General features: G+C 41.2%; 2 protein-coding genes across 3 annotated transcripts; both read right to left on the bottom strand.

The window, feature by feature from the left end:
- Positions 1–37,416: 37,416 nt before the first annotated feature.
- On the bottom strand, positions 37,417–101,138 carry EFHC2 (EF-hand domain containing 2). Of its 2 annotated transcripts, XM_074858487.1 has the most exons (15): positions 100,917–101,138; positions 91,511–91,699; positions 87,051–87,201; positions 79,091–79,314; positions 76,067–76,318; positions 74,420–74,518; positions 73,952–74,090; positions 65,768–65,933; positions 64,616–64,758; positions 58,227–58,423; positions 53,666–53,799; positions 48,442–48,639; positions 47,764–47,856; positions 40,848–40,953; positions 37,417–37,740 (listed from the first exon to the last, which is right to left on the bottom strand). In XM_074858487.1, the coding sequence occupies exons 1-15, from the start codon at positions 100,956–100,958 to the stop codon at positions 37,645–37,647; spliced, it is 2,229 nt and encodes a 742-aa protein (XP_074714588.1). In that variant the 5' UTR covers positions 100,959–101,138; the 3' UTR covers positions 37,417–37,644. The 2 variants fall into 2 exon arrangements, with proteins under 2 accessions (XP_074714588.1, XP_074714589.1); XM_074858488.1 differs by lacking the exons at positions 37,417–37,740; positions 40,848–40,953; positions 47,764–47,856 and having other exon boundaries at positions 48,549–48,875.
- A 28,244-nt stretch (positions 101,139–129,382) lies between these two features.
- FUNDC1 (FUN14 domain containing 1) lies at positions 129,383–142,858 on the bottom strand. The gene is made up of 5 exons (XM_074858486.1): positions 142,714–142,858; positions 140,307–140,463; positions 138,324–138,399; positions 131,642–131,770; positions 129,383–130,030 (listed from the first exon to the last, which is right to left on the bottom strand). Exons 1-5 carry the CDS (start codon positions 142,742–142,744, stop codon positions 129,953–129,955), a joined length of 471 nt encoding a protein of 156 aa, XP_074714587.1. The 5' UTR covers positions 142,745–142,858; the 3' UTR covers positions 129,383–129,952.
- Positions 142,859–144,179: the final 1,321 nt, after the last annotated feature.

Raw genomic sequence — 144,179 nt, 5'->3', positions numbered from 1 at the left:
GACAGATGGATGGCCTTTACGGCTATAGATTTTTCCTGGAAAATGCTGACACAGATTGACAAAAATAAGTTCTAATTTATGTCCAATGTTGCCTAGTTGGACTGGTCAGAAAAATAAGACCTTAAAAGACCCTGACAAAGTGAAAAAACAACTGAATATTCATATTTTTAGGATGAAATGCTATGCTTTCATGACTGAAAACAGGGCTCTAGCTTCACTTAAATACTTGTAATGTTTGATTTCAGGCACAATAAGACATTTTATTCAGTCACAAATTTTTTTTTTCACTCTTCTGTTCATCCAAAACACTTTGAATATTCTCATTTTGGGGCAACCTGAAATAAACTGTATTTACTTCTTTCAGTACTGCCAATGAACTGAAAAAAAACCCCTTATTAGCCAAGCTTTATTTGCAGGTCCCATGCTCTGTTTTAATCCTTCAAAGCCTCTCTGTGTTTTCGAGCAATTGTGGGTGTTTAGGGCAGAGTATATGTGTACATTTGTCTTTAAAATAAATTCTGGCACAAAGATTTAGTATGATGGGAAAAGCTTTTTGATTTATGAGACTGAAAATCTGCTTTGCTTTGTTTTGCTTCTTCAGTACCTGACTGAAGAGGACTTAAGAAGGATATTTTATTTTAATTTAGGATTATAGTCACTTTAGCTAATGACATATAAGAAGATCAAAGTTTAAAGATGTGTTTTCTGTGTCTGTCTGAAATACAAAATAATTCAAATCTCTTCCTTGTTCTAGAAGTTTTGCTGATGTTATGGATTTTTTATTTGTCATTTCTTACACCTGCATGTGGAATGTCAGATGGTTTGAGTCCTTAATGGTTACTTCTATAAAGAAGTAGTCATTGGGGTATGTGGGTACTGACAGAAGCCAAAACCCAAACTATCTGTCACCATAACAGAAGACACATTAAATTAATGCTGGGATGGCTCTTCAGGCAGGGAGAAAATCTGACCCAGAGAAGAGCAAACCATGTGACTAAGCATCTCTTCCCTTCCAGCTGTCCTGTGGTCACTCTGGTTTTTGTAATGTCACCGCTTTTACAGCTGTCCCATGACTGTAGTATCTTCCAGAAAAGGAAAACATAGGTAATTTAATTCATCAACCCCAGAAGCCACATGAGAACTGAGGTAGCACCAAAGCTTTAGGTCCCAAGAAGCTGATAAGCAGCAGGCCAAGGCTTTGCTCACCCAGGGATTGCACACAGATAGGCTAAAGCTTGTTTTTGCATCTATGGCTGAGTGAAAGAGCAGCCCATGTGTGCCCTGTCCTCCCCCTGTGCACCGGCAGTGTCACACTGCAGCTCTGCGGTTCAGCCTCTCTCGGTCACCCATGTCTGAGCTGATGCTGCAAGGAGCAGAGAAGGAACAGACCAATGTCAGTGCAGGGTGCTGTAAAACTTGGCCATGCAGAAAAACACCCCTTATAAACCGGAGCAAGGCTGAGGTTAAAAGTAGAGACTTGGAGGATGGTTTCTGCGAGAAGGGGAGGATAAAAGAGGAATTAGATATGCTTATGTTTCACCTAACCTTTGACCCCTCCAGAGCATGTACTTTTTTCAGGGTATTTTGTACACAAAAATGGAAGGTGAAAGATAAGCAGTTTTAAAGCACTGGTGTCTGGCAGCATCTGTGAGAAGGCTGTCTGTACGGGACATCCATTCCACCCAGGCATCTCTGCTGGAAACATAGATTCATTCACTTATCTCTTTCACTAACAGATAAAAACAAATGCTGAAAATATCATTATCTCCAAAATGGTGATTCTGACATGGAAAATACCTGATGTGTGTGTCAGGTATTCCCAAACAGCTCATATTCCCTGAAATAGCCAACAGAAGTAAAGAAGCAGATTAAAATGTGATGGCTGAACAAAAAAACCACATACACCTTTTTTCCTTATCTTTTTACAAAGCTGCTTTCAAAGAAGTTATTTCCTCTAACACCTTGCAAACTCATGTTTGTATGGATTCACATTGTGGACAAGCATCTTCCTTTCACTCCATCATGGCTTCAATGACTGTAAGGGAAGCAAGAGTGTATTTTCTTTTAATCTGGTTCTTCCTCCAGTTTGACTCCAAGGTTTACAGAGCTAAACATTTGTCTTCCACGTACTTCTGCCTTGGCAACATCAGCTGAGGTATGAGAGCATAGGCTCCCCAGTGAAATAGGGCTGTGGCTCTGAGTTTATTATCTTTCAGACCCAAGATCCCATTTCAGCTACTAGTAAATTCAATGGGAAATATGTCAGATGTATTGCAACAGGGTGCAAAATTTGCTTTGTGTTAGAAGTAGGTGAGTTTAATCCTGGTTTTATGAAAGTCTGTAGCAAAGCTCTTGCTGTCTTCTGAAGGGCCAAGCTTTCACTCACTGTGGTTCTTCTAATGAGCAGATAGATTGTGTCACTCAAACAGGAATCTTTCTGTCCTTACTAACTCCCCTCCTAGGAAAAGTCCTACAAGCACCCTGAAGTGCCAAACAGCTGGCCACGGAAAGGGAATTTATCTGCCATTTCTTTTGATGAGGCACAAAATAAAATAATAATTTATTTTACTGTGTCAGAATTGTGCTGGCTGCTCAGGGGCAGCAGAAGAAAAAGCCATATTGCCACCCAACTCAGCAAGCCCAGCTTTGAACTGATGCAGCAAGCACATAGTGACTTCTTGGAGAAGAGCTGCACATTATCATTTAGCTGGATGAATGCATGAGACAGAAAAGTTGTTCTTGATTAAAAACAAATATCGAGCATGGCAAGAAAATGAGTAAGGATAAACAGATTAAGTGTGATATGTCTGAAGGCTTCCCACAGTATAAAAGCCATATGTGGGAGGCATGAGCCTAAAATTAAACTCCTAACAGTGTGAGTTAAGGTTTTTGAAAGAGGCACCTGACATAATCAGAGGGGGAAAGTCTGAGTAATCAACTCATTGAGGGAGGTTCTCACCACTTTCCCATGATCTGCACCTTCTTTCTTCTGTGCTCATCCAAGCAGGAAAACGCCATTCAGGGGTCAGACCAGACAAGCTGACTTACTCATCCCTCCAGCCCCGCTCGTCTGAAGGAGTCCCCGTGCAGAGCCGAAGCAAGGAAGCAGCTGTGAGCAGCCCCAGCTAAGCCACGGCCCATTCAACGCTAACACAAGCCCAGGCAGGCTGGAACTGGTATGAATGCTAAAGTCAAGTCAGCCTAGTAGTGGCCTCCCCTTCCTGTGCTCAGACAGCTAAAGCCCCACACCACAAGCTCAGGTATGGGAGAAAGAGTTTATTTTAAAAACAGGCAAGAGATTTTTTAATGATCAGTCACAGACTAATTGCAACAAGCAATTGCTTGGGACAACAAACAATTAACACAGGGCCTTTCTCGCAAACAATGAGCTACTGGTTGCTGTCTCTGTGGTCGCCATTGTGGGCTATAACCTCAACGCCTTCACAAGCAGAAAGGCAGAGTGGCATGTTTCTAAGAAACATAAATCTTTGACCAATTTCACTCAATCCATCAAATTGTTTTCATTTGAGGCTGCCACTTTTTGTTCACTCGGTGATGCTGCAGCCTTGGCTTCCACAGAGAGCCTGCATTTCCAACAGGAATGCCGGCTGGCTTTCCCATCACCGAGCAGCCAGTGGGACAGCCAACATCCTCAGGGTCTACGTCATTTGCCACCCTTTGCCATGCAGCTGGCATTCCCGCACTTCCCTCCCCGAGGCTCCCTGCTTGTCAGTGGATGCGAGGGAGCCTATGGTTTGCAGGAACCCAGCATCTCTCAAGGCTTTACGACAAACCACTTGTACTGCCACTCAAACCACGTTTTCCAGTAACTCACATTCAAGCAATCATTCACCCAGACCAAACTCAATAGCTGTGTGTTGCTTTAGCTTGCAAGCCACTCGGCTCTGCTGATTTCTTCCCCATTAGCCTTCTTTATAGACCCAAATAACATCTTCTCTTTTCTTCATTGAGTAAGAAATAAACCAGATCCAGGCAAGGTACTTTTGTCAGTGACTAGGAAATCCTGAAGTTTCGGGCTCTCCCCATAACTCTGAAAGCCCACCACCTCGCCTCACTGCCAAGGCCTTTGCAGAGGGAGCCCTGCACAGCAGCACAGAGGTTTTTCCACTCCCTTTGGGCACATGCAAGGAGTGAGACTACAGATTCTTTTGTGGCCACCCTTGTTCCTGCAGCCACCCTTGCTCCCACAAAGACCTGTTGTGACCACAGAAGAAATTCCGGCTCAAGTGGAGCGTGCGGGGCCTGAACATAACATTTTTTGTAAAACAAAGGTCTAAATTAACTCCGCTGAGAGAAAAACAGCGGGGAAACCAACACCAAGGGGCTACTTTTTTACACCAATTTTGGCTCCTTGTGTTTTAGCTATTTGAGGTAACAGACCAAGATTTCTTAGTCATCCAAAGGCAAAACTGTCTCTAGCTCTTTGCCGGCGTTATGGCTTCTTTTTTGCTGTAATCCATGCTCTGGGTGCAAGCATGTGGGTCAGCAAGACACAGTAGCTCCCAGAATATGAGGAAAACTTGCCAGCCTTCTGTCACTGAACACTTTACCAGTTATACAGTTTTTCTCTTTTTGCGGGGAGACTCTCTACTTAGGTGGGATGCAGCACACTTAGCCCATGCCTGGCTGCTGTTTTGGTAGCTCCAGGGTCCAAGCTGTGGTGCTTGGAAGGATGCTGCACAGCCACGGGATAGGCACACAGCACCTTGGTCTATGCCCTGTGGCAAGATCAGCCACTGCTGTCAGCTCCCATAAGCAAATGCAATTAATGGATTTGTTATTTAAAGCTATCAGCCACCCCATGTCAGGCATGAAATTAACAAATGATTGGGAGGGGGAACTTTTCTTCTTCTCCCTCTGTGGAGGAGCTGTCTTCATCCAACTCTGCACCAGTCCAAGATGAAGTAATTTTGGCTCCCTGCATTTTAGCTATTTGAGATAACAGACTGAAATTTCTTAGTCATCCAAAGGCAAAACTGTCTCTAGCTCTTTGCTGGTGTTATGGACTCTTTTTTGCTGTAATCCATGCTCTGGGTGCAAGCATGTGGATCAGCAAGACACAGTAGCTGCTCCTACGTGAGGCAAGTTTCCTAAGTGAGATGATGTGGAAGGGCAAGAGGTGAAATTCAACCACTATTAGTAAAATTTCCATGCAATGCCCACACAACTGTTCACAGGAGAATGTAATTATTGTAAAGAATAACAAAAAAAAAAAAAACACTGATAGAAAAGAGTGCTAGGTTTGGCATTGTTGCTCACAGGCTGCACATAAACAGGGCCTGAAACACCATGTACATCCATGTTTCCTCCCAGGAGTTATAAGACAGTCCAACCTGAGGGTGCACCTGAAGGTTAATAGCACAGCCAGGAGATAGTCTTCTCGTGAGTGCCCCAAGAATCACTCTGCAAGATAGTGTAGATGTAGTTTTGAATACTAACAAGGGAACCCCGGATGCCATTTTGGTTGGGGGGGGGGCAGGTTTTCTTCTAACAAGGCAGGGCAAATCTTGCCATCAGAAGCACTAGGTAATCTTAAGGTAGTTGGTGGGTATTTCTGACTGGAAACTGGGAAAACTACTAGCTGCATGCTATATCTGTGTAAAATGGATGTGCTCAACACCACCTGGAGCTGGATGCCTGGTGGCTCTTTACAAGCATTTTAATTTGGGAGAACAATCAAATGTTAGGGATATGCAGACAGGTCATCATGGACACAACAGTTATTTCACATGCCTCTCTTAGTTATATCTGTTTACTGAGGCTGCTTACTGAGCTTCCGAAGATTTAACTGCTGCTAGAAACCAGGAGTCCCAGCATGCTCCATAAGCCAGAGGGAGCATGTCTTTTTTACCATCTATGTTGCATATAAAATCATCTTATGCAGGTGAGCGTACCTTCCTCTATGCTACATCATAGATATAGCTGGGTAATACATACAGTTTCTAGGAACCTGATTCTTTAAGCTGCACTTCCTTGGGCAGATAGCAGAAGCATACTACACAGCGAAGCATGCAACCAAAGCATCGTAAATATCTATTACCCACTGTGACCTGCTCTAGGCCAAGAGAGTAAGAAATATTTTTCAAAAGTTATCCAGAAAGTATTGTTGATTAATGAATGCATTCAAAATAATAAGCTCTCTTGGAAACACATTAAAAAGAAAAAAAGATATTACATTCATCAGACTGATTTTTGCTGACAAATTATTAGCCCAGCTTTGTCAAGTAGCAGTCTAACCAAAAATGACTGTATGAGCTGCTTTCCTTTAATTGTCCTGGTTTTGCTTCTTGGTTTCCCAATTGTATAGAGCACTTTTTCTCTTCATTCAAGCTTCAAAAAATCCTTCTCCATCAAAAAAATTGGTTTTAGGTTGGCTAGTGTGAGGATGACTAATTTCCATCTACCTTACTCAATCACAGCGGTCAGCCAAAATTTGGAATCCAGCAGATTGTGTCAAATTAAGAAAATAATAAAGCCAGTTGATTTATTGATGACACCTGTTTTGGTTTGTTTTTTTTTTTTTTTTTTTAATCAAACTAGACAAAAAGAAAAAGGAAACAAAACTATAAAGACCTGTTCTCTCTGAAAACAGGAATAATCAACATCAGGAAAGGAGTTGTGGTCGGTTGACCTTGGTTGGATGCCAGGTGCCCACCAAGACACTCTATTATTCTCCTCCTCAGCAGGACAGGGGGGGAGAAAATAAGATGGAAAAAAACTTGGTCAAGATAAAGGCAGTTTAATAAATCAAAAGCAAACAGATGGAAGTAAAGGAAAACAAAATATTCTCTACTTCCCATCAGCATGTGACATCCAGCCACTTCCCAGGAAGTAGGGCTTTAGTACACGTAGGAGTTGCTCTGGAAGGCAAATGTCGTAATAATGAGTATCCCCTCTCCCCCTCCTTTCTCTTAGCTTTTATTGCTGAGCAGACATCATATGGCATGGAATATCCCTTTGGTGAGTTTGGGTCAGCTGTCCTGGCTATGTCCCCTCACAAGATCTTGCACACCCTGCAGCCTACTGGTGAGGGGGGAATGTTGGAGAGACAGCCTTGATGCTGTGCCAGCACTGCTCAGCAGTAGCCAAAACACTGGTGTGTTATCACCACCTTTCTAGCTATCAATACAAAGCACGGCACTATGAGGGCTGCTCTGGGGACAATTACTCCATTTCAGCCAGACCCAATACCTTGCAGGTACCCCTCAAAATCTTTCTGGCCAGCAGTTGTTCCCAAAGTACTTGGTCAGAGCTGTGCTACTTTTCCATCCTCTTCCTCATCATCATCACCATCATCATGAACTTGCATGGTGGTCTCATGGTGGTCTCTCTCATAAATCTCGGTTGCCCCCAAAAAGCCCATAAAGTTCAAATTCTTGAGCTAGCTGTGGATCCACTGAGTGTCATAATTGATATATCTGTTGTCTCCTAAAGAAATGGTATCACCCAAAACGTGCTTTCTGTTACACCAAAAAGTTGCCAGGATTATCTTTATGGAGATCTACCAAGTTACTTGTTTAAAGTATCAACAAAGGCAGTGGTATGTAGGTGTCAGCTCAGGCAAATTGAATTTAGCCATATAAATACATGCCAAACTGTGTGTGCATGTGTGTACGCACATGTATACACACATGCACATCCACACACACGAATGCACTGAACCGATATATATACATATTTATATGAACACATAGAACATACTTTCCTACAGTTACACCCATATACACCAAACAATTGAGTTCATCTCTTTTGTGTTTATTCTTTTACTACTGGACAGAAGCTTGCAGATGTTAAGAATCTGCCAAACCCAGAAGAGAAGAAACTGGTGGGTGCTGGGAAGATTAAGATGACTACAGGTGGTGAGGAAGCTGAAGGTTTATGGGGTTGCTGCTGCCAACTCAGTGTGTTTGGCAGGACGGGGAGAAGAGGAGATCGTACACAGATGTGCCCCATCACAGGAACATTAACAAAAACTGAATGAGAAAATTATTCTTCCAACAGGCCAAGACCGTCTCTTATCAATACCCTTTTAACCAAAACTGTCCTCTGGGGAAGGTCCTTCTTCTATTTCCCAGTCTGAGGTCTCCTCTTATGAGATAGCTATAAGATTTTATGACCAGCTAATGCAGTCCAGGATGGTAAATGCCCATATTCCTCACTTTCCCACCATTTCTTTTCTCTGTCCTAAGGAATCAGAGCATGGACAAATCCCACTGACGTAAATGCTGGGGGGTAGCAAGAATGTTTGCCACCAGGCCATGCTCTGGAATGACAAGTATGCAAGAATTAGCATCTATAACTCTCCATAAACATCAGGGTTAATCTCCAGGGTTTACAAGACTCTTTAAATGTGTTTTAATAGGACAATATGCTTTACACAGGACCCATCCAACACTTCACATATCAGCAAAGTTTACAAGAAGGTAAACTGAGCTGGGGTAATAGTTCAGATGTACAGCCAGGGCTCTAACGAGAATGCCAAAGTCAAAGTAATAAATGGATTTGCAAGTATAATACTTCCCGAATGCCCAAAGAGCAGTCCAATCTGGCAGGACAGTCAGAAGAGAAGAGCTGCGAGAATTGCACTGTTCTCTCTAAAACTCAAATCTAAAGAAATTGATCAAATTACTGCCCTTTCAGTGCAAAAGGATAGGCTGGCTTATACCTGCACTCTGCCAACCTCACCCAGGACTGCCCAAGGACTCTGAAGGGACCAGCACTGCCCAGAGACTTTGGGGCTGCTGAGAATGAGTAATGGTGGTTAATTAAAACTGAAGACTCTGTGGACACCTACTATAGGAAAGGAAGACTGAGGCCCTGAACAAACCTGCTCTTCTTCACTGATGACAAAATCTTCCTTCCAGCTTCCTAAAGCTGGGTGAGATGAATCCTACCCTGGGTTTATATGAGCCTTGGGTGCCTACTTGCTTCAGGTAGACTACACCTCTGCGGTCAGAGCAAGCCATCAGCCCCAAGTACAATTTGGTTTCATTTTGGAGAACAATTTTTAAGATGACTGGCCTCAGCCTCACCATTGTCATTCAACAAACACATGTAAAAGGCAGAATAAGCCTTTGCTAATAGATGACCAGCTTGTTTTGAGTTAACTTATTCTTTCTGTGCTTTTCACCCCAAACTGAATATCAACAAGAAAATAAAGCTGGGAATTTCAAGAAGTGACACATTTCCATTAAATCAATATGAAAACCAGCCAGACAATCCTAATAAACATAATGAATGAATTAGGCATTCAGAGAAGAATGACCTCATGTTTCACTTCTTTATCCTCATCCTAATTACCACAGAACATTGGCCCAACCTAGACTCTCTTTCCATGCCTCTGTAAAGACCTGAGGGGACTTTCTGGAGGGAGACAGCCAATATCTTAGCTGCATTTGCTATTGTCTCTGTTTATCACTTGGCACAACCCCGTCAGAGTATGGGTAGATTGGCAGTAAAAGGATGATTGCTTCATTATAATAATTCAATCTGCACTGAGACAGGCTGTCTCCTGTGCTACGTGAGAAACAGCTAGAAACTTTATTTCATAAGCAAAATTACCACCAGCCATTTTAAAATGCCAAGAGCAGCTATCATTAGATTGTGGTTCGGCTGGCTCTGTTCTCTGGTGCAGGGGCTGCAGTGGGCTGAGGAGTCTTCATCTCACAAAGGAACTGACCTTCCTAGTGCACTGGAGCAATGGGGTGGTAAGCAAGAGAAGATCCAACCATCCCTTTAACACTAAATCAGAAAGTTTAGGAAAAATATCTTTTTCCTAGACCAAGAGAAGATATTCCGTAATCACTTGTATAATGAATTGGCAATAATTTTTGCTCCTTTAGAACACAAGCTTGACCTGGTCACTATCACTGAAATCTGGTGGGAAGATTCCCATGGCTAGTATGTTTAAATCAATCTTTATTGCATATTTCAGGAGGATCAGCTGAGCAAAAGCTAAGGAGGACTTGCACTGTTTGTGGAAAGGGTTTTGGCCTGCTTCCAAGTTTTTAGCAACGGGGGGACAAATGTTCTCATATTGTTATAAATCAGTGTACTCAGAAATGGTGTCTGAGATGGGTACAACCAACATCAACTCCAAAGCCTACAGAGAAGAGTGAATTTAGACCCCTGGATTATGATGCATAGGGACAAAAAAATACACTGTGATGGGTGCTGTAGCCTGTGTAGTGCAAGTGAGAGACCTCCCATTGCATCTACCAACATGTTTATGGCATGTCCAGACATACAGAAGACATAGCATAACTTAAATACATGCAGTGTATAACATGTAGTGTGTAAAATCTAGTGTGTGACATACTATCTGCTAGTTTTTTTTCTTTACAGGTTACCAGCAGATCAAACAGTGTAAAGTAGTGGTTGCATAGATACAAGTCATCATGGCTGGATCATGTTTGTTGGGATTATCATCATATAACCCCAGCCTGGATTGGGTATTTTGAAAAGCCTGCCTTCCGAAAACTGAAAATATCACAAGAAAGATTTTAAAGAGAGAAATGTGGATTCACAACTGTTTAATGACAACAGATCAGTGATGTCCAGGATTAATGAATCCTGGTTTGCGAGGGATGTCTTTCACCACTAAGTGACTATTGGTGTCTGATAAGGCTTGACTTGGTCAAAGCTTTGCTTATTGCTAGCTATTCATAAGGGGTCTCTCTGGGGGGCATCTTCTGATGTCTAGTAAGTTGAGAACCTGTACTAAAGGCTTAAATCCAGAGAAGTCACTAATCGAAAAAAGAATAAATTGATGGTAATGAATATGAATTACAGGCTGTAAATTATAGCTTTATGGTAAGAAAAGGACGCTAGTAGACACTGATGGTCAGCATGAGTTTTAAAAGTATATTAGCTACAAATGGGATCATCAGAAAGGTATCACATTGCTTCCGAATGGACATGCTAAGAATGCCAATAATAAACCCAAAGAAGTAAAAATGTTGAGTAAATATTTCCCACTTGTATTTGGGGAAAAGCCAGATAATGTGTTGCATCTTATGTAAGAAAAACAACCCTTTCTTTTATAATGATAATTTCTAAACTTAGAAATTTTTAATTGGCAGTTCCTGAATAATTTGCATCCAAGAGGCAAAGATGTTCACTGAACCCCTGCTGCTGATTGTGAGTAAGTCTTGGAACACTAGAGAAGTTAGAGATGTGAAGGAAAGATAATGTTGTGCCAGCACTTAAACAGAGTAACTAGGATGACATGAATAAATATAGTCCTGTCAGCCTGACATCAATCTGGACAAAATAATAGAACGGTTATTTAGGGACTCTATTAAGAACTAAGGGGGGAAAAATAGAATTACATTGAAGTTATCGTGAACTTATCAAAAACCTTATTAAAGACCTTATCCAAATAATTTTATAATGTTGGAGCATGTACAAGTTTAGTTGGTAAAGGTAATAGTGTGGATGTAAATGACACTGTTGGACTACTTTACCAGCTGATAGGTCCTCAAATAAAACTGCCTTTGGGGAATGGGTCAGTCTCATGAGCTGGGTTCTTGGCCATTGACTCTTTAACAACTGTTCCCTGCTGATGGAGCTGGCAAATAAGACAAAGACTGTGAGGGACTGATGAATGGCAAAGATGTAACAGCTGATCTGGGAGATGAATCCCGTTTACTCCATAACTGTGACACAGCACAAGAAAGGGACAGCAAAGGAGGCCAGACTTACCAAGTGAGGAGATTGATGATTCTGAAGAAATTTCCAGATCCTGGTGGGAAGTCAGCCAAACTTGATCTCAGTGTTTAAAGAGGCCAAGACTGCCTTTGGCTGTGCAAAGCAAGGTCCATTAAGAAGCAGGGTATCCTCTGTGTTTCACAATGGTATGATGGCTCCTACAATTGTTCTGGTGTTCAGAAAAAGGGTCCTGAAAAAAAAATGGAGAGGATTCTGAAAAAAACACACTAACTTGATTAAAGGATAGGAAAGCATGGATTATTCTGAGAGACTCAAGAGCTAAATTTATGTGACATGTCCAAAGGAAGGCTCGAGAATGACTTGATACTAATGAGTTACGGCTGCACAGACAGCAGAGCTTTCATAAAGATGGCTCCTTCACTTGTCGGACAAGTGTTTAACAAACCTCATGGTCTGATGCTGAAGTTAGATTCATCCCGACAGAAATAAGACACTGTTTTTCAGAGGGGAGAATCGTTAACTGCCAGAATTACCCACCAATAGGCTCCTTGCTATTGATCAGTTTCTAATAAAGCTTGAAGGACTTAAAAAAAAAAAAAAAAAGTACATTGGGTACAATATACGTACAAAAATAGTACAAAAAACCCACACTGAAATTGTGAAATTTCAAGCAGGAAGAAACTAAGGTAGGTCCCATGGGTTGTGTTACAATGAAGATCTATCTATAAGACCCTTAGGTCTCTTCTAACCTTAAAAAATCTGAGAAAATAGATTGTCAGTGATGACACACACTTTCAGTGAGTCTTTCGTCCAACAGACTATCTCACTCCTGAGACAACTAGGAAGACCTTTCTTTACACAACAGAGTGCTCAAACATTCCCAAAGTTACTGTTTGCTTCTACCAGCTAGATGCTTGTTGTGGTTTAAACCCAGTCAGCAGCTAAGCACCACACAGAGTTGCTCACTCCTCCACCCTCCCAGTAGGATGGGGAGGAGAATCAGAAAAAAAAAACCTTGTGGGTTGAGATAAGAACAGTTGAATAACTAAACTAAACTAAAATATAATAATAACCATAATAAAATATAATAATCATAATTGTAATGAAAAGGAATATAATTTTAAAAGAGAGAAAGAAACCCCAAGAAAAGACAAGTGATGTACAATGCAATTGTTCACCACCCACTGACCGATGCCTGAGCAGTAATCTGCCCCCCAGTCAACACTCCCCAGTATATACTGAGCAATGCTCTTACAGATAGACAGAATAAGACATCTTGTCTAGTGCAACTTGTTTAGTCAAGTTTTTCAGCAGCTGTTCTTTTACCTCTATCTTGAGAGTATGGCAATTTCCCCATGCTAATAGGACTTACGGATCTTGTAAACTAGTGAGCATTTAGTAGCAAGGAAGCTAGAGGTTCAAAATCATTTATCCCATTCCTTCATATTCCTCAGCTCCTTTTGTGGCCTCACAGAACTTTTTGACCATTGATTTTATGAAGAAACTGGATGCATCTCTTGCTGCTTATCAGCTAAAGAGCTGATCTGACTGGAAGCACCTCTGTGATCTGCTGCACTCAGTGGGAAAGTTTCCATTTGCAGGATTTGTTCTTTTAGTTCACATGGCCTTGCAGCCCATCCATTTGACCGAGCCTACAGTTTTAAATCACAGTTCAAGCAAAATCACCATGGCTCCCCCCCCTTTTCCCATTAAAAATCTGTGAAACTACCAAGTTTTCCATGGCTTTTGCCCAAAATCACAACCTGCAGCAAATTCATTGAAAAGTAATTCCAAACTTAACCTAGATTAATAATGCTTCCAATTAGTATGGCCAAGTTTTGCAGTTTAACAGATTAAAAATTGTCAGGTTTCGTGTCTCTGTGAACATTTTGTTCCACTCAAACCACAATCCCACAACAAATTATTGCCGCCAAACTAAAGCTATAAAAAAAATCCACCTTTGCATTTTGAAAACTCTACACTTTGGTGGAGTTCAGATCTGCGGTTTAATTTTGTCCTGTTGCATAAAGATGGGAGGAACTTGCTTCTAGATCCAGAATGGTTTCCAAGTCATAGCCCTACCCAGATCAGGATATTTGGACCCATATGCTTTTGTTTGGATCCTTCTCTATTTTTTTCCTTAAAATGGAGGGCGTGCTCAGATCATCTGCGAGTGTTTCAAGTTAACATGTTTTCAGCCATTAACTTCCCTTTAGCTGGAAATCATTGCCCCTTGACTGATGTGTAATATCTAGCCACAGTTCCCCGCTAGTGCAACATGAAACAGGTTTGCTAGCCCACCCTCATGGAGAGGAAGGAGATGAGAGGAGTGAACACCTACAGAGATGCTAATTCAATTGTTTGTGATCATGCTGGCTACCTTCTACATTTTTCTGAGGTTGGTTTCTTCCCCCAGCTTCTGCATTCTTCTCCCTAGGTATGATATTTGGAGACAGAAACATGGGCTGATGATGACTGAAACCACACTCCCCTGAACAGGATGGCCCTTGCACTTTCTAGACCAAAGTACTCTCTGGGACTGTGCTGAAAAAAAGATTTATAGTTTTTAATCTCCTCATAAGGTATGACTGTTAAGTACGCTATAATATATAGGACAGGAATTAATCCTGAACTTATTTAGTATTTTTTTCTTATTTCATCTGTCAGAAGATTGCCATTTCAATTATTTATTAAGAAAATTATGTTTTTCAAGGTAAATGCATTACTTTCGTTATCTGCTTTCAATTAGCTGGGAATTCACTATGTTCAGCCAAATGTCCATTCATCAACAAATTCCAGATTCCTGGCAGTCTGAACAAATTCCCAATTTTCTTCTTTTATGAGTAAAATAAGTGAAGATATTCAAGCCTCATGCTAAATTATGGCTGGGGTTAGACTAGCCTGGAGGGAGGAGAAAACAACTATGGAAGGTCTTGAAATATATTAATAGATGTTTTGATAGAAGTAGAGTTAAAATATTTTACAATCTTTTTTCTTCAGGTGCTTTGTTACATTAATTAGATGTCCTCCTGCCCTCCTTCACGGGCAACTTAATGAACTGAGCTGGTTGTCCTCCAAAATGCGTGCAAGAGGTTGATGAGATGGTCTCTAGCTGCCTTCCCCAGGGACATGCAGGAGCAAAAGCAAAGGAAAATACATCCTCTACCACTGCAACTCTTCATGTCATGTCCAACCCCCCCAATTAGTGAGTTCCCATTTTCAGTGCAAGGCTGTGCAAAGCAGCTCACAGGCTGCTCCAGGACCACCACTACTGAAATAAAGTCACCGCTCTGCCTCTCATTCCCCAGGTTGTGCAGAAAGCTAACCATCCTCACATGGGCTGATGCCTTTCCCACCAGACATAGGAGGCAGGAAGATGAGATTTTTTCCCTTACATGATTTGTGTTCATCTCAGCCAGACAGTGCTCTCCACATGGCAAGATGATGAGGCTGAGGTTTTGGGGTAAAAGCTATGCCACCTTTGCTTCTTGGTGACACAGAGCCCTGAGAGCCACCTCACCATCCAGTAGCTCTGCCAATGGTGGGTGCTCCTGCTGAGTGCTCTCCCAACAGGCAAAACCATCACCATCTCTTCAACGTCTGTCTAATGTCCTACAGCCTAGGCAGTCGTGAACTCATGTGTTTATTTTACTGGTAGAATACACCTGCAAGTTAAATATAGTATGATAAGCAGATGTTCACTTCTATAAATTGAACAGCACACAAAGATTTATAGATCCCAGAGGTTCAGATTTAGCGAGTGGGAGCCAAGGTCACAACTGGACCTTCAGATTCAATAAATCTTGACATTACTGGAGCGTTGGGGGAGGGGAGGAAGGCATCGTTATAGACATATAACAATTTTTAAAGCATGCCAGTGATGATCTGCAAAGCAGATGTAAGCCAGGATGATTTTGATACGTTAAACTGACTCTGCCAGGCAAGAGATGAAATAACTCGGAATTTGATTTGGAGTCACATATGGAATATAGGAATGGAAATGGTGATAATAAACCCCTGTTGGTATGAGAAAGAGAGGAAAAAAAAAAGGTCCATTAGAAAGAATAAATGTTTTGGATTTGTGCTATAAGAACACTGTTGATATCATCAGTGGTGAATTTATTCTAATTAAGATACTTTAAATGACATATCTGTGCTGTGCTTTTCTTTCATGCAGTGCACTAATAAAAACCGCTGGTTTAGCTACATAAAAACCAAAAAGTCCTGAATGAGAAGAATAGGCACACGCTGCACCCCACTGGTGTCTCCCAGCTCAGGAGGAAGAGTCGGAGACCTGACAAAGAGAATAGGTTGTCAGAAGTAATTTAGTCTCTAGTGCCCCTTCAGACCCTGGTCTCTGCTGGAGTTTTAAACACTGACCGGCAGCAAGGATGGAGGGGAAGGAGGGCGAGGCAGTATGGACAACCTGCGCCAATGTCACTGTGGAAGAAAGAGGCTGGAAATACAGAGAGTTAGGGAGAGTAAGAGGTAAGGAGGAAGATTTTAAATGGGCACCAAAACATCCTGACACGGCTGTGTTGTAAGCACCTCCATAGGGGCAACTCAGTAGCCATTGCCTTGTGATAAATGCAATAAGATAGTGCTAAGGGTGTAAATAGAAGTGGATAAACCAGAGTGAAACATCAGAGACAGCCTGAACTGACCCCTGCCAGCCCAGAGCCCAGCCTGGGCTGTGAGCCCTCCAGAGAAGTAGTACAAGTTCATCTACTCCAGATTCCACACCATACACAGTGTCTCCCAAGTTAGTGCAGTCAAAGTTAGCTTTCATCAGCCAACACGCTGTCACAGCCCGGGCCGGGCAGGGAAAGCCAGGGCTGTCACTGATGTACACGGGGTGTGCGTGGCTGGCTCCTCCCGCACCCCCTCCACCCTGCGGGTGCCCATCCCACTCCACACTTGCAGTTCTGCAACTACCCGTGATGTTTTAAAATAAGCAGCTCAACCCACCCGTTGAGCAATTCATGGTTACAACAAAAACCTGCATGGAGGTTTCCAACAAGCAATTATAAATTACACTGGTGTTTTGGTGTTTCTGCCTTTCTGTTTAGAGTAACCCATAGCATTTTATGAGAATCATCTAACTAGCAGTTTTTAGGGACTTCCAAAACATGTAGTTCAGCCAAAAACAAAGCAGAAAAAACATTACCAGTAAGGAATTCCCCAGTTACTGAATAAGAACTAATAAATACAAATACCCATTACAGTAGGAGATGGAGGCAGAGAAGAGAACACAAGAGGCAGACAAGACAAAACAAAAATGAAAATGTTGTTACTGACTTTTGTCTCATTGAGGTAGATAGATAGAATAGGTAGATAGAAACTTATGTATCTGAAAGCAGAGCTGTCTGAAGCAGAAACAGACAAGAAGATGTAGCATTTGATGGCTTCTGTGGCAACTGAAATTAAAATTTTGGAGTCAAAGTGAAGTTATCATTAGCTGCCAGACAAAATCTTTGCAAATAATAATGCTCCCAAATAAGACTGTGGGATACACCCTGGCTGCCAGTCGTAATACTAATAAACAGTCAAATAATCCCAAAAGCATGACAGTCTGAAGCACCAGCTCAAGATTTTCAAAGTGCTTGCACAAGGATGCTCTAGATGTCCATGCACAGCTACCTGTATGCCCTCCTGAAAGGAAATCCAGCAGGAAAAGCTGGAATCAGGCCGGGGTGGTTGGGGCCCAGAACACTACCCTTTCTTGCTCTCAAACTGGCTCCAATTTTTCACCTCTGGGCACAGGGCTCATTTTAACTTTCACACCCCTGTATGCAAGATATGGGTATATTTTTCTTCAGTGGATGTAGTGAAGCTCATGGTACATACAGCCTTGGAAAAGGCCACTGTAACAATCCAACGTACAACAAACCTTCTGTCATCTGGTCTTTCATGACTGACAGTGAGTTTTCTGCACCCAGCTCCCAAGTTACAGGATGAAGGCACAGGGAGTGATCACCTGCCCCAGTGCCACCCAGCAGCCCCAGACAGCAGCACACTGCAGTGATCCCAGTCACCACATGCCCTTGTCTGGACATTTTTTCCCCATGACGACAAGCTCCAGGATCATTAAGGAAAGGTATTTTTCAGTGGTTTCTCCACTGTTCCTTGTGATAATCCTTCATAACCAGGGCAATTGGGAAGTGTTTACACTATCTGGCTTTTGTTCCAGTATCTTTAAACACTGACTCTAAAATAATTTTGATTTCCATACCAAGCAAGCACATTGTGGCTTCTTTACTGGTGAGGCACAGGCTGTGAATTTCCCTGCATTGGAAGTTGCAAAAGCTCTGGTATCTGCAACATCTTTTAAGGGAGCCCCTGGTGTCCTTAATGAAAAATTAATTTAGGGTAAATCACTATTCAGCTTCATTGTCATCCTATATCAGACCGGGCTGCAGGTGAAAGTGAGTTTAGTGGTTACTATTTATTCCCAGTCGACTACTAATCCCATTTCCCATTGCTGAAATAAGGCGTTAAAAATCAAAGTAATCTCTTATTGAAAGGAAGGCATTCCTAACAGCTGTATCCTTCAAAGGCTTCAGCCTTTTCTTTCCTTTTACCGTCTCCCTAGGTAGCCCTCCGAGACACACGGTTATGGGGGATGCCAACTGTTCACTATTTATCATGGCCCTATTCTCCAAGGGCCCATTGACTTTCAATAATTTATCACTTGATGTTTTGTGTGTTGCTACAGAAATAAATCAGAACTGGGAGCACCAGATGCTCCCACGTCCCATCATACTGTGTTAATTTATTAAAAAGGGGTTTTCTCAGCCCAGTCATGGGGTGCAAGAATCTCTTCCACAAGGAGCAGTGAGGATGTGGGTTAAGGTCCACTGAGCCAAGTGTGAAGAGTGTTGAGAGAGAGACTTCAACATGGAAGCACATGAGCTTGGAAACTCTCGCAGGGTGAGCAGGCAGTCAGCTTTCCAAGCAGAGCTAGTGGTGACAGCGCTCCAAGAAAAATACATTTAGTCCTTAAGCGTGTAGCTTTTGTTCTGGGCTCACAGTCTCTTTTTGCTTCTTGGACTAGGTCTCGCACCCGGATACAGCAAGTAAATATCAAGCCATAAATCACAAATTCAACGCTTGCTCTTCTTTCCTCAAGGTTGTATAATATAATGAAAAAGATCAAGCAAATGCAAAGCCATTTTACGCTGCACATGCAGAGTGCAAAAGGCCCTGGGTCTCTTCCAATGACCCCACAAGAATGATAGGCCTCCTGCTAACAAGAAGATCTATTTATTTGCAGCATCACACAAATTGTCTCATGGATTGAAGAGTTTCTCCTGTTCTTGTTTTCTTTAATGCTCTTGCAATACAGTTAATTTAACATATAATGACCCTTCATTCAGACCTTCTGCACATATATATTAAGGTTGTTTCATCAAATGTGCCTCTGGCAGAACAGGAAACGCAAATTTCCTATGTTCCTTCCCAGACTCCTGAATGCACGTCAACAGCTTTTTGGTACTTATCACCCTTGGTCATTTCTCATCTCCCCTTCAGAGGGGGAGAACTGTGGCTGCTAACACACAATCTTGCCTCTGACATTGCCGCTGGAGCACCAGGTTGACCACACCTAAAAGACGGGAAGGTGCTGGGATTTCTCCTTGAAGTTCTGGGACCTTGTCTTTGAAGTCCAGCCTTGCCAAGGTTGCACACTCAGTTCCAGCACTCCCTAATGCAGCAGGGCCTGAAGTAATACCACTGGTGCTCTTATAAAATCATCTTCTAGTTACCTGCAAGGGGAAGAGCCAAACTGAGAATGCATGATTCTTCCTACCCCCCGAAACACTGCTTAAGGTAATTCCTCTTCCCTAGGGTGATGCCCACCAATCAGGAATTGCATAATGGGATAGGAGCATTCCTAGTACTGCTGACACATTAGCAGCCTCTCTGCTCATCTATGAGCATGTAAAAATGGGACTTTAGAGTGTCACATAACTAACTGACAGTTAGTTTTTGTGGTGACAGCAAGAAAACACACTTTCTTGACACCAGCTCCTTTGCCAGGTTTCAAGTCTTTGCTGCACCTCCAGAGGGATTTAGCAACCTTTACGGGAATAAGCCGGCAGGTGGGTTGTAAACCCTTATTTCTGTCTCCATTCTCTCCTCCTCCTCCAAAGTTTCCATTTGCATTGGCATTTTCCCAAACTTGTAAGCTAGGGAAAGATATCCGATGCGCATAATTCTAGCCTGAAGAGCTAAAGTTGCCAATGTTATGAGAAAGCATAAGCAAGAGCTTATAATGGGAAGTGTTGGGCAATCCTGTCTTCACTGAAGGCAAAATCCCCCGCTGAGCCTGCCACCAAGATTAATTCCAGATTTCCTTAGGTTCTGTGACATGAACAGGGCCTGTCCCAGCAGCTGCTAAGCACTATCAGGTCTAATGCTCTCTTTCAAATCTCTCAGCCCTAGTATCAAGTGCATTATTCTGAAGACATTTTTCATGAGACAACATTGGGAAATCCTGATTAGTCAGTAAAACCATTGTTTATCCTCCTAGTAAAACAGTTTCCGGTAAACCAGAACCATTTGCTCCTTGCAGATAAGCAAATGTTAGAAAAATTACTGTAAATTGTGAGATTACTGGTTAAGGTTGCAGCAAAACGCAATTTGCACCTTAACTCTGTTTTCTCTCATTTACAGCCTTCTTCAAATGTCTTCTTTGGCACTGAAAACATTTGTCTCAACCTAAAAGTGAACTTTGGGGAGGGGAGGGGGGGGGGGAGTCTGAATAAAACCCCTACAGCTGTTTTTGAATTATCCAGGAAGAAAAAAATGCACATTTCCCAGTATAAACATTATCTTGGTTTTATTTTGTTTTTTTTATTGTTTTGTTTTGGGTTTTTTTTAGTTCAAGGAGAACATTGTTTATTTAGAGTTAGATTATTTCATTTTATTTAGATGTCAGCACAGCACATCTGTATTTCTCAGTGAGACAGAGGAACATAAGAACTGCTCTGCGAGGTCAGACCAAGGGTCGGTCCAACCCCGTATCCTGCCTCTGATGGCGGCCAGTAGCAGATGCTCAGAGCAAAGCACAGAGGAAACTGGACCAGGGGCCTTTCCTAGTGTCCCCGCTGCGCTCCCAGCACTCAGTGGTCACAGGGCTTCCTGAGCCAGAGCTGCAGCTGGGCCACTGATTTGACAGTTGCCAACAGCCCAGCCCTCTCCGCATTTGTCTAAGGCCCTTTTGAGGTCCTCTACCCTCTTGGCCTTTGCAGCTTCCTGTGGCAAAGACACAGGCACGAGGCAGCTACACTGCATGTGAAATTAATATTTCCTTGCCCTCTTTTCAAAGCTGATAATGTCCTTGGAAGACTCTTAGTTCTTATATTACGAGAAACACTGACTAGGCCTTTTTTCATAAGCTATTTCATCACTCCTCTCATGCAACCTTGGTTATAGTCCTCCTTGTTCTTGCTTTTCTTCTCTCTGTACCTCTGGCTCTCCTGTATCCATTTTCAGGGGGTTAAAGTACGGCCTGGCTTGGACTTACAATTAAACAACAGTTTCCTTTTCTGGTAGTATGTAATATTTAATTTGCTTCCATTGCTAAGTAGCAGACAATGCTATCCGAGAATTTTCCAACATTCCAACATTATTCCAAACTTCTTTCTAAACAGCAGCAGCTTGCTGGGAGCCAACTGTTGGATAAGCAGTGGTCATTTTGTTGCTTTCCCTCTATTTCATTACTTTGCACTGACTTTCTCCTGACATTTTATCTCCCAGTCACTCAGCAGTGTGAGATCTTCCTGCAACTGTTTGCTGTTGGCTCTTCTGAAGAGTTCTGCATCATCTGCAAATGTGGTTAACTCACTATTTATCCCCTCTTCCAGATCTTTGATTAATACACTGGAGTATACCACATGCATCTACACTGTTTTCTAGACTAGAGCACCTCCGCAAGAGGACTTGGGCCTTTTTCCCTCCACAGCTTGGCTTTCCAATGTGCCTGGGGCAAAGTAACATTTTTGGAAAGTCGGACAGGTTTTATCAGTGATGCCTTGCTTAGTTACATACTTACTGACCTCTGCAAAGACTGACAACAAATTTGCGAAGCCTGACTCTCTCCCACAGAAGCAACATTTCTTTCCATTCACCATCTACCTGACACACACGGGATCCATCCATGTCTATCAATTCTAATCTGTAATATAATTTTCAATACCTTGCCTGCTATAGAAAGCCAGCATGTTCGTTTGCAGTTGTCAGGTTCATTCTTGAATTTTCTCTGGCTATAGTTAATATATCTGGAATAAAAGGTTCAAATGTGAGGTTTTATTAATAATTAGAAGGACAACAAATATTCCATACAGAAAAGTTCAGTTATCTGTGCTGGTTAAAAATGTAACTTCTTCCACAAACTGGGTCAAAGTATGCCCACAATGCAAATATTTGGAAAGTTGCCCTTGTTCCTTGAATAAAGTGTTCATTTAGTTTTTGCACAGCAAAATGCACTCGCAATTTCTTCCCCCATAAACTCCATTTTTGTATTCACAATTTTGCTCCTATAGTCTCTTGTGGGTCAAACATAATATAAGGCACCAACTGAACATCCAGAAGTTGTCATATAATTTGGCACCTGCAATTAATGACTCCTACATTACAAAATGCACTAGCATTATTTTGCCTCTATAATTTCATCTATATTGGTAGAGTGGTCGGTGCTCCAAGCCTGTTAGTGTTTAAGGAGCATTTGGACAATGTCCTTAACAACATGCTTTAACTTGTTCAGCCCTGAAGTAGTCAGACAGTTGGACCAGATGATTGTTGTAGGTCCCTTCCAACGGAAATAGTCTAGTTTAGTCTATCCTAAATCAGAGATTTCCCTGTGCACACTCCATTCCTGGAATAATTGTGCATATTTATTGATGTTTTAGCATATTTTCCTTCAGATGATTATCCCCAATTTTACAAAGTATAAATTTGCATACTATTAAAAGGTAGTCAAATGTACAACATAGGGTAAAAATATGCAATTCTATATTTGACTTATTTGTCTATCTTATACACCTGAGTGTGTGCATGTGCTTTTGTGTGTATAATACTGCCTGATCATTCATGCAGACATTAGAGAAGGTAAATGTGTAAACAAAGGTACGTGTACAGGAATTGTGTTTTATTTCAAAAAATGTTAAATAAAAGCCAAAGAGGTATAAGTTACCTATAGCAGTGAAGGCATCAAGTATTTAGTCATGAACATAATTACAAATATGAAAGCACTGTCTATGAAATTAATGCAACCTATCAGGTGCTTTAAAAATAGGCTCTCGCTTAAAGTGGATAGTGTCATGGTACCATTTAGGTAAACAAATGCAGATTAATGGAGAGAGTGTGGGTGCTTTCACCTCTCTCCCTCAAAATTAGCAGCACCACCGCACTGTGCATTCCCACATGATAATACATCAGGGCTGTGCAGCCTTGCCTCTACCCTTGAGTCAGTTCGGGGCTGTGTTTGCCTCTGGGTAATGTTAAATTTAGGGCTTGCATTTCAGGACTACTCATCTTCACTTTGCAGATCTCTCAGCTGCAGTATATCACTCACAGACCAATAACCTTAAGCCATAGGGGGGTATCCCATGTGGCATACACTAATTTATAAATGAGAATGATATCTGAATGCATCACATTTCAGTGAAGAAAAACAAACCTTATGGACTCTTTTAAGGCTGTGATGAATTAGAATGTGCACGGTACAAATATTTATCTTGCACCCTTATTACAAGTATTTCCTTTTCACTGGTTAATTTAATTAAGAGGTGTCCCTTTGGATTAAAACTTTGTAAGATGGATATATTTTTCTCCAAAACATAATTCATTTTGAATGAAGAAAGGAAAACTCATAGCTCCTGAACTTATTAATAATGATCTGAATTAAAATACATTCCTGGCTTCTTTGAACACTTACGTATGTTACAGGATAGCTGGGAGGGGAGGCAAGAAGGATTATTTTTGTTTTCATGAGAAGGACCTGATCCCAGAAACATTGTCAAACACATATGATGAGGAGTTAGTCACAATGATTTCTTTGGCAAGGGAGAAAGAAGCAGAAACAAAACCAACACTGACCCAACTTTCTGTCAAAGCAGGGGATGGGGATGAGAGAGCTGGTATGGGATCATTCTTCTTCCTTTCCGACATCCAGGATCCCATCTCACTCCAAAAAAAGCCTTCTTGTGCTTGGCAGCCTGTGGCTGTGAAGAGAGACTGAGGACAGGAGCAGGAGAAGCAGTCAAGCCTGCTGGGAGTGGCTCATGGCCCGGGGCGGGTCACCCTCCTGCATGGCCCCAGGGGCTGTGGGGGCCTTCCTTGTGTCCCCCTCTCTGCATGATGCAAATCGTCACCCAGGGCAGGACACTGGGTCCCTAGGGAAGGCAAAACCCACAGAAGGTCCCATTCTCATTCAGCTGGCAAGTTTTGGGCAAGAGCAGCCATCCTATGAAGATGTTACCTGAGCTGTAGACCCAAAAAGAAAAAGGAAAAGATGAAGCCAGCTGGAGAAGGGACTATTTAGGGGTTCAGAGGGCCAGGATTTTGCCTTCGTTGTGCTGTGCTAATCTTGGATATGCCACTCCATCTCACTTCTTGGCATCCCTTCCTGACTTTTGCCTGATCTACTTCAAGGGTGATATCTCAGGATCACAAGCCAACTCCTGCTGTGTCTGTGCAATGAGACAACGAGGCTCTACGCACGGCTTTGCTGACATACAGGCATTACAGAGAGATGATGACAAAACTGCAACTCTTTTTCCAAAATATCTACTTTGCCTCTGCTCACAGAGCAATTTCTAGAATTGTCCATTAGAAAATTAGTCCCCAGCTCAGTCCCTATAGAGTGGTGAGTGATTTTGTGTCTGATTATCTCTTCAAGGGAGGGTTTAGACATACAAATGTTTGGGAAAACCTGTTTTGAGAGGCCTCTTCCACAAAGTTTGGTGTTTACAACTTCCATCACTGCCTCTGTGGCATGTTGATGAGGAACGATTTTAATGACGTTCAAGGTTGAATAACAGAAAAAAGCTTGTCATTTCACTTCTTTAGAGGAGAATTTTCTGATCAGTTTTGAGTACTGTGTCAATAATTCCTGTCATATTTTCTTTCATTACAGAGCCTACCAATACACTGCTAGCAGACTCATTAACAAAACAAGGGGCATCACTGTCAGAAGAAAAGGCTACTCAAACATAAATACAAAGTCTAGCAAAACATCTCAAGCATATGAGCTTGAATCATTGCTGCAATTGAATTGCTGCAATTCTCAACACATTATTCAAATCCATGTTGATGCTGTTTTGCTTCCCACCTCCCTTCAGCACCTGCAGAAACCTCTTTACTGACCCTAAGACCCTTAGTGAGATTCGAGCAAGAGCATTTGGTCAACGCCAGCTCTCACATCAGTGACTGGCACCCCTTCATGGCTCACACGTCCCACTTTTAAAAGAACAATTACAGCCATGCTGTGAGTTGAATGACAAAACTCAAAGGAAAATGAACTTGAAGATGTTTCCCTAGCAACTGTGTGCAGCAGTGTTCCCACCAGTCCAACATTACAGCATCACACTTTGAATTGAAAAAAGTACAGATTGAAATCTTTACCACTTAAATGGCAAGTGCAGCCTGGCAGAGACACAGCCTTCCTTGGTCACACCGGCCAGTTCCCAACTCAAATGCTGGCTTTCACCTTATGTGGAAGACCACTCCAGATAAGGAAGAGCAACAGCCATGAACAGAGGTTCAGGGAGCATAACAACTTCAGGAGCTGGCCCTGAAAAAAAAAAAAATAAAAAATTAATTTCAGTACCGTTAAAAGAAAATTAATGTTGATTACCTCTTTACCTTCCATTCCTGATCCTTCTCACTACAACGCTAGTGTAATTTTAGTCACCTTCTGCCATCTGACACACATTGGCTTTCTTGAAACAAAAGCCATGAGTTCCCAGTGGGCAAAGCAAGACTCACGGACCTAACTGTAACCATCTTTGTGCAGCAAGTCTTTCCCAGTCCTTCTTGCTTATCCTTCTTAAAACAGCCTGACTCAGGAACAACGTGCCCTAGTGCAACCCACCCTTTCTTTCCTGGCAGACTCAGAGGTCCATATTTTCTCTCCACCATATCACTCAGAGCAGATACAGGGAGTGACACAAATAGGGGAAGGGAAGAGGCAGCAGTCCCATTACTATCCTAATAAACCCCCCTATTTTTTGTTTATATTATCACCATTGTTTTAACTGATATAGTCCAGTCTACTGCACGAGGCCAACTTTTTACGCTCAATTATGCATTATTATCTTCCAGAAGGACAGTAGCCATTTCCCTCAAGGATGCTATTCTGGTTTGAATATTTAGGCACACAGATGAAAGGCTGCTATGACATCATACTGTAAAATCTATTTGCACTGGTATATTATCTATTAGTTGTACTCCTGAGATAAATGCAACATTATAGCATATCACCCCGAGAATAATTTCCACTCACCTGTGCTGGAAACGTCCTGTTCCATAAACCTGGTTTTCACCTTTTGGACCTGAAAACACTCTGAAAATGCTCCCCAGAGATAGAGAACCAAATGTTTTCCTTAGCTGATGCATGCTCAGCATCACTAACATGGATTAAATTAGAAATATTAAATCCAAAATATTGTATCTTGCACTGTGATTTATGGTTTACATCTTGCAATACGACAGGCCTTTGGCACACTGAGGCAGAGATGCCTCAAATGCCATCAGCGGGACATTTTTATAAAAAGAATGTGAGAGGAGGGAAGCGTTCATCAACATCCATGCATTAGTTGTCCAGCTCTTCCTCCTGCTTGTCGGGTGTTAATACTCACGCCATTCATTCTTTCTATAGCTCTTCACGCGCCATCAGTAGGGAAAGCTCAGCCAGGGGCTTTGCAGGGCAGGGTTAACAGTCTCAGAGTATCTGAAAGCCTCAGCTGATGAAGCAGGAGGAAGAATACACAACCACCCTGACCCACAAGAAAGTGAGTGCTGCTTCTTATCCAGGGGAAGTGGTAGGTTGGTAGGTCTGTGCAACTTAGCAGAGCAATCCAGAAGGGAAAAGAATGATCAAAAAGCTGAAACCTCTTGTACTGGGTCTGGCTGAGCCTGAATTGGTTTTCCCCTGTAGCAGCCCTCATGGTGCTGTGTTTTATGTTGGGAGCTGGCAGGGTGTTGATAGCACACTGGTGTTGTGGCTACTGCTGAGTAGTGCTTACACAGCACCAAGGCTCTTTCCGACATTTCCCCCCAGTGGGACGGGGTGGGCAAGATCTTGGGAGGGGACACAACCAGGACAGCTGACCTGAACTGACCAAAGGGATATTCCATACCATATGACGTCTGCTCCGTATAAAGCTGGGAAAAAGGAGGAAGGGGGTGGGGTCACCCTTGGTCCTTCAAGGCAACCACTACACGTACTGGAGCCCTGCTTTCTGAGAAGGCCCGACATTGCCTGTTAATGGGAAGTAGAGAATAAATCTGTTTTGTTTTTGCTTCCGCGTGTGGACCTTTGCTTCGCTTTGCTTATATTAAAACTGCTTTTGTTTTACCCACAAGGGTTGTGGATTTTTTTTCCTATCTTATTTTCTTTCCCCTCTTTGCCCTGTTGAGAAAAAAGGGGGAAGGGGGGGGAAGTGATAGAGCGACTTGGTGGGTACCTGGCATTTAGTCAAGGTCAAACCACCCCACCTCTCCTCGGTGAGGAGGCAATCCTGCAATTGCTGGTCCTGCTTTGGGAAAACAGGCCCCCATTGCCTCCCGAGCTACACGCAAGGTCCTGGGCAACCCACAAGACCCACAGTCACCTGCAGACTTCCAACCTGAGAGAAGGGCCCATTCCTGCTCCCTCTAAATGACCAAAAACCTCTCAGGAGGCTTTGGAGCATGTGACAACTGCATACAATGAAGTAAAAGCTTGAGAAGTCGTATTCTTCTCTATAATTCAAGTAATATCCCACCCACATACTTAGATTAAGGTGTACTTTAGCATAACGAAAAGTCATTAATTCTCTTCTTACAAGAGTTTCTTATGAAAATTTCTCTGTTACTCCATCAATCCCCTCCGTTGACACAGGATGATAGAGATGTATTAGATCAGGCAGACAGTATTACAGACATTTTCCCGTGATGCAGAATCTCAGATCCTGTCCTGCTCATCAACATACTTATATGGCATCAGGAACATTATCTCATACCTAGGAATTACTCCTTTTCCCATCCCTGTGCAGTCTTGCTAGCTTTACTTGCAAAACCTCCCTACTCACAGGTTGGAGCTGGCACTGGAGTCACCATCTGTCTTTCCTGTCTGCACAAGGCTTTGATCCAGCCTCTCGTCTTGCTAGGAGCCAGAGCATGGCTCCTCCTGGCTCTCTATCCCACCAGGTGCTGGGAGCCAGAGCCACTAATGCGGTGGTTACGGAGGAGGCAGTGTGACCCTGTTGCAAATGGGCGATTTAGATTGCTTAAAGAACCACTGTCAAAGGTATCAGCAATGTGGTTTTACTGAAATATGATGTTGTAAAAGTGCAAGGTTCACTCTATTAACTGTACCTCACAATCATTTGAACAATGATTCAAAACTACCAAGGCAGAGTCAAAGCTACCAAGACAAAATCAAAGTTACCATAATACAAGGTTATGCATGATATCAATCACTTAACAAAGATCTGCCATTGGTGAAAGGTCTCTCTGCCTTGAGGAGCAACCTTGAGAGGTGTCCCAGTTCAAGGGAGGTCACTGCCATACAGCCAGGCTGCTTAGCAGGGAGAGCTCAAAGGCGGCTCACTTAGGCTGTCATATTTATGGGATAATGTGGTTGGCTTGTAGTCAAATTACATGTGATGTTAAAGGTAAGCATGTGACTTCTTGTACCCACAACTTTCTCTGCTCCTTGATAAATTAGTCTTGGAAAAGCCACCTACTATTCATGTCTTTATTGCATGATCGTTGTTCCAAGCTCATATGCATCAATGCTCACCGTGTCACTCTGCTCCTTCGTGGGTTTTCAGAGAACAGATTGGAACTGCAGAAGTTCTTAGCCTGGTTACAGCTTAGGCCTTTACCTCTGATACAGAGAAGTGATTACTTGTTTTGAGACTTATTTACTTATTTACTTACAGCAAACTGCTTAGCAACTTATTTACTTACTTATAACAACTTATAGTATTACTTATAGTATTTTTGAATATTGCTAAGAATCCTGCTTGCCCAGACTGTGCTGTGGAATTTTACCAAGGACTACTGTGTCCATCAAAACAAAACAGTCTACTGTGAAAATCTACTGCATAACTGCAGTGTTAAGCAAAATATCATGCTTTTGTCCTTGGGAAACAGATGTGCTCTAACTAGTTGTGTCTTGGTAATGAGTAAAGATAGCCATATACAGATGGTAGAAGTTCCATTGGTTCTCTTAGATAAGACAGAATGAATAAACCAGCTGAAAAACACTCTTGTTATTCAAGAAATTGGCCAAGAGAATCTGCGCATGCTCTGGGGAAAAGTACGAGGTGAGAAAGACTGTGAGCCTTCCTCCCAAAGACCCCCAAAGACGCCCCCCAGGAGGCAATGCGCAGGTGCAAAGAGAACATGAACTGCTGACACCAGCCTTTCGAACTAACCCAGCCCTACTCATGCATATGTATGTTTGTGTTATGTAATCCAATGAATATGTATATCCACACTCTGTAAGTTTTTGGTAAAATGTGCTGGGGGTGTGCAAGCTTTGTGGAGAAATCCCCTTGCACCCCGGTGCCGGAGTAAACATACCTGCTTTATAACCCTATTCGAGTTGTAGAGTCTGTTTTCCGCAAGTCACCTCCTTTGTAGCCTGTACCAAACTAGTGCTAGTTTGGTGAGGGATTTGAGTGCATTTGTCACAGACCCCCATACCGGAATATCTGCAACGCTGCATTTTGAGCTGGGATCTGCCAGGATCTGACCCAGTCCTAGCACCTGACTGCTGCTGCTGAAGCATGTGGACTACCCTGAGACAAGGTGAGGATTTTGTGTGCCAGGGTAGGAAAGTAGCAAAGTGATTGCCCTTTCCCAGAAAGTAAAGCCAAACCCTGTTCCCATAGAAATCAATGGTGAAATGTTGGGACCTCAGCAACAACAGTTCAGGTCCTTCATGATTGTTTGCCTCCTAAACGGAATTTTGTTTCATTCAGATGCTGAGTCTTTTTAATTCGAGTATTTGATTTGCTTCGGTTCTTGGGGTGTCTTCATTATGTGGTTGCCAACAGGGAATCAAAACGGGCATCTCTGAACCTGCTGGGAGGCCATGAAACTTCACAGAGAGTGTTACGTGTGGGGCAAGAGCAAGTGGGCAGGCACATTCCCGAGGGAGTGCCTCCCAGTTTGATACCATTGTTATGGAAACTTAAAACTTCAGGGTAAACTGGGAAGGCCAGTGAAATGCAAATAGCACGAAGCCCAAGAGAGACCGTGTTTGCTCACTACTTACCACACTTCCGCAGAACAAAATGTCTGAGTTTCTGCCTTTTGTGAAAATGAGCTTTCCTGGGGTCCTAAAGGCCAAACTTCCTCGTAGGCGTAAAGGTCAGGAATCCAGCAGCGGTGAGGTGACAGACATGAATCCCAACAGCCACTTGAGATGCTTACTCTGGAAACAAACTCTCACACAAAAGTGGCAAAAACAGAAGACATGATGCAACAGCAAAACAAATGAAAACCGTGTGTTTCGTCCCAGAATGAGTTGCCTACTGGGAGAGGGAGGGCAAGAGCAGTGGCTCCGTTGTGTACCTCCAGCTTTTCACATCCATTTGAACCCAGCTGGCTAGTGATGACAAAAACTTCCTGCATTTTGATGAATTCAAACAATATGATTTTAACAACACAGCAAGAAATGTCCTTCAGCAGCAAAGTGAGTGACCAGATAGGGGTGGTTCTTTGTGCAATGATTTGCTAAGCAGAATGGTGCCCTACTACACAGCGAGATAAAGGTCTTTTGGACAAAGGAAAGGGTTCATTTTTTGTTGCAAATGGATTAATTAATCACTTCCCTCAGCTCCAAATGGAAAAAGGTTTGAGCTACAAAAGTTCTGCTTGTTTTAACCTCCAGGCAAACAGACACTCTTTCCTAAAATTCATTTAGCTGTCAAAATGGGGAAAAAATGCCAGCAGCAGAGAGGTTCAAAAACTGTGAAGTCCAGGCACTTTGATGAGGCTTTTCCCTTAAAAAAAAAAAAAAAAAAAAAAAAGTACACTGAAACCCAACTCTAAAGAAGATTTTGTTCCCATTTATCCAGAAGGGAGAGGCAGGGTGAGGATACCACCAGCACTTTTACATGCAATCCTTTAATGTAAATGATTTCAAATGGGAGCTCTTGCTCTTGCCTGCAGACAAAAGCAGAATGCATCACTGTTGCCAGACCACCTGGGACATGGGGAGGAGAGGAAATTTCCAGATGGATTTTAAGACAATTCATTTATATTTATATAGCCAGAATAAATGTTTTTTTTCTGAGATAGCATTTCCCTTTGCTCTGTCTAGACCACCAAGAAAAGAGCAAGGCACAGAATTTCTATTGCATTAATAGTCCTGGTGTTTACGGTTTTGGCTTTTATGAACTTGTGGGAGCTGTTTATTGAGTCATAAACTCTACTAATGGGGATATTATCTCTAAATTATATAAGTACTACAGTATTTGGGTTAGTTAAAAGAAAGGTTTAAAACAGTTACACGCTTACAGTTTATCTCAATTACCAACATGATCCCATAATGGGAATTTAATTGCTAATTGCTAGCTTATATTGCAAAACTACAATAACAACACACAATATATAGCTTGTATAAAAATGTCCAGACAATTCTATATTATCTCCTTACACTGCTACCTTCTCGTATGTGTGGGTTTTTATTACAATGATTTAATTCCTAAATGCCTCAAATGAGGAATTCCTCTTTGTCAGGAAAGCATTTCTACCAGTGCTTCATTTGATGGATTTTAGCAAGCCGCCTGCACACACTTGAGTGGCTTTGTGCAAAAGGGACAGCCTTACGCATATGGTTAAATACATTGCTAAATTAGATGCTCAGAGAGCTCTAACAAGAGAAATCATAGTTCTGTGAGAAACGCTCAGCAGGATGAGTGAAGCACTCCTTATTACATTCTTGCAAGACCGGGTGCCCCATCAGGTGGACGCACCTAACAGCCACCATGCAAAAACCACAAACCAATGGTTTATATCCCTTTCTCCCAACCGCGAGTTCCCTCCCCTGATTCCTCATTGGCTGAGTACTACAGGGTGTACAGACTTCCCGAACCGCCTACCGATACGCCCCTTCATGTATGTGTTCATACGTCGCATGTTCATGGAAATGAACCTTGGCTTTCTCCAGGGCGGAGAAGTTAATATGCATGAGCTCATCACGCAAGCGTACTAAGATGGAAAAGTTCGAAATTCAGGTTCCCCAAGTCTTTCGGTATCTGCATCCATCTAAAGCCAGTTCCAAGTACTGGGTCATCACAGTTGACAAAAAGACCACTTGTCTTCTAGCTCTGGGCCAGAGATTTCAATGGTTGTGAATTGCTCGTGTTGGTTGCTTTGGTGAATCGCTCCTGCCCTTCCCATCAGGCTTATTATGCGAAAACAACATTCTTTCCCTTACAGTTCCATTTAAATCAAGCCAGGTTTTCCTGTTTACCTAGCTGGAGCAAAATTTGACCTAGACACACTGGCCAGAACCTGAGTTAAGCTCATTGAGGACAGTCAGGTCTACCTGCTAAGCATGGCACCGAGTCTCTGCTCAGCTTAAGCTCCAGAATACCCCATGAGAGGGATCACATACACATTCAGCACATAGCGTGGACTCACACTCTCCTCTGCCTGGTCTGCCCAGCTCAACCTAGACTATCCACAGCTGGCTGAAGCTCAGCCCTTCCTGCACACACTGAACTCACTCCAGTGTGGCTGCAACCTGCTGCAAGGGTGGGGAGCAGCCAAGTGGTCACCACGGTTGACCTCAGCGCTCCTCTAGCAATGCTGATGGACCCCAAAGGTGGGATTCATCTCACCTGACAGCAGTGCAAACATCTACATTTAGCTGGTTGTTTTAATTCCCTTCAGTGCAGAGGGAGGGGCAGTGTACAGATAGCAGGCCTGTAGATATTCCCGTAGACTAGTCACTTCCCAGAGGTGCCCATCGTCCTTCCATCAGCAAGTAAGGGATCCAAAGAGCTACTGCAGGTGCAGACATCTGCGGTGTAGACATCTGAAGGCAAGGGACATACATCTTACCCATAAACCCCATGCTAGTTTAGAGGAGGCTGTGTCCCACCTGCACCACAGCAGCTCTGTAAAAGGTTTTCCTCTTGTCTTTCAAGACAATGCCATTCTTCTGACAGATTTGCCTTTGAAAGTGGGAGCTCTCTCTCAAGTACTGTTAGGTGATACAATGAATTTTTGCTGTTACAGATCATCCCACCATGCTGCTTGCCAGGGATCTGCATCAGATTTCTGAGAAGTTTGTGAATCAGCTTCTTTACTTCTCTTTGTTCATAGTTCTTAATATGAAACTAGCCTGACGAAAGAGGAGAGCAGAGGACAGATGGCTATGGTGAAGGGCAGATGAGGATAGCTAGTTTATTTGTGTGTAATACATACCAGAAGCTTCCAGATGATTCAGAAATGACCAACTGTGCAGAGAAAGAGTTTATATAATCAATCTATAACCTTAATATATTCTATCTATATTAACTTCCCTCCTCACCTTGGTTATGCTCCCTCACTGGTTTTAAAACTTTACATTGAAAACTGGTAGGGACATGGACTTCCCCACACACCCCTATCTGGCTTGTTTGACCACTGCCTAAAACATGAGTGCTGCTTCTGACTGGGTGTGAGTCACCATCTTAAACAACAACAAGAAATTAATTCATACCAAACAGTAACTTTTAAAAGTCTTCTTTCAAGAGAGTTTTCTCTCACATGTTATCTATACTGTCCTCCAAAACCTAAAAATGATTTTAAAAATCTGACTGAGCTAGATTGTGGTATTTTTTCCTCCTGACATTGTAACTTCTTCACAAACATGCTGCTGTTTTGTCTTTCTCATTGTACTGGGGCTTGCTGGCTAAGCCACCTTGAAGAGGAAGAAAAGCTGCAAATAAATATGCAACAGATAAGTTACTGACAGTACAGGACATTAAAGAACTAATGTTTCCCCCCATGTCACTGAATAACCTACATTTGACTACAAAGTGTTAAAAACTGAAAAATTCTTCTAATGATTAGTTCCATGTCTCAAACCACAGGAACACACAGAAGGGTCTAACAAGCAAGAGACCAGTGCATTACTATTAGTGATATACGGGCTGTTGTTCTCTGAACGCTATCACGTGACTGAAAACATCCAATATTTTGGTTATTGTGGAATTAGGATCTCTGCAGTTTTCTCACAGAAAGTGTCTTTGGGAGGCAGAAATGTCTCCTGGGCTAAAAGGACAAGGCAAAGAGAGCAAACATAGGAGTCAACTGAGACCAAACTTTTTCTGTGAAGAGCTTTCCTGCCATGAAGTAGGATCAACTGACATCAGCACAAGGGACACAAATCCAGAAGGAGGACTTCAACATCTTTTCATTTATGTAGATGAACTTCTGTCTGACGTGGATACAAAAGGCTCTGTCTAGAAAAACCACAGTAGACGCCTGTATGATGGGCAGGACACAGGAAAATATTGCCTGGTGAAGAACTTTATTTTTGTCCACAGATTGTCTATGGCTGCTTGTGGCTACCATGTCTGAGGGGGCCCACCTGCAGGTGACAAGAGCAGGTGCTCTGAACTGGACAGGAGGAGAAGCTGATGTGAGGCCATGAGCTAGCCAGTGCACCACCTGCACACGGTCCTCTGCCGTTTGCAGCCTACCATTTGCTTGCAGCAGCAGCTACTCCAGAGAACTTGAAGCCTCTTATTTTCAAATGCCAAGTTGAGGAAATAAAAATTAACACTGAACACGCAGCAGACCCCAGCAGTGAGATGGGGAGCTGGTATTGTAATGTGAATCTCTTTGCTCCTGCCATGGACAGCACAGATACTTGTGGAAAGAAGATATCTTTGGCTTCCCTACAGAGATCGAGAGCTGAGATTAATGGCAACTGTGAGGGCTGCCTTCCCCTTTATGCGATGCATGCTTTAAAGCTGTGGCCTCCTGCCATCTTGAAACATAATCTTGTGGTATTGTCTTCATTCAGGCCCCTCATCAGCAATGTGAAAAGAGAGAAGAAGCTGGTGGCAGGATTAGAGGAGAGGTTGAAATATTCTGGGCAGCATATGCTGTAAGTCACATTATACAAAGAGTATTATTGGACTGCTCATTGGCTAGGGCTTTCCCTTCTAGAAACACTGCTGCTTGTAAAAAAGAAAACCTGGTGAAAAGTGTTTATAACACATCAGGCCACAGCATATGACACATTGTGAGCACAGTGACAAGCACTGAAAATATTTTTCAGGCCCTGTCTACCCTGCTCCTAGGAGATCCTTTTGTGCTTGTCAGGGTTATGCAAGATGCATGGGAAAAGAGGATAAAGAGAAGTGAGAATAATAATTCAGCAGGGTATTAATAAACATCCTAAAATTACTGTCATCAGATGACCGATCTCAACCTTAAAACTGAGTACTTCAGTCTTGGAAGGCTGTTTGAGACCCTTGTTGTTTTAGAAGTGAGAATCCACCTTTTGTTGTCCAGTTTAAGTTTATTTGTGGAAAATTATACCCATTTGTTCTTAGACTATCAAAGTTCTTAACTGAAACAAACTATTTTCCTCACCAGGCCATAATGTATTTACAGACAGCAGGCATATTCTCTCTGAGACTTCATTATATTTCACTAAATAAGCCAAGGTCTTTTAGTCTCCTTTCTTATCCCCATTCTCTTGGTCACCTTTCTAGTTCTTCTCTGCACTGGTTCCAGATTACAGCCACCTTTCTTGACCATGACTAGACCATGATTCACCAGACCTATACACAGGGTTCCACATGAAAGTATAAGAAACTATATTTCTTGTACTATTTTTTTTTTTCTGAAAAGAGGCTCCTCTTTGTCCTATACACATAAAGGGAAACAAATTGAAGTGCATTTCCCATCTTTAAAAGCTACTTGGGAAGTTCTAAAATGTTCAGAGTCAATCTTTCTTGGAAACCCTTAGCTGTACAAGATTTCCACAACAAACATATCCTTCTGAAGTCTGGGGAACACTGAAAATTTACAAGGGCAACTACATTCATTTAAAGTGTCAAGCTCAATCTTGGTGACATGTTTTAAAAATCTTCACCTTCAGCAAACTGGCTTCAAATGCAACTTATTATTGTTTTGGCTCCTGACACTGTCCCCCTGGCCACACGTTCTTCTTGTCATGTAAGAAACCATTTTCCTCTTTTGGATCAAAAAGCAGTACAAGGTCTTGTCTACAACTTGGAGCACTTTAACAAGTTTTCACAGTTTTATTTTTGACCCCCTGGACACAGACCATCACTTACCCATTTTATTGCAAACACCTTCCTAAGTAGCAGCAACACACATAATTATGCCTTGCCTCAAGTCCTTTTTTTCTGACAAAAAAGATAAAAAGCTGCCAAAAGCTTCATATTTTGCCATATGGAGTGAAAAGAATTTCTTCTCATGAGCTGGGGGAGAGAGAAGTCATACAATTAAAAATTTCATTTACTCTATCATGCAAAAGTCCAGCGAGTTACTTCTAAATGGAATCATAATTCTAAAAGGGATCTCCAAGTTTCCAAAAAGACAGATCTACTGAATTAAGATATTCTTTGAACTATTGTCTTTCCCTCAGTTTGGGGATTTAAATATGTTGAATTCTCATCCTTCTAAATTAAACATTTCCTCCCCAAATTGTAATTTCAGATTACAGAAAGCACAGGGTTCTCAGCCTACTGAATGTGTGAGTTTCCCAGCCACTAGCAGAGGTGTGCTGGCTCACACCTCTTCCACTTCCCCTTTGGAATCACTGTGGATGAATCAGCTCCCCGCTTCACCTCAGGTCTTCCATTCTTTAAACTGGGGTAATTACTTCTCTCACAAAACCCTGCAGTAAATTCAGATCTAGTCATGGATTTGAGCAGGCATAAAAAGATACAAAAATGCTAACAGGAACTCCATTTAGTCATCACAATTTTGAGCAAAGAGAAAGGCATCAATTAATTTTCAAAGGGCAAGTACAGTGCTACTTCAAGAAAGCTGCATGCTAAAACTGCTCTGAAACACCTTCTCTTCATACATGTCTCACCCAAGTAAACTTGGGTGGCTACTAATCTGAGTCACATTTAAAACAAAAAGCAAGAACTCATAGCTTCCATAACGTGTCTTCAAAATATTTACTTCTACATTGAAAGGCTATAATTATCTCTGATACCAGAGCAACTTTATACTGTGTTAAAACCTTGCTAGTATTTCCTCCATAAAATAAGAAACTTTGACACAAACAGTACTTAAACATCACCACAGGGATATAGCAAAACCAGATATAAGCTAAAGAGCAAGAGAGGAAATTTGAATGGAATTACCTTATTGTGCTAATATAGTCCAATCTAGTATTTTAAGACGTCATCCAACAACCTTTGTTTGCAGAACAAAGCAGTATCAGTCAGATTTTGCTCTATTTGACTCAAAGATTTCTCAATACTTGTAACTTCTCCATATAACCAGACACAAAGATTAGAGGATACAGCTTTAATTATGCTTGTATAAGTATGAAACAGTACTGTTGATTTAGAAGGAGTTACAAAAACACACAAAGTATACATCTGTGTTGGAATAAGAAATTAAATATAATAAAACCTGTATCTTATTTTTTTTGTTTTAGAAGGAATGTTTTCAGTATCTGTCTAAGTAAGCCTTGGCACTGAAACACTAATCTAAAAGCAGTGCCTTGCAGAGATCAGATTATTCTTCCTTGCCAAACAGATCATCCAGAAGAGGTAAGTATTTGATCCGTTTCACAGCAAAGGACGGTGGTTGTCCTCTCCAGTCATCTTCAGTCTGAAATTAGTAACCCAGAGAATATCTTAGAATATAATATTGAAAAGAAGAATAATTAAAAGCTGGACAACGTAAGATACAAGGAGCTGCTTCATTTCCACATACAAATCTGTAAAAAGGTGGACCTTTATATAGCACATCCTCTTAAAAGATTACATGCACATTTTTATCAATCTTGAAGAATATTTTATTAAAAATATTTTCTATCATTAGCCCTTTTGCAGATACTTTCAAATTAAACAATGCTATATTTTCTTCATTAAGACGCTTATACTTGAAAGTCTTGCAAGTCATCTATGTCTCAACACCAAAAATCATACAAAATAATGAGATAGAAGGAAGAAAAAAAGTCAGCTAAACAAGCACAACTCTGTTGCTGAAATCTATCTGTCAAATGCAGGTACTATAGCCCCAAAATATTGCTGTTAATTCGTGGTAAGTCATGAACAGAATGACAATTGGATTCTAAAGTTGAACAAGATTTAAATCCCTTCCTTCCTCTGATTTTTTCCATTTTGTATTGATCTCTTCATTAAAATATTCCTGTATTGTACCAAAGATAGCCTAGGTATTACAGCTAACTAACAAAATAATAGCGTCAATAAAACTCAATAAACTATACTGGCACCAATTTGGGCACAGTTCATTGAAAACAGTGCTCTGTGTCAGTATGACAGTTACAGCAAAGCTTTGGAGCCGATGAGGAACTGATTATCGCAGCATGATGATGACTGATTATCATTTCTATTGATGCTCTTTCTTCCTTTTTGATACCAGCTGTAACCTTCCTCCCATAACTCCATGTACCATTCTCAACTGGGGCTCTTAGGCATCAACCACTCCCGGAAAGCCCATCCACTGGCTGTCCTCCAAGCAAAGATAAGGTCTTCTTCATACCCAAACAAAACCTCATCTCTTATGCTGAACAAACGTTTCACCACAAATGTCTACTTTAACCTTGTGCTTGTTTAACAAGCACCTTTTCCTCCATGCCTTCAACTTGTGAAGGCTGCCTCTTGGCTGCACCACCACTTGCACTCCACCTTCACCTCATAGGAGCCATCTCCTTTCCTCACCTGCCCAGGTCATCCTCACTGGCTAGATAAGCCATCCTGTGAGGGGAAAAAAAGGCCAAACACATTCAACAGCAAGTGTATCTGTGCCTCTGCTTCTTTCACTCTTGTTTTTTGGTACTAAGCTTAGCACCATCTTCAAGGCAAAAATGCTCCAGGCACAGGCTCTGACCTTCTTTTTGTTTCTGTAGTACTGAGGCTTATGAGGCCCTTTATCCTGACACAATCTCCTGTGAGCAATCACTGTTTAAATACTGAGTTATAACTTAAGCACAGAATTCTTCTGTAAAAACAAAGAATATCCACTGAACAAAACCTAATGCACACTTTGGACCACAGGACGGCTGTATAAAACATGTGGAAGGGCTTTGATTTTATCTGTACAAGATGGAAAAAATCTTCTCAATGACAAAGTGAAAAATAAACCACCATGGAAAGCAGAGCAAACCAGCAGCACTGGGCCCTCGTTAGACGCCACTGACAGTTTGAGATGCTGCAGAAGAAAGAGCTGGTAAGCCAAGTAAGAGAGAGGAGTCAGGTTAATAGCACAGTACTTGAGGAATATTGGTTTAAACTATGTCACCACTGAACTTGGATTTAAAGGAATGCTATGTTTCTAAACGGTCTGGATACAATCAAACACATTCTGTACACACATAGTAACACACTGGCTAGGCCAGACCAGCAAAACTACGTGTTGGCAGAAGGGCTTCAGATTTATCTGTTACAAAGTTTTTAAAAATCAGCATAATTGCCTTATGCACCATCTATTTTAAAACGTTCCATTCAGCACAAGATGGCAAGATCAGATTAATCTCTGCAGTTTGTTGATACCACATTTTTATTTACCCCAAGTAGCAGGCTGGTGGAGATATACAAAGTTGATCTATCAATACTGTTCTTGCTGTACGCCTACCAGTGATGTGGTGTATTATATACAAGTTTCTATGGAGTTATAAAAAATACATAGCTATTTTCTGCAGTGTCAGTGGAGTTTAAAGTATTTCCTGACCATCTCAGCAAGCTAACAGATCATTTGACATGTGACAACAATATTTGTGGGTGAACGGTATTCACACCCATTGTTCATGGGCAAATACACCTGTTTCCCCTTCTCGTTTTTTTTCTTCTTCTAGAAAAATGTCACAGAGATGTGACACCTATTAGGCACGGGGGTGTTAAAGGCCTCCTCATCCCTGTTTGACTTCTCTGCTTCATTCTAAACCTCCCAGAAAAAATTAATGACTTGAAGAAAACAGGCACAAATACACAAATATGAAAACTGTTGTAGTCTCCATTGGACAAAGCATTCATCACAGAATCACAGAATCACAGAACCATCTAGGTTGGAAAGGACCTTGAAGATCACCTAATCCAACCATTAACCTAGCACTGACAGTTCCCAACTACACCATATCTCTCAGCGCTATGTCGACCCTACTCTTAAACACCTCCAGGGATGGGGACTCCACCACCTCCCTGGGCAGCCCATTCCAATGCCTAACAACCCCTTCTGGAAAGAAATGCTTCCTAATATCTAGTTAAACCTTCCCTGGTGCAACTTGAGGCCATTCCCTCTTGTCCTATCGCTTATTACTTGGTTAAAGAGACTCACGCCCAGTTCTCTGCAACCTCCTTTCAGGTAGTTGTAGAGGGTGATGAGGTCTCCCCTCAGCCTCCTCTTCTCCAGACTAAACAACCCCAGTTCCCTCAGCCGCTCCTCGTACGACCTGTGCTCCAGACCCTTCACCAGCTTCGTTGCCCTTCTCTGGACACGCTTGAGTCATTCAATGTCCTTTTTGTAGTGAGGGACCCAAAACTGAACACAGTAATCGAGGTGCGGCCTCACCAGTGCCGAGTAGAGGGGTAAGATCACTTCCCTGTCCCTGCTGGCCACGCTATTTCTGATACAAGCCAGGATGCCACTGGCCTTCTTGGCCACCTGGGCACACTGCTGGCTCATGTTCATGTTAAAGTTGGACAAATTATATCAATGTACGCTACTGTTCCTTTGCTCAGATACACTGGTTTTACCTTGAGAGGATCCTTTATCGTCTGGAAAGCAGGAATTTGATTCTTTCTCCAGTTCAGCCCATCCACAAGCTTTTTATATTCCACTTGCTTACGGTCATCTTCAAACCTAAGCAGAATACCCATAAGATTACTCAAGGTTAAAGGAAATTTTTAACAAAGTTGTATCATGTTATCTACAGCATACTAAAACATTAACTTCTGGATAATAATTTTTTACTCCTTTACTAGCAATCACTGGCAGGAGTACAGAAAAACACTACCAAACTGTCAGGACTTCTATATCATACATTCTAGTCCATATTCTTACAGGTTTATTGCATTTTAACTAATATCACTTTACTTTTGAAGCATTGCTCAACCTTTTACAACACTGGGATCTCACACCTCGTGACAAACAGAGTTGGGATGATCAGTGTGTGATTCCTTTGTGTAGAAAAGAAAGAGGTAGAATGATATGAGAGAGCTGTGCTATAACACAACTGACCTGTTTTATACGGCTTCTACAATCATTTCCCAATAATAAGCAATCCTTCAAAAATGCTGTTCGCACATATCTTGGGATCAATTTAAAATTGCAAACACACAGCTCTCTAACCTATCAAATAATAGCCAGATTTAGGAATCACAAGTCTTGTCATTTGGTAGTTGTTTTATGTCATTGTTCTTTATTTCTATGGAATAAATATAGATTTGTGTCGGTTATGATGGTCGCCTAAATGCTTGAAGATATATATGCTGCCAGCTAAGGTATACAGATATGTGTGTAACACGCTATCTCCCTCGCTCAAATTTCTAAAATCATTACCCTGGACTAATGAACCCCATGGGAGCAAATCTGTAAGCCACATCATCTTTCTGTCATTGATTTGGATGAAGCAACTTCAGAAAAAAAATCTACAATTCAGCAAAACACTTAGGTGGTTAAGGCACTTGGGAACCACTGTTATTTCAGTGGAACTAGTCAAATGCTTGAAAGATATCTTCAAGCTGAAGCTACCATGCATATGATTCTTGAAATGAACAGCTTAACTGCTCCGCTATAAATACTAGCAGCTTCTGTGAATGACATCTGCCTCACCTAACACTACCTACATATAAGAGGGACCTGGTTTAGGCATATAAGCACACCCTGGAAGTGTCTGTGCTTCACTCCATGGAGAGACATATATAATTAGCGAGACTCAATACCTAGTCGTTGGTGGGAAACACCATGTTCAACAATTCTGCTCTGTAATCTGTAATCTAAACAAGTAACTACTGCACAGGAGCAAGATCATCTCCAGGAAACAAGTCTTTTAGAAAATTATTTTATCTGGTTCTTAAAGAAATAGCACTGCACAAAACATTAGTCTCAAAACCCTTCAACCACTGCAGAGGGTTCTGGTAAAAATTAAGCATGAAGGTACTTTAAGGGAGAATTTACAGCACAAACTGGGAAAACAATATCGGAGAAGCAAAGAAATAAATCTAGTGACAAAAATAAACTGCAATAAACCGCAACTCATCCTCTCCTTCTCCTCCCCCCACACCTTTCATTTAATAGTCAGCAGGAGAGATAATAAAACAATATACTGAAAGCCATAAACAGAGATGCTAGCGATAAACTGGAATGTTAAGTACATTGAGTTATGCTGAAGATGAAAGCAAAGTCAGAAAAGAATGCTACTGTTACTAGTATTTAAAGAGGAGCCTGAAACATTGCCCTGAGAAATCCTCCTATGCTAGCTTGATTCTTTATAATAGCTCACACGCAAGTTAACATTTTCATAAAGCCTTACTTTTGGGGAATATATCCATTACACAAGAAAATTATCATTCCCACTTCTACAGGGTTCTTGTTTGCTTCAGGTTTTTTTGCAGGTGGCAATTGAGAAAAGAAAGTTTTGCCTCAGAAATAACAGGACAATAAAAAAAACATACCTCTCGGAATAAAAATATGGCACAGAGATTTTGAATTTCAAAACTATCATGACAATATTTTTTCTTTTACTATGTATGTATTTATCTTTTGCTCATTGCGAAAAGTCAAAAGATTAAGTCTACTGCCAAGATGTAGAGCTGTATAAGCAGCATTTTTAAATAAAGAACAAGTGAAGGCATGTAACTACTTAAACTTTATGTTGAGGCAATGAATTCAAGGAAAGCATTGCTTCTGCTTTCAACAAACATTAACAAGGAGAAAAGTCCTTTGATGTGACAGCACTAGCAAACTGAGATTACAACATGGGCATGAAGTTAACTATAACCAAAGATTTTAACATGGGCAGAGGAAATGGGATTCCTAAATTCCATATTTAAATAGCTACAGAAAGCAGCTTAAAATATTACTTTGGAATAATCCAGAAAGAAAAAACAAAAAGTCTACTCTTTAGATCTCTTTCCTGTTGTGACTTATCGTATCAATCTACTAAAAGCACACACTTGCAATTTGGCACAGAGTATCCAGATGGACTGAGATGTTATCACTTTGTGCATTATTAGGACAGAGATGTCATACATTTCAGTGGCTGGAGTTAATATGGCTGAAACTGACAGTGCTCTTCAGGAAAGGAAATTAGGTTTGTTTTATCAAGATGCAACAAAGATCTCTTCAAACCATGCTTCTCTTCAGTTTTGCCCTATGACTTCACCAATGCATGTGATTTTAGACTATGAATGTCACTCCCCCATCCCTCTCAGTTTGCAGAGCTTTTTTTTTCTTTGACATTACAGACATAATCACACATTTCTGCTTCTAAAAATATATTTATAATGAAATACTCCAGATATGTGAAAAATCTGGTTAAACCACATTATGACCATTCCTGAGAATGAGTAAAGGCTGCTTACAAATATTTTTTCTTTCCCATCAAGAAATCTGTAACCTAAACATTTATGTGAAAAGTTAATGTACATGCAGAGTTTAATTCCTTAGTTTTGCATAACATTTATTAAGAAGTTAATCTGATAATAATAGAGGAGAAGCATCGTGCTGCTTTAACCTTAGAGAAAATATTGGGATTCTTCAGCCTATTTGATAGTCTCTGTGTAACACAGGCATATACCTAAATTGTCAAAAACTGATCAAATGAAAAGATTTAAAACTGCAAGCACAGACAAGTCTATGCAGCTGACCAGTATAAATTAAGTAATGGCTACCATCTTGTGTACACATTTAACAGAAATAATTTCTTTTAAGAGATCCAAATATTAATGCTAGAGAGTCCTTTCATCACAAATGGCATAGGGAGTCTCAGGCATCAAAAGTAATGAACAGAAGACAGAGTGCAGGAGAACAATTTAGTGACCATTTCCAGTCTTGCTGCTGCTACCAGGACTCCTTGCTTTCCTCTAGCAGGAAAAGAGGGTTTAGTTCCTGAAATAAATACATCAGCCCTAAAATAACCTTATAGGTAGACAACTAGGTAAAAAATTATTACCCAGCCACAAACCAGGGAAAAGCTGAACAGGCAGTAGTGGCCTGGCCTGGCCTATTAGTGACTTGAGAACTGGGATGACCATGTAGGAGGCCCACTGTTATCAGATACTGCTAACTGAGACACTAGGGATTAAGTTTTTCAAAAAAACAAGCCCCCCTCCAGAGTCCAATAGTCTCACACTGTGGAGACGTGAAGAACTACACAGCTGCTTTTAAGAGAAATTAAAAGACATATTTTAAAAAATAGGGACGTACACTTAACAACTAAACTAATGCGGAACAATCAACGTGTAATACTTGTAAACTTGTCATCCATTCTTTCTTCCCTCCATTTTTTCTTTCCTTATCTGCCAGCTGTTTAGATATCCTCTGGGGAAGGACTGTATCTTTTAAAGTCCTTGTTAGCATACATTTAGCATTGTAGTAAATAAATACAACAGAAAAAAACCTTAAATTCATTACTTAAGCACTTCAGCAACATTTATTTATTAAACAAAGTATAATTGTTCATTATGCCTGCATAAATTTAAAGAAATGTTTATAATTACTACTGCAGTTTTCTGGCAGGAACAATTGTGTACCATCTGCATTGCTTAATACATTGTGATTAGAAGTCTGTACTGCCCTGTGATTAAAAAACTAAGTGAGAAAATGCTGATGGAGAAAGGAAATACTTTTTAATAAACCAGCTCAGGTGAATTGGAAAAATGGACACATTGTTGGGTACCTAAATCCTACTATTTCACCATCCCACAATTAAAAATACAATTTTACCCTAGACAGACAATATGAAAGAGTCTTATGAAACCTCAGTCTTCGTGCTAATTCTCCCTGCACTCTGTGGAAACTGAATGGTCTTTGGGTAAAATAAACAACGTCTTGGGTCATCTGGAGGTGACCACAAAATTAGACAGTAACTTCGAGTCCCATCCTATGCTTTTAATAAGTGACAGAACATTGCAGTATAGTTTACAAATGTAAATAATAAATACTTTAAGAATATTACCTTTCAAAACAGAAAAATAGAACCATTAAGCCCTACAGAAAGTCTTTGCCACCTAATCTCAGATAGCAAAGCTGAATAAATACATAGCTCCAGTCTTCGACTATTATCTGATCACACTGTCTAGCATCACTTTATAGCTGAATAGGGTCCAGCTAGTGCATTAACTATATATACTGATTTTGTGGGAATCAATCCAACAACTTTTACTGTACCACTTTCTTCCTTCATAAATACAGATACACGCAGTAGGAACACCACCACCACTTGGTTCAGAAACATCAATGGACACAAAACTACATGCTTCCTCATTCAAAAAAAAGCCACAAATGAATATTGTCGACAAACTTTGCCCACACTGAATTGCATACTCCCCCAGAGTGAGACTGTTCATGATTCTTCAGTCTCAAAGAAAACTACAGGAAGCAAGAGGAAAGGAAGAGAAAATCTCATTCAGCCAACTCTACTCTTCAATTTCCAGATTACTGGAAACTGACTCCTATTAAATATACATCAAAAAAATCTTTCCCTGACTCTGCACCCTCATGAAACAAAAAATTTACCAAGCAGTGCCAACTGCACACTGCAGTGCAGTGACTCATCACATAAACTGCCATCTTTTGAAGCATCTGATATTGTAACTTAGAACTGGCATTACACATAGCACTCTATCATATGAAGTACTTCTCACACTGATTTCTGAGGCCCAGCTCCACACCATTTACCTTTCTCATACAGAAATCTGCAATACAGGTTGGCCACAGCCCCTTTAGAAACAAAGTACAATGGATGGTAATTTAGAAATCCAGCTCTTATACAGGCTGAGGAGATAACTCTCTCCTCCTCCACTGCATACAGAAATAACCTAGAGCAACTGAATCCTAATTCAGCTGTCATGGGTACCTGGCTAAACCTGGGTGAAATCCAGCTCTTAGTCTCCTCTTTGTTTTCTAAGTTTATCTCCAATTTTTATCATACTGTACTTGGCTTTTTCTTTTTAACCGCCTGCACTGAGACTCTTCAGGAAAGAAGAGGTTCATTTCTCAAAAGCTTTCCCTGGTATAAATTCACAAACAATAAACACATCTCTAGAGCCTATGATGTGTCAGGCTTGCCTGTTTTTCATCAGCATTGTGTTAGTACATAAAGGAAAACCTCCAGTCCCTTGTCTGTGCATCTATTCAATTTCAGCCCTTATGAAGCGGAAACTATGAGAACCCCTTGTCTAGTACAGGATGTCAATTGTCCTCCAACACTTTTTGTATTGGGCAGCTTAGTGGGAGTTCTAAAAAATGAGTTTTAGATTAATGCTAAAATTCAGACATGCTTCTGATGACTAATACTTGTACCCTAACTGTCAGATGTGATGAATGGCAAACAAATTGCCAAAGTCGTCTTTTTGGCTACTGCAGGGAACTATTCTGAAAGTTTTTGGTCTGGAAACAGGAGCTTTGTGAAAAATAGCCCTTTAGGCTTCTTAAAACAGTCTTGTTGATACTGATTTAAGTAGGAAGTCTTGCTTGCAGTATGAAGATGTTTCATTAAAATGGATTCCACATTTCTGCCTGACAAGAGTCTTTTCATTATTTAATAAATCCAGATGCTTAGTTTGCAATTCCTCCTGAAATCAAAAAGCATATCTACCTGAAAGCACCTAAACACGACAGAAGACAAGACCCGCTCCTGCTTTTAACACAGTACAAAGGTACAGACAAAACATTTAAGGATGTTCCACAAGGGAAAGAAGAGACCAATGAGCATGTATTTAAACCTATTACCAGAAAATTTGGCCATGAAAACCAAATTCAACATGAGTGTTCAAAACACCACAGGTTACTCTGAACATTAGCCTTTTACGCAAGTGCACTGAATACTAGTTCTTTTCACTTCTATTCCCATTAATAGAGCTAGCCAAGCAATTTGTCTCAAAACAATTAAATGTGCTATGGAAAAAGACCAAAACCATGCCAACACTCCTTTTCCTCTTTAAAAATTCCAATGAGATATGTTTCAGGTGAGATTAATAGGAGTAGCAAACAACTTTTATTCACTACTGATGCTGTCTACTTGATTCAAGGACATTTCATTGTAGTCATCCTGCTACGTTTCTTAAAACTCACATAATGTGCTTTCATAAGATTATTGTTTTTACCTTACACATACACGGGAACAACTAATGCAAAAAAAGTAAAACTCATTGATAATGATAAGTATCAGTAGCTGATTCCCATAAGACTAATTCTATAGAATTCTGGCAAAGCCAGATGATCTACTGTGCCAGACAAAATGAAGAGAAGTTGCTAAGATTGATGCACCTCAGTTGATTATTAATATTCTATAAATAGGAAAGTCTGCGTGTGTATAGGGAGAAAATCAGCACCATGAAACAATTAATATTATATGAATGACACATTCTTAAGAACTGTGTCTGCAGTAGATATTTAGCATTGATTTGCACCCACGCATGCAGGTCATACTAACTGCCCCTAACTTACATGGTCAGTAAAGCTCGCAGATCATCACCAGCCAGTGGCAACTTAAAGGACTTGCAAATAGTCCTGCAGGTCTCATGGGGCAACACTCCACATCTATACAAACAGAAAGAGAGGGGGAGGAGTGTACATTAGGTATTTTCCACATTTACTTCAAGTGACTGCTGCTGTGAATAGGAAAACATGTGAGGAATATCAGGGTAGATAGGTAGAGGTAAAGAAAACAAGGTTTTATGAAATTTCGCTATTACAAAGCCAAGAAACTTGAAGTACACATTGTGGCCTGTCTCCCCCATGCTGAGGTCCTTAGTGATTCTCTGTGATTCTTTATCTGTGACCTCAGAGAACAAAAAGGGCAAATGAGTCATATAAAGAGTCAGCTATAACTCCTTCCTTTTTTCTCTTAAATCACTATTTTCCCTCTTTGCCTGTGAACGTGCATCTGATTACGTCACAGTATGTTCAGTAGAGCAACTATAATAAAAAGTCCACAAACAAAATGAAAAAGAGACCAAAAGGCTATCCTTTTCTTGTCTACTGTGAAGTGCTAACAGAAGCTTAACATTACAAATAATATTCTTTGGCCACAATATATCATTTGCACACCAACAAATAGAAAAGTAGGTAGGTTTACAAGCAGCGCTTCCAAATAACAGCTTAAGATAAGTAGAGGAAACTTACTTTTCACGGTCATTGTATATAAGCACTGCAGACAGTTGTTCAAAATTCTCAAAGTTATTTTTCTTCAGTTGTTCTTGAGCCACTGCAAGGAGGAAGTGGAGGTCCATTTCATATTCCTCTCTCACACTGTAATAGCGCCCAAGAGTCCTAATTTCATGTTCTGAAAACACTCCATCAGTGATACTGACTATCAAATCTCTGTTCACAAAAACAACAGCCTACATTAGTTTTAAGTAAAGGAGTTAAAAACAGTTAATAATCCTAAATTCCGGGGGAAAAAAAAGGATTAAAAGGCACTCATCATAAAATCATGTAAATCATGTAAAAGAATTATCTACTTAAATTTTGAAATCCAGGTCTGTTCAAGGAGGTACAATGGAAATTACCTGAACTCTGAAACTTTTGCAGGATGTCCACATTTCCTCAGTAGTCGGCTATACATACAAAAATACATAATAATCATGACTTAAGTCTTTTACCAGAGATGCCATACTGGCATGGAATATTAGCAGAGATTAATTTTGTCATTGCATTTGTCCAACAAGATAGTGAATTAACAAGGTATTACCATGTTTTGTTCCTAATCATATTTTGCATGCTGCAGCACCATGATTAATTATCTGTAAACAGAGAGCATACACAACAGTTGCATAACAGAAAGAGAGAATCAACAAAGGCAGAGGGGAAGTGGGGCAGAAGATCCCAACAGAGAACAGAATATTAATCGAACATCAGGCCACACTTCACAAAGCATTGTGAAAGCTGGCCCTGATAGTAGCTTTCAGGGGAAAGCTGAGGGAAGGGAAACAGAAATTGGTCACAGAGAGAGAGCAGAAAATTACACCCAACTTGAAATCACAAGTCCTCCTGGCAAGAATGGAAGACAGAATGCAAAAGCAAGACCAGTTTATGCTTGGACACAGTCAGCAGAGAATCAGGTCCCATGCAGGGAAGAGCCTGAGATCTGCTCTCCCAAGACTGCTTGTGCTGCTCAGACATATCAGTCCAATCCAAAGAAGAAGAAATGTTCCTGAGATCCACCTGATGGGCCAGTGCTGGCACTGAATGACTAGTCATTCCTGTTAATGTCAAGAATTTGTTGATGATAATAGAGTTGGAGTGATTTCTGGGTAAGTTCCTGAAGGCACATCAGCAAATGGACACAAGCTTTGAAGCTTAAGAACCAGGACTAGTAATTATGGTTGAAAACAATCTCCTTCTGCTTTATATTGTTGGTGGAGGGGAGGAGAAGGACTAATTTGAAAGACTACATTGTCCTTGCAGTAGGGGTTTTGTTGCCTTCAATGATTACAGAGTTCTTCCTATGTCCTGGGTGTTGACACAACATAAGGGAAGAAAACCACCACCAGCAAGGTATGCAAGGAAACCTAAGAGGCTTCCTGCTCTCCTGGAAAAAACTGACCTGAACTGTAGGTTACCTCAGCTGTTACAAGGCCTCTTGTCAAACCTGGCTTAGTGCAACTACATTGGCATTGTGATCCCAAATGTCTGCCTCTGGTGAACTCATGATCGACAGGACTTTTTTTTAATAGCAAGCATCAACATAGGTTTATGTGCCTCAGTCAAAATTAGATTAATTATATATAATACTTCTGGATAAACTGCACTAAGAATAAACTTCAACGTAATTCTGATTATATACTGATCTTTGAAAACAAATGGAAGAAATTATTAGTGATGCACAAAGTTCTGACATAAGGCTCAGACTGCTGGCTGGAGAACAGTTAAATTCTTGAATCAATATGATAATGGATCTCTTAACATTCACATGTGAACTAAAAGCACGGAAACTTAGTATCCTTCCAAACTGCAAAATTTTATCAACAAACATAATTTTTCACTTGCTTCATCTCAGAAGCTTGCGTAGGCCTGTTCAAATGAAGATATCTCTTCATAGAATATGATTGCACTTACACAGCTATTCAAAAAAAGGTTGCTAAACACTGTACAGCGTCTACTTTGATTCAACTACAGCTTTCTTCATATTAAATAAACCAAAAAGATCCTTTATTTGCAGTGGCAGGAGGTAAACATAAGGAGAAGCCAAGGTGTTGACAGTAGCAAACCTTATTTGAGATTATGCAAACTCAGTGACCAAAACTTGGTCCATCTATTAATATTATCATTATCTTGTCAGTATTATTATTCCACTTACTGAATATTACTATTTATATTGTAGCAGCATTCAGAGATTCAGTCAAAACTGGAGCCTCTTTCCTGGAGCCTGCAGTAATACTACTGCGAACACAAAGAAGAGGACAATACTGCCTGATAAGCCTGGCACTCTGAATGCTTGGGCTGGTGAAGCTGAAAGCATGTAGATAACATCACCCATCTGAATATTTCCAGAGTCTGGTTTTCCATACATGGCACATATTTTTCCGTGTCAGGATTTTAAAGGTCTTTTATTTTCTCAAGCCAGTCAGTGACAAGCAAGTCACCAAAACCGCCAGATAAAATAATTGTCTTGTTTGGGAATTATGGAATATTTTAGTGACTGATAGGGCCTAATGAGTGAGACCCAAGATTTGCAAACAGAATTACATCTAAACTCTTCCTGACAAAAAGAAACAAGCTGCAACAATTGTTCCCACAGCTTAGTTATTTTTTGTTTTACTTGGGTTTTTTGTTCTAGAAGAATAAGACAGATTGCAATCTGAATTTGGTAGAGAAAGAAGAAATAATAATTAACTGTTTAAAAGAGCTGTTTCTCAAGCTGAATTGAAGATAAACAGCTTTGTTAAACCCACACGGTTCTTTGTCTCTAACAGGGAAAAGTCTTGCCAGTAGCTTAGGAGAAAAAGCAGTCTGTTTAGGACCATGTGATGCACTGGCATCTAAGTTTCAGTTATTTTTTTCTTCTGTTTTTAACAAAGCTTTCAGTGGTTTTAACAGTAACTTAGGGCATAGCTTCAGTGTACGCCATGTATTTATTTCCTGGATGATGTGCCGTAGATTTGGGTTCTGAAAGTAGTTAAAGTAAATTGTATAATTACAATTCTGCTTCACTACATCATACTTACAGGTGCATTTTCAAATGCAGTTCGTATCAATTTACACAGGTAGAAAGGAAGAAATCTGAACAGCCAAATCTAGAGCACAGTAAAGCTTTAGCTGTATTTAAGATAAGAAAAGAGGATTATCATGCTGGTTGAAGCTGTCACACAGATAATTGCCTGTACTAAAAATAATCATTTGTAGTCAGTTATAATCATGAAATGCCATGACAGAATAAAAATAAACAGTGACGTACACAAGAAAATACAAAACTGAAAGAAAAATACATATTCTATTCACAAAAAAAATATCTTAAGAGTTTTCATAGATGCAAAGAAGTGCTCTCGTCTTCGTCATTAAAAATGTTTTGTTCTAAAATAAGATACAGGGATAATAATTAGAAGAAAGCCTTTAAATTACTGGATATAATATGAATGAACAGAAACAAAATCTACAATCACTATAAAAGTTAAATATTCCTTCGAGGCAAATCCTTCTTCTGGCAGTGTGAATGCTTCCTGTTAGACGTCCTTCCCTCCCACCACAGGAGGGATGTAGACCATTAGCAGGTGCTCAAGACTGGCCCAGGTGAGCATTGAGGCCAAGAAAACATTTCTTTCATGGGTTCCCCTGCTTCCTCTCTTGCTCATGGAGAGGACTACTTCATTTTTCTTGCCGAAATCAAGTGCCTCAATACCATATAACTAGACAGATCTTACTCCACCCCACAGAACAGCACTACCCTAAATTAAACAGGTGGGCTGTTCACAGCTGCACAGAATATGACCATGACTAAATTTACACTCAACTGAGCCTTTTCTTGATAAAATAAAAATCTTTCCCTGCTGTTTAAAATCACAATCATCCCTTCTAAAAGTGTGCTCCACCAATTTCATCACGAAAATGTTCTAAAACTTTGACCTGCTCTTAGCGTAAGAAGATAAAGTTGTGCAGATGATTATTTCATAGTTTGAATTAAAACCATAATTATTTGATTTTAAAGTTATTGTGCATATAAATTAAAACCCTTTTCCAAGTGCTATAATGTTTCTCCACATATACACTAACTCAATTTTCTCCCCTTCTTTCTCTAGTAATAACATTTTCCCTCTTAATGCAATTAACAATTCAAAATCTTGCTTCTGTTGAGTAAAACATCTGAGTCTAGAAATATTTTGACCCAAAGTTGCCAATAACTGTGGCCGCCTCTCTTAGTTTAAATCCTACCTTTTAATCACTTATTTTTCATTTTTGAGTACCAGCTTGTTTTCATATCTCACTACTTTCAATTTGAATTGCTGGAAGAACCTACCAGCGATCTATATCTCTTCTGAGATATTTCAGAAGCAATTTCTGCCTTGGTTAACATTCCTATAGGGATGACATTCCACGCAATATACATCTACTTATATGCTTTAGTTATTACGACAGTTGCTAAATATGTAGTGCATTACCACTGTGAAAACTAAATGCTTCTAGGTAAAATTTCCTCCTCTATTCCACATCATTAATTTTACCAGTACCCAACACAGTTCATATGCTCAAGTATTCTAGCTGTGGGATAAACTGAAATCAGCCTGCATTTGAGCATGATTTCCTCTGTCAATATACGTTTGCCCATTGCCATATCTGGATCATTGCCAGAATCCAGATTTCTGTTCTCCCTATCTATGCTGAAATTACTATCCAAGCATTAATTAGTGCTCTCCCTACTGTCTTCCAGTCTTTTTTTAAAGTTGCTTACCACTGCACTCTATAATTTCAATACACCTTGGCTCTGTGAAGACTTTCTTCTGTATTAATGATTCAAAACCCAAATAGCGTCATTTTCAGGAGGCAACTCAAACATTCCTTCTCGAATTTCAAAACTACTAATTAATTTGTTTGACTCTCAGGATGGACTTTTCTTTATCTTTCACTGTATATATTACTGCTGACTTGTCCTTCTTCACAACACCCTGTGTCAGCTCCATAAAAAGTAGACAGATTTTAGTTGTGCTTTTCAGCTTACTTGAAACTATCACATTTCTCTTTTTTTCTGGGGCATGGATTCACTTTCTCATACACAGTCTCCAAGTAAATGCAAGACAAATGTATGCCATTTGTCAGCTAACACGTGCAGAAAGCATCACGAAACAGTCATGCTCTGTACATTTTTGGGAACATGCCTTCATTAAATACTAAAAAACAAAATCCACTGTCTTACCTGAAAGGCTCATACTCAATCACCTTGGTATGCTCAGGGTCAGTGGCTGCAAACACCTGTCTGATTTCTTGGGAGCGAAGTTCAGTTATGTCTTTCAGTTTCTTGAGGATGACACCAATATCAGCCACAGAGAACTTAACAGAGGAAAGCAAGACATAGATTAGAGAGAAAAGCACTATGCAACCAGCTATGCATGTACCAGCAAGAGTTGTCAAGATGCAGGGCGGTGCTGAACTGCTAAGTAGTATTAGTTTCTCCACTGTCTCACTTCAAATGCTTAAATCAGCACTGTGTTAAGTTTAGAGGGAAGCTTGCTACTGAAAAAAATTGCTTCCTATTGAGAATATAAAAAATTAAACAAAAATCGTCAGATCATGCACTCTCAGTTTATTCCAGCTACACAAATGGATTTCCACTTTTGCTTCAAACATTGTATTGCTAAAGTAGAAGTAGAAACATTTAAAGTACAGTTCTAATAACTTGGTCCTCATTTTATGTTGGTGCACCTCATTTAATTCTCAATTACTAAATTTCACCAAGTTAAAACTAATTTTTTCACCACTGGCTCCAATGAACTGTTCCAACAGATACTCATATTAGACCATGTTGTCTTACATACTGAGAATTAGTAGATTGGAAACCTGTTAGGAACCAATTTTTCCTGTCATGTAAGACGAATGCTTATTTTCTTCCTAAATAGGCCATAAAAATAAATTTGATTTTAGATAAACAGAACTGGAGCACTAAGACTTCCACCCTTTATTAGGCTTGTTGTGTTGGGGCTCTACCAAAGATTTATTTGCTATATTCATTTTTAACAAAAAATATCTATCTACTTAGTCATTAAATTGGGGTTGACTCCAAGTATGAGTATCTGATATGCCCTTACATCTGGTATGCTCCACCTAACTTATAAAGCACAATGAACTGTCTGAAAATAGTTTTCTCCCATTTCTTCCAGTAAGCAATGTTGGTTTAACTAGAAATTATTTGAAATTATGACTGGTTTTAATGTCCTCATTCCCAATTATGCTGAAGCCTGTCTACAGCTTTGTATCAGTTCAAAGGGATCTAGAAAAGGGTATTTAAAAGTCCCTGTGACACTGCCAGAGCAGTACAAATTGATCCAAGTTTAATTAATACATCAGTGGTTAGAGGTAACATGCTCAGATTTAGAGAAGACAATTGGTGCCAATGCAAAAACTCCAGGTACCACCCTGGCATGCAATGCCACGCAGGGCAATGGTGTGAAGCAGCTGGACCAGCAATCAAAAAATTTTAGAGACAGCCAAGGAACAGAGATTGAGAAAAGACTGGGCAGAAGGAATCAATGAGCAGAGTATTTAAAGATGGACAAAGTGATCTGTCTATTTAAGAACCTGTCTTCTCTACATTATCCAAGTAGTTATTTTTACCTTTTTTCTAAACTACATATTCCAAACACCTATGCAGACACTGCATAGCTGAGTAGCATGGCAATCTTTACCCGTAATTGTTGACCTGTAATTGTTGACATGCTAGTAGTCACAATCTACTTTTGTTTGACTGTCTTGCTTAAGTCAAGTTTATTATGTTGAATTCAATGGAAGTAAAATCAACCTCCGTGTTTGTGCTGCAGAAGACTACAAAGTTTGAACAACTGAGACTGTTTCAGAGATGACAAATTCATTTCCAAGGAGGCACAGCAATGCCTTGTTTGAAAGAGTTCTCCTCAAACCTGGATAATACGGGTAGGGCTGTGCATAAAACACATGTTCTGTTTTGCAAGCAAATTCACACTTTCTAAATATATCTTTTTTTCCTCAAATGGGAAAAGAAACTAAAAATGTTGAAAAGTTTTGAGAGTTAGATCCTTAAAGTTACTTTCAGTACAGGTGGCAATCGAAATGACAAGACTCAATGATTTTTTCTCTCCTCATAACTTAAAATCAATATAAATAAATAAAATTTTGAAACCAAAAATTAAAACTTTCCAAATATCTTACATGGTGTCAAACAAATGTTTCAATGATAGCAAAATCAATTCCCACCTGAACTATGATTACCAATCAAAATTTCATCTAAATCAACATATGCCTATAGAAATGTGGTCAAAACGGCATTTTCCAGAAGAAAAACATTCCACCTGGATTTCTTTCACCAGTTTTCAGAAAATGTACTGTTGTGCTCTGCTAAAATGAAACTTCTTTCTATTCAGAAGGAAAATTATTTATTTTCTCATTTTAAAAATAGCTGACAAATAGTCATCTTAAAATTGTTTCCCCTTCTTCAAACCATCTTCCAGCTCTACTCTTCTCTAATAATTGCTGAAGTCCCTGTGATTTGAGTATGCAATCCCCTGATGAACTGAGGCAAACAAGGTGTGTCCTTACTTCTGGAGCTCTATTCAAAGGATGTGAGTAAAGCATCTATCATCGGGAGAATAAACCTTTTTTTCTGCCAGATGTTTTCAAATCTTAACCATGCAAAGAACATTTCAAAATTCACTTTAAAGTAGTATTTTTAGTGTTGCTTCTTCCCATTTTGCAGATTTTATTTTGATAATATACAATCATTGCATCTGGAAAACTAAGATCTCACCTGTCTGACCCAAGGTAATCAGTGCAAACAGCAGTTCCAAAGAACACTTACTATTTAATGATGCACTCTGCATTTTGGAGAATAGCTTTGGTTTTGATTCTACTAGGAGGAGAAATATTCTGGCAGTAAGAAAACATAATGTATACAGCTTTGCGTTTTACTGCTTAAAGCATTTAGCAGTCGTAGCATTTTACATCAACATGCAATTTGCAGACCTTCCTCATTATTCCAGGGAAGGCAGGTGGTGCTAACTCCACGTTAATTTACAAAGAAATTATGCTGTTCTGCTATTTTTGTTTGAGTGAGAACAGCACGTGTGGCCCAAAGGCAGCACAGGGTCAGGCTGCAACTACCTCTGCCTCAGCAGCACAATGGCATCAAGACTTGCAGTCCCCAAGACCACACTAGGCCTACTGGTGTCTTGGGAGTCCTGCAGATTCACGCACTTTGGTGAGGCAGCAGACAGGGAACAATTAAAACTTGCACTAAGAACCTTCTCCCTTCTTCATCCACAAAAGGTCTGGACAAATAGGCAGAGGACCATAGCTTGATAAACCCTCCTGGCTATTTTCCCTAGGCAATCCCTTATCATACTTTAATAGCCTAAGCAAAAGGGCAGCTCTGGAGAAGGTCTGTTGAAGCACAATTCATGCTTCCACCCCATCACGAGCTATGAAGTATACGCCAAAGTCCTCACAGTACAGTCTAGTCCAAAGGCTGATGTTCAAGATCATGCCGTGATGAAGCAACAGTGCAGAAGAGGGATCGGGATGCTGACGTGCCTCGGCTCCTGAGCTGGCTCAGAGCAATGGGGTCAGAGCTGCACATAACAGGAATTTCCAAGTGTATCAGAGTACATTTACTCAAATATTGCAGCACAAACTTCATAAAAAGAAACCATAATCTACATTTCTTACTAAACCAACATAAAATCCCACAAAATGCTCTGTGACTCTACTGTGGTTGTCCATCCCTGTATCCTTTCTTTTTTGACCTCTGGGACAATTGCTACAGGACAATCAATTTCCTCCAATTGGATACATTTCTGGCTTTAGTGGACGAGAGCTTCTTTACCAGCCATTTGTGTAATGACTGGCAGCATAGAGTATACATCAGCAGAAGCACCCCAGCTCTCTATTTATTGCTGCTCTCCCCTCTGAAGGCAACACCAAACTATAGTGAAAATCAGTACAAACTGTAAGCTTGAATTCTTGACTGTGATATGACTTTCTAATATTACAAGGGAAACAATTTGGCAGATAAATATGTATGAACCCAAACAATCAAACCAGGGAATAAACCAGCCTCATTGGCAAGACTGTAAATTGGATGTGCCCACATCCTGAGTACTGTGCACTGTTCCAGTCTCCACATCTCACAGTTGCCTTGCAAGGACAGACTAAAATAGGGTGAGACTCTTAACTGGGGAGAATCATGCTGAGGGACAAGAATGTCTGCGATTTACAAAATTATGACAGTTGTGCATAAGGTGAATGGGGATCTTCACCAAACCCCAGGACACTAGAACTGGCATTGAAACTAGTGGGAGGTTGGTTTAAAACAGATAAAGGAAGCTTACTTCTTTTATCATATTTTTTTTACATAGCAGGCAGCAAACTTTTCAACTTGCTGCCATAGAAAGCTGTGGAAGCAGACAGTACCTGTAGGTTCAACAAGGGTTAGATGCAATTCAGGGACAAGAGGTCCATAAACATTCTCAAGAAGGAACAGGCAGGGATATATCTTCTAACAACCTCTAATACAGTAAGAGTGGATGCTGAGAAAATAGAAGTGGAATGGACAGTAAAGAGTGGCCAGGCTTGCATGCACTCCCTAGTTAGTGTCTCCTAAATCCATTGCTAGACAGAGAGCACTGGGATGTGAACTTTGGGTGAAGAAACTAGGTACAAGTAGTTCTGAAAAATATATAGATAAGGTACAGTCCTTAAAGATAATAGAAAATAACAAGACCCTGCTTCACCTCATTTGCATGCTTCTCCATGTAGTTGAACGTGTACTCATCGGCATCCACCAGAAAGAAGTTGTGACCATGGAAACAAACTCTGGCTCCAACAAACAGATTCTGAGCGTTGAAGTATTCAGATGGCTCACTCTTAAAGAGCTCCTGTCCAGGCTTCTTAATGCGACCTCTTTCCAAGAACTTCCCACCAAGTATCCCTATGGGAATAGAATTGTAAATAATTAATTGTGGCTTTACTTGGGAAAATAAAACCACAAATGAAAACCCAAACCAACTGGTTTGTATTTAAATATCAGTTTTCATCCTTGAGTGTCTTATAATATACTCTCCCCCTCCTTCTCATTGTTAAAAGAACTGTCTCTGCCAGCGTCCACAGCAAGTTACATTGTGCATATTCTGTGACATGTCTCATTTGAATGCCTGCCAAACACCTTCCTTTTTTCGCTTTTCTTTAAAATGGGACAGAAATGTGCCTCTTCAAATCGTTCCCATAACCCCGTTGCCATCCTTGGGACTGACCCCTGAGAAACGTAAGATGGAAAATGTAAGATGCAGGCAATTATGCTTGAACTGTTAAAGCAAAAAAGAAAAAAAAAATTCACAACTTAGGATAGCACAGTCCTACAAAGATCATGAATTCTGGTGCACTGTAATTCTAACTTGTTTTCAAGGGCTTTTGAATGTAAAAAAAAAAGTAGGAGTGACACTAACTTCTACATACTGTTCTGCCAATGCAATTTAATTACGATCTGTTATTTCTTTCATGAGCTGGGTATGTCACATTGTATCTTTTCACATTATAATGATATTCATGCCACTGGAAACTGCACACAGTGCTCAAGTAATATTTCGGTATATTTCCAGTAATATCTTCTGGTGCACCAGAAGACTGCACTGCATGCCACCAAGCTTTCTAGCAAGCATTCTGTTACATTTAGTTTCATCAGGATATGTGCCCTACAACAACTCTGGAGTGCCTGGGGTTTGCTTCCTGTTTATATTTGAGCTTCCAAGCCAAAAGCCAAAAAGCATACTTTAGTAACATTTAATGACGCCTTACATATTAGGTAGTGATGCAAGTCTAATAAAAGGCTGATGAACAGTGTAATAAAATGCCTTTTATAGTCAAAATTATAAATGAATGTGAAACCCAAACTACTTAGTAAACCAGAGTTTGGAGCAGATGTCTGTCTTAATTGTTTTATTAGCACCATAAAAGCAAAAGACAAAAACACTATGGCAATGGCCAGATCTAGCTTGAATCAAAAAACAATTTAAATCTCTAATGTAACTCTAATCTTAACACATTTATTTTCACCTAGCTATTAAAACAAATATGCAGTTTTTAGGTTATATAATCCTGGCAACTGTTTGTAATATTTAAATAAAACTGGTCTCTGTAAGATTGGAACTTCACTCTTATCTCTCTATTTCCCTGCAATTGTGTGCTTAGATTGGAAACTTGATACCTCTGTCCCATAATTGTTTTTTAAACATTATGTGTTAGTACATTTGAAGAGGTATAAAGGAAAACAACCGAAAATATCTCATTAGGTAAGAGATTTTACACTGAAACCTGATGAGAAATTTTGATGGAAATCTACAAGAGCCAGGCTCAAGGCACAAAATAAACACCACAACCAAAGACCCTCTTCCATTAAGATCAGATTGGACTTTGCAGGTGTTTGTACAGCTGTTGGCTTGGTCTTACACTGAGTAAAAAAGGGCTTGTGATCTTCTGCATGGGGAGCCAAAGTTCTCATGCTTTGACCCCCATCTCAACAAGTGCTTCAAGATGTCCAGCCCTGTGCATTTCAAACACAGTTTCACAGTGCACTAATAGTGTGAAGTACTTCTCTGCGCCTTCAGGACTGAGAAAAGTAAGAGCAATTTATTAGTTCCATTTTAGGACTGAGATTTGAAACATTTTTACTTGCCAATTTGTATCAATCATGCAAATAAAAAGGCAAAAATAGCCCATTGAACCTGTGCACAAAAGGGACCTTCAGGTTGTTATTCTGGGAGTCATTTACTGTTTTAACTCATCCCCTCTCTGAGATGTGCTCAAATTTGCTCTTCTCCCACCCCACCACTTCAACACTTTTCCTTCTCACACGCATGTTCTTCTCGCTCCCATTTTGCATGTCTTACTCCTTTTTTCTAGCTGCTTTTACCGGACCTCTCAGAATCACAGAATCTTTCAGGCTGGAAAAGACCCTTGGGATCATTGAGTCCAACCATCAGCCCTACTCTACAAAGTTCTCCCCTACACCATATCCCCCAGCATCTCACCTGAACGACCCTTAAACACATCCAGGGATGGTGACTCCACCACCTCCCTGGGCAGTCTATTCCACTGTCTGACCACTCTTTCTGTGAAAAATTTTTTCCTAATGTCCAGTCTAAACCTCCCCTGTTGCAGTTCAAAGCCATTCCCTCTTGTTCTATCACTAATTAACCTGTGAGAAGAGACCAGCACCAACCTCTCTACAATGTCCTTTCAGGTAGTTGTAGAGAGTGATGAGGTCTCCCCTTAGCCTTCTCTTCTTCAAACTAAACAGTCCCAGTTCCTTCAATCACTTCTCATAAGATTTATTCTCCAGGCCCTTCACCAGCTTCATTGCCCTCCTCTGCACTCGCTCCAGCACCTCGATATCTCTCTCGTATTGAGGTGCCCAAAACTGGACACAATACTCAAGGTGTGGCCTCACCAGTGCAGAGTACAGGGGGGCTATCACCTCCCTACTTCTGCTGGTCACACTATTTCCAATACAAGCCAGGATGCCGTTGGCCTTCTTGGCCACCTGGGCACACTGCCGGCTCATGTTCAGTTGCTTGTCAGTTAGAACCCCCAGATCCTTCTCTTCCACACAGCTCTCCAGCCACACCTCCCCAAGCCTGTAGCGATGCATGGGGTTGTTGTGGCCCAAGTGCAGGACCTGGCACTTGGCCTTATTGAAGCTCATCCTGTTAACGTTGGCCCACCAATCCAATCTATCCAAGTCTCTCTGTAGTGCCTCCCTATCTTCATACAGATCGACACTCCCGCTTATCTTGGTGTCATCTGCGAACTTCCTGATGATACACTCTATGTCCTTATCAAGATCATCAATAAAGATGTTAAACAGAAATGGTCCCAACACCGAGCCCTGAGGAACACCACTTGTGACTGGCCGCCAGCTGGATTTAGCTCCACTGACCACCACTCTCTGGGACTGTCCATCCAGCCAGTGCTTGACCCAGCAGACTGTTTGCTCATCCAGGTCATGGGCAGCCAGTTTTTCTGTGAGAATTCTATGGGGAACTGTGTCGAATAGAATTCTCTCTCTCCAAAGCCTTCTCATCCTTAACCATGAAGAAATCCATTCACTTTTCTTTCAGACATGACTAAAACGAGAGAGGGATAGACAGAGAGAAGAGAAAGGTATAAGATAGAAAAGAAGAAAGGTGGAAACAAAGAAACTTCTGCAGTCCCAGAGCTCTTTCCAACTGCTGCTCTACCTCCCCTCCATTCTACTTCTTATCCTGCCTCTTCAAGGCTGTTCTCACTAAACTCTCCAATGGCCAGCTCTTAGCCACATCCTTCCACTTCACCTTTCTACACCTCTGAAAGTCAGCTACTCCATCCACTTTAACATCCCAGGGAAGTTAAAAAACCCATTTACAGATACTTGCCTTTCACAGGGGTCTTAAAGCATTTGCTATTGTTGGTATGCAAACTCGCCATTTATCATTCCACATCTTGTTTGACAAGCAGTGTTCAGAGTGGGCTCCTAGCTGCAATCCCATCATATATTCTCATCCCAAAATAAAATGAAGGCAGGAAGCAATCTCTGGCCTGGCACCCATGCTGTTGAGAGCCTGACCAACTGACCACATCTGCACTGCAGTGTGTGGCTCTGGCTCTGCTCTGGGTGCTACATGATAAATCTGGGGTCTTAAGACAGCTGTTATTTTTGTGTGTTCAAACTGTTTGAAGGTATGTGAGAGCTGTGCTGCAGTCCAACAGAGTGGTGTTTTTCAGCATGAAACTGAGGGTATGTGTTGCAGCCTCTGGGTGTGGCAGAAGGACCTGAATTTCTGAGTGTGTAAAACCTCCTGGGATAGTGTTAGACGACTGATAAGGGTGGAGCAAGCCAAATCTGGTGCAGCCTTGTCCTTATTGCCTTGCAGAAGAGTTTTCTGGAGTTAAGCATTCTCCAGGAGGGGCCCCAGGCTCTCTGGGACCTTGTCTAGTTGGAGTGGTGCAAAGGAGAACCAGGAGTGACTGAACAGGCAATACATATGATTGGGGTCCAAGATTCAAACTGTTCCCTGGACTTCTTTAATTTAACAGTGCAGCTGTACCCTTAGCATTCTTTATGTCTCCGGACATAAAGAATGCCAATCAAACATGTCATTCACTAGTGGACAACTGACCTGCTCTTGAGCTTCATAGTAGCATTACATAATAAATATATACATATGTGATGCATCTTTAACTGTAATAAAAGAAGTTGCATAAATTACAGGCCACTGGATGGCAGGAAACTAGTGAAATAATGACGACAGGACACTGGTGCTGTAAGCAATGCTAAATCTTGATGTTGCAGTGCAGCAGGGCTAACTGAGAATGCTCATTGAAGCCTAGGCAGGTACTCTACACATTTTCAAACCATTCCTCAGAGAATTGTTTGTATTTTAGTTGGGGGTGAGGTCCCTATTTACGCATTCATAACATAGCTGGAGGCAAGCAGAGATGCCATTAGAAGTTCTTTTCACTGAAAAGGCTCAGGTCTTCCAAAAACCTACCCGTGTGCAGGGCACTCAAAATGACTCAGTAGCACCACTGGCACAGAAAGAGTTCTCTAGGAATACAGAAGGGTCTAGATATTCACCACACCTCCATTTTTTATGGATGTGATGTTCATCATAGATCTGAAAAGAACTAACATCAGAAATCATTTACAGTAAAGGCTTACGCATAGGGTCGCAAGAATACTTATATCTTAACTGTAAGCTGAATAACTGGACCTCAGAAAGTCAACTGCTGGTGCTAGAGCCTGAAGCAAAGGGGAGTGAACAATTCTCCCTAGGACAGTCTTTGCTCTAGACAGTGAGCTGCGAGTACCAAACAGGTCAGTACTGAGCACAGTGAGCTGGTCTCCATTGCAGGGTGTACCTGAAATACCATACAAAGGTGCTCTGTGCTAAGATGCTGATACAGGGCAATTCAAGCAGTATCAAAAGAGCTAGTCATGAGGTTCCACAAGAGCCTAACATGGTAACTAAGGAAACCATCTATTACTCTTTTTCTCTTCTTTGAGAGAATGTGATTTCCTGATTTTATTCTCTGTATGGTTTTATCAGAGGCTGACAGCAGCTTTTAAGTCACCCCTTCAACTGTGTATGTTGAGAGGTGCCAGAGCACTTCTGGATGTTAACTGCTCTGACACTCTTGCTGCAGATGTTTTGTGGGCTTCACAGAAATACACTAATCTCTCCAACAGGGTCATGCTTAGCCAAGGCTTCCCTATCTCTCTGAGTTACAAAATGACTTCCTGACATCCTTCCCAGTGCTGTGTCCTTCCTCCCATGCGCAGGACACTCCAAGCAAATAAAAAGATGCTTGAAAATCACAAAACCTTTCATCTCCTCGGTTGGAGGCAGCCTACAACGGACAACAGTGGTCAAAAGAATTTAACCATGACAACATTGGGTGACCATGTTTCAGCAGTAGGATAAACGTGATCAAGCAACTGAGAAGTAACAATGCATTTGTCACTTAAACACTGGTAGCCTGGCTCTTGAAATTCAGTTCAGTATTATACACACACATACACGCGTACCAATGCTAGCATAGGGCAATCTTCACTTTTTATATGCTCAACACTACATGATTAATGATAAAGTATGTTAAAAAATATCACAGCTGTTTTGGTTTCATGAGGTGCCTCTATACAATGGATGCTACATAGGTTTCATAACACCATAATACAGTCTTGCAAAACAAAGGATTTAATCTTTCATTCTTGATTTCTTACATTTCCTGTCCCTATTTATCGTCAGTTACAATTCCTGTATGTTATCCACAACAAAAGCAAATGCTTAAAGCCCAAGTTTGCAAATTAAAATGTAATAAAAGTTCTAATGCATTAAACTTCCAGTTCCCAAAGGATATCGTGAAGTACTGTCATACAACAAACAGCATTATTCTGAGTGATGAGATTATAAATTACTATGACATATAGCTATGCAAGATAATGCAGTAGACCTGCTGATGTAATTCCCATTTAGAACTCCATATCCCTGCTTCTGCTAGTGATGAGTCTGGCCACAATGTTTACTGTGAACTCTAATCAAACGAGCAGGGCAACTGGGACTGATTGCAAGACATTATTACATCTTACCTGTGTTTTGCTGTGTATGTTCAAAAACTGAAATGGTGTCATCACTCAGGAAGTAGGAAATAATGAATTTCCGATCCTTGTCAATAGGACTATCTGTGACAAGTTTTGCAAGAAAGCGCAGTATGTTACTTTCCATGCCACTTCTAAAAAGCAAAAGAAGAGGTAAGGAATCAGAAAAAGAGTATGAGAAAAGTTTTCATCACTAAGAGATGCATTCTCTTGAGTTTTGTAACATACAATGTGTTATTCCTGGACCAAGAAGGGAAATGGCATAAGATTCCCTACTTTGTCAGAAACCATTTTCAGCTTAAATTTACAGAACCAGCTAGAGTCAGCCAGACAGAAAGGAATAATTTTCAGGGGAAAATTACTTCTCTGCCACAAGTCTGGAGTGAATTTGTATTCAAATTCAGTTGCAAATCAAGCACCAAGTTTCTTTCCAGAAAATTTATAAAGGAAGGACACATTTAGGTATGTCTATTTTCAGATCAAATTCTGAATAGCAATACACACTAGGATTATCTCCACAAAATCAGGCCCACCAGATGATCTTACTAGTTGGATATGTGCTAAGTGATTGTGTTTTAAATGATTTACAGTACCGCTATATGTACTATCAATACGTTCCCAAACTTTTTTCTAATAGCTTTCTTCTTTCATGGAGGTTCTACAGGTGAAATTCTAGCATGTGACTTTGCTTTCCACTTGGGCTTCAATAACCACTGCCTGACAAACCATTCCACAATGGAAAGTAAAGGGTTAATACTTTAATATAGCTATAGTAAACTACATGAAATTCAGCAGACAAAAAAAGTAAATGCAGAAAGTCAAACAGAAAAACAAATCAGTGTTGGACTGCTGAAGCATACAAAATTCCTCACTAATTCCTGGACTAAAACTCCCACTGAAGGCAGCGGAAGAGAAGAAGTTAGGGGATGGGAGGATCAGAATATTTGCCTTCTCAAAAGAGAAATTTTGCTGAGTTCAGACAAAAATGGAGTACCGTGTCACTAAGCCAGTCCTCATGCACCTGTTCCTTAAAAGTCTGATGAGCTGAGTATTTTGTTAAAAATTGACACCTCTACTTAACATTTATCTTCTTCACAAAATGATATAATTTACAAAGTTGGAGTTATTTTTTCACTGAAATACCTGTCTTTCTCCATGAATTTCTTAAAATCTTTTTGGGGAGGCTTGGGAAGCAGACCCATACAGGAGCACAGAGAATCCTCTTCAGAACCAAATCCAGTATAAGGAGGAAACATTTTTTCTGATTTTGGCGGTGGTGGGGCCTTAAATGGAACTGGAGTGAAATCCTCTACAACAAAGACAGCAAGACTTATTTATTACTGTTCTTATGAAGCCATTCTACTAAGGATTTAAACCTTCGATATGAATACTTATTAGCCTATTTCTGTAACAGAGCACTGATCAAAGTCAAACCAGGATCCCTCCTACTGTTACAGGGTAGAAAAAGACTCCATAAAAGCCAACAGCGAAATTATTGTTTCTTCAAGGGTTTCAGGATTTAATCCATAATCCTAAAATGTTTGACAAATATCATTAAGATACACATGCAAAAGGAAAGACAAATGTAGTTTCAAAATGGGATAAAATAATAATTCTAAATTAATTTTTCAGTTTTATCCTTTGAGGAAACATGATTAAGTAAATACTTGGCTTATGAGTTTCCTGCTCTCTGCTTTTTGCCAGAGGAAAATAAATACATAACTAAATAAGATTTTATTCATTATTTAAATCATACATATATGAGAAGACTTTGGTACTTTGAAGCCAATAGCTTCAGTCCACATCTCACTTTATCCAGTGTCGGAAGCTTTGTTTTTCCTCATCTTCCCCAGTCTTAAGTATTTCCTCACAGTGATGAATGGTCCTGACTGACCCAGATACACAGCAGGAGCTCTCCTGACTCAGCAGAGACATGTCTGGTCAGGGACCTGCACTCACTTCCCATAAGGGTTGCTCCCAAAAGCCCTGCTGCCCTATGGTCCCTCCTTACTCCTCTCTTGGTGAAAATCTTGCTGTACCGTTGTTGTTTCCCTGCACGGCTCTTTCACTGCAATACAGCTTCCAGCTGCCAGTAGGGTTCACATAAAACTTCAACAGAGAATGCAGTCTGCTGGTTAGATAACGTTAATGGAAAAAGGAAAAGGTGAGAGGAACAAAGTAACTTGTATATGGGAGAAAGTAAATGGGCAGACCTGAGGCAAATGAAGACATAAATATAGGAACACAGGATAATCCAGGTTGGACGGGGAGGTCTCTAGTGTGGTCTCCTGCTCAGGACAGGGTCAGCCCCAGGCCAGACCAGGCTGCTCAGGGCTGTGTCCAGCTGGGGCTCGATACCTCCCAGGACAGAGCCTGCACAGCCTGCCCTGGCAGTCTGCCCCGGGGAGGAAAGTTTTTCCTGATAGCCTCTTGCTTCCACTCATGCATGTTGCCTTGTGCCTTCCCACTGTGTCACAGATGAAGAGCCAGGCTGCCTGGTCTCAGCAACTTCCCCATGGGTGGGTACAGGCAGCCACTCGGGCCCTCCCAGGGCTGAGCAAGCCCTCCTCTCCTGGGTGTGCCTCAGCCCTGACCATCCTGGGGCCTCCCCTGAACTCGCCCTGGCTTGTCCATGTCTTTCCTGTCATGGCAGACCCAAAAGCAGACACAGTACCTTGAAGAGGTCTAATGAGCACTGAGTAGAGGGCGATAGTCACTTTCCTTGATTTTTGGGCAGCCCAGGCTGCAGCTGGCCTTCTTTGCTGTGGTCCCAAGCCCAGCTGAATGCCACCCACAACCCGCAGAGCCCTCCCCACACCAACACAGATGTAGTAAGAAGGTTGGAGCCAACCGACGCAGTACTGCCCACGTGGAGTGGCATCACCTCCACACCTGGGTGGGCTGGAGATGCTGCCCTGAAGAAGGGGTGGCTGGCTGGGCTAGTAAGTGAAAGACAAACATGAGGCAAACTGGAAGATGCATCACAAACCACAGCCCACGGGGCAAAGAGTGATATAAGTGACTAGTGTATAGAAGTGGATCCCATGAAATAAAGGTTTTTTCTTTAAAACTTAACTTTTCTACCCAGAACTGAAGAGAGATGAATAACCCGAACTTGTAGCACAGGTTTCAGCGCATATGACAAAACCGCTGTCACTTGGAACGTTTTCTGAACCGGTTCGTGATTAAGATGTTTTAAACATGGTTATATTAGAAGATCAAAGCAACATACTGTGACTTGCCTAACAGCAGTATGAAGTTGAAAAATATAGAAAGCATTCAGATGTCAAGAGTTTTTCTTTAACTTGAAAACACAATGAGATTGCCTTTGGTCTTCAGCTCTTAGAAGAATATGGCCTGACTTGAAAAACTAATACCTTACCTTAATCAAATCAAAAAGGGGTTTTGCAAAACCATGCCAACATTTTTCTCCACAAAAGCTGCATGTGCCCTTTCTGCGACGCAGAAGTACAAAGGCCAAGCCCATATGCAAAAGAAAGTCCATTCAGAAGTTTTCAAAGCGACCTTCACCACGGAAGAGCACGTGTGTACGCACACACGCACCAAAACACTGCTTTCCAAACACCGTTTGTCGCAAAACTGCCTCGCGAGACACTGCCGGGGCGCCACGTTCCATAACCTACAGACGCAATCCTTGTCGCGACGATCGCTGAGGACGTGCGACAGAAGGCAACCCCCCCCGGTACCGGACGCGCCCCGGGCCCTGCTTGGCGGGCAGGGGGAGGGGCGGTAGCGCGTGGCCGCCTGTGCCCGCCCCCAGGCGGTCGTTCCCGCGCTCCCACAGTGCCACCTAGTGGCCGCGCGGCGGGGCCGGCCGGCGGCGGCCGCCCGCGCGCCGTTTCCCACCGCCTCTCCTCAGCGCCCGGCGACCAGTACCGGGGCTGCGGCTCTTGTAGTTAGGGTCGTCCTGCTGTTTACAAACCTTAACGTTATTTTTTTAAAAATTATGCAATATGTTAATCTGCACTAGTGTTTCCTCCCGGAGGTTTGTAACAGAAACAAGCCCCTTCCCTTTGCACGGTTGCAAATAACGCGCTTGTGCCCAGAGCGCTGGGGGAGCCGGGACACCCCCTGAACTGATAAACTCTACAGACAAGCTACTGTGTTTACATGCAGGTCACAGCGTACCCACATTGACACTCACGCATAAGGCATTCATTAAGAAATGCTAAAGCATTTCCCTTTGTATGTACTTTAGCACATATGGATCAAAATCAGATTTATAAACTAGAAGGGAACTACAAATTAAGAGGAATATATTGTTAGCCTCAGAGACTGTTAAATCCCTCACAACCCAAGCTTGGACTAAACAAAGACCAAAGAGAAGTTCAGCGCTTTGGTTCCCATCCTTTCCCCGAAGTAAAAGGACCTTTCTTCATTCAGGTTCACTAAAGAGAACAATGCAAACATCCAGCCTTGTGCCACCTACAGTTTCCAGGATTTTATAGGATTACATATTCAGATTCTCTCCTGTGAATCAAAATTCAGAAAGAAATTGCCATGGAGAAACACAGTTTACAAAACTAGTTATAAACTAATTTCTGCAACTTTTGAACAGCCAGCTAGGTGCAGTAGACTAATAGCCATACCCGAGCTCAAAACTTGTGTCATCTCTGCTCTGCCACACACCATTAGGGTAGAATCAGACAGACAGCTTGTACTAACACACCAAATGCACTCCTCTCCAGGTTATCACTGTTTCTTAAGAAAATTACCTCTGTCCAGTCTGGAAAAGGAATCAATGCTCTCTTCTTCCAGGCTGTAACATTCTCAGTGTGAATTTACAGTGGGTAGAGGGTAAATTGAAAGTCCAGGATTACAAATTTCTACTTCCAGAAAGAATAGTGTAGATATTTTCCCCATGGACAGTTTCACCCCTTGTTACTTCATCAGCTGATGCCCAGCAGGAGATAGGCTGGCACTAGGGGCTTTATCTCACCCACTATGTCAAACATGCACCACATATTAGCAACTTTTTCTCACAACATCAAAACCTGAGTGAGATTTGAACAAGCACTGGGAACAGCAAGAAACAAAACAGCTCCAGCCACATCTTTAGCATATAAACGATTTGAAGATAGAAAGTCTTCTCATTAAGAAAAACTAAATTCCTCAAGAAGAATTTGTTGCCACAGAGGCCACATTAAACCAGCTTGAATGACCTTGTCTGCTTTCAGTTTCAATAGACACTGTATGATTTTGGTGTACATTGTAAGAATACCTTTCACCCTCAGTCAAAGAACTGTAGGAAAACCCTCATGTGTGAGATAAAATCGTATTTCAAGGAAGAGTCAAGTGCTACATATTTTGGATTAGAGTGATAACTGTACTGAATATCAGTATATAGCAGGCAGGCAAGAAATTCTACCTTCAGACAAAGAGGACAGACACCTCTGAGCATTACGGACAAGAACAGGGGAGAGAAATCTCACTAGCCTTGGACAATGTAAGAGGTGGCGATAACCTGGAGGAGTGACATTGATAACATGATGTTCTCTATACATAATATGAGATGTATAACAATCAGCTGAGACCTGGTTTTGTGAGAGTCTGATTCACAGTTTAGGTAAGTAGTAAAATAAGAAGGCAATACCACCATCTTCACAACTTTTACATGCAGGATTAAAGAAAATGTAATGCTCACAGAACCATCCATGCAGCTAAAACATGACTGTGTACTCTGATTCAAAGAAAATATCCTTTTTACAGAGTCTTACTTCATGATTATTCCGGTTACCTGAGGAAAAAAGGCATCTGTAAATGCACAAGTATATTTAGAAGCCGCTGCTCAGTCTCCACTGCATGTAGCAGAGAGGTTAGACGCCAGAGAGACTCTGATCTCTGACGAGTTTAGTGAAAATTGGCAGCAGGCTTTAATGCCCCCACTGAGGGAAAAGCAAGAAGTCAGCTGTTATTCAGCAGCAGCTGCCTGGCCAAAAGCACACATATACTGGCCAGCCGATCACCCCGCACGCTGCTCTGCCCAGGTCAGAGAGGGAGCCTGAGAAATGAGGGGGTGGGAGGGCGAGGAGAGCTGGGACAGGAGAGGGATCGCAGGGTGCTACGAAAAGGCGTAACAGACAGGCTTGGGAAGTGCTGGGACACTGAATAAAAATCAGTAGGAAACCAGATTTTACTGGTTTTGTTCCTTCAGGAACAATCTGTTATTCAAGAAAGAACACTTTATGCTCAACTCTGTGCTAAGATACTGTATTTAGTGAGAAGAACGGTTATCAGCTTCCCCCATCTGCACATCAGTATATTTCATGTTTCACCTGGGTGACCACAACACCGACATGGCTATAGAGTATTTTTCTCCTCCTCTGAGGCTGCACTAGCAAGTCTGGACAGATAATATCACACATTAAGGCATCTTCTCTTGCATTCATAGCACTGCTAGATGACAGTAATGTCATTAGCTTCCTATTGAAAGGGATTAGCTATTGTTTACCCATGGAAAAGCTCTCCTTTGCTTTTCGCAAACAGTATAAAGAGTAAAACAGGCAAAACCAACATTGGAAATAGATCAGATATCATAATCATACACCTCAGGGGAAATCTAAACTGCCCTTCATTCTCCTAAACGGCAAATTCCATCGGCAAGTAACTTATGCTGAAACTGCAGAGTCAAAAATAAATGTCAGCCTCTTTAATGGCTTTGGCAGAAGAGTATAAATTGGAGTAATCTGAAAACACAATAACAAACAGCTGGATTGATGCCATCAGGTGCTGAGCACTGTGCCTTGATGTAAGAACTAATTTATCCACTTGCTTACTCTTACTCAAGTAAATGGTCTCCCTAGACTCAAACTGCAATTAAGCACGTTTCAGTGTTTAATTGGATGGGAGCAGAATGCTGGGCACTTTGTGGGACTGAGCCCACTGAGAGTACCTTGCACGTCCACCAGACACAAACAAAATTTCTAACTCACTAAGAATAAAAGGTGAACCCTCACCCTTTCTCTCTCAAAACCTGCTTCTAAGCCAAAAACTACCTTGATTGTACTCCTAGACCCTTCTAGTTAAAAAGTCATACCTACATTTTTTTAATCCTGTTGGGGAAAGCAGGAAAGAATTTCACAGCAAATTGTGAGAATCTCTTAGCTCTAAGAAAGCGTGTATTTTCTGTAAACAAGACAGGCTGCATCAAGATGGATGGGGTTTTTTTGTGTTAGCCAGAGTCTCTGCCATCATGTTTCCTTAAAGGTACGTGCAAAACCTTCCCAGTTTCCCAAAGATCTCAGCTAGAGCACTTTTTGTATGTTTTGTGTTAAGGAGGCAGAGAAACTGGAGAGAGCACTGAGAAAAAACAAAAATTATCACAGATAATAAAAGAATGGACTATGGAGAAAGACTGAAAGGTTTCCCCTCACAGCAAATGGCCAGGGAGGGCAGTAGGGTGGTAAGATGCTGTATTGGAATAGTGTTCAAATATGTACAAGTTTGTTACAAAAAGAGGGTACTGAGAAGTTGTTCTCCATGACAAAAAAGTTAACTCTCTCAGCATACACAAACCAGCTTCAGAGCAACTATTCAGCGGCATTTCTAACTATGAGGTTAGGACAAGATAGCTCAGGAAGCAAAGAAATCTCCTCTACTGGAGGATGCTGATAAAAGGCTATACAAACATCACAGAATCACAGAATTGTCTAGGTTGGAAAAGACCTTGAAGATCACCCAGTCCAACCATTAACCTAACATGTTCCCAACTACACCATATCCCTCAGCGCTATGTCACCCCGACTCTTAAACACCTCCAGGGATGGGGACTCCACCGCCTCCCTGGGTAGCCCTTTCCAACACCTAACAACCCATTCTGGAAAGAAATGCTTCCTAATATCAGTCTCCTGACAATCTATGTATATACACTGTCCTGCCTCAGAACAGTGGGAATGGACTAGATCACCTATAGTCCCAATTTTCTAGAATTTTGCACATCAGCAACTTCTGACTTCTCCTAACTTGCAAACCACCTAACTGGAACAGACATCACCAGTAATTACTGAGCCAGCATTACAGGAGAAGAGCCTTTGCATTTGTGTAACGCTTTGTTGCGTAGCTTGGTTGATACAGAATGGTCAGCTGCATTTCATTTATTGCCTGCTGTGCGTAAGAAATCCCCATTCACTGTTACAGGATATTTTGCTCAGACAGAGGATATTGCTGCCAAATAGTGGCAGCGGTCTTGGCTGAAGAAATTCTCAGGGAAGAACCCCCTGTTTTGCATCTCTGGAGTTAGACTCACTATTATTATAGATAATACTATGGTTATTGAATATGACTTCCTCACACACTGGCTAGTATAAGAAAATATTTATTTTGGTACAGACATGCTATTATTAAAAAAGTCCTAATGAGACATGTTTTGACAATTAAGAAATCTAGTGTTTTAATGGCAGCGCTACATCATTTAATTCCCCCAATGCAGCAGACAAGCTTTGATCCCAACACTACACTCTATCTGATCACAAGTCAAGCTGAAAGAAATAGTCTACTCAGGTATTTTGTTTCACAATGTCAGCGAGAGGCCATGGTAGGATTCTTCCAGCCATCTCTGAACAGTCAGACACTCAGCTATATTTACTGAATGAATAAACTGCCAGAAATTATCTAAGTCGTTTCTGCAGGAAGATGTCCATAATAGAACCATTAGCAAGTTTGACTGAGGGAATTCAAAGACAGATAAACGAAAGCCCCTATTGTTAGACATTTTCAAAATGCTTTTCCATTCTGGGCATGGTCGCTAAATGTTTCCAGAATTCAGTGCTGAAACTTCACAGGATACATACTCTAATGGTCCAGAATACACAAAACTGCATTGTAAAAACCAATAGTGTGATAGACTGCTACTGTCGTGTCAGAAAATATTATTGTGTGAGGATTCTGACATCCACATAAAATGAAACATAGTATAATGGGGAATAATTGAACTCATTCTACCTACCCACTCACTACATGCTCTTTATTATTTTCTGACTGCAAACACAGATATTGGAATGGGAGGAGGAAGGAGAGAAGAACAACTGGCAGTCTATCCATATGACTATTTTGTCATTCTAGTTTTAAAACAGAGGCAGTTAGGAACAGAACATGTACATTATGTGTTAGTTTTCAATGGAGTAACATATAAGAAGCCCTTCTGGATCACCTGCAAAATTACTGCTTTGCTGTTAACAGCCTACGACAGATTGTTACTGCTAAAAGTTTTAATGAACATGTTTTGTCAGTAATAAAATTTGAAGACAGTTCTGTCAAACTCAGAAGTATAAAAATGCTCATAAGGAAAGGATAATTATCACTACTTACCGATTCCGTACTTTGTCCTGTAATATTCTTTAGTGAATTCATCACAATCACAGAGTATTATCTTCCTTCCCCAAACATTAATTACTGCCCCTATTTTCAGGTCACTGTCTCTGTAAAATTCCTGATGCACTGCTCCTGTCTAATAAAAGAGGGAACATTTATACAGCAGCTTTATAAATCTCAGAATCCCACAACGTTTCTTAAAATCTAGGTCATTTAGTGCATGTGATTTCAAATATAACCTTCATAGTCCATTTGCAAGTATTTTTCACCCCGTGCCAAGCTACCTCACTTTCACAAATGTGGAATTTACATACAGTCAATCTCAGTACTTTTCATTTGAGCTATTCTCCAGTGGCAACATAATTTTATAAATAACTCTCTTTGTTGTAGAGGACAGCAACCGCAGAAATTACAAAAACTACTATAAAGACATTCAACAGCTGGAGGCATTCAGTAATATCTGACCTTACGATTGTCCAGAATGTAATGGCCTAACTTTCCCAACACATTGAGAACAGTGCGACTGGTGATTGTGCCTGGCGGATACAGCCCAGTGGGAGCATACTGCAAGAAAAGAGACCAATTCTTAAGAAATACAGTTAACAGTGAAGAAAGAGAACACAGTTACCTTAGAACTAGCAGGTTTTTAACAGATTGACTGATATTATAGTATTTTCTTGGGAGAATTTTTCATAAATTCTAAGGTAAGATTACACCACCAAACGTAAAAGTCAGTGTATATGTCAAAAGCCAGTATGTATGCCAGAAGAAACATTCAGAATCTGACTGTGTATCCAAGAGTAAAGTCTCTTTTTTCTTGGAGGCAAACAGAAAGCAAGGGGTAGCACACCCAGTGTAGCACATTGTTGTCAACATCTGCTCTAAAGGTTATTATTTTGATTGGTAATAATTATAAAAACATGCAAAAGAACCATTCAGGGCTTGTCCTACTGTGCTAACCACTGCACAAATACAGGGGATTCAAGTCAGCATGATTCTCTTGGCAAAAATTTTAGTATTTTTCTTACTATTCTGAGTTTCAAAATTAACACTAGTAATTTATCCCAGTAATATCAAACTTAATACACAAACACATTACATTTTTAAAAATTATGAACAAACTGCTGATGCAGGGTAACCAAAGTGGGTTATTTTGTCTTACCACCTTCCCTGACACCCCAACTTTTGACTGATCTCTTCTGCTGTCTTTCTCAACATTTCCACTGAATTCAGAGGCAGAAGCTAGCCCTTAAAATTGCAACATGCACTTCAGTGGTAGAAGGGGTCTGTTAACAGAGCCACTGCTAAATCAGCAACTCAGAACACAGGATGCACAAGGTGAGAAAAGTGTAATATTTTGCTGTTAGGTTTTTAGTATAAAATCTCATGTACATCTATGGCATCACAAATAGATTACCAGTCTTAGAAGGAAAGTAGGGAAGAGATTCCCCAGTATTTTATTTCACCTGTGGGCTGACATTATTCTGTCATCAGGATCAGAATCAGAAGTGTATCCAGCTCATTAATTTTATACTCATAATAGGTTACAGAGGACTCAAACCCCTTGAAGATTTCTCTGAGAGGAGCCTTCTCAAATAAGCCTGACAAAGCTTATTCATGGATTCCTATTGATTTTAACTAGCTTTGCATAAGGTCCCAAATCTAGGAACTCAGTTTTAAGAAGTCACTCTAGATTTGCTACAAAGAAGTAATGTTATGGAATACTAAACCTGGACTTTTCCAAAGGTTCCAAATATAAGTTACATGGATCAAATCTGAATTCACCTCTGTTTATCTATCAATATTAATTAATTTTCTGGACTTCAATTACTGTAGAGCTTTATTAATACATTTATCTTAATACACTAATATGGGAGAAAGGAAATCACAGGATATCTTTCTGCCTAAATTCTCTCTCCTTTTAATTTAAGCACGACAAGCCTAAACTTATTTTATTCCATCACTTATTATTATATCAATGTGTGCAAAACCTAAATCATGCATTTATGATTAATATCACTACAATACTAATACAGGATTTTCAAAAGAAGGCATTTAATATTTCTTCATTAGCAGAAGAATTTGAAATAAGCTGAAATTTTCATTCCTCACCTTTGGAAGCTTATCTCTTCTGAGGAAAAGTGGAACTGCATCCCGGCCTGAGTTTACTGGTATAATTTCTTTTATATCAATAGTATCATCAGACAAATAATAGTGCATAACAAGTTCCCGCGGGTCATGAAACATGGATTCTGGGTCATCCCACACACAGAAAAAACGTAAAACATGTCCATCATGGTCCAGAAATTGTTTCAAAGTGTCAATGCGCTCATAAGGGCGCAATGGCTTCATACTATCCAGAATCTGCAGATAAAGGACAAATTAAGAGAAACACCTTTTTAATTATTTGCTCTTAAAAACAGGACACCAAACTGCAGGGTAACATCTAATCTTAGGACATGCTTTTAGGATTTTCAAATAACACCACACAATTACAATACATGAAACACTATTTACGCCATTAACAAAGAACTACTTACAGGGTTGCTGTGCCCTCAGAAAATACATGAAAACAATTTTGGATTGGTTTTGATCCTTGTTTTTCTTGCAATAAGGTCCTTCAGATCAGAGAATTGTTAAATTATTTATAGTACAGCTCAATTTTCAACAAATTGCCCATGGTAATCAGATCACTACAACTCCAAATAGCATCACCCTTCCTGATTTACTTCCATAAAAATTATTTTTTATAGATGATGTGGTATAAAGAATTAATTCCTTCTTTTCCCTTTGGTGTTTTCTTTCTTTTATCTTTAAATCATAGTTTATTAACTTTTGATTTATGCCATACAGTTCGCAGGTACTGGGTATGTACGTTCTCCTCTCGATATACACCCATAGGTCTGAAAAGGAATAGGAGATCTCCAACTAAAGATACATTCCAGCTGATGTGATCTATGACAAGATGCTATCCACAGTCACAGCGGCTGCAAAACCAGTAGCACTGCATTAAATCGGATCCCAGGATGATGATCCAATCCAAGGGCTGCATTTACATACTGTTAGTTACAGTCACATATATAAACAGTGTCCAAAGTGGGCTAAAGGGACAAGACAGTCCTTCTAATCTACAAAAATCTACAAAATTGCTTCCAAAGAAGAATGGTGACAGACATCAATGAGACAATGTAAACTGAACTGTCTGAACAGAAAGAACTGTTGACTATGGGCAGTTTATATCATTGTCTAAATTTCTATTTATCCACTGATACATCTGACCTTAAAAATCTGAGAGGGAAAAGGCTTGTTCTTTCAGAGCATCAAATCAAAAAAAGGAGGGCAGAACCAACTTTTGCCTGCCAATGTCCCTGCTGATCTGCAGCACTCTTTCCATTTCAGGCATCATCATGCTCATACAACTTGTGTATTTACCATCCCAGTACCATCTTTCCTCCTTCCTGACCCTTGAAGGTACAATGAGACCAAATACAGCCACAGAGCCAGATAACATCATCATCCGTGGGATATCGTCTCCAGCAATACAGAAATATGAATCTAAGGGCTTTGCTACATTTTTCATTGGTCTCATTTTCTATCTCATCACATTCCTTACTTTCCTTCATACCTTCATTTTCTGGCCTTCTATTAGGAGTCTGGTGCAAACCAATTTAATTTTGCTCAAAGCAGTCCAGAGCAATCCACCCTTAATAAATAAAAAAAACTACCTTCCACAAATTAGTCACAGGGAAGTGAAAGCATAAAGCAGCCAGAATTTGCTAGATAACTTTTCTGTAATTTCTCAACAACTGAGAATATTAAGACATAGATTTCAGTAATTTTTGGTCTCCTGATGCTCTTATTTCTCAAACCGTTTCCCCCTCTCCGTTCTCTTTAGGCACACATATGCACAATACTTGAAAGTTTTGCTCGTTTTTTTAAAAAAAAAAAAATCTAAGCAGGTTATGCAGTACCTTATATAATGTTGACACAGTCTGCCAACATCAAGACAACTCCGCATGTGTTAATACACACCTGTTACCTACAAGGCTTGAGTAAGGGAAAAGCAACCCACCCAGCTTAAGTCACGACTACACAGAATCAGGAGGTGTATTACAAATACTACTTTTCACTGGGGGACTGCAAAAAGCCTGAAAGCATGAATGAAGTGAAACCAACATGTTGGCCTGAGAGTGCCTCAGATGCATGTAAATTGTCCTGCACATCTCAGTCATAATTACCGTCCATTTTTGTTGCTGAGACCTGCAGCAGTTTTCTCAGTAGGAGGATTAAGTTGAATGCACAGACACAGGAGTATTTGTTGCTTTCAGGGTACTAGGCTGGATCTATCACAACATGCTGCATATCGTAGGCCAGTCTCAACAGAGTCAGGTCAAGAGAGAAATACAGTGCCATCTACACTCATATTAATCAAGAAAAACAGAACTGAAAGAAACTGTCATTATTCCCTACAGAAAATATCACTCCCACTTCTATTCCCAGAGAAGAGACCCCAAATCCTGCAGAGGGGAATCCACATGGCAGGAGGTGTGTATGTGTTCCCATATACTTATAAAAGAGAGAACTGCGTTCAAATAAAACTCTTAAAACTGCAGCGTGCTGGGTTCTGTGTGGCAGAAGAATTTGCTTTACACATGCAAAGAGCTGTTAATAACATAGAGATGAAGGATGACATATGAATAGACCAAGTGACTCTGCAGAAAGCCATGGAGGTGCTTGAACCACAGTTCCAATTAGATCTTCCTTTAAACACTTTAAAAGTGTTTATTATCATTAAATTTGCTCAAGTAAAAATGTTAGTAGAACATATAATAGGTCCATTTTTTTCTTTTCTGTTTAATACTGAAAGCTTTATTTTATTTTAACCAATTAATCTTGTTCTGTTTCAAAAGGTGTGTGAACACAGCAGGATAAAATCACTTATATTTGAGACTTCGCTATGTTAGTACAGTGAGTCATATAATAAAACTTTTAAAAGCAAGTTTTCTCTTGGGATTTATTATGTTGAAATAGCTACTTTCTATTTGCTATTAATGAAATATTTTATATAATGCATATTACTGATAGTAATGGCACTTCTATTAAAATCAAGTTTTCATTATTACTGCGTCATCTGACCTTTTGTCGCTCTTTGGTGTACGGGTCATCCGGACGACCTGTGGGAGGATTTAATCTAACTCCCATCTTCCTCAGAAAATTTTTTGTAAACTGGTCACAATCTATAATCTTATATTTTCGGGCATAAAGGATTACTTCTATGTTGATATTGAAGTGATCTATAGTATAGAACTGATCTTCATGAGGAGGTGGGAGTGGAATCCGATGCCGTCGAACAATAGTTCCTGTAAAAGAATTAGAATAAATTCATAATTATCCTTTGCTCTAAGAATCACTTCACAGACTTGCTAATTTGCTATGCCGATATGACCAAAACAGATGAAGCCACACGGGACAAACAAAATTATCCTTCATTCAGCAAAAGAACTATTAGGTAAGAGGATCCTTTTTATTAACAACAATACTTTACACTGATTGTCTTCTGGAACCTCAAGTTCTAGTATTTGACTGAAGTTAATACAGAAAATTACCACCTTCTGGAGCAAACAGGAAACCACTGGAATAAATACCCATTTGTTGGTGCAAACCTAACAGGTTAGTATTTTTTCAAAGTCTTTTTTCTCATTATGAAGAGAGAAGTCTTTTTTAGTTTTTCTGAAAAGCAACAGCAGTCTCCGGTACTCATTAGTATAATTGATTTTTCTTTAAAAAAGAAAACACACAAAAAGTTGTGCAAAAAACAGGTTGGGGGGGGCATGGGAGGGACAAGATTTGTCTGTACTCTCTGCAGGGTGAGGAGAGCCATATGTAACTAAGGTTAGAGAAAAAAACCTGCCCTACAAAGGAAAAAAGTGTGACCTATCAAGTATGGACACAGGCGCATTCAACTGAACTTCCTTAAGGAGCACACTGAAAGCAGAAACAACAGAGATGAGTTGGGCTGATTGCTGGGCTGCAGTCAAGAATCCATCTCAAAAATACAGAGCCAGGAACTCATAACCCATAATCTAACAGGAACACTGTCCAAAAGGAAAAGAAAGGTGGGGAGGGGAAAGGAGAAGAAAAAAGAGAGATATTTTAACTTTGTTAAAAAACGAACACACATTTGCTTATTGATAGTCTTTAAATGAAAGGACTGTTATTCTGAGAGCACTGTGTTTGTTTACATTTACCGCATTAAAAGAGAAGGAATCTGCTATTGATCTATCAGCTGAAAACTCACAAATACGCTGAAGAATTGGGTAATGCTTCAAAAGCACTCACTGCTGATGATTAAGAGACTGGAGCAGCTCTCACATGAGGAAAGGTGGAGAGAGCTGGTTTGGTTCAGCCTGGAACACAGATGGCTCGGGAGGAAAACTTATCAATGTTTATAAAAACCTGATGGTAGGGAATGAAGAAGATGAAGCCAGGCTTTTCTCCATGGTACCCACTTACAGGACAAGAGGCAATGGGCACAAATTAAAAGATGTACAATTCCATCTGAATACAAGAAAACACTTTTTTACTGTGAGGGTGATCAAACACCGGAACAGGCTGCCCAAAAAGGTTGTGAAGTCTCCATTACGGAGATACTTAAAACCCAACTGGACATGGCCCTGGACATCTGGTTCTAGCTGATCCTGCTTGGAGCAGGGGAGTTGGACCAGACACTCTTAAGATATCTCTTCCAACTTCAACAATTTTGCAATACTACAAATATTTCAGAAACAACTTATAAGCTACAGCCTCAGTAGGTTAAACAAATATGTAACACATACATTAAAGAAAGGTATGCAGCTGCAGATATGACAAGCTATGATTTATTCCAACTGAAGTTAGAGTTCACAAAGAATGGCAGATCAGCATAGCTGGGAGTAAACTCTTTTTTTCAACATTATGAGAGAACAAAAAGGACAACTGTGAAAGTTTTGCTCCATCAATACCTCAATATACTTGTGTGAAAATACCCTGCAGAGTAAAAACATGGTCCAGTCTTCAGCCTCAGGCTCTTTGCTGTGCTTACCAACCCCAACACCTCTAACAGCAGCTTCATAATGTGGATACCCACTGGCTAAGACCAGACAGGAACTACCAACCCATACTATTATAATAATTCCTTGACACCATAGGTTCCCAACAACTTTAGAATTACAGTAATTATAAAAGGTGCAACTTTAAGACAACTGCAATAAACGCACAAAAATTCCAAACCTAAAAATAATTCCAGTACTAACCTACTACTACAATAATAGTTTATTAGACAAAATTATCTAAAAGGTCTACCTCATTATGTCTCACTACAGAACTGCATCTCTTTCCAGTGCCCTTCAGCTGTGCATCTGGTAGTGTTTCCCACTGAGTCCCGTCTGACGATTTTCCAGCACTGCTATTTTGTTTTGGAGGTAGGTGAGGATGGAGGGGGGCCCTGGGGGGAGAGGGGTTAAAGAGAGGCAGAGGAAGAGGAAGAAAGATATCGCTGTGTGGTTTTGTTTGGTGTTTGAAGGGCCTTATTCCTAAGTTAGTCCATGGAAATTCTTTATTGTTAGCTTTATTTCCCTAAGGACTAATCTGTATGAAATACCTTCCACTACTACATTATCAGAGTTGTTTGTGAAATTCTAACTCCTACAATGAAAACATACCCTTAATTTTTCAGGGGAATAAAGCAACAAAGCAGATTTATTTTATGTTCCCATTAAAATAATTATTTAAGACCCATTCAGCATCCTGGTGTTTCACGTATACCAAATCCGACATTCTGGTTACTGACCTTTGTAAAATAAATTTGAACCTCTATCTGCTTAAACATGCTTATACATGTATTTAAGATGCATCCTCATGGAAATATTAGTTAGAAAACATGGTAATTAGCACATTTCAGCATGATGCAAAACTGCATCACATTACCATTAGCAAACCCACATACTTTAAAATATGTTACCTGATTTTGGCTAATCCTTGGGTCACTCCTACAAAAATCAGCAGATAATGTACTAAATCAGAACAGTTCTCCACATAAATGCAAATCCAGTTGAACCATCATTTTAGTGAAAATATAATGGTTGACAATTTTCTAATATGAGGTGTTTTCTGAGGGTATATTCACTTCAGAACTGGTGAATAAGCCTTCAGCTAGCTTTTCATATCACTTTTCAAAGTATAATACACATGCCTATTTTGTTCTGAGGGATAAGAATTTCCTTCCTAATGGAAAATGTCTTATAAAGATAATATCTGTAGCAATCCTTTGCTTTTATTAAGTATCACTGTGCTTGATCTACACATGTAGAGGATACATTTTATACTGTTGAATTTGAAATTTAATAAAACCTGATCAGTTGAGGTTAGGTCTCAGCATTTTTTAAATTGTCCTTCCTTCTGGAAAATAATTACATTTCTACTTCTAGAAATTTGCTGCAAGTTGTTAAAGGAGGATCTGGGTATGTGCAACACTCAGGCTGCTCAGGATTGATGGCTGTACTTGATGTTTCTTTCATCTTTTGTCAGTTTACTGAGCAGGCTATCCTGCTGCACCACCAAGCATTATTTTAAACATCTAAAGCTCTCCTCCTGTAAAGGGAGCTGGAGTACTGTTTTTCTCTGACAGTGGTGGTGGCATCGAGTTCCCACGCCATAATTTGTGGCGTATTTTCTTTTCTCTCAGGGCTTCTGATTACTTGGCAACTACAGCAGCAGCTTAAGGAGACCTTAACAGTAGTGAAGGCCTTTTGACTATGGGGCAGCTCATGAAGCTGGGCAGCAAATTATTCGGTCTCTGCTGCTACACTGCTCTGCAAAAGAAATAAAGGTGTATCAAGAATTTCCTCAGCACAGCTTTCTGACTCCCTCTGCACTACTCAAGAGTGCATTAGAGAGAGGAGAGGAATGGGTAACACCTGGAGTTCATACACTCTTTGACTGCTTGCACCAAAAGGAGGAGAAGCAACCACTACTATTCCTGCAATACAAAGAGTTCACCCCAATAAACAAGGGGGCTTCCTACATTCACTTATTCACCCGTGTCAGAACATAGCAAGGTCATGATTTGGCCACCATCAAGTATGGCAAAATCACAATTATTTCAAGGCCTCGGGGGAGGTCTTAAACTCTTAGATAATCGGTCATATTGGAGCAGCTGACTGCAACTTCACTTTCCCGCTTGTACTTTTCTCTTCAGCCAGCCGGCCTTGGGAACCCAGCCAGCAGGCAGCTCCACTCTCTTTTTCAGCTGGCTGACCTTGGGGAAACCAGCCAGCTGCTCCACTCTGCTCTGGCTTGCAGGGCCTGGATTGCACTGGAAGCTACAGTCAACCCCATGGGACAGAAACGACCTTCTGATAAGACAGTATCAGCCAGCCACAGTCCTGTTAACTGGGAATTAGATCTACAAAACACTTGCACTGCCATATCTAGCCTGGCTCTCTGTGGGAGAATTTATTTTTATATGGGAAGAATAATTAGCATTCTGGCTCTGGAAGAACATAGTGGAGTTTGTTATGTGGTCAAGTTTACTGTCCTTTTCACTCTGTACTCCCTTATCTTTAGTTCTTGTGCACTGTGATTGTCCTGATATTTTTTGCTTTGATTCTGGTTTCTCAAGTTCAGGTTGGCCTCTGCATTCCTTTGTGTTTTGCACTGAATTTCTGTGTTTGTGTAGATTTCTTCTAATATTTTCCAAAGTTCAAACTATAGCAAGGCAGTTTCCAAAATTAAATTAAGTTTAAATTTCAGTTATTTAGTAGCAACCTTATCTGTCCAAATTCGTGTCCAAGTACAGCAGCCAATTCCATAAAGCATTTTTTAAAGTCACTGAAATACATTTCCCACAGATCATTTACTTTGTCACTTGGAGATTTTGATCAATGGTAAAAGCACATTTTCTGGCTTTTTTTTGTCCTGAGCCAATTTGTTTAGTTTTGTAAAATTATAATCAAAGCTAGAAATTCTTCTAACTTCTTTGACAGCTGTTCCTTCACCAAATCATCCTGCAGTCCATAAGTCTCTCCAAGTTTTTTCCTGCAAAGCCACAAGTACTAACCACGTGGAGAGTACAGTGGGAAACTGCTACATTTCTCTGATCCCACCATGCTCAGGGACACCCATTCAGACCATCAAGCTCTCATTTGTGGGTTATGGCATAAACATGGGTAATCCCATGGCCTCAAGGCATTAACCAGCTAAGCTAAGAAGATCTACCTTTGATCTACCCCACCACCTGCCTTTGATCTACCCCACCACTGCTATATCTATTCTTCAAGAAGACTCCTGAGAACAGCCATTTCAGCTGTCTCTTTTACATCTTTTCCATGCGGGTAAACATCCAAGTTAAGGTCACCACCACCTTCTGCCTTCAACAGTTCAATTCCACTTTTTCCATCCCTGTTTTTTGCTGTTCCTTCTTTACACAACCCCTTTCCTGCCACTGCAGCTCTCCAACTGTTCACACAGACTGAGCCTATCCTGCTCTTTATGCTCCCACACTTCTTTCTTCATCCACATCCCCATGCCTGTGCTCTTTTGTGCACTGCCGTTTGCCTTTCAACAACCCAAGCTCTCCTGCAGTTGAACTCACTCTCCTCTACAAACCTCTGGCATTTGAATTAACTAAAACATTGTATTTTAGCAGATGTGCAGAGGACAGCATATGGTTAAGATCCTGAACTTCAGTTCAGTTCAGTTCCTCATCCTGTTACGACCTTTTCTGCCTGATCACGGGCAAGGTTTCATTCCTTTGTGCTTCAGTTTACCAGCTTCACAATGCAGACAGTTACACTGCTGTTGTTCTCAGGCTTACAAATACACAGTCAGGACAGGGAATTTGAATAATGTAAGAGATACATATATAATTGTAACAAAAGAAGGAATGGGCCAATTTTTTATTGAAAACAGAATAAGACTAGCAGTTAATGGTTTGGGATTTCTTTTTAAGACACACTGCTTTTGCATATATTCAACAACAAATAGTGCCTTTAAAATAACAACTTTATGTTTGTTCTTTAGTCATTGGAGCACGAAGTCAATGTCCAAGTGCATGTGAAAAAGAATCCTCTGCTAGGCATCTTCACCACCTTTTACCCTCTACATCATAACCTCTAGGATAATAAGAATATTTATATAGATGTTAATGATAAAGTATAGGCCCCAGATCTTCTCATCAACTCTGAAGCCTAAACACATTCCAAATAGTCCTTGGGCCTTTCAATCTACAGTATCTCTTCCTTCCTAAACACCATCAATATAGAGAGCTCCCTTACCAGCCCAGGTACAGCAACAAATAAATTAAGTGCACTTTTGAGATCCCAGAACATTTTAATCCATCAGTTTAATACATTGTGTGTACACATTTGTGCCACCTGAAGTACTGACACAAAGTTGTAGAGGCCTTCAAAACATCCTTGCATGGAAGACTGAGAGAATTCCTGTTTCTCTCTAATATTATTCAGTTAATTTTAGATCCCATACTGAAGGTGAATCCAACAACACAAGATACAACCAAGGAAATAGGGGGAAATTGTAGCCTTCCTGTCACCACAGGAACGTGACTAGACTGCCAGGAACATCAGGCCTGAAGGGGCAGCCTGCACAACCCATACTACAAAGACAATGAAAATGACTCGTTCCTATAGCTAGATTCAAAGGAATCAGCTCTGAATTTGCTTTATCCTGCTCTAATGAACCTGGTTTCCACCTTCCCTCTCAAAGACATCCCCTCTACTTCCCAGGTTAACTGCACTTCCTTTGTCGATGGTTATTTGTTCTAAGCCACAAAATCCAGAAACAGCCACTCCCATTCCTGTGACACACGTCAAGGAAAACCTAAACCAGATGATACCCCCTCCGTGTACTCATATGTGTGAGGCAGGAGACAAGTAACTTCTAAGTTCCCAGGAGAAGAGATTCAACATTCTTTTCTCCAGGTCTTGAAAAAGCACTTGCTCAGGTAGGAGTAGGATGAAGTTTCTCTGAATTCAAAATCAGTTCCTGCTGAAGACCCAACAAGATTTCTGGCAAGAAGAACTATTGACACAGGGAGAGCAGGGCCTGAATACTGATTTAAGAAAAGATTCACAGGTAATTTTATCCCAGGTCTAACAGTAATAATGCATGTAACACTGTCAAATATTATCCTACTCTGTAGACAGAAATGGATAGTATCTGCTCATCTTGAAAAAAAATACAGTTGTTAAATAGTTAACTTATTTTCAAAAAATGCTGTGCTAAGATCCACCAGAATGTACAAAATATCTTTGGGGACTGGGAGGCGCAGTCATCCCAAGATACTCATCCCAAGACATCCTGCTTGTCTGGACTATATCCCTTGAAAACTTTTTTAATTCTGGCAGTGACCCATAAACACCAAGAAGCAGCAGCTGTGTTCCCCTTCTGCAACAGGATGTTGACCGCTAGATCACAGTTTCTAAATGTAAACCAAGTCCATTAATACTCCAGTAAATCAGCTCAGTAAACCCTCCTCCAAAAGTCCTCAGGCTGGCCAACATGCAGTGATGTGACACTGAGGCAACGCAGCTTCTTAGAGGCATCAAGGAAAAATTACTGTGCCAAGGGCAGTTTAATCATAAAAGAGCCAACAGCCAGAGGCACAAAAGGCGCTCTCCTTCAATAAGGGCAGAGATACTGCAGCAGCTAATGAACAATTACAGAGCTGCCGCTAGAGAACTTACTGTCAGTGCCAAGATGAGAGGAGCCAGGCTCAGGAATGGAGATCTAGAACGCAAATTGCTTTTGCAGAAGTGACACAACACTGACAAAAGACCTACTATCATATGATTTCAAAAGAGAAAAAATGACATGTTTGAGTATGGGAAAGGATTCTGCCTTACAAAACCTACATCTTCAGAAACTAAGACAATAAAAAAGTTCACATTATGATCCATAACAAGAAAAGGCAGTTATAGCTGTTCACTTACATCCTATTTTAACTATAAGAAGTCACATTACGTATCCTTTGGAATGGACCAAGACTGTACTGAAGAAGGACATAAAGGGTAAAAAGAAGAGTACTATTAAAAATAGATACCTTGAGTTATGCCACTATTTTTCACTTGGGGTTCAATCACTTGAATTGTATCATCTTCAAGGTAGAAGTATATTTTACAGTGTCTGATTCTATATAGCTCTTGATTTTTGTCAGGCACTTCTTCCTCAAAATAGGCATCAAAAGACAATACCTATTAAAAACAATAAATAAGTATAAAGCAACAAAATCTCCAGTGCTTTTGCAAAACATGTCAATAAAATAAACTTGTATAGATTACAAGTAACTACATGTATGGATTTCAGGAGGTAGATTTATTTCTCAGAAATGTAAGAACAGAAATCCACATTAAATCACATAAATTTAAAATTCTTTGCTTGGCATTTTTATTATCACAACATCTAAGCAGAGATGGAACTCTAAAGTAAAGAAATAAATCAAATATAAAACTATCAGCAGGCTGCTTGGAAAAGCTTCTGAACAAAGCACTTTTGATAACACAATGAGCTACCTAGGTCCTGAAGCAAATTTTAGACAGCTATTCAATGAATTGCTGGAAAATAAAGTGCATTATGACAGTAATAGCTTTACCATTGAGGTAAGTGGAAAGGAGAGTTCTTTTTAAGCAGATCCTGCAAGCTGTCTAATGAATGGTACTGAAGGCTATCAGAGAGAAATGACATTTTTCAGGAGTCATTTAGAGCTGTGCAATACTGGCATTTCAGAACTTACCTGGTTCTCCAATTCAGCGAGTGGGGAAATCTCCGGGAGTATGCCAACTCATCTTCATGGCCTCTTGCAATAGCAATAATGCAAGAAAAAAACCCTTCATAGGTGAGGTGCTCAGGGGTTTACTACAGTGGCCTTTATGTCTGGAGATCTCAGCTCAAACTCTGCAAACTATTACACAAGTTTTGCACTTCTTGGTCTTTAATCACCAAGAACAATTTTAAGGGAATGTGCAAGAAGTATCTACTTAGTAGTGAATTATCTACCAGGATGCTTGCTGTGGTAAGTATGTGCAGGAAGGCACACCTCTCCAACCCCCCAACAAGATTTGGGTCAAATCAGTGCCAATTCATACTTCATTCTTCACAATGATTCTATTTAATAAATTCAATTACCTTTATTTCTGATCCATTAGACAAACCAAAGCACTGAAAAAAAGACAACTTAGCTGTTCCCTATGTTTCAGTGAGCATCTGGCAGACCATGGCTTGAAAATGTTTGAAATCTAGTAAGGTGGCCAAGATCCCTATATGACAGAACAGACCGGTTAATAGTCTGTATTCCTTTACCATGTGCCTTTGAGAACCTTAAAGTACTTCCATGAATACTAACAACAGAGATTTTAAAACACCCTAATAGACAAACACAACCTCTTTTTCTACAGCTGGGGACAGAGAGCTAGCGGCTTGCTCAGGAGCACACAAGAACAGCCACCCTGTGTCCTAGTCAGACTTCTCAATAGGCCACTCTCTCTTCTCTCAGGCAGGTTAAGTGCAGGATGAGGAAAACTCTGTTTCCACAAACTATTTCAAAGGCTAAAATCCCACTGATTTTCAGCATGCATCAAACAATATGACACGTCTAGTTTTGGCATCAACTCTCCTGCACTGTGACATACCATCATTAGAGAAATAATATTTAAATTATAATCAAATTACATGACTGTTACCTGTTAAACCTGATGGCATTAAATCTCAAAAGAATCTAGACACTCTCAGTTATGGTTTAAGTAGTACAATATGCAAGATTCTGAACAACCTACAGCCAAAATAGTTGAAAATAAATAAAAAGTCGTTCTGGCCACATGTAATTTTTAACTGTGGATTTCACTGTTTCATGTATCAAACATAAAAAACCACTGGATACAACATCTCATGTATAACAGAGCCAACACAAACTCTATCATCCTTTAACATCTCTTCTTCCTTCCATTTGTCTAAACATTGGTGTATAGTGCTGGTTTTGGTGACCAAGGTATCCTTCCCCCAGTTACTATTCTGGAACAACCAGAAGCCTTGTGTAAATCTCTTGAATACTTCAGGGGACTTAAAAGGAATTATGGTGAAACCACTAAATCCTGGTCTGAACATCCTGGGGTTCAGCTGACAGGGAGCGGAATTTCTTTCCTTGCCCATCTGCTGATAAACCATGCAACGATTGGAAACTTCCTTAGGTGCTGTACCCTCTTCTCCCTGTTCTGCTAGTCCCACTACGGTCGTTTGACAGACATATTGTTCAAGTGCCCTATTTGATTACTAATTGTTCTTAATTTGGTCAATGATCTTTTCGGAGAATGGTTGTCTCCTGAGACACCAGTCAAGCAAAATGGTATGTTTGCACAGATCTCCAAGCACAATCAGGTCCTAAATACACTGTATTTATTTCCTTCACGAAGCATACACCTATGTCCTGGTTTACTCCATTCAAGGAGTTTGTGCAAGTTCTTTTGCACTTCATTGTTTATTCTCTTTATACCCTTATCAACATTCTAGTGTATGACTGAAATATATGCAGCAGCCAACTGCAATGTTGCAGATCAAAACAGATGACTCAGGAAGGGTGAGGAGGGGAAGGAACAATAAAGAAGATAACTTTTCATTTTAAAGCAAAGTTAATTTTAAAAATATTTGAAAAGTAACACTTCCTAACTCATGTCTCATCTGTAGTACATTGCTGTGTGCAAAGTTCCCATCCCATGCTTAAAAAGTTAAATGTTACCTATGAAAACCAAAAGTAACAACTATTGAATAAACTCTGTGGCATTTTGTAAAGTTGGCTCAAAGTTTCCCTGGCACCTGTGGTAGTCAAATTATAAACATAGTTTCAAGCCCAGGAGGCCTTGTGTGTGTACTTAATGGTAAAAGAAATTCAATTTACACCTGCTTCCTATTAGGCATATGAAATTGCAAAAACTGTTTCTCAACCTACTTAATAATGAAGTTTTATGCCTGTCCTTCCTCCAATTACTATGGTACTGCTGAAAGTGAGAAACCAAATAAAAATGGCAAGAAAGCAGACTACATTTAAAAAGATAAACACCTACTCAAACCATTTTTCATGTAGTCAATTCTGCTGAGTCACAAACTGCAGCACTGGAGGACATAGCTGCATTCTTGGCTCTTAACTGGGGAAGCTATATTAGTTGGGTAGTACCCTTTAACAGTCTGTAATGAATACAAACACATGAGCCCTCCAGAGGCCAATTCTGAACCTGCAAACTCCTGTCTTCTATTGCCCTGTGGAGGAAAACACTGACTAGAGAAGGAACGTCAGAAGGCCAGCTGGCTCATCTCACCAGCCAGGTTCAGTGCCTGATGCTCAGCGGCAGGTCCCCACTGCCTCCTACCTAACCCCTTTCCTTCATCAACTTGGGTCCAACTCCTGCTAACTTACATATGGCCCTGAGAAGCCAATGCACACCCCCTCGTTGAAAGAAGGATGCAGATAAAGCAAGTGCAGGATTGGCTGAAAGCTTAACACTTTGGCACGTTAGAACAATTCATACATGAGGACACTGCTGAAAACCACGTGAGCAGTACTTCAGGATTTCAGGGGCAATGCTAACCAAAGTCACATGTATCTGTTCAAGCCTTACATTTTCCTGTAGTAGTTCTGGTCTGCCAAAGAGACGAATATGTAATTGTGCTGTAATTACCTGCATGGCTTTTCTTTTAAAGCAAAAATTATGAGATTAGCCATTCTTCCCAATATTTAAATACCATAATCATTTAGTCATGCAACATTTCTGCGATCTGCTGAATGATTTCTTTTGCTGGATCATTTTCCTTCTCTGATTGTAGGCTTTTAGCTTCAGAAATAAAACATTGCTAAGTAGAATTCAGTGTAAATTTAAACATGGAAAGTAATGACAGTGTGCTACAAAATCTGTACCATCACAGATTACAGTTATTTGATAACTCTCTAGCTTTAAAGGTGTCACTACATTCTTGCAAATAAAAAAATATTAATTTTAAATTCCTTGTCTATAATAGACAAAATCTACCTATATTACACATGAACAGATCACACAAAAGTCAGGAGCACTCTCAGCAAGCCAGCATGATGGTATAAGAGAATTCCAAGCCTATAGCACTCCACTGAGGTTAATGGTTCCCAAGTGCCCATGCACATTTTTCTCCTGGACTGGGCCTACTTTACATTCATTCTTACCAGGTTGCCAAATAATTCCTTTACTGTTACTATTTTCACTAAAAAGAAATGTGTCAACCACTCCTTTATTATATCCTATAGAAGATGTACCCCAATACATAAATATTTTAATGTGTTGCTGTATGGCAATATATATGTTTATACTAATTGTCCAATATACCAATATGAAGGAAAAATAGATGTTACCACTCTTTTTGTCTATCTAGGAGCTTTTTTTGCATGCACAAAATAATCTGAAATATCTGACTAACTGAATTTCACCTTTATACTATCTTTGTCATATTGTAGCCATTCATAAAAAACAGAATCAGATTTCTACGTACCTGCTTGTCAAATGCTACCCAAGCAGGAGCATCACTTCCCATCCCTTCAGGAAACACGCTGTATGTAGATTTCAGCTTCTGACCAGGTAATGGTTCACCTCCTATTCCAGGTTTACCTTCTCCAACCAGCATAGCAACATTATTGCAGTAACCCCAGTGCTGTGACTTGTGGAACTTTTCTTTCCCTATCTGTCAAAAGTTTGGAAGAAAAAGAGAAAAAAAATCTGTGTGTTTGTTTTTAAATCCGTAAGTATTAACAGTCCAGGCGAGGGGGATTAATCATGTCAAAGTTTCTCTATAATTACTTTTAATACAGAGTCTAAAAACCTGTAACAACTGGAATGCTGCAAGTGAAGTGACATATTCGGTGGTCAATTTGCCAACCTTATAGTAGAAAATGGAAAAATATTCCAGTAATTTACCCAGGCTGAGAGACAGGATGATACCAGCTGTTTTCCCCCTACCTCCTTCCCTGCAACAAGGATTGAGCCATGTGGTAGAAAGAAGCAAGTCACCCCTGAGAACTGTTGCAAAAGGTAGAGGGGAAAAGCCTTTTCTATAGATCTCCAGAGGACAAATGGAAACAGTTCAGGAGTACCCAGAGAACAGCCTGCTCTCATTACTTATGTCAAAGATCTTATTTACACTTGCATCCCCAAGTGCAAAATAAATAGCTCTATACTAGGGAATACACTTGAATTTTAGGAGGTTGGATCTGAATCAAAAGACAAAATATTCATTCTGTCTGGGCTTATTCCAAAACAAGGTCTCTGTAGAGATTTCTTTATATTATTACTATTTTTTCAGGCAATTAAGGATGGAGTGTTTAAAAGAATATGCACAACCAACTGCAAAGGAACCCATCTTGCCTACTCGCATTTCTTGGCTGGGGCTGAAGCCGGTCTTAAACCAATGCAGAAAAGCCTCTGGCCTCACATGAGTATCAGTCCTGCCTGCGGGAATGTCCCTCCTCACGAGCTGCCTGCTTTGCTGGCCACTTCCCTCGAACGGAGGCAGCCGGTGTGAGCTGCACTCAGGCAGCAATCCCCTAACGACCCCACACATCAGTCTCACACGAGAGGACAGGGAAATAGGAAAAGCCAACAGAAAGCTCCACTAACCCTTCCTCCCATGAGCAGCAATCCTGACTCGTCAGCTCCTCTCGCTCTGCTATTCCTCCCTCTCTCGCCCTCTCAAATCCTGGAAACACTTTGTCTCGGAAGGGAGAGGGGGGGCCCTGGGTAGCTGCACCCCAGCACACCTAATAAGGGGAGATGGAGACTACCACAGCTGTGCCCTCCCTCGGCCTGGGACTGGGTGAACATGAGGGAAGATGAAGCTGAAGGGGGAGGAACTGATGTTATGGGTGAGCACAGAGAAGGCCCTGAGTAGAGGAAAAGGCTGGACAGCAAAATTTTTCATAGCAGCACCAGAGCAGGTATGTCAGTAAAGTAGCAGAGGGACAAAATTTCCTCCTCCACTACATCTGGAATTCTGGGCATCGCTAATTATCACATGCATATATTTAAACCATTACACCCCAAAAAGGTGTAGACAACTCTTAAGTTACTATCATAAATCAAAAAAACAGTACAAATAATAGTTTTTCATCATGGCAACATTCAAGTGCTCCAAGATAACGTAACACACGCTCAGCACAGTAGTTGTGGGAACAAGCACAAGCAGCGAAGCATCAAAACCTGAAAGTAACCAAGTAGTCATTTCATTCTGCCAATATGAAAGAGGACTTTGAAAGGCAACAGCTAACCAGCATCATGGCTCATAACATTCAACGCTCGTATATACAAACTACTGCACACTGCAGGTTACAGTCTGAACTGTTCTTCACCTGCCTTGTGGTGCTCTAAATCCAGTGACACAGGGCGGAGAGCTGCCCGTGATACTAACAGCTCAATCACTACTTTAGCTTAACCTTGGCTTAAAATCCTTTTGCATACCACCTTTGCAAGGACGGTGGTATGCAAAATAATAAATGACTTACTACTTTTACAAATTATTATTTTTAATACCATAATAATCAATAGCCATACCTTGCTTAGGTTAACAAAAGCTGGGCTAGCCAGCACCCTTTGAAGCAGTCATTCCAAAACGAGATAAGGTTTGCGTACTGGGGACAGTAATGATCGAGAGTAGGGAAGCACTTCCCCAAAGAAAATATTTCAAAGGTAAGCAATGTTTTGAATAGAGGTGAACAAAAAGGGCACATGACAAGTATCATAGTTTAAAGAATAATACAAAGGAAAAAAGAAGTACTTCTGAACCATATGTTTATAACTCAAGAAGTTACTGAATTCAAGGTTTACTGAATAAAAGAGAAAATCAATAAAAAGAAATACTTGTTTGTGTAATGACTAGTTAGTCCACAGGCCACCCTGCCACACAGCATTGCTCAAGCCAGGAATTTAACAAGGTTAAAAAGAGAGCTGCATATTTGCAGGACTAATGCCCAAAATAAAATATTTAATATCAGCACATTTTTTTTGAGCTCTGATATAAAATACCATGCACAGTGCACAGTGTAAGCACTGACATCTAGGCATTAGGAGCAGATCTTCATGTGTCATCCCACCCCTCCCACGAGAAGTGAGCACAGATGCTCTCCTGGTACAGGACTCTGGAACAGACAGGAACTTATGGGGTCTGGCACCCGCTTTGTAACACATCTGCACTTGGGATGGTTTCCACCCTCTTCTTTGGGTGCTACTGAGCTGCCCTTTCTTCTATTTATTTATTTTTTAATAATTTTGTTCCTCAGAGGATAAAGAGTTGGGGAGAGGTCATAATGGAAGGGAGCTTTCTGCATTTATCAGTCCAAATGTGGAATAACTATAGTCAAGCTGAGTTTTAAAAGGGAAATTTCTAGGCAGAAACATCTGACTTATACTGAAGGTGCTATAGAACAGATCCACTTTTTGGCACAGCAAGTATTTAATTATTTTCCCCCTATTACCAACGCATGAGTTAGGGAGAAAGACATAGTTATCAAAGCACAGTGAGGGTGGCAGTTTTCCTGAGCAAAGGAAAGTTTTTCACGTCCTCAAAGCTTCTTCTAGAAGCATTTGCTGTTCATCTGTTTCTGGGTTTTGGTGAGCTACAGTGTGGTAAAGTGTTCATCAAAGTAATCCAGGTTTGCTCCTGCTGGAAATTTTCCAGAATTTAGGGATGAATTTGCAACATCGTTCACAGTTTGATATGAAAAACACAGCCCAACAGCTGCAATTCTGTTAAGAATCTTTTGCGGCATTCTTGTAACTTTTTAGGGTTCAACAGAAAGACTATTTTAGATTTCCAATCAAAGAATTACTTAATAGCCCCTTCTCCACGAAAAGCACCTAAATCCATATGCAAAATAATCTCATCTAAAAGTCTGTACAGTTATTTCTTAAAAAAAACAAACGAAACCAACAACAACAAAAAACAAAAACAAAAGAAAATTTAAGAAAAAGAGTAATTATAATTGAAGATCACAAAAGAAAAAAAATGACATTTGGGAAACTTCAGCTAATGAACTCAAGAGCACATTCAGCCTAAAATAGTGACAGAACATCATGTTACCTCCACAGTAATATTAAATGACTTCTAAAACAAATCTGTATCAGTGCAGGGAAAGAGCTTTACTGTGTCTGCTGTGCTAATGCAGCTAAACTGAACAGGCTGTAGATCTGCTGAACAAAGCTGGTCATTTTCTGTGCGGTGAGCCTGAAATAAATATTGAGGATACATTCAATAGTGACTAATGCAAAGGTCAGGATTCTCTGACTGCAGCTATTGGCTTTGCAAACTCAGCCACTGCAGTCCTTGGGGAACACTGCCTCATGCTCCCTCCATCTTGCTCTTTAATAATACTCTGGTACAGAGACACAGCAAACTCATCAGGGAGCTGCACGCTTCAGCTGAACCAAACACAACTGGAAATCTCTCACTGCAGCGGCTGGAGTGATGAGGGAGCCCTGTGACACACACTGTCTCAGGAGCTCCATGTTTTTAAGCAAGTCTCACAGGGAGTTATGGCAGAAGCTGCTGGTAGCAGTCTGGTTGTCTTCCCTGTATCCATCTTTAATTCCTACCTTGAGAACAGCAGCTGCACTGTGGAGGTCCTGCTCAAATCCTGTATCAGGATGAACTGTGGTGTTTCTGAACTACTCTAGGCTGCTGATAGTCTCCTGGTTGCTTCAGCAATGAAAATAAATGCAAATGCTGCACACGGTGCCAGTCAAATTCATGTGGCCAATTTTCCACTCTTTTATCAGCCCTAGCTTGCTGCAGAGGTTTCGGTATGTTCAGAGGTGAAGTGGTACCGTAAAAGGAGGAATATCATGTAAGACATTGTTCCCAGTAACTCTGGTGCCCCTCTAACACATCCCAGAACAAGGTGCATCAACACAAACAGCCTGGATCAGTACAAGAAAGACATGGACCTGCTGGAGCAAGTCCAGAGGAGGCCACAAAAATGATCAGGGGGCTGGAGCATGTCCCCTGTGAGGACAGGCTGAGAGAGTTGGGGTTGTTCAGCCTGGAGAAGAGAAGGCTCCAGGGAGACCTTAACTGTGGCCTTTCAATACTTAAAGGGGGCTTATAAGAAAGACAAGGACAGACTTTTTAGTAGGGCCTGTTGCCATAGGACAAGGGTCAATGGTTTTAAACTAAAAGAGGGTAGTTTCAGGCTAGATATAAGGAAGAAATTCTTTATGATGAGGGTAGTGAGGCACTGGAACAGGTTGCCCAGAGAGGTGGTAGATGCCCCACCCCTGGAAACGTTCAAGGCCAGGTTGGATGGGGCTCTGAGCAACCTGAACTAGTTGAAGATGTCTCTGCTCATTGCAGGGGGTGGTTGGACTAGATGACCCATAAAAGTCCCTTCCAACCCAAACCATTCTATGGTTCTATGACTCTATTAGCTTGCTCTTATTGACTGAGCTGGCACAACCTGAAAGAAGACAACAGATGGATATAAAGGGTCCAAAATGCAACCCTGACGGGCAGCTACAGGAAGATTTGGGTTTGGGGCTTGTGAACAGACAGAGATCTGGGCAAGTAGGGCTAAGGAATAGTAGGTAGTGAAAGGGATTCAGGAAAGAAGGCCAGTGAAAGAAGAAGGGAAAGCACAGCAGGCAGGCTTACAAAGAGGCTGGCAAGCACTCTGTCAAGAAAAACTAATGTCCCGTTTTGGCGCCAATGATTACAGAGCAGCAGAAAATACTCAAGCCAGGAAACACAGAGACAGCAACAGTAGCACAGTTGAGGGCAATTCCAAGCTCCTGCAATAAACAAGGAAAATGTGGAATTTCTGCTGCGCCCCTTAAGTTTGCAACAGCAACTGATATTCTCAAGGATGCATGTTCCCCCTGAGATCTATAAACTTATTGTCCGTGTCTCTGAGAAATGCCATGCAGAGTTGTTGCACAGAATTCTCTCTTTGAGAAGGATTTCAAACCTCAGGCAAGAAAATACACTTGGTAAATCTGACCCATGTGAATATGTGGTCCTCTCCATTATCTGCTTATGGCAAGAACATCAACCAGAAGGGGCTTTTGAGAACAGGAGGTAGACCAGTAACACTAACAAAGGAAGTAACGATGCTGTTGCATTGCAACCAGTGTCATCCCTAACACAGTCCAGACTCCAAATGCACAAACTTTTTCTTTCAGTAACAGAGGAAACCTATTACATGCTACATTTGCACCACATGCAGGATTAAACATGGTTATCAAGATCTGTGATTTTCTATCCTGACAAACAGGCAACACGCATATAACTTGTATGGACAAACCTGAAAATCTCATTATTGCACAATTTCAGTATCAGCCAAGCTCTGCAGGCAGAAGCTACAGTACCTAGGTCTCCCCATGGCTCTCAAACATTGGCTTCACTGGCAGAAACAAAAGAAAAGAATTGAGAAATTCCCCTTTTCAAGGGTATGCAACAGGTAGCAAAATTTCTGAAGGGATAACCCACTAAAAACCCATAAAAAAATGAACAAACTCTTTAATGAAACAGGACGATAAATGATGTGTGAGTACCACATCCTGCCACTGCCAGGCAGGCAAGGGCACTTCTCCAAGGCTGCCAGCACAGAGGAGCACCAGCCTTGCCGAGGGGCAGCAGCACTCCCAGCACAGGCTCTGGCCTCCCCAGCCTCGGCAAAGGGGAAAGGCCTGACTTCTGCCCATTAGCCAGCCCCCTGAAGAGCGGAGCCGTGCAGGTGGGCAGGAGGTGGGCTAATCTGTGCTCAAAATACCAGCCTGCTCTGTCTTTAGATCGCCTCATCACCTACAGGAAAACATGACAGGCACTGCTGATGAGCACCTTATCTTCAGACTTCTGTTCAAGGAATAGGAGTCTTAAACGAGATGAAGAGGGTTTATTTGATGGGAGGGCTTCTGCGTACACAAACTACTGTAATTTTGGTTTTAAAAAGATTTGAAAAAATAGGGGTGGTTCCTTTTACTCTCTTTGTAGACAGTTAATATTTTATGTTGCTGACACCTTCTGCCAGCCGTCATTCTTCTCCACCCCACCAAACCAAACATCAGACATGGCACTGCTTGTGCAATGCCTGTCCCTTTCATCCCTGCTCTTCATATAGCTCAGACGAAACATTACCTTATGTTACCGCAGGAACCACTCCAGCTGTTTTAAAAGCATCTATCACCTTCCTATGTTTCCCTCCAGTCTCATGAGCTGCAATGCCCAAGCAACAAGATTTTGTCCCAGCTACGCAGGACCACCGTGGCAGCATCGCTCACGGTGATGTTGCTGAATCGGGCACCAGTCAGTTACAGTGAAGGGAAGGAAAAACAGTAGAAACCCGCCAGCGGCTGCTGCCTTCTGCAGTGCCGGCACCAGGGGTGGCTGCGAGCTTGCCCGGCCTCGCTGCCATTGCTCCCGGCTGGAGATGAAGCCTTTCTGCTCCTGACTGGAGAGGAAGTAAGCGTTCCTGGTAGAGCAGGCTAGAAGTAATAATAATCATAACGGAGGGGTAATACAAGGGCCAGTGGCTCTTAGATCCAGAGACATAAGCACTGCAAAAAGATTTCTTCCCATATGCCAACACAGTCCCTGCTGCCCTGAAGTTAGACTCCGTGTCCCTAACTACCTTAAAGCTCTGATTTTCTGGAGACAGCCCAGCCACCTTATTAAACACATCCAAGGTAGACAAAATGCATATGTACTCCTCTTCCACTGCCTTTTGTGGTTGTGTATATGAGGCAGGTGGAAGCATTAGGGGCAGAGAAAAGAGGATTGCAGCAGTAGCTCGAACAGTGATAAGAGTGGAATTAATACCCCATAATTATAAACCAAGGGCTGACAGCAACAGCAATCTCCCGTCCTCTGCTTGTCCTTCTTCAGGGGAGGCTTTGCTACTGTTGTTTCTGTGCAATAAGAGGTGTCGATAACAATGCTTAGAGTACTAACAGGTGAAAATACTTTCTTCCTTTTCAATTTATCTATAGCAGTGACTCTTTTTTTCCTTTAAATATGCTCCTATTAGCCTCTCATTTGTGGAACTATATGAAAATAAAATTAAATCTAATAGCCAACAACTAAGTGAAGGTCAGAAATGCTTTTTAAGAAAGGCAAGTTACCAGTATTAACTCCACTATCTCAAGGACTGTCAAAAAGAGCAATCTGGGGCCCTAACAAGGGTATAACCATAGTTTTACAATGCTGTCTTGTGGCAAATGTGACTCGGTTTTCACACCTTTAGTTCTCATAACACATACAAGCGCTGTAGGTACTTCAGCATGGGGTGTTCAGCGCCCTCTATATGTAACTCCTCAAGCATGTGAAGTCAAATAATGTGCCTTTTCTCTGAAAAAGGAGGCATCATGTCTATCACAAAGCCTCTTCACTGCTCCTGTGGAGCTCTGGAGACAACTCACTCCATCATACTCCAAAACCAATAAGTTAAATTGAAATTTGGAGAACAACAAAGTCACGGTTAACACTGATCTGAGCTATTCTGCTTCCACTCAGCAGTTACCAATGGTACACACCTATTCCAATGTCAGCACTCAGCAGCTACCCGAAGTGTTATATACACAACCAACTCTTTACAATACAAATTTTAATTCAGCAAGAGACACTGAGTATTCACCACCAGACCCTTTTTTTTTTTCTCCTTCTAAAACAATGGCACCCAGCCTGCTGTTTGTGGGGAAGAAGTTGCCCGAAAGATCCTCGCTGCTTGTAAACTGGGCTCATGCTGCAAGAGGTCCTGTGTGTGGACACACCTGTGCAATGCTGACACACCAAGTGAGGCTGGGGAGTCCATATATTTCTATGCAATTTCATGCTCCCTCTATCAGCACCTGGGCAGCTACAATTGCATCTACCAGTCTTGGTTTTTCAGATAACTGCCAGAGATTTTACACTGGACTGCACTTAACGTAGACTGATTTATAGCTCATGAAGTAGGCTCCAGATATGCTAACAGCACGGAGAATTCTCATATTGAAGGGGTACTGATGCTCACAGTATCATTGGCATTAATACCTGTGTCTTAACAAATCATTTGAAATTGTCCCTGAACTACAGTAACACCTCCCTCATAGGGTGGACCACACTCAGGAGCTGCCAAAGCACCCCAGCAGTCAGGATGCAGAAACAAGGGCTCTAACGGCCACAACATGTTCATAGTGTGAAAATGGCAGATTCCCTCCCAGGTATTTTAACGTTATTAAGAAAGTCTGCACTGTTTCCTCTGCCTCCTGAAGGCACCAGCTCCAGTGCCATGCCCCATCTTTCCTTACCTCCCACACCATTTCACAATACAGATTGTATTCAGTAAATTTCTAGCGATCCTTGCTGAACAAGTTTGAAGTAGCGATGGCAGCCTTTTCTTTTGTTTGCTATTGTAGCTCACGATAAAAATACCATCTTATACATCCACAGACTGCCATCGGTATTTAATAGTACCAGCAGCTCTGAGAGAACACATTAGCACCCCTAGCATTCCACCCCACCCCACCAAGACTTTTTGGTTTATTTCGAGGGGATCTGCCTCTCCCCGTCTGGCTTTGCTAGATGCAAACAGAGCTCCAGCTGCCCCTCAGCAGCTGCCAGATCCCCGTGTCCCGGATCAGCTGCAAAGTATTCCCACTGCCAGGGGAAAGCCGGAGAAGGGTTCCACACCATCCCGCTTTCCACCTGCCGGGAAAGGAAAGGAAAGGGGAGGAAAGGCCTGGCCGTCGGCTCGCCACCCCCGGGGCCGACTCCACGGGGAGCGCCTGCGCCTCGCCGGCTCGGCCGGCCCCACCAACAGCCAAAGCGCGTCTTGTTCCGCCCTCGAGCCCCCTCAGGCCGGCGGAGCCTGAGGGGGCGGCCGGGCCAACCGACGCCCCGGCAGCCCCGGCACAGGGGCGTCCCCTCCGCTGTCACTCACGTTCCGGTGGCGGGAGGCCCCGGGCAGCAGCGGCAGCGCCATGGCCGCCCAGCGCCGCTGGGGGCGCCGTTGCCTGGAGACCGGCCGATGGCGTCACGGGGGGGCGGGGCGAAGGAGACGGGCGGGGCCGAGCGGGGCCTCTGGGCCCGGGACCCCCGGGCAGCGCGGGCTCGGCCCGGCCCCGCTCCCCACGCCCCTGCCGCCGGTGCCCCCGGCGTTACAGCCCGGCCAGGCGGTACCGGCGGGAGGCGGGCCTTGGCCTTCGTCCTTGGGAGCCCCGGCCCCGCGGCAGTGCGGGGGGTGTGGCGGGGCGGGCCCGGAAGGGGGGCGTGGGCGGTGCGGGTGGTGGCGAGCCCGGGTTTGCGGCCTTTGGGACCGAAATAGAACTAAATACGAATCCATTTATCCCATTTTTCAGAATTCATTCCCATCGTCTTCACAAATCTTTCAAAATTTTCCTCAGGCCCAAAGGTTTGTGTAGTCCCCTCCCTCCCACCTAACGGCGTGCAGTAACCTCTGTCTGCACATTCCCCCCCCCCCCCCCCCCCCGCCCCAAATAACCGGAACCGGGGTCATGGACAGGGCAAATCCCACCACATTTGCCGTTTTCCACATGCATTAATTTTTAATGTTTTCCGTTTTGTGACTTCTATACAGCACATTTTACTTCGGGGGCTTGGGGGAGTGGGGGGGTGGGATGCTTTTACATCTTTTTGTTTGTTTTGTTTGCATTTTAGTCCACCGGGATGGTGAAACTAGGTCAGTGGGTTTCCACTTTCTGGTTTCCCAGTGCTGTATTATGCACCTGCATTTGCATTTAGTGCTGAAAGGTAAACATTTAAAATGTATTTTAATTGAAAATAAAAAGAACCATCATTTTAATCACATTCCTTTCATACAGTGGGTGGTATTATGCTCATATTTACATTTCAAACAGAAAATACACTGATAGTTTCTCACGGATGGCTGGGGGGGGGAAAGGGTTGTTTCTTTCTTTAATGCAAGTAACATTTTCCTTGTTAATAAGGGAGGATGCATTCTAGATCGCCTCCGAAGAACAGCAACCATGCTATGTTATGTTCCTCCATTTTACATAAAGCTGTTCATGAATATATGCTTTTAATTAGAACTGCTTTTTACAGAAAAATGGGTTTATGGATAAAATAGTTAGCTGAAACCCAAATATTTCAATTCTGATACGCCATCACACTGTCTCAGAGGAGCTGTACTTCAGTTGCTTAATGTCCTTATTCTCATAGATGGAATGGATCTCCCCTGACATATTTCACACTCTATAATGCATCAGACCATGAAATTCCCATAACATATCATCTCTCCTCCCCGAAACAGAGGCTCGTGGAACAGCATGGGCGATGTGTTCAGTCTGAATGAGTCTAGGAGGCGCTCCCCGTACAGCTCCCGTGGAGCGCTTCTGCAGCATTTGCTGTCTGAATTGGTATTTGGCCAAAAGGTTCTGATTTCAAAAACTGTAATTTCAGTGAAAATTCTTCCATTTTTTATTTTTTGCCAAAAAGTTTGAAATGGGGAAGGGAAGGAAAGGAGAAGGGAAGAAGGAAAGCAAGCTGTGCAAATTCTAAAAGGGTTATTGCAGGGCACACAGCACTGCCGTACTTCAGCAGTGGAGCTCTTCAGCATCCCCCCTTGTTCTTTGAACGTTCACGTGATCCCCCAATACCCTTTCAGTATGTCTTTATGTACCTGACAAACATTGCGCAGGAGGCAGCTGGCATACTCGTAAAACATACCTTTCAGTTTTGGCAGCTGTCATTAGAGAGCGAGGATCTTCAGAAAGTGGATCCAATGCATTTTGTAACGTGTGTGTGCCAACGTGTCTCTCTGAGATTAGTGAACCAGCCTAGCTGCGGCTTCCTGCAGAATCCCCATAGGTCCCTTGCAACTTCTTGTTTGGGGTAGCAACCATCTTCAAAACACAATAGCGAAGAGTTATTGTCTCTTTTCATTTATCCTCCAGAAATGGTATCTCTTTGTTTAGTGTTTGTGGCTCCTTACAAAGCAGGGCAGTTGAAATGTCTTAATAGTCTTCTGATATCAATAATAAACTGTTGCTCCAAGGTTTTAGGCAGTATAGGCAGAGGCTGTATGTGAAAAACATGCAAGGGAAACATCAGCACTTCTTTAGGAAGGTTAGGGAAGTACATGGCCTCAGTAGAGCGTCCAGTGCATTTCCAGCAGAAAATCTCATGAATTGTCCCTAACCTTCAGGTCAAATCTTTCTGCATAGGTTTTCCGTCTGCCTCACCCAGTAAAGAAGCCACAGGGCACTGTGGAGAAGGGGAGCGTCTGCCTTGTACACTAAAAGCATGGTTGCAATGTGATGTTTTCTGTCAGTCTTCAATAATCTTTTTGCTTTCAAAAGTGAAAAAAAAAAAGAGTATATTCTACTTCAGAACAGAATTGTTTCTTTCTACATTACCTTCTCTTTGGGGTTTCTCTCACATGTTTATCTTTTTTATTCCTTGCTATATTCACTCAAGAATACAGACCTAGTGAAAACAAATTAATTTTAATGCCTTTTCTGGGAAAAATAAAAGTACTAGAGGAAAACCATTTTTGATAAAAGCTTTCATTAAATGAAGATTGTTAATGACAACAAAGGCAAGCAGTTGGCAGTAGCAAATTAACTGTATGTTCTGACAGTACAGATAATAGTGGTGAACGTACGTAAGACTGCGGTTCAAAGGAGGAAGAAAGCAGGAGGGAAGCTAAAGCCGGGTAAAACATCAAAAATACTGGTTTTGTGATAAAAGGACAGAGACTCTAGTCTCTTTGTATTGGGATTGAGTTTTACTAGCAGGCTGGAAATCAGTAAAAGTATTTAAATTATAAACTTCTTCGCAACCCAAAACTTTCCAGAAAAGGCTTAGTTTTTTAAAAAATACTGGTTTTTACTCTGACCAAATGCCATTGGCTCCAGGCTCTTGTTAGTCCATTTGTCTGAGTGGAAGACCTGGAAACCATTTTTGAGAAAAGCTTTTTATTAAATGAAAACAACAAAGGCAAGCACTTGGCAGGAGTAGACCAGGTCTTACACTTCCAAATTGTGTCAGTTTAGAATAAGAAAGTTTGGAAAGAAGAGGAGACCAGGAAAGCTTGACTAAAATCAGCATAATTTAGTTCACTTCACTGTGAAGATGTCTCTGCTTCCGTCATATGCATTACTTCATCCTCTTTCTAGGACTGGTTTTACAGGCCATGTTAAGGCTGGGCTCTCCAAAATTAGATTGTTCCCAGGCTGCCTAGTTTAAAGTGAATTATGGCTCTATGTGGATCATCACACAGGCACACTAAAACTTGAACGTAAGTTGCACTCTGACATACACTTAATTAGGTACCAGAAATTAAGAATGGAAAATTATTACCTATTAATACCTTCTTCCTTAGGCCTGTCTTTGTAAAATACGAAATGCTATGACAGTCATCACAGAAATCACATAGGGGATAGGAATAGTGGAATCAAACTGCCATACACAGAGAGAGAGAGCTACAGCCCTACCTGTAGCTAGCTAACGTAGGGGGAAAAAGGGCAAATCCTGAGGTGTCTGTTCATTGCGGTGCAGTGTGGGTCAACTGATGCCATCATTGAACAATCCTTAGAAATATAGATCCCTTATGTTTTCCCATGTCTTTTATTACCTCATTCATTTTGTTTTCACCGGTCAATGAACATGTAGCACATGAAGATACTTCTTCGGTGGCCAGAAAACAGTGCTCAGACCATAATTTTCAGCTGCAGCTGTGGAGTGCTCCAGACAACCCACCCAGGGTAAAGTGAGCATTTTTGCGGCCACGGGTCTGTGCTGGCCATGGACCATATGGGCACTTGGTGCATTATTGCTGCAGCTGCCCATTGCCCCAAGAAGACAAGGTATTAAGCATGAATTTCCACATCGGGAAAAGGCCCATAACCTTTTTCTCCTGCTGATGCTGTGGGGAATAGGAGAACAGAAAAGCAGTTACATCCAGACTCATCTCACTGGAAGGTTTCCTTAGCTGGGATGACCTTTCCACAGCTAATTGCTCCAATTCACTATGTCCTAATAAGGCACGTTTGCACATGAGTCACCTTGCTCAGATCTGCTGTGTCCTTTGGGGAAGTGAGGTGATGGGCAGGGAGAAGGGTGGGAGCCATAGTACCCCCTTTGGTGCCACCTCCCTGGTGCGGACTGTGTGCTAGAGGCCATGCAGTAGGCTTGTTTTCCTCCCCTTCTGTCCCCACCCCATCACACCATCACACACAAATTCATCAGCTTCTGGAAACTTGATGGAAGAAGTTTGCTGTCTCACAGAACAAGCTCAGTGGGCGTGTTTCACTTTGCCATGCCTGTTTGAAGCATTTTGAAGTTCCTACTCATCTGATACCCAGCTCTTTTACATAAGGTGTGAGCTTTTCAGGGATGTTTGCAATCAGCCTGGCTTCCCTGTCATTGAAGTCGTGGAGACTATGAGGGGCTGCTTTCCTAAGTCCCCCACGCTTTTGGAAGTACATGAAAAAGAAATATTCTGGGCTTGGTAGTTACCTTTGAGTTGCCCCCGCTGCATATATTCAGTGAGATCTGCAGTACGGAGTAACTGTTCGGTTCCTCTTCACCCTCCTTACGTGGGCTGGTTTGAGATGCAGCCACGCTAGTAAAATGAACCTGACAGAAAAGCCTCTAATTTAATTCAGAAATGGAATGCGGATTTTTTTGTAATTAAACCATAGACACGCATTTAATACAGCACGCAGTAGTTGCTAGGAAGAGTAGGAAAACCCCAAGATAAGTAACACACCTAACAAACCGACAGGAGAAAAGTACAAATACAGCACTCGGCAGCAACATAACCATTCGTCAAGATACAGTCAAGGCCTCCAAGTTACATCATCACCTGTGCAAAGAGCGAAGCAGGTGTTGCTCCCTCCAGATAACGTCTGTTTCAGAGTGAAGACAAACCACCTGGGAACGCAAAGCCCCCGTGGCAGGGGGGCACGGTGACTTTCTAACAGGAGCAGCCTAAAAGGGCAGCCACCCCCAGACAGCCCCATGATGAAAGTCGGGGAAATGCTGCTATCACCTCAGCTGCAGCATCCAGACACCTGATGACAGTGTCAGACACTGCAGAACGGTGGGTCGCACTCATGGCCAACTAGACAGCTATTTTCCTCCTGACTGTATTTGGTTTTCCTTCCTTTACTCCTGACCTGTTTGCGATGTCAATGGGACTGAACCCATCCATGTCATGAACATTTCCTGGATTTCCTCTTTTTGCTCTCACACTGCCTTGCTCACAAAAGCAAGGGGTTTGGCTCAGAAGAAGTGTCAATACACATCTTTCCTCCTTCCCACCAGTGGTGTAACTTGCCTGTAGCCTGGATCTCCACGCCCATTGTCAAAGCTCTCCCATCCAGTCAACGAGGCACCACAAGACACTCAAAAACCCCAGCCCTGGTTCTGTTCAGCTAGACTTACCAGTCTGTTTCCTTCTGCCTAGGAAAATTTTGTCGGCATTTCTCCAAGTCTTGCAAGTTGCCTTGAGGATACGCCATCAGTTGAGGCTGCATGACTGATCAATTCCTCCCTCTCCTTCCATCCTCCATTTTCCAGATTAATCTTTTCAGCTGATGGATAAAACAACAAAAAAAACCCCAACAACCCAACAATTTTTAAAATTCCCATGGCAATAAATAGATAGATAGATTACAGTCAATTACAAGAAACTGCTATTGATCAAGGCTGGTTTAGAAGTATACTTGCTTTCTGCAATCAAGCTTACAATACAATTTGCCCTGCATTCAGCATCTATTTCAATTAAAATGAGAGAGGAGGAAATGCTACTTATTTTAAATAAAAAGCTTTCAAGCTATCCTTGCAAGCTGCTTTGAGGATCTAGGACAGATCAAAGCTGCTTCGGGAATTCATCCATTCTGCTTCAAATGTGATAGTGCATTGTCCATAGAAAAAATTAAGGCAGTGTAAGATATCGAAGCAGCAAGTACATTTTAGGTTTCCAAGCAGTGGTCTCAAAACTGGTGAAGTCTGCCAGAACAATAAAAGAACAGGAGTGACAGTAATCCCCTCCATCACAGAGACCAAGATATTGGCAACAGCAGGCACCGCACCAGAAATTGTTTCTTAAATTAATCAAGCTCTGTCTTAATGATAGTGAGGTCATCCGTGTGGATCAAAAGTCTTGGTCAATACCAGCTTCTCAAAATTGACTGAAAGCAGTTAATTACGAGTAAGTTAGGAATTGATGTTTGCCCCAAACCTAATCCCTTTGCTGGTTAGGACTTTGTTTTAACTTCCAGCCTAAAGGCGTTCATGGGAAACATATCCTTTTCATCCTTGTTTTGACATTGTCCTTTGAATAATGTGTCTCCTTTTTGCCATTTGATGCCTGCTCCTTACATAATGGCAGATAGCAATCACATCTCCTTTCAGCTTTTCGCCAAGTTTAGTGAATCAGACTTTTTGGCACTCTGTTTGTGTGGTAACTCATCTTTCTTCCGAACACCCAGGTCTGTTTTCCCTCTGCCTGTTCCAGTCTGAGTGCATCTTCCTTGAATAAAGGTAGCTATTCACAACAACCTAAAAGAAGTCTGGCCAAGGTGCTGCACTGTTCCAGTCACTCTCATCTCTGCTGATGCTCTGCTGTGTCTTCTCAATATTGCTTTCTCCTATCTTTTTGCTTTCTTGGGTTTGCGCTTCCTCCTACTCCTTCTCATTCCCACTTGTACTGCTTTTGGTTCTGCTTCTTCACTGCTGCTTTTCTCATCGAAGGACAAAATAAGTGAGAAAAGTGTCAGGTCCCCCTTTCCAGACCTGTTGATTGAATGTGCTGAAGAATAAGTGGTCTGTGGGGAACAGGATTTATTGGGATGTTAGCTTGAATGGAGCCGTCTGGTTCAGCCTGTCGACTCTCTGAACACAATTTCTTACTGCACAGCTTCACTGATGCTCTTCCTCTCTCTAAATGTACTTTGAAGGGCTTTTGGATCGGTGTGTGAGGAGTATGGGTAAGACATAATTTAGGGGATGGGAGAAGCAGACTTCACTATCTGTCAGTCAGAGGTAGTTTCATGCCCTTCAAGTATATTTTTCAAGGGAACCAGTCCTGATGGTGCATGGCTAACTTGTCTTTCATCTGTTGAAATTAGAGCCGCTGTCCTGATGGGGTTTTGTCTGTTTGTTTGGAGGTAACCTGCATTAGCACAGAAAGAAATGTCTTAACTTGAAGTTGAGTTTGAACTTGTGATTAAACTCAGTTCTTTTTATGAAGAAGGTACCTGTTCTTATTTGCTGTGGTTCTACCTTAAAGATGGGGCAAACTCCAGATCTTTTCAATGAAAAGGATAAAGAAAGTTTAAATGAGAGATGAAACCCTTCTGTCATGCTAGGGCATAACATTAGCTGTTTGCTAGCATGTTCCACACCACAGTGAGACCATATTTAGTTTTGTGTGCTAAATACTGCAGCAAGCATAGTTAACAAGTAAATAAATGAGTTGAGGTTGAATCCTCAAGGGAATTTCAAGTGGAACAAAAACTAATGTGGAAGTTGAGACTGTAACAACCTCAACTATGTCCCTTTAAATTACACTTAATAAATACCACAGAGCTGGAGTGTTCCGTGGTTATGCATATATTTGTAACAAATGGTTGCACAAATATTTGGCTCCTAATGATGAACTAAATGGTATGACATTTGCCTGGGAAAATTAATTACTTTAACGTGTGTTGTATAAAATATGAGATAATCATGTAATATGTGTGTATACTGTAGAGAGTTGCTGAGTGAGTAAGTTATTACCAAAGGAAATTTATGAGAAATAAACAAGAAATACTCAGAGATGCTGTAAATGTCATGTTATGCTCAAGGGCCTTTTGCGGCTGAATAGTTTTTATGTGGTTGAGGAGAACAGGATCATGCAGTGAAAAGTCAAGTTAGAATGAGTTAATCTTTGTATTTGCACGTAATTTTATTGGTATTTAATGTAACTATGATGTTTCTGTTTCAGATTGTAGGGTCAGTTCATAATGAAAATGACAAGATCAAATCGGACTAAACTGAGTGATCCAGCACGGTCTCAGCACCAAATTTTAAACTTTCTAGGTTCAAGAAGAAAAGCTGCCTGTTAAAGAAATGGGGAATAAAGTGGTCCTCATAGTCGAACCATGGCTGCTGGTTTGGGCAAAATCTTACTGCCTAATTAATGTGACTTTTTGGAAGGGTGAAATAATCTCCCTTAGAGGTCTTGCCTGTGAAGAGGCGCTTCTCTGTGCAACTCTCACATCTCACAAGCGGGGAAGGTTCAGGGACTGTCATAGCTCTGCCTTCCCCTCCCATTAGGATGCTCCACAGAGTCTACATAGGACTGCGTACATGAGGAAGAAATGGAAAGCAGTGAACTGGGGAAATATGAGCTGGAGAGGGAAAAGGAGATATGTACATTTCTTAGACAAAAAGTGTAGAGTGTGATGGACCTGATCTCTAAATAGTAACAGGAAATAATATGATAAAAAATCACATCATTTACACTCATCTGCTTTCCCCTAACTAAGATACTCAGATAGATGAGGCTCTTTCTAGAGCAGCTAGCAGAATAATTTTAGAAAAAAGCAGGGCTGATTGGTTTTGGGGGGGTCTTTACTCTGATAGTTATGAAGGGCGTGATAAACTGGGGCATAGCCTGCTCCGTGAGTGTGTCACCAGCACTTTGTCATGCAGAAAGAAAGCAGCTTCCCAGGTGGCAATCCTAGAGTCAGTTCCTACCACGGGAGAGGAACAGCTGGGGAGGGTGAAGGTGGAGGACAACGTTTGTGAGAGAGTTACAGGATTTGTAAGCCTCAGGGAATGAAGGAAGGATAACATAAACCTGAAGGCAAAGGACTTCAGGGCAGCAGACTTTAATGAACTCAGAGGATATTATCAGGTAAAATCCTCTGGGAATTAAATCTGTGGAAGAAAAGACCTGCAGAAAGCATTGGTGGTTCATTAAAATAAAAATAAACAAAAGACAGTAGGAGCAGAATCACAAAATATCCCAGCTTGTAGAAAGAATAGAAAACGCAGTAGGAGATATCTGTGAAATCACAAGCTCTTCAATGATCTCAAGTGCAAGAAGGGAGTGTACAGAACATAGAAACTAGGTCAAATATCTAAAAATGAATGTTAAAAAAAACTCAGCGTGAGCATACAGAGACAAAATCAGAAAGTTTAAGGCACAAAATAAAATACTTCTCCTATTCTTTGCTTATACAAATAAGGCATTTTAAGGGCATTTTTGATAGTAACAAAAAGGGAAACCAAGGGAAGAATTACTTTATGGGTAGGAAAATTGACAGATGATGCTGAGAAGCTCAGAGGGCTTAACGCCTTTTCTGAAGAAGACTAGAAGAGGGCAAACATAGTGCTTCTGTTAAAAGTAGGGGCAGGGAATTGTGGAGCCAGGGAATTAGAAATAATCACCATCCCTGTAACTCCTGAGAAAAGACTAAAACAAATAATCAGGTGATTTATAATTCCATTAATTTTAAAAATGAGGTGCAGCTTGATATGATTTGTCTTTTTCCATATCCACCAAATTTCCTTTTATGACAAGCAGACAGGCATTGTAGGTACAAGAGAAATAATATGGGCCACACACAAGGTTGTGTGTGTGTGTGTGTGTGTGCACTGCACAGAACCAGACAGGCCTACTATAAATACGCTTTCAAAGGGGGGGAGGCTTTCAAACAGAGGCAAAATGTGAGATCCCCTCTGGTTCCTGCTACCGATGCTTACACAGCTGCCCACGCTGAAGACTGTGTGGTCTGTACAATGCAGGGAGCACCAGAGCTCAAAGGAGCTGGGACAGAGAGACGCAAGCAGTGGGTGTGCTCTCACAGTGCTCTTGCAGCTGAGAGAGCAGTTGTGGCCCTTTTGAAAAAGAGGATGAACAATGAGGAGGGGAGGACACGGGGAGCGCTTGGAGGCTGGTGGGGCCATTTGCTGCATGGCTTTGAGCACCCTGTGCTTCTGAGCTGAATGTCAGGAAAAGGTGTGGCCAGGGAGAAGACCCCCAAAGCCTTGCAGGTAAGAAGGAGCCAACCTTCCCAGTGCTGACAGCATCTTCCCGTGCTTCTGCATCCTGGATGCTTGGGCCAATGCCTTAAGGAGAGCACCAAATGTGGGGCAAGATACTGCATGTAGGAAAGCCCAGTGTTCAAAATATCTCACTGGAGCTGAGATTCTTTACCTGTGTTTAATGTCCATAGTGGGTAAGACAACACAAAAAGAATCCAGTTACAACAGAAAAATGCTCGAGCGGTGAAGGTGGTGAAGTGTCACGCCTGTGCTGAGCCAGAGCATCCTCATCTTCCAGTGCTTATAACAATAGGTTAGACAGATTTCTGCTAGGTATGGCTTAGGTACAGCTGATCCACCCTAGGGTCAGTGGGATGTTGTAAATGAGTTTGTGCAGTCTCCTTCAGCACTGTTTTTCACCCAGGGTATGATGATGTGTATCCTTCTGCAGTAATGGCCTGGCAGGAACCCCACCGGAAAGGTGAGGGAATGGGTGGCCTTTCACTCATGGCAATCTGGCTCATCGTTTGCTCTGAGGTTCTCATTCAGGCTTGTCCCTGTGGTCTCTTTTCCTTCTGCACAGCTAGCAACTGTATACTCACTCGGAAATGTCTGAGGAGATCAGAAGACTGATCCAGCGGGTGGGATATTTTGTCTCCAGGGGTAGCTGTGCCAGATGCCTCAGGGAGAAATGCAGAAGCCGTGTAAGTGGGTAACCAGAGAATAAACCGCTTGTTGGTGGAAGACGAGTAAATATGAGAATCCATCTTCTACATTAAGAAGTTAAATTGTAATCTGAAGCACAGCTACCCAAGCCCTGAGACTGCTAACGTTTTAACCCTTGCTAGCATAACTTTGGTAGTCTTGTCAGCTGTGGAGTGGATGACATTTTTTTAATCCTGCAAGGCTCTCAAGGCAATGAAGCTTCATCCCCTTACTGGGTGGGTGGAACAGCCTTCCTCTCTCATCCTCTGCCTCTCAGTGTCACTGATGGGTTTTGCTGTCTTATTATGAAAAGTTGGGAGACGTGCCAGGTCTATCTGCTCTTGACTTCCTTAGCTTGTATACTTCTGATTGCTCCCTATGTGAATCAAGCAGCTTCCTCAATCGTAATTTGTTTTTTCCCAACTTCCCTAACAATTTTCATTAACTGTGCCTTACATTTCTGTGTGCCTTGATAGAGAAAGGGCTAACATTACCCTTTGTTTTAATGGAGAAAAACAGGTTATTCTGAAGGATGATGGAGAGATGCTTGAAATACCTCCTAGGAGACAGCCCAAAGCTTGCTCTTGTCTGCAGAGGGATCTCAGGGAGAGTAAGCTCCTTAAGCTAAATTAGCTCTTCTGAGTATGTCTCTGTAGAGCATTAGGCTGTCCAGAACCAAATGCAATATTCCAGGTGAACCACTAAACCTTAATGGCACTGTAATATCATCATATTGTGTATATTTTCCATCCCATTCTTTACGTACCCCAACATCTTCTTTGTGATTTGCAGGTTTACACTGAGCTTCCAGGTGAATGTCCCAGTCTTTCCCTGATTTTGTTGTCTGTGGTTTAGTACCAAACACTGTGCAGAGCGCTTCAGGTGAGTCTATCCACTGGACATGATTTTGCATTAATGAGCACCAACAGCTTTATCAGCCCACTGCCCATATTCTCAGGCTGGACAAAACTTTTGGGAATTATTTTCTGTCCATTGGCTCAGTCTAACCTAAATAGCTTTGTGTCACCTTCAAATGTTGCTCCCCCACCTCTTTTCTAGATCACAGAGAGATACTGCAAATACCATTTATTATGTTATACAATTCATTGGAATATTAATATTAATACAGGATCTAAAAAAAAAAACCTGAAAAAACATTCCAGTTACAAAAATAGGAGATGCTTTAAGGCATCTTATGTAGTTGTGATCTAAATCCCTCTGTACAGCAATGTAGGTTTTAGTTATGGGTATATAGATGATTATTTAGAGGACCCCTTCTCATTTAGAAGGCAGTATAGATTCTGGACTAGGTGGACTATTTTTCTCACCCAGGGTGCAGTCTCTGGCTAAATGTACTATCACTACGTGGGCACAGAGAAAATGCAGCACCATTTCTGATCCATGCTGATGGGACAGACAATGTAAAAGGGACCTCGAGATGCAGTAGAAGATTCTCTCCTGGACTTTATTTTTTTTTCTATTTGATTTGAAGAAGAGCAGAGAGAAGCTATCTTTCTAAGACCTGTACATTTAGGGCATGTTTAGATGAGTGAAACTGCCTTATCCCTTAATAAAGTAGGAACATATTAATTGTGTTCTGTGCCTGCTTCATCATAGTCATATATTTGGAAATGTAAAAAATTATGGTGCTTGGTAGCCATCACAGCTAAGCTATGATGATCAGCCCAGATACTGGACAGTTTTGAGTAATTTAGAAGAACACAATTCGTACAGATTAGTAAATTAAAATATGTGCTCTGTGTGAAGCAAAATACTTCATAAATGTACAATTTTTTAGGAATGGATCCTTATTTTTTGATCATCTGCTGGTCAGGGAAAACAAGGTGTGAAAACATGGTCAATGTGAGATTGATGTTATGTATTCCTAAATGGCATTCAGACTCTGTCATGGCCACTGTGAAGTAAATGAGTAATATCCCTAATCAAAGGCATTTTTGCGAATAGTCAGTTCTGTTAATTTTGCAAAAGCAGTTCCACTATATACTCAGTAGTGCAGCTGCACTGACAATGAAGGAATTACCTCCACAAATGACCTGCAAAAGGTGCTCAACAATGTGGCACATAACACAGAAGGAGAAGCACATTTGTATGTTTTACCAAAGGGGGAAATTACAGTGTTGAAGTTACAAGGCTCATATTGAGCCTACTACATGCTTTTCCCCCTTCATGTCTTGTCCCATATCTTGTTCCAGGTATGTTACTGCTTACCTAGAACCTACAAGCAACCTTGCAGCAGACAACCATGGTGACACGACACCAAGTACCCTTGTCCAGAGGATAACTTGTCTTCTCTGGGGGTCAGATAGCAGCAGAAAGAGGGCTTGGGGGCAAAGATCCAGTCAGGCTGATCCCACCTGTGGGAGATGCATTGCCAACAGCGATTGTTAAAGTAATCATAGGATCACAGGACAACTTGAGTTAGAAGAGGCCTTGGGGTCCTCACAGCAGGATCAGCTCTGAGGCCAGCCTGTGTTGGTCATGGCTTGAGAGAGACAGGACTTGGAAACCTCCAATGATGCAGCCTGCAGAGCCTCTCTGGCAACCTGCTCTGCTTCAGGGTTGTCCTCAAAGGGAACAAGTTCCTCCTTATGTCCAGTTTGAAACTGTCTTGTTTCAGCATATGCCCGTTGTCTCTCTCCATCCTGCCACGCACTGCTGTGAAGAGCCCATCTCCTCCATCTCAGTGATCTCCCTGTAGGTGTGGGAAGATGACTGTTAGATCTCTCCAAAGCCTTCTCTCTTCATCAGCTGTCTCCAGTGGGACGGGCAAATGTCAAGAAGCAGTGATCTGTATACTGTGTACATTGCCACTTTCCGTTTTATTCAGATAGTTGGACTTTATTGATGCGAGCCAGTGACACTCCTATCCCAAGGATATAAACAAATTCATGATTAACTAAGCAGTCTTTTTTGTAGATTGTCATATAGAAATAAAGTAACGGCCAGTTGGGTGTATGCATGGATGGGACCTCATGGTTGCTAGCAAGGGGTTTATTTGTGCAGTGCCCTCGGTATTCCAGGTGTGGATATGTCTATCACTGCCCATTGGTCTTCTCCCAGCTGTGTGGTGGGCAGGGGATGGAGCGGTGAAGATGATAGCAGACTTTTTCTCTCAGCCCACAGACCTCTGTAGCTAAACACAACTGAGAGGCCCATTCCTCCGCACGTACCTTTGTTGCTGAGGTACCTACCAGGCTTCTGACAAAATTCTGTGTTCAGGCTACTGCCATCTCACACGTTTCCCCTGTGCTGGGACCCTCCCAACAAGCAGCAAGTATGCAACGGGGGCAAAAGCAGCTTGGGCTGGTTTGTGCAACCCAGCTAGGGTGATGGGTTGACACCTACACATAGAAGATCCCAGCCACAATCCCCCTTTACCTCCTATCTTCCTCCACCAGGACTACTTCACCCTAGCAGGATCTCAAAACCAGTGAAAGGAGAGGCTGGTTTCTCTGTAATCTTTATCAGGAAAGTAAGCACTCCCACTTTCTTGTTGCCTGTGGAGAGATCAAGAGGCCTAAATTCTCTTCTGCATCTGTAAACAGCTGGGAAAGGCTGACCCTTAATCTGTGTCCATACCGCTTTTCTTCCAGATTCTTCACCCAGCAATTGGGCAGATTTAATGAATTTTGCTCTGGGACAAAATCAGATTCACTGAAATGGTTAGCAGCTTTATTAAGTGTTAAACATGCAGCTGCATTAAATAGGTAAAGTCAATTTAACTGTAAATAAGAGCCAAAATTCAGCATAATCAGATTAATATAATGAACTATAATAACATCCATTGAAACAGAATGATGCAATATCAACTGCATTTGTGGTTTGTGCTGATCTGGAAAGAAAAAAAAGTATGTATCTGGGAAGACTGTCACCAGAGTATTACTGAGAGTTTTTTCTGTTGTGTAATTTTTTAAGAACCAGAACTATTTACTTGTCAATCAGAAATTAAACCAGTGAGGCTCAATTAATGCATGACACTGTTCCCTTTGAGTACAAACATAACTCAGAAGCAGTTCATAAAGAAGACAAGCTCTTGCTTAGTTTAGCTACATGACCTGCTTAGTTCTCAAAGGGACCCATCAAACTGAAATTAGGCAGTTAAAAAAAAAATCATTCTAAATAAATTCAGGAACTAACAGATCCTGGGATCCCTCTGCTAATTTATATAGCTTTGCAATCACATTTTCCATTTTTTTGTCAAGTTTCTCTTTTAAGTGAGAATATGAAGGTGAGACGAGGTTGTCTAATCACAATTTTACAGTCTGCCCATCAAGTGACAAGTCACACATAGCATGATGTCAGGCCATTACCAATAAAAACAGGTCGTATTCTGTCCTGTGCTATGGCTGATCACAGTTTTCTATGTTTTCAGTGCTTGGGCAGCGATGGTGAGGATTGCTATGGTGGCATGAAGATTTTTGCAGGGCCAAGCTGCTAGCAAGAGCTGAGCACAGAAAGGATATGCCTTTCAGATCATATCATGTCAATTCAAGGTCCTGGAGGAGGGAAGGGACATCATTCCATGTGGAGTGTGGTCATTCTGGCCATGACTCCTCTCTCAGCTGAGAGACTCCTCGGGGTGCAACGTTTGCTCTAGTTTGCTGCAGATAATGTACAGGAGGTTTGAGTAACTATGATGATATTTGGAAAAACAACCCAGCCCCCTTTTCAAAAAACATTTCAGGGTCAGCAGTTTTACATTTGGGAAGAAGACAGTTTGGGAGTTGGCTGCATGTTTTCAAACAGGAGCTGTATAGAGGTGAGGGTGAGACTCCCAGCTGTAGAGACAAGCTGGATCTCTCAAGGCTATGATTCAGTTGTCTAAACAGAGGCACCCTGTCTCATGTGAAACACCCTACAGTATCCATGTCATCCATGTATAGCCAGTAGAAATGACACAAAACCCCATATGAAAGGCTTAGATATCCTGAGGTGTCCCAAGGTCACTGGACCACCCTGTTCAGGCACCTGAGTCCTGTCCCCTCTGTTGCCCCTCCAGAGATGAGGTGGCACCCAGATCTACAACATCCTGGACAAACAATTCCATGCATGCAGGGATGACACTTTTTATTAAAGAGGTCCATCAGGTGAAATTTTGAATGCTTAAGAGGGCAAAACGCCTGAAGGACTTCATTATGCCTCTATGAATCCCTCAGCAACACTAGGCTACCTGAAAAGCCTCTCACTGCATTAGATTAACACATCCCAAAGTCACAGGAATTCACAGCTGGAAGGGACACCCTCCCAAACCTTACTGCCTCGTGCACTGAGACAGGGCTGAGCATTTCCGAACCATCAGTGCTGGATGTTTTCTTAATCTTCTCTTTGAAAAGTTGAACAGAACACCCCTGGGTTATGTCTTCCAGTGCTGCATGATTCACGCCACTAGGAAGTTTTCTCTGTTACCTAGCCTAAATCTTCTTTACTTCAGTTTAAGCTGATTTCTTCTTGTCCTTCTTTTGATGGACATGATGAACAGTTGATCATAATCCGCTTTATAACAACCTTGTACATACTGGAAGACTAGGAGACAGATTTTCTGAGAACTTGGTTTTGGCCTTAAAGTAACTCTTCCAAATTATTTTGCTTTTGTACCACTTGGCCACAAAATAGGCAGTTTTCATAAAAGAAAGAGACAAGAGTGATCATTTGATAACCATCTCTATCCCTCTGCAAACGCAGGTTTTAGTCCTCTGAGAGGTGACCTGTCAGACATTAAACTGATACTCTTATTTATCAGTGTCATGTGTAATCTGTAAATCCTTCTAGTGAGATAAAGGTTTGCAATTTTGTTCCAACAAAAATGTTTGGAGACTTTAACTGACTGGTGCCTCTGATCCCTTATTGAACTTGCAGTGGCCTAAGTGACTAGTTGCTGAGCCAAGGAAAGCTCTATTAGGTAATCTGGATAGTAGCACAACAGACTTCCCACTTCTTACAAAGCTGGAGATTAAGAAAAGCAGTGCAGATAATCAACAAAACCAAAATACACTGATTTTAGAAATCACTCAGGAGCATTTTCTCAGCCGTGTAGGACTGATGCTGCCACTTCAGCTGTGCGTGTTCAGCTCCTGGTGTGAACGTCGGGCTGTGCGTGTCCACATCTCCTCCTCTCTTCAGAATGACACCTCTTGCACAAAACTCGATTTGCCTTTTCTGAAAAATGAGACCTGTTTGTCAAGGAACAGGAACCCTATCTGAAATCCAGAATCCGTTGGCACTGCTGCAGTTCATCTGTGAGAAGTGCTGACAGCCTTTGAAAAGCAACGCAAAACCTGTGGGTGCCTCACACTACTGTTCGTTTAGATTATGGAGCTGGGGAAATTAAGTCCATCACTGCTCACTATCTTGAAGGGGATTGGTTTGAGGAAGAAGCAAGGAGCAAACAAGACTGTGTGTCTCCCAATGTTGAGCAGGCTGGAAGAAACTCAAACCCAAAATTGGGAATAATACATATTGCACAGGAATGGTATCTCTTTTAGCTATTTGTGGAAATACTTGTGCTCAAGTTTCACTCAGAAAACACCAGTCTTGCATCTTATATCGATCCTTGGTGGTGTGACATGATAGCAAGGAGGAGCAAAAGTGATGGGTGACAGCATTGGGCACTGCCATGTCACCCCCAAGTCAAGAGGAACTGAAGCAATGCCCATCTGTTATGTGACCGGAGGAGTTAAGCATGGTTTTGAAGGCTTAGTTGTCCTTCCTGAAATACCCATATTGTGACATTGCAGTGCTGTACCCCCTTATCTCTGTAACCTGCCCCCAGGGAGCTTGGCTGTCTGTGTATCTGAGGACCCAAAGCCCAGCTCTGATATGGCACAGCTGTGTAACCTTGAGTCCGGCTGCTGAAAAGGAGCCATGAGAAAGTCAGCATACAGATAAGAGAGGTAAAATTAGTCAGAGGCAGGGATGCTGAGACAGGCTTGTTGTAGAGCTCAAGAATTCAAGAGGGAAAACACCTGAAGGGAAAGGTATTGAATCCTTTAAAAAAAAAGAGAGAAAAAAGTAAGACTGTTCAGGGGCTGGTTAGAAATTAGGGGTTGGTTGTGTCGCGTTGGTGTTACCTCCCACTGCACAGGGATAACCAGCTTTTTGAAATGCCTGTTGTCCCCTGTAGTAAAGGTGCATGAGCCTCCTCTGAGCCCCAGATGTCCCCCCCAGCCTCAGGGGTTCTGGTCCACTCATGGAGACATGCTGCTGCAACAGCAGCAGGGGTATGGCCACATGCTATCTGAGCAGCACTGTGTGAAAAACAAGGTATTAATTTTGACACCTCGAGGTGAAGCAAGGACACAGGTGGGCCACACTTGCTGGACCAGTGCATAAATACCAGGAACACGGTGCCTGCCTAGATGCACACACACACGCACACACTGGGTAGCTACCAGATTTTCTGGCCCTCAGCAGGCTAATTCCAGCTGGACTCACTTGTGCCTTTATTTTACCCCAAGTCCTGAAATTCAGCCAAAGATGAGTCTGGACATCCAAACCCGCACAGCAGCTGCCAAGCAGAGCAGAGGCCGTGTTGGAGGATGAACTAGTGTCCATGGGGAGCCTAGGAGGAGGGAGCTCCTCCTCAGATGGGAGCAGTACACGGGGACTGCCCAAGGTCCCAGCCCTGGGTGGCCATGGCTCCAGGTATCCTGGCAGGGTTGGTCTTGGTGGTTCTTCTGCCTCTGCAGTGCAGCTGCACAGTGGTCCCATGAGGTCTCCCAGCTTTGGGCACATGCCTGAACCACACAAGAACTGCAGGTATCTAATGAGGGTCTGTCAGCCACCCTGCAGTGGTGACCATGTCCCATTAACACCTGTTTAGGATTTGGCCTGCGCAAGTCCTGGAGAGAAACCCCTCATGGCAGGTGTTGTCTAAGTGTACTGGGCAGGATGGTTGCCATAGGTGGGGAGGACCTGAAGGATGCCTTTGTGTCCCTGAGCGCTCCTCTCACTTTCCCAGTGGTGATTATTCTAACACAGACTGTTGCTCCAACAGTTCTTGCCTCACTGGTTGTCTTCAGCCACTCCAGTCAGAGCAGTGCTGCTGGTGCTGGGCAGCGAAAAAACACGCTGCAAAGCATCTTTGCCACCCTTTGGCTGGCATCTTCTGGCAGATGAGTCCTCCTGCCATCTGGAGATAGACTGATTTATTCAACCACTCTCTGCAGAGGCTGGTCCCCTCAAGAGGTTCAGATTTTTCCAGCCCATTTCCTTATCCCCTTTTTTTTCTCCTCGAGCAGAGAACTCTCTGGTGCTTCCTGAGGAAGGTACTACCTGGAGCTCTAGGAGAAGGTAAGTGACACACTCTCCAGAGTTTGTGACCTTCTTCCTACCTGGTCTCACTCCTTCAGCCCCTCTTCATCTCTGGAGATGCAGGCTGATGGTCAGGGCCTCGAGGACAGCACGCACCTAACCCTGGCACTGGGAAAAGGGCTGCGGGAGAAGATGCCATGGGCAGCCTCTTTGGGGAGCTACTGCCTGGTGCAGACCCTCACCCCGGTCCCCACCTGAGCTCTGTGCAGTCCTGCCCAGCCTCAGACCTGCTCGTCCTGACCCCCACCTGTGGGCCCACACCCTCGACCCAGGGAGGTGCCTGATGCCCGGGGCTACCCCGGTGCCCCCGGCTGCTCTGGGCTGGGGTGGTGGGATGGGCCCAGGCTGCTGCCCTTCCATGGGGAGCCCCCACCACCCCAGTCCCTGGGGATGGATGTGGGTAAAAGTGTCTTGCTCCCCTGGGAAACACAGGATTTAATCAGCCTGCAATACCAAGTGGAGAATTTTGCCTGCTATTTTTATTTTATTTTTATCAGCAGCAGTTAAACTATTTCATAATGGAATCACGTTCCTATCTAAAATAGATCAAGCAATAAAAAGGTGTGAAGACCAGATGAAGGAAGGTATATGGAGGTACAGCATATGGACAATTTGTATTCCTCTCCCTTATTCAACCTGCAGATAATAAACTGCATAGTTCACATATTTACAGAGCTTTGCAAAAGGTTAGCAGTTACTTCCTCTATAATATATTAATGTAGGGGAAAACAACATTTGAAACTGTAGAAGTATCAAAAACCCTTTGGAAAGGTAAATCATGAGCATAACATTGCCAAGACCTCTTCTCATATTGACAAGAAAGGATTTGCACTGAGAAATCCTATTAATAGAGATTATTTGCATAAATCTTTTGTGCAGCAGACTCCAAACCATGTACTTCTCCTGTGGCATGCATGTTAAAACAATGTATATTTAAGAATATATTTATTTTGCCACTTACAAATGTACACAGCCATGACTCACCAGTATTTAGTTTCTCTTGCAGAAGTGAAGTCAAGCTTACAGATCTGTAAACGCTGGGATTGCAGTGCTCCTTCTCATTTTTTGGTGTAAACTTCATTAAACAACCACCAGTTCTCAATAATTCCCTTTCCAGTAAGTTTTCACAATCGCTCCACAAAAGCTTTCCAGCATCTCCCTCTCCTGTTACAATCCTAGGAAGTGATTTATCACTCCAGTCTGGGTGCACTGACAACTTTTAATAGTACTAATTGCCTTATTATCCACTTCAGTGCAAGGGTAAAACCTTTTGACATTTTCCTTCCTTCCCTGAGGAAAACAAATCCCAGTTCCTGGGATGTTGCCTTCTGCTGCCTCTGTGATTACTGGGGCGAGGAATTCCTTTAGGCCCTTTGCCTTATCAACCTCATCTGTCACCAACTTTTCGTTCCTGTCTCTCTCTCAGTGCTCCCTAATCACTTTGCATCTTCTGTTATTTTGCGTTATTTTTTTCCCTCTTTCTTTTTCATTTGCAATGTCAATCTTCATCACATATTCTATTCCTTATTTTCTATCAATGTACTTTTTCACATCAGGCTCTGTGATACTTACCTTGCTCCAGTTTACTATTTTTAAATTAGTGTAGGAGTGCCTATTAAAAAAAAAAAAAAAAAAAAAAAAAAGCATTTTCCTGGCTGTTCCATATTTGAGAATTTGCTGCAACAATTCCAAGCAAATCACACACATACACAAATTCCTGTATGTCACCTAACAGGGGATCTTAATTTTCTAAAAGCAAATCTAATATCAGAAAAACATTTGACAGGTCTCTAACCTTTCCAATGCTGATATAATAAATAAATTTGCCTTTTCTTTTTTAAAGCAAAAAACTGGTATTAATTGCAGTACCACATACCCTCAGCATCTATGTTTTCTGCTCAGTGTGAACAGTAAGAAGAGACCAGACATTGAGCATTTATGCTATATGTTCAGATGTGCAGGAACACAAGGCTAAAACCAGGAGAAAGACTGAGGGGCTGAGTGGAATAGCACCTACTTTCACAGTCCAATAGATGTGCTGCTTGGATGGGACCACTGGAGCCTTCTGCTCACAGCAGGATGGTGGTCATCAACACTGGATCAGGTCAGCTGTGGCTTTGTTCAGCCAAATCTTGTAACCCCTGAGGAGGTAGAACACACACTTGCCCCAGGTGACTTGTCCCAGTGCTGCACCACCCTCCTGCTGGAACAGCTTTTCCTAATGTCCAGCGTGACCCTCCCAAACCAAAACTTGTGGCTGCTGCCCCTTGCTGAGGAGGGTTTGGCTCCATCATCTTTGTAACTTCCCTTCAAGTAGTTGCAGGCTGCCTTAGATTGCCTCTCAGCCTCCTCTTCCCCAGGCTGAACAACTTCAGGTCCCCTTGTACATCCTATGCTTTAGGCCCCTAATCAGCTTAGGTGTTTTTCTCTGGACCCTTTCCTATTTCTCCACATCCCTCTTGAACTGAAGGGCCCAAGAATGGTCACAGTATTCCAGGTGTGGCCTCACCAGTGCTGAGTACAGACAGGCAGATCAAACTTTCCATAACTGCTGACCGTGCTCCTCCTAAGGTACCTCAGTATGGGATTCCCTTCATTTGCAATGAAAGCGTACGGTTCATTCAAATTCAGTCTGTGGTCCACCGTAGCACCTTTGTCTTTTCCAACATAGCTGCTACTCAGTCAGTGCCTGTCTACGGGGTTAACCTGCCCCAGACACTTTCTGCTTCTCCTTGCTGAACTCTTCAAGATTGCTCTTTGTGCAATGCTCAACTTCCCCAGCTTTGCCTTTGAATCAAAACTCTACAGTTTAGTGTGCAAAATGCCTCTCCTGATTTGGTGTCACCCACAGCCCTTAGTTAAAGGGCTGCATTCTGGCCCATCACACAAGTCTTTGATGAAAATACTGAACAATATTCATGCAGCAGCGGTCCCTGATGTACTCCGCTTGCTACCACTGCCAGCTGGACACCAAGACATCGATCGCTGCCGTTGGGCCTGGCAGTGCAGACAGCTTTCAGCCCATGTAAGAGCCCACTCCACCAGCCTCCCCTTCTCTATATAGCCAGTCATTTCATCAGAGAAGGAGAACAGGCCAGGCAAGCATGATTTGCCCTTGGCAAATCACCTCGTCCTTTGTGCCCTTGGCAGTTCAAACATGTTTCATGGAATTTATCTCACCCAACCTCCAGTACCTACAGCTGAGCAAGCCATGGCCGGGGCTGCCTTTAAAAACAGTGAGGAACAGTGGGTCCTTCTAGGTCAGGTTCATCTGAGCCACTCTAGATGTCAATTTTAGAAGGTAAATTTGCCTCAGAAATGCCTGTTTCCTTTCATTTATATAAGCAGTCCATAGGGTACCCAGCTTGACATCCACATTCAGACAGAGAAATTCCTCTTCTTGTGCCTTACCTACAAATCCTATACACTGTGCAGCCATGGTTTTCTGATTCTCTGCAGACTACCTGAGGATCTCAAACTAACTGGAGATTCCAGTAACAACATGAAAAAGAGAAAAAATGTGTATAGCACTTCCAATGTTTGTTCTACATTGTTTTCATATACAAACCAGTTAGTCATTGAAGCATATGCTTAGCTTTATTTGCAAAGCGGCCTCAAAACAAAGCTCCTACAGAAGCCAGCATGCAATTTAGCTGGCACAAGAAGCTTTTATGTATGGAAATTAAGTATCATATTTGATGCTATAGAAATAGAAGAAAATATTATCAATGTTTCAAAAGGCAATTTCTCAATATTTAACTTTAACCATCATACACTATTACAACAGCATTAAAATATAGACTCCTTTATTGCTGTTAATTTTCATTCCTCCTCTTTATTGTCCCAAGTAGATTCTGAAACAGTATTTGACAACACCTGATTTTCATACATTCCTTTCATACATCTGCAGGTTTTTCTTACATTTACAGATTGGTTCAGATGTATTTTTGCTTAGATTTCTGTCTAAGCAACATCAACTATCAGAGCATTTTGATTGTCTCACTGGAGAGGATCTGAAATCTGAAAACAAAATCTGTATATTTGGCTGCAGTATGAGTTTGTTGTCTGTTAAACACACGAGAAAACAGTGTAACATTCACTTCACAATTAATACGTCTAGGAAGTAAAATGTTTAATTAAAAATCATACTAGATATGTTAGCTCTTAATTCTCTAGGTCCCATGAGTGCGTATTGGCAAGTGTATGTAGATAGCCTCTTGTTGCAATGAAAGTTCAAAGCATCTATGTTAAATGGGAATTGTATGGTTCAATACTCATTAATTTCCTTTGTGGATGTTAACATTTTCTGTTAAATATTTTTCAAATATACAGTGCACATATGCAGAAATGGCTTTTTACAGCTTAAGGCTATGAGCAGTTGATTTTGTGGGGGTTTGATGGTGAAGCCAAAAACTCTTGTATCAAGGATGAGATGTTTACCAATATATTCCAGTTCTCAGGTAAGCAAACAGGCAGCAAAATAACCTGGCTGTAACCAGTCTTCCTTTCTTCCTTCTCTACTATTAGATCATTGTTGCTTCAAGCAGCATATTTAACTATTTAGCAGTTATTGAAGGTAAACTTTGAAGAGATGAGACCCAAGTTTCTGTCCTTGCTTGCATGACTGCTGAGACACATCCACACAACAGAATGTGTCAGCAGAAGAGACCAAGGATATCTCATACCAAAACACCTTATGGTTTGGTAGGTAGGGTACTGGTCTAGGAAGCAGGAGAGGTTTCCCAGGAAGAGGTAACTGAATGTGGTCTCCCGCTTCCCTGAGCTCTCTAACCCAGAAGCATTAACTGGCAGATAGTCCAACAGCTGAATTGGCTTGTGGGGTTTATTCCCTAACTTCACCCCATTTTCAAGCACTGCATTTGCCATCAGCAATAGCATATGTTGTTGTGCTCTATTTTAGGTAGCTGTGAAAAAAAGATGACAGGCAAAACAAAAGCAGGGAGGTAGGAACACATGGGGCACTGAGAAACTGGGGACACAGAGGTCAGGGGACAAGACAAGAAGGTGATGGAGACAAAGGACCTCTGGGTGCTGAGCTCATGAATTAGTCAAATCTGTTAACGCTGTATTGGTTAACCCAAGCTACAAACTAGAGCCAGCTTGGGTCCAGCAAGATTTCTTAGTTAAAGGATGGCACCACTTGTGCTAGGGTTAGCCATGCTGTTTCCAGTCCAGTGTGCAAGCACAAAAGCCCACATTAAGTCTCAGCACTTTGTTCCTCAGTGCTCCAAGATTTAGATGGCCTCTTAGCTTGAACATGGGGCCAAACCTGACCAAGGTTTCAGGCTGTGCTGGATCAGCCTTGAACACTTTGTGCCAACCCACCCCACAATTATCTTAATTGAAATCAGCTTCCAGTCTTACAGGTCCTAATGAATGTCAGCTGTCTCTGTAGTTAAGAACCCACCACCCGCTTCCCAAATTGTCCCAAAATAACAAATATCAACTTTTCCATTTGTACCAGTACTGAGACATCACCACATTGCGTCAGACCTACTTCCCAAGGGAAAAACAGCTCTTTAAGCTGATCATTCCTGTCTAATTTTTGAACTATAGTACAAAACACAAGGGAGGATAACACCTCCTACTCTTTGCAGATTTGATTTTAGTCCTCCCCCACCACCGCCTGCCCCATGTACAGTCCCATGGTGACCAAAACCTGTATGTTTTCATGATCAACCTCCCTTCCAAAAATGTCACCTTGTTCCAGTTGTGCTGACTTTGGGTGAACATTATCTTTTTCCACTATTACCTACAGACCCCACACAGGCAGCTGCATGCTACAAAAGTTTGATTTTAAAGTAATTCTTTGAGATTTCCAACAATTTGCTAAAGGTTAGGAGGAGGTATTACTAATGCTTCTTGACATTACCATATGCTATGTATGTTACGAAATGTGCACAGGCACCCATTTTGAATTACAGTATTGACTTCTGCATTTTACTCTGTATGCATCCCTCCTTCTTAAGACCTCATAATAAATGCACTTGAATCTAGAAAGCAGCTGTGTCTTTAACTGAAACATTTTAATTTTCAGTCTGGCTGCTGAAACAGAAACAGCCTTCAAAGATTTAGCCAAATTCTGGCCTTTTAAAGTTCAGTAATAAAATCACACCAACCAGTCATCTCACTTTAATTTAAAACCTATTGCCTGATGCTGCTTTAACTAAAAAGACATAACTTCAGAAAATTGATTATCCCATTCAGATAATACAAAACAAATAGATGATTTATTAGCAATGTCTCCCCAAACTCATTGTTTAGTGAATTTAGTGAACAGATGTTCACTACATTACAGAGGGATAGATGGTGTGGTTTAGTCAATCATTTAGCTTAGTGTTCAATTTTCAATAGTGACTACTAACAATAGTTTGAGAGGAAAAAAAAAAACCAACCACAAGCCTTTAGAAGGCAAAGGCAGGATAATCTGGTCACTAGAGTCGTTTTATCATGAACTTCACCAAGCAACAGCTATGGCCAGAGAAACCTAAAGTTGCTTTTCTTGCATCTTTAGCTTAACTGAGCACTCCTGCAATTTACCTCAATGTTGCCCCACCTTTCCCTGAATGAAGCCTGTTCCTTGGTTTAAGTAGCAGGCAATGGAAGTATGAGTTCCACAGCCCAATTACACCTTATGTGAAAAGGTGTTTCCCTGTGCTACCTTCATGTTTTCCACCTTTCAGTCAAGTTCTTCAGCTCTACAATAAAAAGCATAGAGATGCTGGCTCAGCCTTTCATTAATTAACATATTTCTAAGACTTTCCTTACTAATCATCTGCTTTCCAAAATTGATGTTCTCTTTCTTTTCCCCAAAAAGTGCTCTCAAAAAAATTTTCAGTCTTTACTTCACCCTTCTCTGAATCTTCTCAGCCTGCATTAGTTTGTCAGAGAGGGTAACAGTAGCTTTGAAATCGTTCCAGAGAAGGACTTGCCACCAGAAACATAGTATTTCTATTATATTCCATTCCATTCTTTATAATCCCATCAGCATTCATTTTTCTGACTGTAACATTATAGAACATTTCCTTATGTACAATGATATACAAGTCTTTTCTGAGCTGACACATATAAATTCTCAGGGATTTGCAAGAAGAGCTGCATTTATTTGTTTCAGTACTTTACGTTCGTCGAAGTCTGCCACTCCATCATTTCCTCACCCTGTCGGTTCTAGCTGTGGGTCCTGGCAGCACCCCCTCCACCTCACCAGCCTACGGAACTGTGTCAGAGAACTTGGCACGTACTGCTGTGCCAGCAGAAGTCACTCTTCTCCTCAAGTCATGAATGCAGTATGTAAAGCCAAACCTCATACAAACCACCAGTGTTCACCTTTTCAGGGATACCTTTTCTCCTTTTTTTTTTGGTCCCTCAGACAGTTTTTACATCTACCACAACATCACGCGTTTTATTCTAAAGGCTTCAAAAAATAAAATAATAATAAAAAACCCAAATATATTTAATTCAACCAGTTTTTTATTCATTGCCTTATCGAGAATCTCAGATAATGGCAACAGAATAGCAGAACAACTTTCCTCTGCAGAAATCAGCCTTGCGTACTACTGTATGGTTTTTTGTTGGTTTTTTTAGTTCTACTTTTAACTATAAAGTATATTCCTTGGTCACATGAGCATCCTTTTCAGCAAGCACACTAAAAGATGCTCCCTTGAAATCCTTTCCCAGAATAGACCCTTTTTTAAAATGCAACTTTATGGGTTCATGCTACTGAGGTGGTCACTTCATTCCAGTCAGGGTAGGTGACTCACGCCAGTTGGCTTCAGCAACTCTCCTGACATGCCAAAAATCCATTAGCTTCATCAGCAGAAAAGAGCTGACTGGTTACCTTCCCATTATCCTTTGGACTGAACACTAAGGCAAAGAAACTTTCACATTTTAACTTTAGTAATTGTCCTTTAAATCCCAGATGACCAAGCACGCACATTCCTCCTTGGGCTTCCCATTTCCAGTAAACTGGAACAATTATGTTTACACAGCTTTGGATATTCACCTTAAACCAAAATGTTTAGGATGCTAACTTATTATTTGTGGTCATTTATGTTCCTTGGTTTTGGGGGTTTTGTTGGGGGCGGTGTGGGGTGTGTATGCGTGCATGTGAAGTTTTACTTTCAAAAGTCTTAAACAGGCTTTAGCTTAACTCAAGCCTTAAACCTCAGATACACCTGACGTGCTTCGTAACTTACCTTGACCAGAAGCGTAGGTATACGATGTCAACATACAGCACAGAGCACAGACCTCTGAAGTCCACAAATGCACTAATCTAAATATACACGAGGCTACTGTGTCAGAGGCCTTTCACATACAGCCCAGCTGCTGGACGTTCATCCCGTCCTGTCCATCCACAGTTCACAATCATCCATCTGGTGCTAAGGAATCGCTATTGCTGCTCAGACACGTGAACATGAACCCAGCAGGACCTGTGAGAGAGGGACTCCATTTCACATTAACTTGTTGGTACAGTAAAAAACAGAAATCGGGGCAGAGCAAACAGTCCTTCTTGGGCAGAAATTTCTAAAAGGTTCACAACTTTGAAATGCAGAAAAAATGCATTAAGCATTTGGATTCTCAACTTCTTTAGAATAGCCTAGTAACGAATTACCAAAACCACCTTAAAAACCTACTTGAGAATAAGTGTTCCAGCCCATCCACAGTAATGACTCTAATCTCCCCTAGAATCCACTTCCTGCTTTGATCCACCAAAGGCAGAGGCAGCAAACACATCAAGCAGATTAAGTCCCCTTTTTCCCAGGCTTCAGAATAAACAGGCACTCTTCCAATAAGCTAACTGAAGCCAATCTGTACCCTTGTTTTTCCATAGCTGATACCCTAGACAGTGAAAGTCAAATTAAGTGACAACTGTAAAGAAAAATTATGTCTAAGTTGGGGAGAATATAGTGGCAATAGAGGTGAATATGAAAATGAGTGTCATTTCCAGCTAAGGTGCCTTGCAAGAGCAGCCTTCAGTTGGTTCAGGGTACATCATACCGACATCTGATCCAGCCCTGCAAAGTGCTTGGACAGAAGCCTCATCTCCTCATCTCACCGACTACTGAAGTCTGAAACGACCTCCGTAGTTTACTGAGTGTAAACAATTAAGCATCAAGTCACTGTGGAGTCTGCACTTTGCAATGATCATCTGTGTACTACAGTTAGATCTGTGAGTTTATGCATGTCTACACATCTGGGAAAAATAACATATATACATGTACTTAGCACGCAAATATCACGAGTATCTCTGCAAATATTTGTACCAGATGCCTGCAGGCTATGGACATGAGACTTTCTTATTTTCTATGTACACAAAGGCCAGAGTCAAAGCTAATTTACACCTTTAATAAGCTCATGGTTCTTTGTTATTTAATACTCTCTAAAAAGGTATTACAGATTGATAGATTATTGCAGCAACTTCTAAAGAACATGAACAGCCATGAGGCTGAAACTACAATATCATATACATTATGTAGTCATTTGTACCATCTACTACAGCATGAAGAAAAATACTTTAAAAATAAACAATATTTAACTGAAAACATAGAAATGGAGCTTGCTTTCTTACAGTATGGTTACGTATCTATATTCCAAGAATAACATTTTAAAAAATGCTAGATCTTGAAAGGTCATAGATAAAAAGAGTCATGATGAAGATGAACCAGTTTTGCCCAGAAATGCTATAATGAGCACACTGCACAGTTTTTCAGCAAATCCTAGTTTTGCCAAGCTTCAAGAGGCAAAAGCCTGAAATGTAAAAGCTTCCAAGTTGTCTAGCTAGTCCACTCGTCTTGCTCTGGAAGGCCCAGTGACCCACACTGCTTTAAGACAGCGTGTCACCACAACTGTTCTCTGCCGACACGAATGCCATCAGGAAGAGACGACTCCAGGTCCTTACGACGCCAGGCCTAACAAAAAGCCTCCAACAAATCCACTGGACACCACGATGTTCTGTTTGATAAATTCTGTTGACTGAGAAGAAAAATAGTATTTGTAAAGAACAGAGTTAATTGTGTCTGATTGTAGCATTCAATACTTATCACAATTGCCTAGAAACAAAAATACTAAAATTATGGAGGTGGGTGTGGGGGGAAGCAATGTGTTTAAAAACATATAAAGCTAGGTGGCAACTGCTGGCACCAATGGAGTAAAAACTGACTCTCAGTTGTCTTTTAAAATGCTCACTGTATTTTAAATATATTGCTAAGTCAAAATACAGAGGAATTGTCATCGCAATTTCATGCCAACACCACTCTTGTTTTAATCAAAACAAGACAGATGTTTTACAAACTCCCTTGGCAAAAAAGCATGAGCACCACCATGACTTCAATTTTAATCAAATGAAAAAAGTTTGAAAAGTACTGGTTTTTGGAAGACTGCATCATTGGAAAAGAAATGCATTTCACTCCATTATAAGCCAGTTTCCTAACAATTTAATCCTACAAAAACCACTTATATATGACATTTGCGTACAATATTTCATGAATAGCAGAGAGTATAACGTTATATCCAACATGTGCCATTTCATAAATCCTCCACTTTAAACACTTCAGATCGTGTACTAGTACACAATTAGAAGAAAGTAACATAATCTGAGGGGGAAAAAATAAAGAACAAACCAAACCAAAACCCCCATCCTGTCCCATCCATTTCTGCAGAGCAATGGAGAAGGACAGGTTAAGCTATTTAGGGTATAGAAGCAGCTAGAAAACCATCTCTCTTGAACTCCCACTTCACATTCATATTAAAATTTAAGGGAATTTTTAATCAATCTATCGTTAACTCCATACAGGTTAAATCTGAGATGTCAAAACCCTTAATTACAGAGCGCTAGTGTGGCTGCTGTTACATTGTCTGCAGCATATTGCAAGTCAGGATTCACAGATACTGAGAAAGAAACTTAAATCACCTGTACGAAATGTGAAAATATGTAAGAACAGGCTAAATGTACTTTTTTTAAAAAAACCCAAAATGATTACATAAAGTCTTCAAATGCAGAATGAAATAGCCCCAGTGACACTGATCAGTATCACAGGCTACCTCTTTTCAACACAGTCTATAACTGACAGATTCTGAAGACAGATATTCTTGGAATTGTATAAAAATGAGATAAAACCCACAAGTCTAGTTACAAAGTAGTTACAGCTTTTCTCCAGAAAGAAAGGTCAGTCTTTTCCAATCAAGTAATTTTATTATCAGCAGTCTAAGAAGATTTGTTTTTTGTCTTTGTAGCTACCATGTTTTAACCACAACACCCTCAACTTTCTACCCTGTCATGACTTCACTGGCTTTCTCACTCGCTGAGAACCCACACAGACTAACCGGCAAAGCCAATGGCAGTCCCTACGCTGTATCAGCTGTAGAAATGCATTAACTTTGAAGTTTGTCTGTCAGCTTTAGGAGTGAACAAAAGAGAAAGCGAAATGAATAAAAGAGTACAATCTGATAGCTTTTAATAAAATATACAGGCAGACCATTTCTGGGGCTTTCCAGTTTTGCACCTGCATTTTCAACTAATCACCACCTGCAGTGGGAGTTAAGAAAAACTGGCTGGTAGAAAACAGTTTATCACCTTAGACTTACCTCTTCAATTAAAGTATTGATTTCAGGTGCTGCCTTATTCGCACGCTTTTTTAACTGCTTTTTTGCTTTGTTTACATCTTTTTCAACTCTCTTCCAGTCAACTTGTACGTAACCACTATGGCTAGCAATCTAGGAAAATAAAGGGTATTCAGTACAGTTGTAGTTAACGTTAACACGAGTCAAAATACAGTATCTTAGTGCCTACAAAGTTTTATTACTGTTTTTTATTACAGATACAGGAAAAGACCTTGTTTCAATTACAGCAGGTACTCTGCTTTAAACACTAATATTTTCCACAGTAAGAGCAGTTCAAATTAGAACAAGCAACGGCAAAATTAAGTAGACTCTTGTTAATTTTACCAGTTCTCTATTCTTCAGTTATAAAAGCTTTAAATAACAATGTTTTTCCTTCAGCATTTACTGAGAAAGAGAAAAGCATGCTCATAGGACGACAATGAAAAAATGTTTCAGCTTCTTTCAGAATTGTGGAATTCTGATTTGTGACAGAGTATCTGGGGCTAATCAGAATCATCCTTAGAAATACTGAATTTGATACAAGAGAATTCTCATACTTTCTACAAAACAAAGCCAGTAAGTAGAAAAATAACATGGCCTATGTACAGCACAAGTTCTGGAACATCAGCAAAATGGGTAAGTTTGGGGGGACTGCTCATACCAATTTACACTCAAACTCCCAAAATGCTTGAACAACATCCATGAGATTTTTAGCACATTTAACAATCATCCCAACCCTTTGCCTTATTTCTCTTACTAAGATTTGGTTCTGGAAAGAGGCAAGATGTTCTGTTACTTGACCAACATTGACAGTCCCACCAATTTTCTTAAGACAATTCACAAAAGAAATATATATTTAAATGTTTATAAGATCCTAGTTTTAAAAAAATAATCAGGCAATTACTGCATGCTTTAAAGAACAGTTAAACAACTCACTAGCTGGAAAAAAAAAAGAGGAAAAAATCAAAACTAAGGATTACTGCTTATTTTAACTGCTAAGACAAATAGATATAGACCACTAACTTTGCAGGTAAATGACTGTTAAAGTCTTCATAAAGAGTAAGATTTCTCAGGTCCTTCTTAAGGTCACGTTTGGCAAATTCACATAACTTACTTAACAGCATTCTATGCAAACAGTACAACTGGTAAATAAAAGTCACAGATAATGAACTTTTGTGGAACAGATATTTAAATATACAATTTACCAGGTTTGGCATAAAAAGAAATGTTTCACATTGCTTACAGGCACTGAATTTTTGACTTTCACACAGATCTTTCTACCAAATAATTAAAATTAGACCATCTAGCTTGTTTTACAACAGCCACAGTAATTAAGCAACATACTTCACCACATATTAGAATTTCATGATCCTGAAAAAAACTAAAATAAATGTCCAATAGATTTTTGTCTGAATTCAAAACAAAACTCCTAAAAGACCACCTATGTAAGAAAGTAAACTTCAGTTTCCATCTTTGCACAAGATTTAAAAAAACAATTCACTGGACAAATTCAAAATGAACTTATTAAATATTATACTCTCCTCCAGTTCATACCTCAGAATAACACAAATTCATTGACCTTGCCTGTCTATTGTAAAACCATTTATCCACACAGGCACTAGTCTTAGGCAGGGATACCTAATCAAAGACTATACACTATGAAAACATGAAACCAGTTTTAGAGCTGTACTTGTTGCACATCCAGTCACTGAATGACATACTAGGGAAAAAAAAAAAAAATTGCACACTGGGATAATTTTTATTTTATGAATTTAACATTACCACAAGAATTTCAAAAAAGCTCAAGTGTTGAATTGATGCCTTCTAACTCATAAAACCAAAAACTAAATAGGAACTGATCTACCCAGTGCAACACAATGTAAGAAATGCTAATATATTTGCTTGGTTGTAAAAAAATATAAACAAATAGATTTTAAAAGAAACATTTAAGGCTAGTTTAATTAGGTCAGTTATCCATACAGTACAAAGATGAGGCAGAAGTTTTTAATTAAGTTCTGTTTAGCTCTCCAGCAGTTACAACATAAACTTCTATCAAAACTCCAGTTTACACAATAAAAATTATACTTTTCTCCCTGAACTTAGTAGCAGAGATCTTCTGAGTACACATCTATGAAATAAGCAGAGCACAACGTTTTGAATATAAAATTTGTAACTGAGAAGAAAAATACCCCTGTAATTCACTGCAGCGATAGAGCCTGTGTCATATCTACTTTAGCTACAAGCCTACTAATTACGTAACTTTGTATGTAAGTGCAGAAATAATCCCACTGAACTCAAAATGTTGGTGAGACAGACTTCAGTTTTTAGACCCTAATACATCACAAAAATCCTATTTGCTTACAACAGTAAATTTCATAAGCACAAATTCTTAAAGTTCTCTAGTATTTTTTAAACTCAGACCTTATAACAACAAACTAAAAGAATAATATTCCATTATCAGTTCCATACTTTACATATATATGTTGAAGTCATATAGGTCTATATATATATTCTTAAAGAGACATATTGGGGGAGTGTAGCTTTCCGTATATACAGATCTATATATGTATATATGATAATGGAATAATATATATTATATACATCTCTCTCGTATCACATTAGTAAAATTTATTTTTGTTCAAAAACTTCCAGAACAGTTGAAAAAATAATGGATTTTTTCCAAAAAGGCAAATTGAAAAAAATACATCAATGCAGAAATACTAAAAACATGTGCATCCTTCTCTACACTAATCAAAGAAAACATAGAATCTAAAAGGGAAGGCCTCATTTTGGGGGCGATAGTGGAGAGGCATGCAAGTACTTTGTTATTGTGAAACACTATTAAGAGTAATAAGCAAAAAGTGTTTAAGAGCAAAAAATTTATATGGCAATATGAGACAAAAGAGTTTTAATTTCCTCAAAGACAAAATCTCTCACACTAAAAAAGCCCAACCAAGCCCAGAAGGTACATGTGAGCTCCCTGTGCTCAACTGCTTGCACAGCATACAGCAGCCACGTATACCTTTAGGTGTTCTCTGGTATTTAGATAGGCAGCAACCCCCATCACACTCAACCAGTTTCCAGAACAGATCTGACAAGTCTCTAACTTCAATATACAAAGACAAGGAGGGACTGAGAAATGATACAACATTTTTCATAAGAATTAGAACTGCAGAGGCTGTATCTTCAGCCATCATCTGCTGGCAAAGCTCCACCTAACCAGTGAAACTAATTTACAAAGGCAGAGAAACAGTGCTCCTCCATTTCACGTCAAAACCTGCCAGAAATATGGTATTTCTTTAAAAGGCTAACTTCCAACTACCATTGGCTTTGGCTATTCCACTGAATGTTCCTTCAAAGTCTACACACATCCACTGTCAAGTGGGATATTCAACACAAAACTGAATACAACTCTTTCTTATTAAGTCCCCACCCCCAGAAGCATGCTGCTCTCTCTCCACTTCACTGAGATGCCACAACATCATCATGGCACAGTATCAACAAACCCCCATACAAGATATAGCCAAGCATATCTTAAGAGTTTATTTTGCTTCCTGTGTTGTTTTTCCAAGATTTACTCTTCTTAAGTTAGAAAATAATTTAACGAAGAATTGAATTAATCAATGGCATATTAATGGATGAGGCAAAACATATTAGTGAAAGCACTGAACAAAAATGCAATTTTATGATCAAGTCAATGGAAACAATGGAAAAACCTGTAATTTGTATGTTGACTGCAGAGCAAAAAGCAGTGAAACCATTATTAAGGATATAGGAGTTTAAAAACACAGAGAGATCAGGTGCTCATTAAGAACAATTGTTTTTAACTAATTCATTATAGTAGAACCACATGAGTTTGTATTTCCCTACGGTTCAGGATTTCACTAATCTGTGGTGTATAAACTAGAAGTTATACAAGGAAAATCCCTTGTTATGAGAAATGAATTATATTTTCCTTAACACAGCGCATGGGTATTGATTTTATACCAGCATATTTGAAGAACTACATCTATTTCAGTAAAAAAGGATAGTTAATTGATCAGATTAAGCTGTTGAAATATCCAGCACAAAGATGTGATAATAGATCTTAATTTTTAAAAACCATGCAAATTCCTCAATGTCAATTTTTTATTCTCTTCCTCAAACTACTTTTCATCTGTATTAAGACTGAAAAACTTCTAGATCACTTACAAAAATCTGAAAAATCTTTTTTGCTTCTCGTACAAACTGACACTCCAAAATGTGTTGCTTTCAGTTTCCTACTAGATTTCTTGAGATGAAGTCATCACATGAAGAAAAAATGCATTTTTTAAATTTCAGGACTGAAATGTTTCACTGAATGGGCTTTAGCCAAGAATCTTGCCTTCTGTAGTTCTTGTTTTAGCAGGTAAGTACAAAGTCAATACTGCAATCAGCAGTTGAAACAAAATCTGCAACTTCAGAGAAATTTACAGATAAAAAGGAAGTTTCTAGTCATGTGCTGAAACGCTTCTCTGCCCACTCAGGGGAAGCACTGCACATGTATTCATAAGGAAATTAAAATCACGATGTGTGATCTTTAAATGAAAAAATTAAAGACTGCAGAAATGTAATTACACTATAGAATTTATGACTCAGCTTTAAAATGCAAAACGTTTTGAATTAAAATGAAAGACCAAGGCATTTACTTCATTCCCTTCCAAGAGAATCCGATCTTACTTAATTAAAGATATAGACAACTCAATCAAAATATGCAACTCATTTTTCCTCTTGGATAATATTCCTTTTCAGATACAGTGTAAGTGAGATCAACTAAGAAATCAGACACTCAAACACATGGAAAATCTATGTTATGTACAAGAAAGCTACCCAAACTTCACAGATCAACAATCAAAAATACTGCACAAATAATGTGTTTTAAGCAATTTCTATTTTCCTTTCTCTCTAGGTCTTAGTTTTAACTTTTCAGCTTCCTGTAGTCAGAAGTACTAATGAAGGCACCTGCAGGCAACATTCTGCTTGCTGCCCCTGGATGCCAGGCCTCTATTCTGCAGGCTCTTCAGTCCTATTTAGATAAGAACTGTCATTAAAAGAATTAAGACCAACAGTATAGAACATGGGAAGAGAGATTCAGATCTTTAAGTTAGCCAGATGAAAAGGATGACAAGAACTTCAAGATCCACTGCATATACATATATATATAAAAAAATATAAAGATTTAATTCTTCCCCCGTGATCCAGAAACACACATTATGGGCTAAAGAAGTCCAGAGCACTCCATCAAATGGATTCATTTGCTGGCATAGCACATTTTGCCAAAAATTTACACCTGGATGATTCTAAACCATTTCAGATTCAACACCCTTGTAGAATTCATCCCTATGTTTAGGTACAAGCCCAATAACCAGTGATTTCCAAGAGATTTAAAAAGGTCACCAATGCACAGTGGTGAAGTGGAAGGAATGAATGCTAATACTATAAAGCTTCATATCAAAACTATTTCTCTTTGACTTTTTACATTGTTGTTGATTCTTGCTTTTGAGTAATTCAAAATAAAATACACTTTATATTTGTTGAAAACAACTTAAACCAAATAGTTCCAAGAGCACACATTCTCACATAGAGTACTGCAGTTCAGTTATATAACCCCAAAACAGTAGAGAACATCATCGTGAAGGAAGTAAGAGAACTTCACACAACTGTGACATTTTGATGCATTACACAGCAGCAGAGGTATTACCCAAGCCTTCCTGATCAATGTTGATTGCAATCAAAGGAATAACTAAAAGTGGGATCTGCCTTTCAGAAATCCTCCAGGGTGATGTTGGAAAGAATAAAATAAAATAAAAAAATCTTAACATCCTGTCTCAAAACCCGGTATATTATTGAACCTAAGTAGGCACCAGTCTATTTCCTCTAGAATGATTTGAGGAAAAACTGTAAGCTCACAGGTATTAAGACATTAAGAATTACTTGGCATCTTACAGAAGAATATGTGAAATTCTCCTTCACTTAAAGTTTTGTCATCTCATTTAAAGGCTTTTTGGAAATATGTCCTCCCCTAACCACAGTATCTGATGAAAAATGCAAATGGTCATGCCAGATAACATCATTAAAAAAATCTGAAATCCAATTGAATTCCTCAGTTGAAGAGGAATGCAATGAAGCCATCAGAAAGCAGCAAAGCTTGAGAGGTTCAAGAGATAGAACTAGTAAATACACCACAGGGAGAAAAGAGAAAAACATGGCTTCATAATGGGACCAGAGTAAGCCTTCCAAGCAACTACCAAAGAAGCCTACTTCTTTGAAAGTACTGATAAAATTCTCAAACCTATTTAAAATAAACACAGCTTAAATTCCTTGATCTCCCTAACTACAGGTTTACAGGCAGTTCCTCTAACCTGGCAATACTGAATCACACACAGCATCTCAGTTTCTGCACAGAGGTTTCTTTTGGCTTACTACAAACTATTTTACAGGATAGAGTAGATTCTGATTTACCACTGATTTTTAGAAATGTCTCTTTTGCACACAATACTCCAGCTGAAATGTAAGTTTTGGACTGATAAGACTAAAAAGATGAAGTAGATAAGAAGCCTTCCTAATTAAATTTTACCCAACAGCTGTGTTTTTCCTATTGTTTAGTAAATAACATTTGCCAACTTATAAAGCATGAAATGCTACATACTTGAAGCAGAAGAAAGCCACCACCTACTGCAGTTGCTGCAAGCTTTCCGACTTTCTGGAACAAAAATCCCGCACACCTTAGGAGAACAAAACAAAAAAAACCCAGTCCAATGAAGTTGTCTGCTGAACAATGCCACACTCCAAAATTCCCAACTACAACTATTACTATTTCTTTTCATTTAACAAAGCAAATGTAACATTTCACATTTTTTAGTTTTAAAATCAGAATATTTAATACAAACAATATTTAATTAATTATGTCTAACATAAGACAATGTGAGTAATGGTTGCTAGTTCATGACTGTCTGATGACCCCTTTAAAGTAAGCTTGAGATCTCCAGACCTTGTCTATACACAAAAGCTGTATGCTGCTATTAAATACAGCATGTTAATAAAGCACAATGGAGTAATATAAAAGTGCCGTTATAACTGTTCCCAAATGGAAGGTAAATATATTATACTGTCATTTATATTAACTACACAACCCATAACTTAAATATCTCAAGTAAAAAGAAGTTTCATCCCTACCACTGAGTTAAAATCAGCAGAGCTCCCCTCTACTGGGACATGACCTCAGTCTATTTTTTAATGGATCAAGACAACCAGAAAATTAATTACCCTGTTCGCAGTCTCCAAACACTCCCACAAATAGAGAACAGCACAGATATCGATATCATAGAACAGTTTGGGCAGGAAGGGACCTCTGGAGGTCATCTAGTCCAGCTGCTTTCCCAAAACTGGGTCAGCTGCAAAGTCCCATCCAACCTCCAGGCTAAACCAGGTTGCTCAGGGCCCTACTCAGGCAAGCACTGAACATTTCCAAGGCTGATGGTTCCCTAACTTCCCTGGGCAACTCTGCTGGTGTCTGACCTGCCCCGCCCACCAGCCCACACACAGAGGGGAGTTTTTTCCCCCCTGCATATGAATAGTGAATTCATATTTATACACATGAATACGCACACAGAGGTATACACATCTACAGATATTGAAATACACAGTTTCCAGCTCTTTCAATAAGCCAGCTCTTATGAATGCCAGATGAACTATTCCCTAGAAGCTTCAGGGTTTATGTGTACACATCTAACTTTTAAAAATAATTTTAAGGCTACAGAGGCAAATTTAAAAAAAAAAAAAAAATCAGACTGAAGCTAAGCCTACACTCCTCAAAGCTGTACTGAGCCTGGACATGACAATTTATTTTTTAGTCATTTTCATCTTCCAAATCTTGCATAATTCAGTTTTAGAAGTTACTGTGCTACCATAACATTGTTTTTCACTGAACATAAATTTTTTTAGAGTACTGGAATAGACATATATGATTCAAATACCTTTGACAAATAACAAATACGTTGACACAGCTGCTAAGGCTGTGGCCACATTTTCCAGTTTAAGTTCTCAATTTTACTGTCTAGCTCTCACCATGCATTATTTTAGTGTAACTACACTGTATTATCTCTTCTCAGTTAACATGACAGCAGACTGTTAATCTGTTCAAAATGGCTCCAGCTGAATTCAGGGGCAAAAACGTCTCTATGAAATGGGGCTCTTAATTAAGAGTATATTCTGCCATACATTTTTTTTCCTTCTTCATTTCTTTTACCTATAAAATATGTCTTAGCCATAATATCACAACTGTATCTATACTAGTAGGGAAATAAACTTTTCCATACAAACAAAAGTTACATGCAGTAATTTTCCATTTATTCCTTGTAGTTTTAGAGCTCTGACACTTCCCCAAATCCTTTTCACAGTAACTGGAACAAGTTCCCTTAGATAACTGGTATTTTACCAATACTACAAAACACTTCAGAATGATGACTCAGAGTAAAGCGTTAAGAAATTGCTCACACATGAATAATCTTGATCAATGATAAAGGAAATCCCATTAGAGAAGATAAATGTATTTGCTTCAAACAGCCTTGGAAAGGGATCTTGTAACACAGTAAAAGGTCTAGGACAGTTATGAAAAGTGATGCTCCCTCACCAGCCAGTCACGCCGCCCATCACAATCTGGGTAGCTACAGAATATTTTTCTACAATTGGTCCCGAATTCCGGCCAAACACACGATTCCACCAATGGTGACGCCGTGCATATTCTGTTAAATCCAACACTTCATAGGAATCATCGTCACTTTCATGTTCTTAAAAAGAAAAAAGAAAAAAAGTGGTTTTTCTCAGTTATATGGTGAATTAACAATCTGTGTAAAAACCTCAAACATTAACAGAATTGTATCTGGTATTAACTGGCTAGACCAATAGTTTAAATTGCAGCATACTGGCTACCTATGGTCCAACAGCTTACAGAACAAAGGATTTTGAGATTTTACGCCATAACCTTCAAGGTAAGGAACAGAAGACTACAGGGAAGGTATAATCTATAAAATCCATGACTGGCACAGAAAAGGTAAACAGGAATTTCCTACCTGTTCATGTACAGGAACCAAGAGGTATCAGATGAAACTAGAAGGTAGCTAGTTCAACACCATAAAAGAGGAAGCCCTCCTCTCCCCTTCTTTCACCCCCCACCTGCTGGAAGCCCCCATTAACCTGTGGAACAGCTCGCTGCAGGATGCTGTAGATACCAAACGCTGATGTGGACTCCAAATAACAACAGAACAAATTAAAGGGGGGCGGTGGGGTGGAAAATCCACCAAGGGCTGTCAGACACAAAGAGAGCACCATGGCTAATGAGGTCCTGGGCTAAAAATCATCAAAAACATGCTGAGAAAGCATCACTACGTGCTTACCCTCTTAAATATTTCTTAGCTCATGCTGCAGCTGATGGCTTTCAGACACAGGATGCTGGGCTTTCATCTGACCTGCTACAATGGCTTTTATGATCTTAAGCAAATAACTTAAGAGAAAGCACACATATCTCTTCTGGATATACCAAACTTTCAAAGATGGAGAAGTTCTGGCTTAGTGTTTTCCTCGGAGGGCTAGATGTTAGCATATGCTAATACACCAAGGACAGACACTTCTGTTCCTTTTCCATAAAAGGTGAAATAGATGAAGCTGGGACTTCAATTAAGTTCCATATTTGCAGTACAATTCTATCAACATTTTCAAAATAGGCCTCCTACAACTTCAAATTAGAGATCCTAAATACCATGTACAAACATCAAAGGGAAGAGGTGGTTTTAAATTTTTTAAAGAAAAATATTTTAAAAGCATATCATAGCTCTATGGACATACATACATGAATTAAAGTTCACTTCCATTAAACATATTTAAGGTGAAATATAAGTTCAGCAATGATGCTGGGACATTACAGAGAGGAACAGAAGTTTAAATTACCACCTAGAATTATGAAGTAGGACTGTAGATATAAATATCTTTATTAGAGTTTAAGCAGCTTTTTTAAACTCTTACTACAAACATAAGTAAAACGTTGAAGAATGCAAGAAATACACATGTAGGTATGAATTATTTCCCTTTATTATCACCTAAGTGTTCTTGAGTACTAAAACATAAGTAGCAAGACCCATAATGCTAAAAAGTTTTTACTGAATGTTCTTTCATCCCAACTTTTGAGGTATTCAGAGAAAACTGTTTAACTCCTTTAAACCACAGAATCGTAGAATGGTTTGGTTGGAAGGGAAAGATTATCTAGTTCCAACCCAAAACCGCTGTCATAGACTGCTAGTTATGTTCATTCTGCCCCTAAATTAATATTATTCAAATCAAAACTCACACAAGTGTAACACATTGTGTGGTAAATAATAATGGTAGAGCATTTTCTGCTGATGAAAAGCACTCCCTTCCTTGCGGGATAACACTACGCGTACTCGTCCGGCAGTAACGCCGTGCCTGTGCACAAAGGCGCGACCTCGCCGGGCTCCACCGATGCACGTTAAAAGCTGCGGAGAGGACGGAGGCCGGGGAAACCCCTCCCCGAGCCCCCGCCGGGTTCAGCTCCGCGGCCTCCACCGAGGCCAGAGCCCGGCACCTGCGACCGTCCCGCCGCCGCGAGGGCTTTGCCGGAGCTTCGGTTTTGAGGCGGTTGCCACCTGAGCCCCCGTCGCTCCCTCCCGCCTCGCGGCGGTCTCGGCAGCTCAGCCACGGGCCGCCAGCGGGCAGGGGCCGGGAGCGGGATGCCGGGAGGCGGGTGCCCGCAGCTCCAGACCGCCCAGGGACGAACCGACGGCGACGTGCAGGCGCCCCGCCCCTCCCCCACCGGCCTCACGGGAGGGGGGGACGGGGACGGACGGGGGAGGGGCAGAGCCCGGGACATCCCTCCCCCGCCCCCGGGCGCCGGCACCGGCGAGGGGAGCAGGCCGTCCCCCGCCGCCGAGAGGAAGGGCGGCCGCCATGCCGCCTCCTCCCCCTCCCCTTTCCCGCAGGGGGACGGCATAGGACGCGTGGCTGCGGCCGCGCCGGAGCCCACTGACCTGAGGCGGTGCGGGGCCTCCGCGCCGCCATGTTGGCCGGTGTTGACAGCGGAGCCGGGCCTAGGGCCGCTCGCTCCGCCCCCCGCGGGCCGCTCTACGTTACCAACGGCCGCGCCGCTCTAGGATCGCCCCCAGCCGCGGCGCCGCCCCCTCTGCGGCCGCGGGCCCGCAGCGCGCATGCGCTCCCCCCCCCCCCCCCCCCGCGGGAGCGCCCGGCGCGCGACCTCCGGGGGGCGGCGGGTGACGTCACGGGCTGAGCAGGCCCGCTGGGGAGCGCTGTGGGGGCTGTAGTTCCCCGGCGGGGGGGGGGGGGGGGGCATCGGGCGGGGGCAGCTCGGCGCCCTCCTACACCGCGGGGCCGGCGCTGGGGGACTCGGTTTCTCCGCGGCCGGCCCCTCAGCGGGGGGGGGGGGGGGCCGTCCCGTCCCGTCCCGTCCCGTCCCGTCCCGTCCCGTCCCGTCCCGTCCCGTCCCGTCCCGTCCCCGCTGGGCTGGAAGGGTGAAGGCTGCAGGCCTGAGGCGCGCCTCGCCCGCGGAGCCGCTGCGGTGGTGGGGGTGGCCCGGGGGGTTGGCAGCGGGGGGTTCCTCCCTGCACACGGGGCGACTAGCTCACCCTGGTCCTCCAAAACCCTCAGAACTGGCTGTGGATGAGAAGTTAAGGGGTGGCGGCAGTCGTGGCTGGGCGACGGGGCCACACGCAGCTGTAGCGCAGCACACACGGGCACTAAGTGTCCCGTAAAAATTAATAACCGGAAAAGAAAACAAAACGCAAAGCCCCTCAAACAACAAAAGTCAAAGTCAGTGTGAGCCGTGAAACATTTGAAAAAAATGACATGTGGAATCGCCTGACCACCAGTTTACTCCCTCCTTCGATGCAACAGTGGGTGCTGTCAGTGTTGTTTTGGTGGGCTAAAAGCCACGCAATTTTATTTTACTGCTTTGTTTTTATTGTGTGCAGCTCCATGCAACCTTTATAGGCATAATGTAGAGATAGCTGACACAGTAAGTACAGCTTCAGGAACGTTGTGGCAATATGAATGTCAAGAAAGCAAGAGTTCAATTATAAATAATAAAAGAAAATTGGACTATTTAAAAATGTTAACAGTCTCTCATTTGGACTCTCATGCTGCCAATACACAAGACAGGCAATTATAATGAAAAAAACCCCACTTTTTCCCATGTTGTAAAGCTATTTTTATAGAGAGATCTATCTGGCAACATGCAAACTAAGCATTTAAGATTCTAATTAACCCCTTAATTACACCAGCCTTAACAGACATGAAAAAAAAACCAAACCCAAAAACATATGTTCTACGTGAAGGAACTTTTTAAATCAGCTCTGAGATTGAAGTTAGCATATAAAATTTGAAGTTAGTGTACAAAATAGCAGTTTGTGTATTAACCGATTTTTATTACAAACATTTGCCATTATGATAAGTAATAGCATGCCAGACAGAACTAAGTAAT

Source organism: Strix uralensis, chromosome 2 (assembly GCF_047716275.1).
Source record: "Strix uralensis isolate ZFMK-TIS-50842 chromosome 2, bStrUra1, whole genome shotgun sequence".
Lineage (NCBI taxonomy): Eukaryota > Metazoa > Chordata > Aves > Strigiformes > Strigidae > Strix > Strix uralensis.
This window is presented reverse-complemented; position numbering and strand designations above follow the sequence as displayed.

Bases quoted from the DNA above. Each gene is read 5' to 3' on its own strand.
- FUNDC1 (XM_074858486.1), bottom strand. From the start codon at position 142,744: ATGGCGGCGCGGAGGCCCCGCACCGCCTCAG. The intron at 140,464-142,713 runs GTCAGTGGGCTC...TTTCTTTTTAAG, and splicing joins GAGGCCCCGCACCGCCTCAG to AACATGAAAGTGACGATGAT. The intron at 138,400-140,306 runs GTGAGGGAGCAT...TGTTCTCCTAAG, and splicing joins ATGGGCGGCGTGACTGGCTG to GTGTGCGGGATTTTTGTTCC.
- EFHC2 (XM_074858487.1), bottom strand. From the start codon at position 100,958: ATGGCGCTGCCGCTGCTGCCCGGGGCCTCCCGCCACCGGAAC. The intron at 79,315-87,050 runs GTATCTATTTTT...ATTCTTTTACAG, and splicing joins AAATAGTGGCATAACTCAAG to GAACTATTGTTCGACGGCAT. The intron at 74,519-76,066 runs GTGAGGAATGAA...CTTTTCTTGCAG, and splicing joins GAAGAGATAAGCTTCCAAAG to TATGCTCCCACTGGGCTGTA.